The following is a 141,385-nucleotide window of genomic DNA, read 5'->3' as shown; positions in this document are numbered from 1 at the left end:
AAATGGGACTTGCTTGAAATAAAGCAGTTGTGTCACAGTAATTGGAAATACAGCACCCTAAATATATCTGATATGAACACCTCATCCCCAAACCTCATTTGCTCTTTTATGATGTCCTTTAATAATAATAAATAAAATCCTGGGATGCTTTCACATTATGTAAATGTTCTTAGGAGGAATAAAGTCATACAGGTTTGCAAAAGGGTGAGTAAATGATGACAAACTGGGGTATTTAAATAAGTGGCAATGTCCTCAGTCTGATAGGTGGCTTCCAATCATTTGACTTGACCACCAGTGTTGTTTTGATGAAGAAAAGAACTACAATTCTATCAAGCATTTTCTGTATACCCTCATGTAGCTTCTTCTGCAAAAACAAAATGCTGTAGTTGGCTATTTAAAAACTGTAATTCATTTGCAGCTGGGTTCAGTAAAAACATATCCAATCATATAAAAACCTAGGAGCTCATAACAGGTCTGTCTTTAAAAGTCGGTCATTGTTCGAAATATTTTTTTCTGGATGGAGAAAACGAACAGAGGGATTACTTCCAGAACTCATGCATATTATTGTTTAATAATTGACAGTTTATAACACTCTTTAAAAATGCTGGGTTGATTCAGCTCAAATTTGGGTAAAATATAAAGACAAATTCAACAACTGGGTTAAATTTCTAAATTAGGTTTTATCCCTGCTTTAGGCCAGTGTTTGGGTTTGTTTATAATTTACCCAAATTTGAATTGAAATAAAACAGCTTTTTTTCTTTCTTTTTTTTGTGTGAATGGTATAAAATGAAAACATCATCATTAAAATATGCTTGGCAATTATGGATATAATTTGGACTGCAGAAAAAAAGAGGAGATGGTAAAGGAGTAGAACACAGACCTAGGAAAAACTTGGGACGTCAACTTTGAAATTGGAGCTTGGTGTTTTATGGCCATGTCACTTTGATCAACACGTCATTTTGAGTTGAACTTTTACTGGCTAGACAGACATTTGTAAAAGAAAACACACTGTGACGTGGGTTGTGTGCAAAATATACTCTTTTAGGTACTCATTTTGGGAAAAAAGTGTTTATTTTGTGACCACTAAAAGAGCACATCACGTTCTGTGTTGGTCTGTGTAGTAAAAATTAACTCAAACATACAGTATATGTTCTGTCTTTTCACTAACATTCACAAATTCTCTCCTGTGCCCTCAAAAGATTTCAATCAGATGCACACTTTACCATAGGAGTTTCAGAAACTTTGGCAGTCCATCCAAGCGGCATCACAATCGCAGACCATGTGTAATGACACCAGCCCAGGATGTCCACATCTCCACATCCACCATCTTCACCTCCTAGATGGTCTGAGACCAGCCACCTAGACATCTGCTGTAACATTCAGGTTGCATAACCAAAGCATTTCTGCACAGAAACCATCCCATGGAAACTCATCAGAAATACTCACATTCAATGGCATCTGGCACTTCAGAGAGTTTTTCTCTTCATGGATGAATCCCAGTTTCACTGCACAGGGCAAATGGCAGACAGTGTGTATGGTGTCATGTAGGTGAGAAGCAGTGGTGTAGTCCTTGCTATACGCACGTATACTCAGTATGCCTACTTTTTTCCACAAGCAGTTTGGGTATTACCACTTCTGAGGATCAATAATTGCATATAACCTCGGTATACTCACTTATTTTTCTGATTAAACATCCCTAATTTTAGTGTATTATTTTAAATTCTTACTTAAAAATGTATATATGTATGTATGTATGTATGTATGTATGTATGTATGTATGTATGTATGTATGTATGTATGTATGTATGTATATATATAGCTAATGAATCAAAGAAACATAAACTTTCGTGGTTTCTTTGCCCACTTTCATTTAAAATTTGGTTCGGGTGTAATAGTACACCATCTTTTTTTTGGACTACATCACTGGTGAGAAGATTGCTGATGTCAACATTGTGAATCAAGGGGCCCATGGTGGCAGTTGGGTTATTGTATGAGCAGGCGTATGTTATGGACAACGAACACAGATGCATGTTATTATGTTTCTTTACTTAACCAGGTAAAAAAAAAATAAACATTGAGATCAAGATCTCATTTACAAGGGTAACCTGGCCAAGAGGTCTACAGCACATGACTTCTGAAAAAATACAAAATAATATTAACAAAAAAAACACAGTTTAGTTACTCAGCTATACTACATTAAATATGTTAAAATCACATACATTGAGAAATGGACTGTTGATGTTTGTTATAAAGCATAGAGCGAAATTATTTAAATGGGATGAGCTCAGACATTTTCAGTTCAGACTGAAAAGTATTCCAAAATGAGAGGGCAGCATGACTAAAAGCTTGCTTCCATATTTCAGTTCGAACCTGGGGAACAGTCAAATGATAAATTTCACTTGAACGCTGGGCATACTGACCTTTTGACCTATGGAAAAGATAACATAGGTATAAAGGTGCCAGACCAAGAAGAGCCTTGTAAACCGGAGTCATGCAGTGGATGTACTTTCTTACATGGTAACAATAGTAAAAATGTTGCAGACACCAAATGTTTATGAGCTTTAAGAAAAAAGCAGGATTCATTTCGATAGTAAAACCCAAGCTAACTCTCAGTTTACGAACCAAATTTGCCAAGTGTACTTTGAAAGAAAGCTCATCAAGTAAAAAGCCGTTGCACACTAAATGTATTTGTTCGCGTAGTGCAGTGGTAATTAATGGTTCTGCAAAAGGGTGGAAAATATATGTAAAAAAAAACATTAAATAAGATTTATCTACATTTAAAACCAATTTTAGATCCTGAAGATGAGACTGAATATAAAAAGCAGACTGTGACATATTGGTGACATTTTGAAAGCAAGGAGATACTGTCACAAGAGCCCAAGACCCATAGTTGTGCCATTTATCAACAAACATCACCTCCATGATCTGCACACAATTCCTGGAAGCTGAAAAAAGTTCTTACATGGCCAGCATATTCACTTGACATGTCACCCATTGAACATGTTTGAGATGCTCTGGATTTGTATAAATGACAGCATGTTCCAGTTCCTGCCAACATCCAGCATCTTCGCACAGCCATTAAAGCAGAGTGGACCAACATTTAATGCAGGCCACAGTCAACAACCTGGGGTGCATTTACGAAAACCATTAATAGCCAACTAAGGTCTCAAGTTCTGTTGTTACAATCATAGTTCGTAATTATTATTATTATTATTAGGTAGGAATGTCATTTCTTAATAAATAGCCTACTGTAAATTACAACTATTAGTGATTTGGAATAGAATATGCAATATTCTCAATACTATATTTAAAGGAAACATAGGCCTTATATAAAGTTGAAGTCAGAATATTAACAGAATATCCTCTGAATTATTGGCCCCCTGATTATTTTTTCCCCAATTTCTGCTTAATAGAGAGATTTTTTTCAAAACATAATGGTTTTAATAACTCATTTCTAATAACTGATTTATTTTATCTTTGCCATGATGACAGTAAATAATATTTTATTCAATATTTTTCAAGATATATTACCAGTTATTGTATAACGAGGGTTTGTTCTGTAGACCATCCGAAAAAAAATACAGCTTCAGAGGGCTAATAATATTGACCTTAAAATGGTTTTCAAAAATTAAAAACTGCTTTTATTCTAGCCGAAATAAAACAAATAAGACTTTCTCCAGAAGAAAAAACATTATCAGACACACTGTGAAAATGTCCTTGCTCTGTTCAACATCATTTGAAAAAAAAAAAAACTATTCAAAGGGGGGCTAATAATTCCGACTTCAACTGTATGTGCCGTTTACATATATTTCAGTTAATATGAAAAACGAGTGCATGTTTTTACTAAAACTAATGTTGGATTTTTTTAAATGTGTGTGCATGTAAAACAATATAATTTGCAGAAGAAGTAGTTGCTCCACCTTGTTTACAGTGTCATTATGGACATTTATGTTATAACTAACGTAGTTTAAACGATGGATCTGCAACAGAAAAAGTATGATTTTGGGAAACACCCATCACTACATTGTTCTTTTCCCAACTGATAAACTGTACTATGATAATTTAGTCGCGAGTTAAGTCGTTGTTTGAGAAACTCACCTATGATCGATTCTATATGTGAAGGGGATGTGTTGCACTGAGGGAAATGGTGGTAACAATTGGTAGTCTGTTGAAGTGGCGCCTGGAATTCCAGTCCAATTCTGCTTACTTATGTTTTTTTTATACTTATTTTTTAGGGGTTTTCACCTTTATTGGTATTGGACAGTGGAGATTTTTAGGAGAGGAAAGTGTGAGGAGTAGAGATAGGGGAAAGATCGGCAAAGGACCTCATGCCAGGAATCGAACTCAGGTCGCCGTAAGCACCTTGATGCTATGTGTCGACGTACTAACCACTAGGCTATTGGCGCCGACTAATTCAGCATGTTTGCATATCCAAATAAAGTGGTGCCTTTTTAAAAAAAATTAAAAACTTCTGAAATGAAGCTGCTAGAAGTTTCTGTTAAAGTGATTTCTCTCCATTAGTGTAAACGTAAGCTATTGGCTTGTGGTTCCTGTTCAGGCACAAAGAATGAATTATTTTCTATTTCCAATTATTTTCCTACATCATTTATCAAAGTGCTGTGTAGGAAACAATATTGAAAATGAAAAGGTGATAAATGTTTCCATGTAGGCTTTACGCTTAATTAAAAATGCCAGTTTAAGGTGATAGCATTTTGGCAAGGCGGCAGTAAATAAAACTGTGCATCCTGACCTGCTGCAGTAGAGAGATGGAGGCAAGGTGGAGCAAGATTAAGGACAGCATCGGGCTTAATTTGTGGGAATGAATCTTTATGAAACTGTTGTCTTAAAGCACTACTGACATGGCATCAGTGGCATTGCTGGACAGAAATGACTAACATGGTCATGTCTGCCAAAGCTTTCAAGTGCAAACTAGCATTGATCTGTCTCCAGTTTCAGCACCATGGCCTGCTTTGCTCTCAAACATGAGTTCTAGAGCCAATTCAAACCATTAAAGCAATTAAACGCATGTTCGCTTGATGAGGGCTTGACAAACTGATTAGGCTGTGCCTGTGATATTGGCATGTTTCCCATGTTAGGGCAGAAATAGAATTGGATTGGGCTTCAAGCTGGCCACACTGGCAGAGTTGTGTTATTTTGATCGTCATTATGGGACCACAGGACATTTTATGTATAATTATTATATAAGTGCAAACATTAATTATATAGTTTACATAAAAGGATAATTATAATTATGCAAATGTGTAATGATATGTTTAAGCATATATTTTTGGTAAGAGTGGAATTCATTTTTCAAAAAAATTAAAATATCTGGATTATACAAGAGAATTTTTTAACCCTTTATAGGGAATGAAATGGTAATTTCATTGAAATTTCTTATTATAAAAGTCTTAAAAGTCTCGTGGGGTTTCTGATAAGCATTTCAATGCGCTTCAATGTTTTGAAGCTTCTATTCAGCAATCTTCAATAGATATCCAAAAGGTATTAGCCATTGATCATTTTAATAATACAAAAATATTTCTTGAGCAGAAAATAACCACACTATAATGGTTTCTGAAGAATCATGTGACACTTTTTATTTTGAGTTTTCCATTATAAGAAACATTTTCAGGACAAAAAGCTCATATTTCACAATAATACGAATGATCGTGTTTTTTTTTATCAGGTATTAAAATGCAGCTTTAGGAAGCAAAGAAAATAACATAAGCTTCCCCAACTCAGATGTTTGCAGTGATTTGTATATATGAATATACAGTATATTTGAATTATCCTAACATAATATTGTAAAATGTCAACATTTTTATGTTTTTGTTAGGTCTGTTCAACAAAGATGTAAAAAGTTTCCATTGGAAATACACTATAATGCACTCAAGTAAAGCAGAACATTGTTTTACTTTCCATAATTACCTTTTAAAAACAGAATGTAAAAGTACAATTTACCATTCATTCCTTCATTCATTTTCTTTTCGGCTTAGTCCCTTTATTAATCTGGGGTCACCACAGCGGAATGAACTGCCAACTTATCCAGCAAATGTTTTACGCAGCGGATGCCCTTCCAGTTGCAACCCAACACTGGGAAAGTACAATTTACCAGCTTAGGGAAATTTATTCCTCTCTTATGTTCCGTGTCAGTTTAGTCCATTTGATTTTTGAGTTGTTTATAATACTTTAGGTTAATTACTATAATAATTTGAGACGTCTATAAATCATTTGATAATGAATATAAAATTTGGCATGGATGTCCTGCAAAATGGAACGTACCAAATACAGTTTTGCCATTTTTTCAGATTCACGGGTCAATTTGACCTACTGATTTTATGGTTGAAAGCAACATCACAAGGCACAACTTTACAGTTTAAAATGATATATTGCTTTAAAAATAGAAAGCATTTTAAACATTTGTAATTTGAATGTTTATAAAATATTTGTAAGTGGGCCAGAGGTGTTAATACTGTAAAAGATTTACTGTTCTAGTCTAATTTTTTTGTGATTTACATCAGGGGTTTTTAGCCTTTTAAATTCCACAGACCCCCAAATAGTATCATGATTGTGTGATCCCATTCTAAAATCGAAACACTTCTTGTATAAAGATCCCATTTGTAGTGTAAAAATTTATGTTTTAATGAGGCTAAAAATGTAGTTTCTATAGTTTTTACATTTTAAAAATGTTTTCACTCACTATAGTTTATTTATTATTTTATTCAAAACAAGATTTTTTAAATTTAATTTCCTTCCATAATTCTTTCCATTGAGAGATAAATAAAAATATTTATTTATTTATTTATTTTTATGATTCTTTAATGCTTTTTCTTCATATATTTCAACAAGACCCCCTAGCACTCTCTTAAGACCCACTGCTGAAAACCTCTGAACTTGCATTGAAGTCAATGTGAATCCAATGTTGAACAAAAATACATGGATTAAGTAAAATTGTTTGTAAAACAAGTGCTCAAAGTATGTTATGTACATGCTATACAGCTAAAAACACATGAGTATTTAAAAAAAAAACTCCAAAAAATGGCCTAATCTTTAAAAAAAAAAACTGTCATAACAGTGAAAAGAAGACATTCTTCACAATCTCAGTCTCAAAATGACCCATGTAGTCTGGATTCACCTTATCACAGGTCTCTTTTTTCAACTGCTGTGGGCATTGAGGTGCCAAAGATGTAATCCCAATGTCTGAAATAAGGGGCGAAGTTCCCTCTAAAGTGCTGATGGTGGGCTAAATGGTGCGGTGCTCCACTGAAACACGGCAGCAGCCGATGCAGTGCCCAGGGGAAGTCGTATCCGCAGTGATCCTCCACTGCCATCCAGGTGTTCAGGATATGGAAGAGGGTTTCGCTGAGGGGGTGGCAGCCCACTAGCATCGCACTGAGAAATGCAAGAGCTTGTAGAGACAGAAGTTCACCAATACTGGAGTCCTGAGCTGCCAGAGCAAACGTGTCCCTGTTCATATGGTGAGCGCTGTGGATGTTGTGGTAAAGCCAGGGAATTCTGGGGGGAAAATATATATATATATATGAAAAAGTTCAGCTTCACTGGATTTATGAATTTAAATATTATGTCTGAGTAAAATCTGATGTAAACTACTGATGGTGGCATAATTTTAGATGTTTTCACTGAAAGCAATATTCAGTGTAGCAACCCTGATTTTATATCATTAACTGAAAACATGTTTTCTTGAAAAAAGTTAATAAAAATACTTCTTATGTATAATTGTATCTGAAATTTATATCTAATTTATAATTTTTTTTTGTCTTTGCCATGTTTATATTTTTTAAGGAGGTTAGTACTGCCTCCTTATGTGTTTAAGCTGTAAAACATCACTTGGGAAATATTTAAATAATAATAAAAACTTCACAGGAGGGCTAAAACTTTTAACTGTACAGTATATAATATATTATAACTGCATAATATAATATAATATAATATAATATAATATAATATAATATAATATAATATAATATAATATAATATAATATAATATAATATAATATAATATAATATAATATAATATAATATGCACACAACACACTGAATAAAAACTTTTAAGCAGTAAGTGTTTCATTTCAGTTTTATTTTATTTGTTTTATTTTTCAAGTCATACATTTTAAGTTCAAAACATAGTTAAATATAAATGTCTTTGCTTAAGAGCTCAACTAAGAAATATTTGTTTTGACCAATGTGGAATTTTAAGGTTATTGACAGGCCAGTGCATGCATATTAAACAGAAGCTCAATATGCTTTGTACTTTCATGAACTTAAAAAATAGTGTTTAAGGCAAATGATGTGTTTTTCATTGGCTCAAGTGATCAAATTTAGATGTGAAACCATTACCCTATTTTTTTTTAATTGAAAGAATGAACATTTATTGGGAATCTTTGTTTTGACTAAAGCTATATCTTCTTGTTTAGAACAAAAAGAGAATTTAAAATTAATTTACTTTCTTCAACAAGACAATAAGCTTTGTACCAGGTTATATAAAACTGTTCTCAAGGAGATAGAAAATATTGTTTTAAGTCAAATTTTAAGTCAAATTATTTATTTTTCATTGGCTCAAGTGATCAAATTTAGATGTGAACCATTACCCTAAATGTTTTTAACTGGATGAATGAAAGCTTTTTTACCAATGCATATGTGTGAGTGAGAGTTTTGATATAAATAAATGAATAAATGAAGGTCTGAAAATGTTCTTGTGTGAAGACAAATTTAGAAATACTTCAAAATGACATCAAAAGATTATGAAAAAATGTGCAATATGAGAGTGTTATTTCTATGTGAAGCGTGCAGCTGTGCACATCTTAAACATTAACTTTTTACGTCATATCCCATAGTGTCCTATAATGTAAAGGCAAAGCAATCACTTACTGGAGATAGTGAGATAGTTAACAGCTTGTATTATGTTATATGCTCACTCTGAGATGGTCATTTGTTGACAGATTAAAAATACATCACACACACAGTTCCACTGGGAAAATGGATTAAATATGTTGTCCAATAAAGGGCACACTAAAATTGAATGTTATCTAAATGCTCTATAATATGAATACTGAAGTGAGTAGTTCAGTCAAAATGAACATGTGGTCATCATGTCCCCCAAATCATTGTGTACAAACATAAGATATTTTGAAGAATGTTGAAAACCAGTTTTATTTTCCATTTTTTGACCCCTAAATGTAATTATTGTGTCATATTTTTGTCTGGTTTATCCATGTCTCTGTTTTGTCTGGTTAATGGGATTCCTTTTAATCCTATGTTAATCGTCCTATTGCCGTAAGAAACTAAACCCGCCAGTGATACTTGAGTCTAATTTGATTCACATTGAAAACCATTAAAAAGGGAATTAGGGAACAAGGGGTTTAAAAACCTCCTGGAGTGTAATGTGTTTTAATCAGATCCTATCATCCCCGAGCTATATCAAGATAAGATTGAAATTGAAAAGAGAGAAGGAAAAGTACCATTAAATATCATGTCAATTTCACAAAATGTGCATTTCCTTCTAATTAATTAACAATTTTATTTAAAAAATATTTCAAATAACTATATATATACATACAAAGATAAAAACAGAAAGGGAGGGAGCGAGTGACCGAGAGAGAGAGTGTGTGTGAGAGAGAAGCGCTTAATTGTCTTATTATTTGTTTATGTTTTACTATGCCACACAAAAACATGAATTTTTATTGCTGTCATTTTTCTAATATACTTTTAAATTTTTTTATTAATAAAGCTCCCTCTGTAATTGTATTTAATCTTAATACGACCACAGGGCTTTTAGGGAAGAGCACTGCTGACCCCTGTTGTTCCAATTAAGTCCACTCAGCTAAGAACGCATTAAAAGCTAATTGTAAAAGCATTAAGTCGATTAACTGCGCCCAAACCACGTATTTTAAATTCATAAACTTTACACACCAGTGGGAAGAACATGTTGCACACGGGATATAGTTATTAGAAAAGCCTAAAATATGTAAAAATGAATGAATAAAAGAGTTAAAAGACTGTTGAGTTCCTGAGACAGAAAGAGGAGTTCAGTCCACTGATATTTTTAAAAATCCCACTGAGCAGATACTTATTCTTAGTTTAAAATACAATACAACGTACCACGGTAAAGAATGTTACTTGTAATAATAGTTGTAGTAGCAGTATAGAAGTTTTTTACTTTAGTAATGCATTGCTTTAACGTTTTACTACTACTACTACTACTAATAATAATAATAATAATAAATAATAATAATTAATATTAAATGCTTATGTAAACCATGTTGTTTTAATGCTAATTTTACTAGACCAAAGCTCATTAATGTGTTTGAAAAATAAAAAATGCAAATGTGCCTTCGGTACGTTACTGCTCTGGTATTCCTGAGGACGTCGCTGTTCCAATTGTTTTCCAACGATGCATTTATTGAAGAACTTTTTGTTGGTTCCTCAAATAATCTTATAGTAAAAAAAAAAATTCTGAAAATAACTACTTTTTGTTTAGAATATTTTGATAATGTAAATAACATTTTGTCAAATTAAAATGATCCATAAAGGTAGGCTAGTTCATGGAACAACCAAATGCCAATAAAGAACTTTTTTTAAGTGTAGGTACCAAAACAACTAGGCTATTTTTATTATTAGACGATTTATGAATCAGCTCTGCATACTGGCATGGGAAAGATGTGCGATGCTTACTTGTGGATGGTGTAATGAAACATGAAGAAGAGCGTATCAAACACGAGCATACAGGAGAAGCATTCTCTGAAGGCATGAAACACAGACGGTGCTTTCTCCGGGAGATGCGTCCGCCGTAACGACACAAACAACGCAGTCAACGGCAAAACGCCAACCACGTATTTCCATAAGATTCGAGAAGCACATCGAAACCACTCATTCAAGCCAACGAGTTGGCGGCGAATCCTGTACTTATGAATCCATCCCACGTGTGGACTGAACACATCCAGAAGTAAGAAGGGCACCGAGAAGATGAGGTGAGCGCTGAAAGCCGCACACACACTCCAGTGAGGAGACATGAGGAGCGCACGACCCTCCTCACACACCAAATCCCAAATCCACTGAAGAAAAGCATCTCCCCCGAACATCAGCAAGACGAAGACAATCATTCTGACTGCTGTTGTCTCTACATGTCCGCGCTGCTCAGACTGACCACCAACAGCACCAGCAGCAGGAGACTGAGAGATGATCTCCTCCAGATGTGTGAATTGCCCTCTCTTGTCTTCTTGATGGAAACCGTTTTTTCGGTTTCATTTTGAGTGTTTTTCGACTGTGAAAAACGCTGCTCTCCTCCCACCCACCACCGGCATCTTCAATTATCAGATTGAAAACAGCACTTATCGTTAAAAACAGATTTGTACCAAACAAAAGAAAATTAAAGCTGCTAATAACCAGAAAGCTGCACTCTGATTGAGTGGTTGTTCTGGACCTCTTAAAATCGACAGTTTGGTGATGTTAAACACTTTATGCAGAGCACATTTAGAGTGGACATCATTCATTCATTTTCCTTCAGCTTAGACCCTTTTTCATCAGGGGTCACCGCAGTGGAATGAACCACCAACTTATCCAGCATATATTTAATACAGTGAATGCCCTTCCAGCTGCAACCCAGTACTTGGAAACACTCATACACTCCCGCGTGCACACACATTCACTACGGCCAACTTGGTGTATTCAATTAACCTGTACCGCATGACTTTGCACTGTAGGGAAACCAGAACACCTGGAGGAAACCCATGCGAACACGGGGAGAAAGCTCCACACAGAAATGTCAACTGGCCCAGCCGGGACCTGAACCAGCGACCTTCTTGCTGTGAGGCAACAGTGCTAACCACTAAGCCACCATATCGAAAATGGCACATCGAGCCTGTATTCATTCATTCATTCATTCATTCATTCATTTTCTTTTCAGCTTAGTCCCTTTATTAATCTGGGGTCGCCACAGTGGAATGAACCACCAACTTACCCAGCATTTGTTTTATGCAGCGGATGCCCTTCCAGCTGCAACCCATCACTGGGAAACACTCATACACCTATTCACACACACATACACTACGGACAATTTAGCTTACCCAATTCACCTGTACCGCATGTCTTTGGACTGTGGGGGAAGCCGGAGCACCCGGAGGAAACCCATGCGAATGCAGGGAGAACATGCAGAAACGCCAACTGACCCAGCTGAGGCTCAAACCAGTGACCTTTTTGCTGTGAGGCGACAGCACTACCTACCTATGTTGCCCATGCCTGTATATAATTGTAAATAATTTAAAGAAATGGCCTCTTTACTGTTCCTACATATTTTCACCATTATCAGCTTAAGGGATTATGAGTTTCACACAGGTGTGGACAAAATGAGGGAAGGATAACAGAAACAGAGCTTTTGGGAGTGTTTTACATAAATTTTAGAATATTTGGGCTCTTGACAACAGAAACAAAAAAATACTTATGCTTTATATATATGTTGTATAGAAGTAAGTTGCAATGTTTCTTTATAATCTTTGCTAAAATAACATTTTTGATGAAGTCCCTTGGTTATTTATTAAAACAATGTTAAAGATTCTCATATTATAAGAAATGAAGGAGGTGGCATGGTGGCTCAGTGGTTAGCATTGTCGTCTCACAGCTAGAAGGTTGCTGGTGTGAGGCCTGGCTGGGTCAGTTGACATTTCTGTGTGGAGTTTACATGTTCTCCCCATGTTGGCATGGGTTTCCTCAGGGTGCTCTGGTTTCCCCCACAATCCAAAGACATGCGCTATAGGTGAATTGAATAAGCTAAATTGGCCATAGTGTATGAGTGCGAATGAGTGTTTATGGGTGTTTCCCAGTACTGGGTTGCAGCTGGAAGGGCATCCGTTGCGTAAAACATATGCTGGTTGGCAGTTTATTTTGCTGTGGCGACCTCTGAAATAGAGACAAAGCTGAATGAAAATGAAGGAATGAGCTTTGACATTTTACATGTTAGTGGTTCCTGTAAAATGTTTTCAGAAATAGAGGTTTTGAAAAAAGTGATTATTTGATTTTGTGAAGATGATGATGTCATGGTATTGTTCATGTTGTACATGTCATGGTTGAGGCTGTATCCCTACCCTAAGAGTGGACTATTTGTGGGGGCATCCATAGTGTCTGAAATGTTAGTGGACGTTCTGATGTGCACTCGATCAATGCCATGGTGCACCGCATTAACAAATGTACAACGGCTGTACATTCAACAGCTCGAGAATACCCATCATGCAATGAATGAATTTCTGCATCTGACCACAAGATGACATCCACAGCAGAATCCTATCGTTGTAATATTCTAAATAATCGATTTAATTGTTAAATTAACCCTTAACAGAACATACATGACAGAAAATGTAGTCTAAGGTGTCAAATCCAGTTCCTGAAGGGCCGCAGCTCTGCATAGTTTAATTCCAACCCTGCTTCAACACACTTACCTGTAGGTTTCAAATGGTTTCAAACAAGCCCGAAGGACTAGTTTGATCAGATGTGTTTAATTAGTGTTAAAGCTAAAATGTGCAGAGCTGTGGTCCTCCAAGAACTTATTTTGATACCTGTGCAATAGAGGGATTTGTCGTCCAGCAAAGCACAAACAAAACTGCATCACTTCCAGTCCAGAGTGCTCATTCACTCTCGTTTTCATTCACTCCTTTAAGTGGACTTTATCAGTGGATTCATTTAGGGAATAGTGAAGAAGGGTATAGGGGGTGATCTTCGATACAACACTAGAAAACCAAAACAACAATGGTGGACTTCAGGACCATATGTGCGCATGTGCTTAGAATTTTTTTGCACAGTGACATCACCACCAACTGGCCAGGCCTGCAGAATACAGCCTTGTTGGTTTTGTCAATCCAAGGATGCATGCAAAGGGGGATCATTCAGATTTGCTTAATTAAAGTGTTATTATTGGTGTACAAGAAAATCCCAAACACTATGGACTTCACCTTTAATATAAATAAAAATGATCAATACATTTGCATCAACAATAGGAAAGTGATTTCAAAATACACAGTCTTGAGGAACATCAATTAAAAAAACAGTGCTAAAGTATTTAATAAAGAAGGATTTACTGTAAAGACTGTACATGAAACATTCTTTATGAACAGCACATGTGTATGTTTTGCTGGCGTTCATACTGTACATAATGGAGACCTGGTGGTCGTGGGAACACGATAATAATCTCTTTGTCATAAGCTCCAAAGTCAGCAGAAACAGATGGCAAATTTAAATGTATTTCACATAACCAGCTCTCGAATGTTGTTGAAGTCAGAGCTCTCAGTTCAGCAGATGAGCTTAATTTTTTTTGGATTGCATTTTTTAACTCCTAATGTCACTAGTTAACAACAGTGTTGGAAAAACTACTGAAAAATCACACTTAAGTAAAAGTACCATTACTTGCCTAAAAAATAAGTGCAAGTAGAGTAAAAGTATTTGTTGTAAATATTACTCAAAGTAGGAGTAAAAATAGCCCTTTCAAAACTGATCAAGAGTAGTGAGTTTTACGCTGCAAAAAGCTGATGCATTTACATGTAGTTTGTGCATGTGTGTGTAAACATAACATTCGGTAGTGCATCTAGTTACTGCCCCGCAGACCCACAATGTCATAAGACGTTAATATTAGGTTAGATTTAGGTTGTGATGTCAGGTGACCAAAATTCAATGTTTAGCCAGCGTCTAAGGACAACGTTATTTTGATATTTGGTTGATTTTAGGTTGTGCTAGAAAGTGACCAAAATCCAACATCGAGCCAATATCTTAAACCAACGTCATATTGATGTCAAATAGTGACATTTATTTGTCAATTATGGCAACCAAAATCCAACGTCTGATAGACGTCATCCGATCGTCTGATCTAACATCATTAGACGTTGATATTTGGTTGATTTTGGGTTGGACAATGGACATTGACCTGACATTGAGTTCTGACGTCAACCCGATTTTCATTTCCAAACAACATGTAACGTCCCCATGACGTTAGGGTGCAACGTCAATCTGATGTCATGTTGACGTCTTGTGCCAGCTGGGTGTTGAAGGCCATTACGGTCATCATACACTAAACATCCATCATCTTCTCATCAGTGACATGCATCTAAACAGTCCCTAGGTCAATGTGTGTAAAGATTTTGGACATCTTCTTGGACACTTTTATTGCTTCCAAACAGTTTGCTGCTATTATAAATCGCCCATGTCTTGATGTTGTTCATTATGATGGGATTTATCTTCTATGTGCGATTTGATTGGACAGGAATCAAAGGACTTATTTTTCTAACTCCCATAGACAAGACAAAATAAAGTATTGACTGTAGGTTGAAGGAAAGTAGTGGAGTAAAAGTACAGATACAGCACTAAAAATGTACTCAAGGGAAAGTAAAAGTACATATTTTTAAAACGACTTAGTAAATTACAAGTCCTAAGAAAAACTACTCAATTACAATAGTTTGAGTATTTGTAATTAGTTACTTTACACCACTGGTTAACACACTCATATTTTTTTCAACACATCCCATAATTTCTGAAATATAAACCTCTACCAAATGTTTGATATGTTGGTTTAAGTACTGGAATTAGTACATCTACTATGAAAATCAGAAAATATGAAGTGTAAGACCAATTTATTTTAAAAATAATCATTATTGAGTACTAAATCATCTTATTTTTTTGAAGTATGCCATAAAACATTTCAGATTCTCATTCAATATGTTTTCTTGCTTGTTTGTTTTTTTACAATAAACCCAAAATCAAGTGTAGTAGTGCAACAGGATTATGTTTGTTTGATTTTTTTTGTAAACCGACAGACTGCTGTATTGTAAATCATTACTTTAATCAGTCAAAATATGGTCAACCATTTGGTAGAGCAGACAGGTAAAAAGTAAATCGTGCAGGAGTTTCCTTTACATATAAGCTTTTAATTTACAAAACATGCAAAGCACATGAACGCTGCATTTTTAATACGGTCAGGGCAGTCTTTACATTTAACCTGGTGTCTAAAATAACATGAATATCAATTTAAGACCAATTTAGATTGTTATTTTATCTGAGTTCAAGCTTATACTGTAATTAATCTGCATATTCATTACATTACAAACATATTGGTTAACAACATTCCCAGCATATACTTGAGAAAGAATAACATGCTTTCCCAAGTATATGTTATCATGGCAAATGCGATCGAGAAGGGTCTCTATAGTAAGTTTGTGGGGGAAGGAAGGTCTGGAGGGAGAAAGAGTTCATAGATCCCAGAAGCTCAGAGGGGGCCAGTTTAAAATGTTTGATATAGTGTAACAGAACATGTGTTTTACAGGCTGCTGAGTGAAATATGTACCTGAGGTGATTTTTTTTTTTTTCAAACATTGTTGTTACGTTCCTCCTTCAAAATTAGTGGGGCTGAAAGCAAATGATTTATTGTTCAATACGTGGGAGGACCATAGCCTTTACAAGGCCTCTTAAACAGCACTAAAAGGTTACAAGTACTCCCAGGCACTTTCTTTAGACCATGAAAATAACTGAAGTAAATCTGCATAGTACATATATATATATATATATATATATATATATATATATATATATATATATATATATATATATATATATATATATATATATATATATATATATATATATTCAGATTTATTTCAGTTATTTTTACAGTCTAAAGTGCCTGGGAGTACTAGTGTATATATAGTGTATATAAAGAGTGTTTGCCCCTTTACTGGTATTGTATTTTTTAATGTTTGTCATACTTCAATGTTTCAGATCATTTAGATAGACAAATTTAGTTATTATTCAGAGGTAACATAAGAAAACATAGAGTATCATGGTGTTTTGAAATGAAGGGTTTTGTTATTATGGGAATCAAAATACAAAACTACATAGCCCAGGCTGTGTGAAAAAGTGTTTGGGCCACCCTTTGCAGCAACAACTGCAATCAACAATTTTGGTTAAGTTGCAATGAGTCTGTTAATGTGCTTTGGAGGAATTTTGGCTCACACATCTTGAATTATTACTGTAATGATGGCCTGATCCGCTGTTTGCTTTAATGAATACTTTGAACACTTCTGTTAGCAGCTTTGATGTTATCATTGTGTTGCATTATAAGTCGTTAAGGCTATTTGAAATCCAATTTGAGTCACCTGGGCCCAGTTTTTCTAAAAGTAATCCAGTGGATCACGGATTGGATCAAATCTTGGAAATGGGTTTTTCCAAAAGTAACAGAGGGATTTTGAATTAAGATCAGACCATGCATTCCAGTCTTACATTTGATTTGGATCAAGTCTGCCATTTGGGTTATTCAAAACTTTGGGATCTATTTGATCCAAAAAAAACAAAACAAAAAAAACAGGATTATCCTGATCCCATCAGACGGGTGGATTCAGTTGTGATTTTTTTAACCAAATAAAATTAAACAAGTTCTATTTTTAAGTGAATGATCACAAACTGAATGGTTACTTATGATATATAAATTTCTTCATATTTGAAGCATGTCACATGTAATGACATATGGTAAACAACAATGAAACTATCAAAATGGTAAATCCCTTTGTTACTTTTGAAAAACCCAATTCCAAGATTTGATCCAATCTGTGATCCAAAATCCCACTGGATTACTTTTGAAAAACTGGGCCCAGATAATCCAGTGTTTATATAAAAACACAACTAATTTGTGCACATAGCTCGAATAATTGAATGATGCACAGGATCTGAAATGATTGGGGGTTTGTGGCAAACTGTGATCAAACTTTTTTATAAAAAAAATGGCACTACAATTTATGTCATGAGACAATAAAAAAAACGCCACATTAATTTCTTTTTGATATTGATAAAGTTAACTAACATACCATAATAAAATTGCTATTTTTACCAGAGGTTTTTCACAATACAATGTATTAAAGAGCCCATATTATACATGAAATAGGGTCATATTTAGGTTGTAAGGGTCTCCAACAACAGTCTAATATGCATGCAAGGTCATAAAACACTTTCATGGTCTTATAATCTGCATTTATTTTTACCTAATTATCCCAGCGACTCCCATATGAATCGTTCAGCGATTTATTTGTTGCCAAACCCATCCTCAGCGCGAAGCTAATCTGTGCTGATTGGACCGATGACAGCCTGCTGCGATTGGTCGACGACACTGACAGGCTTCAGCGCGAGACAGAGTGAAATGCCCAGCTGCTAATCTACAATATAAAAGTAGTCACAGTGCATACACGCTTTATAGTGGATTTTGGCTGCCAGTGGGTGAATGTAAACACAGACGATGGACTAGAAAATACTGCCGACTAACTATTTTATTGAGCAAAAAGTCCAAGAACTGGCGAGGAGATCTCCTAGCCTCCTAGTCACAGTCTTCTTGCTCTTTTCACACACACACACACACACACACACACACACACACACACACACACACACACACACACACAGGGCCTGCGCGTCCATAGCGGCTGAATAGAGAGGGCGCGGCGCTCAGTTATATCCGCGAATACCCGTGCGTTACACACACACACACACAGGGCCGGCGCGTCCATAGAGGAGCTGCTGAATTGAGGCAGCGCGGTGCTCAGTTATATCCGCGAATACCCGTGCGTTACACACACGAGGAGACACACACACACACACACACACACACAGGGCCGGCGCGTCCATAGAGGAGCGGCTGAATTGAGGCGGCGCAGCGCTCAGTTATATCCGCGAATACCCGTGCGTTACACACACCAGGAGACACACACACACACACACATTACTTGACCGTTGCATGTGTGTAAACAGCTGACGATCCGTAATCAAAGCGGCATGCGTCGCGTTTTCAACGTGGCTTTACACGCGATATGAGAATAATAAAGAGTTAACCTGATACAGCACACGCGGTTACAAGTAACAAAACACAACTAAATACATAATTTGCAAGCTAGAGTAAACGAGGCAATAATTTTAATCGCACGTACTTACACTAGTGAAATGGGGGTAGAAACTGATCCATGATGCACTGATCCATGTTCTGACAGTCTTTACTGATCCTTCCTTTAACAAACTGATGAAGTCTTCTTTGAAAGCATATAGTTTTGAGAAGCACTCACAACTGCTCAAGGCTGGGCTATAATGCTGAGGTTTCCTCTTTAATTAGACTCAATAATATCCATCTGCACAGCGTGACTTCATTCGACCGGTGTCTGTCTGTGTGTGTGTGTGTGAGACTTTTTTTTCTGTTAGTGGGCGGGGCCGCAGGTTTCAAATCTCCCGGGTTTGCGTGCCCAACTACTTGTATTTCGTAGCTGCGTCATCACGAAACACCTAATGACTCGTTATCAAGACGACTGTTTGAAGCACTATGAGTCGACTCTTTTATAGATGAATCAATAGTTTTAAACACTGTACACTTACAGATTTAAGCCTTAGCTGGATATTTCACTTCACTTAGAGCTGTGTTACACACTACATGGAAGGGCATTTTCAAAAACCCATAATATGGGCTCTTTAATAGAAAAGTTCGCCTTCCACTACAATGAAAATAGTAAAGAAAGCCACAGGAAATGATTTCTGAGAAACTTTTGTTGTGGTCGTTCTTTTAATGAACTGAGGTTTGTAAGCATATTAAAAGAAATTCGGGTGGTGGCGGGGGGCCTTTGCAAGCCAGTCTGGTACATGGATGTCGTAACAATTCAGGCATCAAATGGCTGAGCATTTTAAAGGCTAACATTTTATGACATTTGACAATACGACACACTTAGTATAATCCTATTCCAGCATATGTTTTACGCAGCAGATGCCCTTCCAGCTGCAACCCAGTACTTGGAAAATTAACTGATAATCTGTCAAGTAAATAAAGGTTACAAGAAAATAAATGTCTTTTGCTGCCCCTAGAATGTGTATTTCAGCTGAAAACTGCAGCAAATTTTGAATACTTTTTTTGAAATTTCTCAAAAATGTTAGAGGTATATCAATGTAAATTACAAGGTTTGTCAATGTACATTACATTAATGGAAAGTAACACATCATTTCCCAAGAGCTTGATAATTTTTTGGAATCTGAACAAACTTCCCTTAAAGAGTTAGATTGTCTCAAAATGAAAGTTCACACTTCACTAGTTTCAAAATTTGATTCTCATTCTTTCACCAGTTTTTCTTCTGCTAAACACGAACACACACAAACCCACACCCACACACAAAGTTTGGAAGAATGTTGGAAACCTTTAATCATTGTGTCACGTGGTGGAGAGTCACAAAACACAAAAATCCAAGTGCAGCAATTTATTTTGACAAAAACAAGGCTTCCTAATCTAGCACAGGAACTACAAACAAGATACAAAAATCTAGAACTGAGACCAGACAAAAGTAGGGATGGCTGACGTGAAACTGACGTTTCGACACAGTGTCGAGATCCCGAAGCGCAAGTGTTTCGAGACACTGTACCGAAGCATGATCCGAAACACCCAGGTCACGTGATTAGTGTTTCGAAACACCTGGTCACGTGACTAAAGCGATTCAAAGCATCGATCAGTTCAGAAGCGTTTCGAGATCTGGAGAATATGCATTTGACTGACAGGGTCAGGTGGATATGTTTGGCTCGGATGGCCTAGTGGATCGTGCATGTGCGTGTTGTTTGAGGCTTAAAATGACAATTGTGTTCAAATCCCCACTTGTACAAATACTCCAAAATTATAATTGAATAATAGAAAAACATAAATAATTCTTGTTAACTTCTGTCCACAACTGTATCTGATCAACAACCCTGTTTTATGACCAAAACAAGCCATATTTATTTACAAAGTGTTCATTCGGATGTCAGACCAATGTTGAAACAGAACGATGCACGAACAAAGCATCTCAAACTGATATTAAAGCATTTCAAAATAACTGTATTAACCTGGATTCGAACCAACAATCACCGCATGGTAGTCAGGAACCCTAACCGCTCCACTATAACACTCGAGGCTTCGATCCCACAAAGTGGGGTTTATTACCACAATTTGCTCAACCATTCTATGCTGAAGCTGTTGAGTGCACTGAACCAGTGCAATACATAAAACATGACCACTAGGTGTCACTGTAGAGTGGGGTTTCGAAACGTTTCGAAGCGTCGACACATTTGCTTCAACTGTTTCAATGTTTCATGAAGCCTCGCTTTGCCCACCACTAGACAAAAGAACTAACAAAAAATCCCAAAATAGGCGACTACAAAAACAGGGTAGGAATGTTAACAAAAAACAAACAAGAATCCAAGATTAAGCAAATACAAAACTAGATAACCAAACAAACATACCAGACATGAGGTGCTAACAAAATCCTAAGGCAACTAAAACACAAGACAAAAGGGTTTATGAAGACAGGGCTAAATTAACAAACAAGAAACAGCTGAAAAAGAATACAATCAGAAGTGCAAAGGATTGTAGGAAATGAAGTTAAACTACAAAACAAGCTAGGGCCCTCAAGTGTCCAAAAGAGGGCACTGCAACATGTGACACATTGACTTTCGCTGCATTTGTTACTCATGTATTTGTCATTACTATGAATGTCAATGGTTAAGCAAGGTAAGGTAAACTTTACTTATAGAGCACAATTTTAAACAACCATAGTTAATCCAAAGTGTTTTACCATATTGTATATAATGAATAAAAATAATAAATATAGCTTAAACGTTACTAAAAACATTAAAGATGGCTGCACAGTGGCGCAGTGGGTAGCACGTTCGCCTCACAGCAACAAAGCCGCTGATTTAAGCCTTGACTGGGGTAGTTGCTGTTTCTGTGTGGAGTTTGCATGTCCTCCCCGTGTTGGCATGGGTTTCTTCCGGGTGCTCCGGTTTCCCCCACAAGTCCAAAAACATGTGGTATAGGTGAACTGGGAAGGCTAAATTGTCCGTAGTGGATGTGTGTGAATGAGTGTGTATGGATGTTTCCCAGGGATGGGTTGCAGCTGGAAGGGCATCCGCTGCATAAAACATATGTTGGATAAGTTGGTGGTTCATTCCGATGTGGTGACCCCGGATTAATAAAGGGACTAAGTCGCAAAGAAAATTAATGAATAAATGTATTAAAAAAGTAAAAGAAAAGGAACAAAATAGTTATGTAATAACTGAAATACAGATATGAAATAACATGCATGCATCACTCAAAGGGAAAAGAGTAAAAACAAGTCTTGAGAGCCTTGGGGCCGCAACACAAAAAGCTCAATCCCCTTTTGATTTGGAGTCAGACAGAGGAACAGACAAAACAAACTAATCATAGGACCTTAATGGCCTACAAGCTGTATTTAGCCTAATAAGTTCACAGATATAGACTGGGGCAGAATGGCGCAATGCTTTATATGTGAAAAGAGGAATCTTAAAATCAACACTGAGTTATATAGTAAGCCAGTGCAATGAGACAAGGACAGGGGAGATATGAGCTCTTTTCTTAGTTCCTGTTATTAATCTGGCGGCTGCATTCTCAACCAACTGTAACCGAGACAGTGTTGACTGAGGTAGACCAGTGCACGAAGAGTTGCAGTAGTCTAACCGAGAGGAAATTTGAACAGCATGAGTTACAATTTCGAAATCTGTTTTAGAAAGAAACGGTTTAACTTTTGCCACCAATCTAAGTTGGAAAAAGCTGCTCTTCACAACTGCATTTACATGCATGTCAAACTGCAAGAGTAAATCAATTAAAAAAAAGATTCTTGGCATTATTGTGCAGATTGTCATTTAGGAATCCTAGCTAAGTTTTAATTGAATCGTTGGTAGCAGCAGGACCTAATAAGAGCACTTCAGTTTTATTTTCATTTAGTTGCAAAGAGTTATTGGTCATCCAGGTCTTAATGTCGGTTAGGCATAAGAAAAGGTGTTCTAATGATAAATCTTTTCCTAGATTGGTGGAAAATTATAGTTGGAGGTCATCAGCATAGCAGTGGCAGTTTATGTTATGTTTGCAGAGTATTGAGCTTAAAGGAAGCATATAGAGAGAAAATAATAGAGGAATGAACGGATCCTTGTGGAACGCCACAATGAATGAGATTAGGTGGTGAAGTAAATATTTACAGAAAAAGATCCCCTTAAATGAGAAAAAGGCAAGGCTCTGAACCCCAAAAACACAGTCAAGGCATTTCAATAAAATCTTGTGATCTACAGTATCAAAAGCCTAAAAATATCTAATGTCAATTGTGACTTTCAGTAGTGCAGACTCAGTACTATGTTGTGCTCTGATACCAGATTGAAACGCGTCTGAAATATTAAAAATATCCAGATGGTCAACTGTGAAAGTGCATTTTTCTCTAAAACCTGAGACTTTTGAAATAGGCCTGTAACCGTACATTCACACTGAAAGCGGCGAGAGCGTCAGAGTAGCCGGAAGTCATTCATTTTTAATGAGAGCCGGCAGCGATAAGTGGCGAGGAGCAGCGCGGGGGGTCTTCGCCGGTGTGAGCGTCGAGGAGAGTTGAAATCAAATCAACTTTATGGTAATGACCTATGACGCAGTTCTGCGGCAAGCAATCAGAATGAAGAAGTCCACCGCTTGAGACCTGTGAACTTTGGTTCCGACCACAGTTGTTCCCAAGGGTTTGATTATTACGGTCGCCGGATTTTCAATTATTTACAATGTTTTCTTACAGGAACATGCATTAAATAAGTTACTGATGTGCTTTAATGTTGTAACGTTATATATTTATCTTTAAAAAAGCGGGAATCTCATGTGACAGTACAAAACAGTATTGCTGCTTCAGATTATTTTAGACATATGGACACATATTGGATAATTAAGTGGAGCAAAGCCACACAACTTGATCTTCCATTGCTAACTGAATTTAAGAAGTGCGCAACATTTTCATGCTAGAAAGTAGAGGTGCACAATTAATCGAAAAAAGATCTCGATTCGACCCCTAGACGATCTTAATCGAGCATTTCTATGATTCTGTCAATCATATTTTCAAGTTCAGGAGAGAAGCAAAGGCAGCTGCACGAGTCTTTTCATTGTTTCACATACATTGCTCAGCGACATGGACACCTCCAAATGATGTTGAAAGAGTCACATACTGCATTTATAAGGTATAATTCACCTAAAAATGTCATTTTTGTCTTCATATTATGATGTATTCGCGGCCGGGAAATCACACGTGACGTGAACTGCTGACCATGAGCTCTTACCACAGAGAGGGCGGGCGCGCACCGTAATTAACGATAGACGGGTGAGCATCTACTTCAGTGAACAGAACCACCATATGACTGCGGTCAAGCCAGCCGCGGTTCGGAAAAACATAGTCAAGCCAGCCGCGATTTATATTTTGGTGCGCGCGTATTGTTATGATTACGGTAATGTCAGCAGCCACACAGAGAGCGCCCCACAGAGCACTCATTTCGCCCAGAAAAGAAATATTATAACGAAATATCAGTTTCTCCCTCTTTCCTGCCACGTATGCTTTATTAAACAATTTATTAGCTCTTTTTTGACAGTGTTGTTGTTTTAAGAAATGGGTTTCTGGGCTTTTCTGTAATTTCTTTAAGTTTATCTTTTTGCTTCAACTGATTTTATAGCAGATCAAACGGACAGAATAATTATACTATTTCTAAATACCAGGAATGCGTTTCTATTTCTCCTAGCCAACTACAGTACATTGCAAATACGGTTGAATTCAAGTTTATACAACTTGGCTAACCTCAGAAAGTGAATACAGATATAAGTAGTCCAACAAAACATTGTCTGAGTTACAAATATATGTTTATTTAATTTAAAGGAGATTTAAAAAGGTATGCTTCTTTCAGTATATGGGATATGAGGCATTATTACACTTTAGATGACTATAAAGACCTAATTTGTTATAAGTAGAATAGAACAACAATATGATCTGATGCAGGAAGTCAAATACTACTGTTTGCATACATCATATGAAACCTGTTTTACTGCAGTATTTTGGAGAAATGTACCATTAACACACTTTAAAGTGCTATAAAGAAATAAGTAGAAAAAATAAACAAAGCTTGGTTCTGCGACAGTATGTACATGCATACGTCATGTGAAAGACCTCATTTAAATGAGCAGAAGAAAACAATGGACAGGACATCCAATATTATATGCATACCTCATAATAAACCTTCTTACTGCAGCATTTTGGTGAAATGTGCTATTAATGAGCTATAAAGTCTTTAAATTGCTATAAAGACATTGTTTGAATTAAATAAAAGTTAAATAAAAGTTGAGTTAAATAAAAGACTGATCTGGTCTGAAACTGGATGTCCCATGCTATATGCATAAATACCACATAAGAATCTTTTTTACAGCACCAATTTGGAGAAATGTAATCATTTAAAATATGTAGAAAAAAAAAACAATGGTCAGGTCTGATAAAGGACATCCTATACTAAACCTCAGATAAAGACTTGTTACTGCAGCGTTTTGGAGAAATTGGGTATTAACATTACTCAAAGTGTTATAAAGACCCCATTTCCAATAAGTAGAAAAAAACAATGGTCAGTTCTTAAATAGGACAACCCATACTATATGTGTACTCCACACGAAACCTTTTTACTGCAGCGTTTTGAAGAAATTGGGTATTAACATTACTCAGTGTTATGAAGACCCCATTTCCAATAAGTAGACAAAAACAATGATGAGTTCCTGTACAGAACATCCCATAAATTATGCATACTTCATATGAAGATATCTTACTTCCGGAATTTGGAGAAATGGGGCATTTACAAAATATAAAGTGCTATAAAGACCCAATTTCAAATAAGTAGAAAAAAACAATGGTCAGTTCTTATACAGGACCTCCCATATTATATGTGTACTTCACATGAAACCTTTTTACTGCAGCATTTTGGACAAACTGGTTACTAATATAATTCAAACTGTTATAATGACCCCATTTCTAATAAGTAGAAAAAAACAATAGTCAGTTATTATACAGGACATCGCATACTATATGTGTACTTCACATGAAACCTTCTTACTGCAGTGTTTTGGGGAAACGGGGTATTAACATAATATTAAGTGCTATAAAGACCCCATTTTAAATAAGTAAAAAACAATTATGGTCAGTTCTTATACAGGACATCCCATACTATATGTGTACTTGACATGAAACCTTCTTACTGCAGCGTTTTGAAGAAATTGGTTATTAATATAATTCAAACTGTTATAATGACCCAATTTCAAATAAGTAGAAAAAAACAATAGTCAGTTATTATACAGGACATACTATACTATATGTGTACTTCACATGAAACCTTCTTACTGCAGCGTTTTGGAGAAATTGGGCATTTATATAATTCAAAATGTTATAATGACCCCATTTCTAATAAGTAGAAAAAAAAATAGTCAGTTCTTATACAGGACAACCCATACTATATGTGTACTTCACACGAAACATTCTTACTGCAGCGTTTTAAAGAAATTGAGCATTAATATAATTCAAAATGTTATAAAGACCCCATTTCTAATAAGTAGAAAAAAATAATGGTCAGTTCTTACCCAGGACATCCCATACTATATGTGTACTTTACATAAAACATTCTTACTGCAGCGTTTTGAAGAAATTGGGTATTAATAAATATCAAAATGTTATAAAGACCCCATTTCCAATAAGTAGAATAAAACAATGGTTAGTTCTTATACAGGACATCCCATACTACATGTGTACTTCACATAAAGCCTTTTAACTGCATCATTTTCGAGAAATGGGGTACTAACATAATTCAAAGTGTAATAAAGACCCCATTTGCAATAAGTAGAAAAAAACAATGGTCAGTTCTTATACAGGACATCCCATACTATATGTGTACTTCACATGAAGCCTTCTTACTGCAGAGTTTTGGAGAATTGGGGTATTAATATAATATAAAGTGCTATAAAGACCCAATTTCAAATAAGTAGAAAAAAACAATGGTCAGTTCTTATAAAGGACATCCCATACTGTGTATGTGCTTCACATGAAACCTTTTTACTTCAGCGTTTTAGAGAATTTGGGAATTAATATAATTCAAAATGTTATAATGACCCCATTTCTAATAAGTAGAAAAAAACAATAGTCAGTTCTTACACAGGACATCCCATACTATATGTGTACTTAACACGAAACATTCTTACTGCAGCGTTTTGAAGAAATTGGGTATTAATATGAATCAAAATGTTGTAAAGACCCCATTTCAAATAAGTAGAAAAAAACAATGGTCAGTTCTTATACAGGACATCCCATACTACTAGTGTACTTCACATGAAACCTTTTTACTGCAGCGTTTTGGAGAAATTAGGTAATAATATAACTCAAAATGTTATAAAGACCCTATTTCCAATAAGTAGAAAAAAACAATGGTCAGTTCTTATACAGGACATAGCATACTATATGTGTACTTCACATGAAACCTTTTTACTGCAGCATTTTGGAGAAATTGGTTATTAATATAATTCAAACTGTTATAATGACCCCATTTCTAATAAGTAGAAAAAAACAATAGTCAGTTATTATACAGGACATACTATACTATATGTGTACTTCACATGAAACCTTCTTACTGCAGCGTTTTGGAGAAATTGAGCATTTATATAATTCAAAATGTTATAATGACCCCATTTCTAATAAGTAGAAAAAAACAATAGTCAGCTCTTATACAGGACAACCAATACTATATGTGTACTTTACATGAAACCTTTTTACTGCAGCGTTTTGGAGAAATTAGGTAATAATATACTTCAAAATGTCATAATGACCCTATTTCAAATAAATAGAAAAAACAATGGTCAGTTCTTATACAGGACAAACCATACTACATGTGTACTTCACATAAAGCCTTTTAGCTGCATCATTTTGGAGAAATGGGGTACTAACATAATTCAAAGTGTAATAAAGACCCCATTTGCAATAAGTAGAAAAAAAAGGTCAGTTCTCATAAAGGACATCCCATACTGTGTATGTGCTTCACATGAAACCTTTTTACTGCAGCGTTTTGGAGAAATTGGGAATTAATATAATTCGAAATGTTATAATGACCCCATTTCTAATAAGTAGAAAAAAACAATAGTCAATTCTTATACAGGACATCCCATATTTTATGTGTACTTCACATGAAACCTTCTTACTGCAGCGTTTTGGAGAAACGGGGTATTAACACAATATAAAGTGCTATAAAGACCCCATTTCAAATAAATAGAAAAAAACAATGGTCAGTTCTTATACAGGACATACCATACTACATGTGTACTTCAAATAAAGCCTTTTAGCTGCATCATTTTGGAGAAAATGGGGTACTAACATAATTCAAAGTGTAATAAAGACCCCATTTGTAATAAGTAGAAAAAAAATGGTCAGTTCTTATACAGGACATCCCATACTACTTGTGTACTTCACATGAAACCTTTTTACTGCTTAATTTTGAAGAAATTGGGTAGTAATATAATTCAAAATGTCATAATGACCCCATTTCCAATAAGTAGAAAAAAACAATGGTCAGTTCTTATACAGGACATCCCATACTACATGTGTACTTCACATAAAGCCTTTTAACTGCATCATTTTGGAGAAATGGGATACTAACATAATTGAAAGTGTAATAAAGACCCCATTTGCAATAAGTAGAAAAAAAAGGTCAGTTCTTATACAGGACATCCCATACTATATGTGTACTTCACATGAAACCTTTTTACTGCATAATTTTGAAGAAATTGGGTAGTAATATAATTCAAAATGTCATAATGACCCCATTTCCAATAAGTAGAAAAAAACAATGGTCAGTTCTTATACAGGACATCCCATACTATATGTGTACTTCACATGAAACCTTTTTACTGCAGCGTTTTGGAGAAATTGGGAATTAATATAATTTAAAATGTTATAATGACCCCATTTCTAATAAGTAGAAAAAAACAATGGTCAGTTCTTATACAGGACATCCCATACTATATGTGTACTTCACATGAAACATTCTTACTGCAGCGTTTTGAAGAAATTGGGTATTAATAAATATCAAAATGTTATAAAGACCCCATTTCCAATAAGTAGAAAAAACAATGGTCAGTTCTTATACAGGACATCCCATATTTTATGTGTACTTCACATGAAACCTTCTTACTGCAGCGTTTTGGAGAAACGGGGTATTAACATAATATAAAGTGCTATAAAGACCCCATTTCAAATAAGTAGAAAAAAACAATGGTCAGTTCTTATACAGGACATCCCATACTACATGTGTACTTCACATAAAGCCTTTTAACTGCATCATTTTGGAGAAATGGGATACTAACATAATTCAAAGTGTAATAAAGACCCCATTTGCTATAAGTAGAAAAAAACAAGGGTCAGTTCTTATAAAGGACATCCCATACTGTGTATGTGCTTCACATGAAACCTTTTTACTGCAGCGTTTTAGAGAATTTGAGAATTAATATAATTCAAAATGTTATAATGATCCCATTTCTAATAAGTAGAAAAAAACAATAGTCAGTTCTTATACAGGACAACCCATACTATATGTGTACTTTACATGAAACCTTTTTACTGCAGCGTTTTGGAGAAATTAGGTAATAATATACTTCAAAATGTCATAATGACCCTATTTCCAATAAGTAGAAAAAACAATGGTCAGTTCTTATACAGGACATCCCATATTTTATGTGTACTTCACATGAAACCTTCTTACTGCAGCGTTTTGGAGAAATGGGGTACTAACATAATTCAAAGTGTAATAAAGACCCCATTTGCAATAAGTAGAAAAAAAAGGTCAGTTCTTATACAGGACATCCCATACTATATGTGTACTTCACATGAAACCTTTTTACTGCATCATTTTAAAGAAATTGGGTATTAATATAATTTAAAATGTTATAAAGACCCCATTTCCAATAAGTAGAAAAAACAATGGTCAGTTCTTATACAGGACATCCCATATTTTATGTGTACTTCACATGAAACCTTCTTACTGCAGCGTTTTGGAGAAACGGGGTATTAACATAATATAAAGTGCTATAAAGACCCCATTTCAAATAAGTAGAAAAAAACAATGGTCAGTTCTTATACAGGACATCCCATACTACATGTGTACTTCACATAAAGCCTTTTAACTGCATCATTTTGGAGAAATGGGATACTAACATAATTCAAAGTGTAATAAAGACCCCATTTGCTATAAGTAGAAAAAAACAAGGGTCAGTTCTTATAAAGGACATCCCATACTGTGTATGTGCTTCACATGAAACCTTTTTACTGCAGCGTTTTAGAGAATTTGAGAATTAATATAATTCAAAATGTTATAATGATCCCATTTCTAATAAGTAGAAAAAAACAATAGTCAGTTCTTATACAGGACAACCCATACTATATGTGTACTTTACATGAAACCTTTTTACAGCAGCGTTTTGGAGAAATTAGGTAATAATATACTTCAAAATGTCATAATGACCCTATTTCCAATAAGTAGAAAAAACAATGGTCAGTTCTTATACAGGACATCCCATATTTTATGTGTACTTCACATGAAACCTTCTTACTGCAGCGTTTTGGAGAAATGGGGTACTAACATAATTCAAAGTGTAATAAAGACCCCATTTGCAATAAGTAGAAAAAAAAGGTCAGTTCTTATACAGGACATCCCATACTATATGTGTACTTCACATGAAACCTTTTTACTGCATCATTTTAAAGAAATTGGGTATTAATATAATTTAAAATGTCATAATGACCCCATTTCCAATAAGTAGAAAAAACAATGGTCAGTTCTTATACAGGACATCCCATATTTTATGTGTACTTCACATGAAACCTTCTTACTGCAGCGTTTTGGAGAAATGGGGTACTAACATAATTCAAAGTGTAATAAAGACCCCATTTGCTATAAGTAGAAACAAACAAGGGTCAGTTCTTATAAAGGACATCCCATACTGTGTATGTGCTTCACATGAAACCTTTTTACTGCAGCGTTTTAGAGAATTTGGGAATTAATATAATTCAAAATGTTATAATGACCCCATTTCTAATAAGTAGAAAAAACAATGGTCAGTTCTTATACAGGACATCCCATACTATATGTGTACTTCACATGAAACCTTTTTACTGCATCATTTTGAAGAAATTGGGTATTAATATAATTCAAAATGTCATAATGACCCCATTTCCAATAAGTAGAAAAAAACAATGGTCAGTTCTTATACAGGACATCCCATACTATATGTGTACTTCACATGAAACCTTTTTACTGCAGCGTTTTGGAGAAATTGGGAATTAATATAATTCAAAATGTTATAATGACCCCATTTCTAATAAGTAGAAAAAAACAATAGTCAGTTCTTATAAAGGACAACCCATACTATATTTGTACTTTACATGAAACATTCTTACTGCAGCGTTTTGAAGAAATTGGGTATTAAAAAATATTAAAATGTTATAAAGACCCCATTTTCAATAAGTAGAAAAAAACAATTGTCAGTTCTTATACAGGACATCCCATGCTATATGTGTACTTCACATAAAGCCTTTTTACTGCATCATTTTGGAGAAATGGGGTATTAACATATTATAAAGTGCTATAAAGACCCCATTTCAAATAAGTAGAAAAAACAATGGTCAGTTCTTATACAGGACATCTCATGCTATATGTGTACTTCACATAAAGCCTTCTTACTGCACCATTTTGGAGAAATGGGGTATTAACATAATAAAAAGTGCTATAAAGACCCCATTTCAAATAAGTAGAAAAGAATTATGGTCAGTTCTTATACAAGACATCCCATACTCTATGTGTACTTGACATAAAACCTTTTTACTAAATCATTTTGGAGAAATGGGGTAATAACATATTATAAAGTGCTATAAAGACCCCATTTCAAATAAGTAGAAAAAAACAATGGTCAGTTCTTATACAGGACATCCTATACTATATGTGTACTTCACATAAAGCCTTTTTACTGCATCATTTTAGAAAAAAGAATGTATTAGCATAATATAAAGTAGTATAAAAACCCAATTTCAAATAAGAAGAAAAAAACAATGGTCAGTTCTTATACAGGACATCCCATACTATGTGTGTACTTTACATGAAACCTTCCTACTGCAGTGTTTTGGAGAAATGGGGTATTAGCATATTATAAAGTGCTATAAAGACCCCATTTCAAATAAGTAGAAAAAAACAATTGTCAGTTCTTATACAGGACATCCCATGCTATATGTGTACTTCACATAAAGCCTTTTTACTGCATCATTTTGGAGAAATGGGGTATTAACATAATTAAAAGTGCTATAAAGACCCCATTGCCAACAAGTAGAACAAAACAATGGTCCATTCTTGTACATAATGTGCCTCATATGAAACCTTCCTATTGCCGCATTTTGAAGAAAGAGGCAATTAACATACTTTAAAGTGCTACAAAGACCCCATTTCTAAAAATTAGAGAAAAAAAACATTGGTCAGTTCTTATACAGGACGTCCCATACTAAATGTGTACTTCACATTAAACCTTCTTACAGCAGTGTTTTGTAGAAATGGGGTTTAACAATTTAAAGTGCTATAAAGACCCTATTTCTTGTAAGTAGAAGAAAACAATGGTCATTTCTTATGCAGGACGTCTCATAATATATGCGTACTTCACATGAACACTTGTTACTGCACTCTTTTGGAGAATTGGGATGTCATTACTTTTCAGATGGCTATAAACACCCCATTTAATAAGTACAAAAAATGGTCAGTTCTTGTACATATGAAGACTTCTTCCTGCAGCATTTTGATAAAAAGTGCAATTAACATACTTTAAAGTCCGATATTGACCCAATTTCTAATAAGTAGAAGAAAACAATAATCAGTCGTGTACAGGACATCCAATGATATATACATATCTCAGACGAAGACTTGTTACTGCAGCGTTTTGGAGAAATGGGACATTATTACCTTTCAGATTGCTACAAACACCTCATTTCTAATAAGAAAAAAAGAACAGTCATCTCTTGTAGGAAATTATATGCATACCTCATAAGAAGACTTGTTACTGCAGTGTTCTGGAGTATTGGGACATTATTACTCTTAAGATGACTATAAAGTGCCCATTTCTAGTTTTTAGTAGAATAAAATAATGGTCAGTTTTGATACAGGACGAATGTGTCAAGCACAGACAGCACATCACAGTTTTCTACATCTCCAAATGTGTCAAGGACAGACAAAATTGCAGTTCCCTTCCTGCTGAGGGACACTATTTATTGACCTCCATAGTATTTTTATTTTTTTTTCTAAAATGGAGGTCAGTGGTTACCAGTTTTTAGTTTAATTCAAAATATCTTCTTTTGTGTTCAACAAAAGAAAGGAACTCATAAATGTTCGTAACCATTTTATTGTCAGTGAATAGTGTGTTCGTTTTCACTTTTGGGTAAACTATCTCTATAAAATTAACCAAACATATCAAGTTGCTTTGTCTTTGTAGTCTACATTTGGAGCAGAACCACTCATAATCCCCAATAATAGCATTTTGTAGTAATGCCACAATAATAGCTCCACACAGTTGGGATGATGCCATCAACCCAACTGACCATTGAATTGACCATTGAAGAACTGACCGTTTATTTTTTTACTTATTAGAAATGGGGTCAGCATAGCCATCTAAAAGGTAATTATGTCCCTTTTCTCTAAAACACTGCAGTAAGAAGTCTTCATATGAGGTACGCCTCTAGTATGGGATGTCCTTTTTAAGAACAGACCATTGTTTTCTTCCATTTATTAGAAATCGGATCTTTATAGCACTTTATATTATGTTAATGTCCAATTTCTCCAAATCTGTACAATTTGACGTCTTCATATGAAGTATGTACATAGAATAGGAAGTCTTGTATGAAAACTGCCCATTGTTTTCTTCTACTTATTAGACATTGGGTCTTTATGACACTTTGAATGTTGTTATTACCCCATTTCTCCAAAATGCTGCAGTACGAAGTTTTCATGTACAGTATGCAAATACTATGGAATGTCATGAACATGAACTGCCCATTGTTTTCTTCAACTTGTTAGACATTGGGTATTTAAAACACTTTATATAATGTTTATGCCCCAATTCTCCAAAAACACTGCAGTAGCAAGTCTTCATCTGAGGTATACATGTAGTATGGGATGTCCTGTACAAGAACTGACCGCTGTTTTTATCTACTTATTAGAAATGAGGTCTTTATAGTACTTCAAGTTGATACCTATTTCTCCGAAAAAATGCCCCAGTAAGATGGCTTCATGTAAAGTATGCATATAGTATGGGACGTCCTGTACAAAAACATACAGCACTTTATATTATGTTAATGCCAATTCTCCAAAAAGTTCATATTAGGAATGCATACAGTATGGGATGTCCTCTACGATTATGCGGCAATAAGAAGAGCTGAGCATTGTTTTTTCTACTTTTTAGAAAAGGGGTCTTTAAAGACATTTATATTGTTAATACCCCATTTCTCCAAAATGCTGCAGTAAGAAGTTATCACATGAAGTATGCATAAAGTATAGGACGTCCTGTATGATAACTGACTATTGTTTTTTTCTACGTATTATTAACGGGGTCTTTAAACTGTAGCACTTTATATTATGTTAATGCCCCATTTCTCTAAAATGTAGCAGTAAGAAGGTTTCATATTATGTATCATTTATTATGGGACGTCCTCTACAAAAACTGACCATTTTTTTCTTCTACTTCTTAGAAATGGTCTGTTTAACACTTTGAATTATGTTATTACCCAATTTCTTCAAAATGATGCAGTAAGAAATTTTCACATGAAGTATGCGTATAGTATAGGACGTCCTGTATAAAAACTGACCATTGTTTTCTTCTACTTATTAGAAATTAGCTCTTTATAACATTTTGAATTATGTTAATACCCCATATCAGACAGCATGGTGGCAGAAGGTCACTGGTTCGAGCCTTGGCTGGGCCAGTTGGCATTTCTGTGTGGAGTTTGCATGTTCTCCCCGTGTTCGCGTGGGTTTCCTCTAGGTGTTCCGTTTTCTCCCACAAGTCCAAAAACATGTGATATAGGTGAATTGGGTAAGCTAAATTGTCTGTAGATTATGTGTTTGAATGAGTGTGTATGGATGTTTCCCAGTGATGGGTTGCAGCTGGAAGGGCATTCGCTACGTAAAACATGTGCTGGATAAGTTGGCGGTTCATTCCGCTGTGGCGAACCCCAGATTAATAATGGCATTAAGCCAAAAAGATACTAAATTAATGAATGAATAATACCCCGTTTCTCCAAAATGCTGCAGTAACAAGGTTTCATATAAAGTATGCATATAGTATAGGTCATCCTAAATGAGAACTGACCATTGTTTTCTTCTATTTATTGGAAATGGGGTCTTTATAACACTTTACATGATATTAATACCCTGTTTCTCTAAAAAGCTGCAGTAAGAAGGTTTCATGGGAAGTACATATTATGGGATGTCCTGTATAAGAACTGACCATTGTTTCTTTCTACTTATTGCAAATGCGGTCTTTATAACACTTTGAATTCTATTATTAACCAATTTCTCCAAAATGCTGCAGTAAAAAGGTTTCATGTGAAGTACACATATAGTATTGGATGTCACGTCTAAGAACTGACCATTGCTTTTTCTACTTATTTGAAATTGGGTCTTTGTAACATTTTGAATTATATTAATAACTAATTTCTCCAAAACACTGCAGTAAAATGGTTTCATGTGAAGTACACATATAGTACGGGATGTCCTGTTTAAGAACTGACCATAGTTTTTTTTCTCTCTAATTGAAAAGGGGTCTTTATAGCACTTTATAATATGTTAATGCACAATTTCTCCAAATTGCTGGAGTAAGAAGTCTTCATATGAAGTATGCCTATTGTAAGGGTTGTTGATCATTGTTTTTGTCCATCTATTGGAAATGGGGTCTTTATAACACTTTGAATAAAGTTAATACCCCATTTCTCCAAAACACTGCAGTAAAAAGGTTTCATGTGAAGTACACACATAGTTTGGGATGTCCTGTATAAGAACTGACCATTTTTTTTTCTACTCATTTGAAATGGGGTCTTTATAGCACGTTTTATCATGTTAATGCCCCATTTCTTTTGAATTATATTATTACCTAATTTCTCCAAAATGGTGAAGTAAAAAGATTTAATGTGAAGTACACATATAGTATCGGATGTCCTGTGTAAGAACTGACCATTGTTTTTTTCTACTTATTAGAAATGGGGTCTTTATAACAGTTTGAATTATATTAATAACCAATTTCTCCAAAATGCTGCAGTGAGAAGGCTTTATGTGAAGTACACATATAGCATGAGATGTCCTGTATAAGAACTGACTATTGTTTTTTTCTACTTATTTGAAATGGGGTCATTATAACATTTTGAATTATATTAATTCCCAATTTCTCCAAAACGCTGCAGTAAAAAGGTTTCATGTAAAGTACACATATAGTATTGGTTGTCCTGTATAAGAACTGACTATTGTTTTTTTCTACTTATTAGAAATGGGGTCTTTATAACATTTTGAATTATATTAATAACCAATTTCTCCAAAATGCTGCAGTAAAAAGGTTTCATGTGAAGTACACATATAGTATGCTATGTCCTGTATAATAACTGACTGTTGTTTTTTTTCTACTTATTAGAAATGGGGTCATTATAACAGTTTGAATTATATTAGTAACCAGTTTCTTCAAAATGCTGCAGTAAAAAGGTTTCATGTGAAGTACACATATAGTATGGGTTGTCCTGTATAAGAACTGACCATTGTTTTTTTTCTACTTATTTGAAATGGGGTCTTTACAACATTTTGATTCATATTAATACCCAATTTCTTCAAAACGCTGCAGTAAGAATGTTTCGTGTGAAGTACACATATAGTATGGGTTGTCCTGTATAAGAACTGACCATTGTTTTTTTCTACTTATTGGAAATAGGGTCTTTATAACATTTTGAGTTATATTATTACCTAATTTCTCCAAAACGCTGCAGTAAAAAGGTTTCATGTGAAGTACACTAGTAGTATGGGATGTCCTGTATAAGAACTGACCATTGTTTTTTTCTACTTATTTGAAATGGGGTCTTTACAACATTTTGATTCATATTAATACCCAATTTCTTCAAAACGCTGCAGTAAGAATGTTTCGTGTGAAGTACACATATAGTATGGGTTGTCCTGTATAAGAACTGACTATTGTTTTTTTCTACTTATTAGAAATGGGGTCATTATAACATTTTGAATTATATAAATGCCCAATTTCTCCAAAACGCTGCAGTAAGAAGGTTTCATGTGAAGTACACATATAGTATAGTATGTCCTGTATAATAACTGACTATTGTTTTTTTCTACTTATTAGAAATGGGGTCATTATAACAGTTTGAATTATATTAATAACCAATTTCTCCAAAATGCTGCAGTAAAAAGGTTTCATGTGAAGTACACATATAGTATGCTATGTCCTGTATAATAACTGACCATTGTTTTTTCTACTTATTTAAAATGGGGTCTTTATAACATTTTGATATTTATTAATACCCAATTTCTTCAAAACGCTGCAGTAAGAATGTTTCGTGTGAAGTACACATATAGTATGCGATGTCCTGTATAAGAACTGACCATTGTTTTTTTCTACTTATTAGAAATGCGGTCTTTATAACATTTTGATATTTATTAATAACCTTTTTTTTCCCAAAATGCTGCTGTAAAAAGGTTTCATGTTAAGTACACAAATAGTATGGGATGTCCTGTATAAGAACTGACCATTGTTTTTTTTCTACTTATTGCAAATGGGGTCTTTATTACACTTTGAATTATGTTAGTACCCCATTTCTCCAAAATGATGCAGTAAAAAGGCTTTATGTGAAGTACACATATAGCATGAGATGTCCTGTATAAGAACTAACCATTGTTTTTTTCTACTTATTGGAAATGGGGTCTTTATAACATTTTGATATTTATTAATACCCAATTTCTTCAAAACGCTGCAGTAAGAATGTTTCATGTAAAGTACACATATAGTATGGGATGTCCTGGGTAAGAACTGACCATTATTTTTTTCTACTTATTAGAAATGAGGTCATTATAACATTTTGAATTATATTAATGCTCAATTTCTTTAAAACGCTGCAGTAAGAATGTTTTGTGTGAAGTACACATATAGTATGGGTTGTCCTGTATAAGAACTGACTAATTTTTTTTTCTACTTATTAGAAATGGGGTCATTATAACATTTTGAATTATATAAATGCCCAATTTCTCCAAAACGCTGCAGTAAGAAGGTTTCATGTGAAGTACACATATAGTATAGTATGTCCTGTATAATAACTGACTATTGTTTTTTTCTACTTATTTGAAATTGGGTCATTATAACAGTTTGAATTATATTAATAACCAATTTCTCCAAAATGCTGCAGTAAAAAGGTTTAATGTGAAGTATACATATAGTATGGGATGTCCTGTATAAGAACTGACCATTGTTTTTTTCTACTTATTTGAAATGGGGTCTTTATAACATTTTGATATTTATTAATACCCAATTTCTTCAAAACGCTGCAGTAAGAATGTTTCATGTGAAGTACACATTTAGTATGGGATGTCCTGGGTAAGAACTGACCATTATTTTTTTCTACTTATTAGAAATGAGGTCTTCATAACATTTTGAATTATATTAATGCTCAATTTCTTCAAAACGCTGCAGTAAGAATGTTTCGTGTGAAGTACACATATAGTATGCGATGTCCTGTATAAGAACTGACCATTGTTTTTTTCTACTTATTTGAAATGGGGTCTTTATAACATTTTGATATTTATTAATAACCTTTTTTTTTCCAACATGCTGCTGTAAAAAGGTTTCATGTTAAGTACACAAATAGTATGGGATGTCCTGTATAAGAACTGACCATTGTTTTTTTCTACTTATTAAAAATGGGGTCATTATGACATTTTGAATTATATTAATAACCAATTTCTTCAAAACGCTGCAGTAAGAAGGTTTCATGTCATTTACACATATAGTATGGGATGTCCTGTATAAGAACTGACCATAATTTTTTTTTACTTATTTAAAATGGGGTCTTTATAGCACTTAATATTATGTTAATACCCCGTTTCCCCAAAACGCTGCAGTAAGAAGGTTTCATGTGAAGTACACATATAGTATGCGATGTCCTGTATAATAACTGACTACTGTTTTTTTCTACTTATTAGAAATGGGGTCATTATAACAGTTTGAATTATATTAGTAACCAGTTTCTTCAAAATGCTGCAGTAAGAAGGCTTTATGTGAAGTACACATATAGTATGGGATGTCCTGTATAAGAACTGACCATTTTTTTCCTACTTATTGCAAATGGGGTCTTTATTACACTTTGAATTATATTAATAACCATTTTGTCCAAAATGCTGCAGTAAAAAGGTTTCATGTGAAGTACACATATAATTTGGGAGGTCCTGAATAAGAACTGACCATTGTTTTTTTCTACTTATAGCAAATGGGGTCTTTATTACACTTTGAATTATGTTAGTATCCCATTTCTCCAAAATGATGCAGCTAAAAGGCTTTATGTGAAGTACACATGTAGTATGGTTTGTCCTGTATAAGAACTGACCATTGTTTTTTCTATTTATTTGAAATGGGGTCTTTATAGCAATTTATATTATGTTAATACCCCGTTTCTCCAAAACGCTGCAGTAAGAAGGTTTCATGTGAAGTACACATAAAATATGGGATGTCCTGTATAAGAACTGACCATTGTTTTTTCTACTTATTGGAAATGGGGTCATTATGACATTTTGAATTATATAAATGCCCAATTTCTCCAAAACGCTGCAGTAAGAAGGTTTCATGTAAAGTACACATATAGTATTGGTTGTCCTGTATAAGAACTGACTATTGTTTTTTTTCTACTTATTAGAAATGGGGTCATTATAACATTTTGAATTATATAAATGCCCAATTTCTCCAAAACGCTGCAGTAAGAAGGTTTCATGTGAAGTACACATATAGTATAGTATGTCCTGTATAATAACTGACTATTGTTTTTTTCTACTTATTAGAAATGGGGTCTTTATAACAGTTTGAATTACATTAGTAACCAGTTTCTTCAAAATGCTGCAGTAAAAAGGTTTCATGTGAAGTACACATATAGTATGGGTTGTCCTGTATAAGAACTGACCATTGTTTTTTTCTACTTATTGGAAATGGGGTCTTTATAACATTTTGAGTTATATTATTACCTAATTTCTCCAAAACGCTGCAGTAAAAAGGTTTCATGTGAAGTACACAAGTAGTATGGGATGTCCTGTATAAGAACTGACAATTGTTTTTTTCTACTTATTTGAAATGGGGTCTTTACAACATTTTGATTCATATTAATACCCAATTTCTTCAAAACGCTGCAGTAAGAATGTTTCGTGTGAAGTACACATATAGTATGGGTTGTCCTGTATAAGAACTGACTATTGTTTTTTTTCTACTTATTAGAAATGGGGTCATTATAACATTTTGAATTATATTAATTCCCAATTTCTCCAAAATGCTGCAGTAAAAAGGTTTCATGTGAAGCACATACACAGTATGGGATGTCCTTTATAAGAACTGACCGTTGTTTTTTTCTACTTATTTGAAATTGGGTCTTTATAGCACTTTATATTATATTAATACCCCAATTCTCCAAAACGCTGCAGTAAGAAGGCTTCATGTGAAGTACACATATAGTATGGGATGTCCTGTATAAGAACTGACCATTGTTTTTTTCTACTTATTGCAAATGGGGTCTTTATTACACTTTGAATTATGTTAGTACCCCATTTCTCCAAAATGATGCAGTTAAAAGGCTTTATGTGAAGTACACATGTAGTATGGGATGTCCTGTATAAGAACTAACCATTGTTTTTTTCTACTTATTGGAAATGGGGTCTTTATAACATTTTGAATTATATTAATGCTCAATTTCTTAAAAACGCTGCAGTAAGAATGTTTTGTGTGAAGTACACATATAGTATGGGTTGTCCTGTATAAGAACTGACTATTATTTTTTTCTACTTATTAGAAATGGGGTCATTATAACATTTTGAATTATATAAATGCCCAATTTCTTTAAAACGCTGCAGTAAGAAGGTTTCATGTGAAGTACACATATAGTATAGTATGTCCTGTGTAATAACTGACTATTGTTTTTTTCTACTTATTTGAAATTGGGTCATTATAACAGTTTGAATTATATTAATAACCAATTTCTCCAAAATGCTGCAGTAAAAAGGTTTAATGTGAAGTATACATATAGTATGGGATGTCCTGTATAAGAACTGACCATTCTTTTTTTCTACTTATTTGAAATGGGGTCTTTATAGCATTTTGATATTTATTAATAACCTTTTTTTTTTTTCCGAAAATACTGCTGTAAAAAGGTTTCATGTTAAGTACACAAATTAGTATGGGATGTCCTGTATAAGAACTGACCATTGTTTTTTTCTACTTATTAAAAATGAGGTCATTATGACATTTTGAATTATATTAATAACCAATTTCTTCAAAACGCTGCAGTAAGAAGGTTTCATGTGAAGTACACATATAGTATGCTATGTCCTGTATAAGAACTGACCATTGTTTTTTTCTACTTATTGGAAATAGGGTCTTTATAACATTTTGAGTTATATTATTACCTAATTTCTCCAAAACGCTGCAGTAAAAAGGTTTCATGTGAAGTACACTAGTAGTATGGGATGTCCTGTATAAGAACTGACCATTGTTTTTTTCTACTTATTTGAAATGGGGTCTTTACAACATTTTGATTCATATTAATACCCAATTTCTTCAAAACGCTGCAGTAAGAATGTTTCGTGTTAAGTACACATATAGTATGGGATGTCCTGTATAAGAACTGACCATAATTGTTTTTTACTTATTTAAAATGGGGTCTTTATAGCACTTAATATTATGTTAATACCCCGTTTCCCCAAAACGCTGCAGTAAGAAGGTTTCATGTGAAGTACACATATAGTATGCGATGTCCTGTATAATAACTGACTATTGTTTTTTCTACTTATTAGAAATGGGATCATTATAACAGTTTGAATTATATTAGTAACCAGTTTCTTCAAAATGCTGCAGTAAGAAGGCTTTATGTGAAGTACACATATAGTATGGGTTGTCCTGTATAAGAACTGACCATTGTTTTTTTCTACTTATTAGAAATGGGGTCTTTATAACATTTTGAATTATATTAATAACCATTTTGTCCAAAATGCTGCAGTAAAAAGGTTTCATGTGAAGTACACATATAATTTGGGAGGTCCTGTATAAGAACTGACCATTGTTTTTTTCTACTTATTTGAAATTGGGTCTTTATAGCACTTTATATTATGTAAATGCCCCATTTCTCCAAATTCCGGAAGTAAGATATCTTCATATGAAGTATGCATAATTTATGGGATGTTCTGTACAGGAACTCATCATTGTTTTTGTCTACTTATTGGAAATGGGGTCTTCATAACACTGAGTAATGTTAATACCCAATTTCTTCAAAACGCTGCAGTAAAAAGGTTTCGTGTGGAGTACACATATAGTATGGGTTGTCCTATTTAAGAACTGACCATTGTTTTTTTCTACATATTGTAAATGGGGTCTTTATAACACTTTGAGTAATGTTAATACCCAATTTCTCCAAAACGCTGCAGTAACAAGTCTTTATCTGAGGTTTAGTATGGGATGTCCTGTATCAGACCTTACCATTGTTTTTTTTCTACATATTTTAAATGATTACATTTCTCCAAATTGGTGCTGTAAAAAAGATTCTTATGTGGTATATATGCATATAGCATGGGACATCCAGTATCAGACCAGATCAGTCTTTTATTTAACTCAACTTTTATTTAACTTTTATTTAATTCAAACAATGTCTTTATAGCACTTTAAAGACTTTATAGCTCATTAATAGCACATTTCACCAAAATGCTGCAGTAAGAAGGTTTATTATGAGGTATGCATATAATATTGGATGTCCTGTCCATTGTTTTCTTCTGCTCATTTAAATGAGGTCTTTCACATGACGTATGCATTTACATACTGTCGCAGAACCAAGCTTTGTTTATTTTTTCTACTTATTTCTTTATAGCACTTTAAAGTGTGTTAATGGTACATTTCTCCAAAATACTGCAGTAAAACAGGTTTCATATGATGTATGCAAACAGTAGTATTTGACTTCCTGCATCAGATCATATTGTTGTTCTATTCTACTTATAACAAATTAGGTCTTTATAGTCATCTAAAGTGTAATAATGCCTCATATCCCATATACTGAAAGAAGCATACCTTTTTAAATCTCCTTTAAATTAAATAAACATATATTTGTAACTCAGACAATGTTTTGTTGGACTACTTATATCTGTATTCACTTTCTGGGGAAAGCCAAGTTGTATAAACTTGAATTCAACCTTATTTACAATGTACTGTAGTTGGCTAGGAGAAATAGAAACGCATTCCTGGTATTTAGAAATAGTATAATTATTCTGTCCGTTTGATCTGCTATAAAATCAGTTGAAGCAAAAAGATAAACTTAAAGAAATTACAGAAAAGCCCAGAAACCCATTTCTTAAAACAACAACACTGTCAAAAAAGAGCTAAAAAATTGTTTAATAAAGCATACGTGGCAGGAAAGAGGGAGAAACTGATATTTCGTTATAATCTTTCTGTTCTGGGCGAAATGGGCGCTCTGTGGAGCGCTCTCTCTGTGTGGCTGCTGACATTACCGTAATCATAATAATACGAGCGCACCGAAATATAAATCGCGGCTGGCTTGACTGTGTTTTTCCGAACCGCGGCTGGCTTGACCGCAGTACCATACGGTGTGAGTAACAGGTAATGAAGTTGTAAATAATATTCAGTTTGTGGCACAGAGTGATCGTTTGAGAGCAGAGCGCGAAGTATGAACAGCACTTAGCAGTGAAAATTAAAGCAAAAGCGTGCACATCATTTAAATAATCATATCGTATTTTAGAGTAAGGATTGCGACAAGCATTTGATATGTTTTTTCTTTCATAGCGAACACACAGTTGTGCATGAAAATAAATGTTTAGTGTCAGTATAACTACTCTAGCCTATATCATGTTGATTTTACCAGTGAATAAAATGGTCTAATACAGTTGTCAATGACAGATTGCAAGCATAGGCCTATATCGCAAACATAATTCAACATCAGAATTATTATACGTAGAATAGATTTATTTATAGAAACCAGTAGACCAACACATAATATTATTATTGTTGTTTTACTTTATATGTTTGAGAAAAAACAATAATAATTGCCGACTCATATTAATCTTTATTTTACATGCACAGAATAGTAAGAAAATCGTGATCTTTATTTGAAGCAAAACAATCGCGCTTCTCATTTTAGCCAGAATCGTGCAGCTCTACTAGAAAGCATGTTTTATGCAGGACTGTAACTGATATGCTGCAACGGCCCCTTTAAATACGAGATCAGTGTAGTGAATTTTGACGCTCTCGCCGCTGGAGCTGAAGGCAGACAGAGTGACCTTGGACGCTCTCACCGCTTTCGATGTGTACGCACAGTAATGGTCAGGCACAGCGGGATCAAGATAAGGCCTCTTTAATAGGGGCTGTACGACAGCATGTTTAAACACTTCTGGAAAAACCCTGTTCATTAAACAGTTACTTTTATTGAACATTATTCTTTTTCAAATATTGTCATGTGTAAGATTTAACAGCGTTAGAGCCACTTGAGAGAGAGTAAATTGTGAAAAATAAATTTAGCTGAAATATTCCTCTTATAAAGACCCAACAATGGCCTACAGAAGGCTCAAAACACGCATTCTCACAAACATGACGTGGTGAAAAGCATTTTGACTATCAATTTCATCATGTATGTTCCTCAAAAAGTGATGAACAATGCACAAATATCAGAACACATATCACAGCCATCTAAATCACTACCATATGTGTAGTTTTATTGCCTGTTTTCTTGCAACTTGTGCTCAATCTGCAGTTACTTCTGCCAAACTGTGAAGAAAAAAAAAAACTAAAAATCACCTATAAAGTCATTGACTAATACTGTTATCTAAACTGTTGACCATAAATAATAGTCATTACATAGCATAAAGTTATTTTTAATAAGTCTCAATAGATTGGTGCTAATTGTGACCTGTATAGATGTTTTTTTTTTTTTTCCTCCGGAAACATGTGACTTGAAAACTTGAGTAATTGTTTAATTTATGCGAGAATTACAAAGATTATGGGGTAGGCAAGAATCTTTTTCCTTAAAACGTACACCAGATTGTACCTCTAAAGTTTATTTTCTGATACTGGATGAAATGAAATGCTAGTAAACCACCAATCGCTGACCAACAATGGTACAGTGTAGCACTCAAAAACAAGCACAAAGCACTCGATGACAGTGGCACCTTTGAATTAATGAACAATAGCATCATTCACTGTACCCATGACACTGCTCTACAAATCAGCTGTAAATGAGAGATTTAAAGGAAACTAAATGGAAAAAGTTCCTTATTTACTCTCCCTCAGGCGAGATGAGAACATTTCACCGCAAGGAAACGAGGGTTTTAAGGAAAAAAAAAACATTCCAGAAATGTTCTCCATCTGATGCAAGCGAACTTTTATTTTAAAGTGAACTGAATTTCTGATGGTCTAAAATCCATTCAACCCCAAGAAACTAACATGGGGAGTCTCTAGCAAAACAAAACCTATACATTCATCCGTCATGTTTTATGAGATGGTTCAGTTCACAACCTCTCATGAGACAGATACACATTTGAAAGGTCATGACGTGTGGAGAGAGAAAGTTGTTCAAAAGTTCAATAGTGTTTTATATTTGTGTCATTAACTTGATAAAAATGTGAGAAGGGTCTGGATGCAGACCTGGTGCAGTTGCAAGCTAAGCTGCATGCAATGCTTTTAATGCGCACACCTAACCCTACCCCTCACAGTGACGTCACAAGCTCCATTGAGTGCATTGTGTCTGACATTGCAAGTCTAAAATGTGCAGTCCCAGCTTGCAGATCCAAGTATGCATCCAGATACTATTGGAAAATGTGTCAAGGTTTACTCAATTTCAATACTGACACAAATAACTTATACTAGGAAACATATATATATATATATATATATATATATATATATATATATATATAAAAATACATAGGGCTATAAAATATACACACACTGTAAAAAATTCTGGGTTCCACACAATTCCTTCATGTTGTCACAACACAAAATAAATGTAATAAACTTTAATAAATTTAAATGGACCGAACATAAATCAGTTAAGCTGTCCACAAAAAAACGTAAAAAAAACAAACAAAAAAAACAACAACTCATTTTAAAGAGCACATATTTTACCCCTTTTTCAAGATTCAAGAAAAGTATTTTGTCTCTCCAGTATGTGTTTGTAAAGTTTCAGTTCAAAGCACCCATCAGATTATTTATTATACCTCTCAGAATATTAGAATTTTCTGCTCTGAACACATTGTACACTTTAAAAAAAATCTGTCATTTTACATTTTATTTCTGGTAGCTGGAGTGCCGAAAAAAAAAGTAAAATAACGTCTGTTAAATTACAGAAATTTACTGTAAAATAACAGATAATATATTACAGAAATGTCCTTAAATTTAAATTTCTGGTAAATTTCTGTAATTCAACCTCTGTTATTTCACAGTAAATTTCGGAAATTAACGGCTGTTATTTTACTTTTTTTTCCCCAGCACCCCAGCTGCCGGAAATAAACCATAAAATTACAGATTTTTTTACAGTGTAGCTGTTTATGTTGCCTGTGTCTTTAATGTGAGTTCTTCCTGACCACCGTTCCCACATGCCTGCCAGAGTGTGCCTCAATCTCTGCTTCAGCTGCGACAGATAAACAGCACAGTGACAGACATGACGGAAACAGATCTCATGTAACGTTTGTGAGCAATATTACAGTAAGAACTTTACTAATGATTATTTGATGTATTTGTTGTGGAGTTTCTGCGATGATGAGTCACACACTGCGATGATGAGTTTTTACAAAGTTCATGAACATACACACAGACAGACACACAGACACACACACACTGTGTGTGCACGTTTAGCTTTGCACTGTTTTTTCATGGCACATGTGACAGGATGCTTGTTAATATCCTCTGCAGTATGGATATCCATTATGTTAATGTACAAAATAAACTGGATTTAATGTCCACAACCCAGGATTGAAGGGTCTTTAATAATTGTACTGACATGCTTCTGTGGTGATGAATTACAGCAATTTTACTGTATTTATTCAAAGATGCACTGTTTTAAAAACGTTTTAAACTTGTAAAACTCATTCTTAATCACATTTGATGATGATTGATGATCACAGAGAGCTACAGAGATCTTTTAATCCCAGTTGCATTGCGCACGGCCTGTCTTGTTGATAAGATTATATGCATTACTATGGAGACATGTTAATACATGGCTGTCAATCAATTCGGTGGGCGGGGAAACCGCACTCCACCATGTTGTAGTGGGCCCTCAAAATGGGAGGGATTTGGATCCTATTTTAACAGGAAATTTAAAAAACAATTAGTTTATTGTGCTTTATATCACCACAACATGACAGTGGACACACTATACCTACATACAGTTCTGTCTAAACAGCTTCCAAAAGATAGTTTCATCATAGGTGTCCTTTAAATAAGTTTAAACAAGTAGCAAAAGTCATTTTTGAGTGTAAGCAGGTCCAACACAAGCAGCCACAGCTGTAATCATTTAATTTCATAAACAGGCGACCTGTAAAAATAAAAACACCACATTTTTCACCCTAGCAGGGGTGACATGACCTTTTCAACATTCACGTCTCCTCACATGCATTGAACACAGTGGGGAAGTAAATTTGTTGTTAACAAGTTTCATGGGGCTTAATCAGCACTTAATTTAAACAATGATAATTTTTAGCTTCGTGTGAAAATGACTCAAACAGTTAGTTTTGTTTTGCTTTTAAAGACAGTATGCAGATGACAGTGTAACTATTCTCTTAGGGCACCTATGGCAAAAAAAAAAATCTACTTTTCATGCTGTTTAGACACATATGTGTATAGACCATCATATTGGGGTGATATAAACACACCCAGTCCTTTTTTTCAATTTAACAACATAAAAACGGTGGACCAATTGGAGTGGTTTTCAGATCGACCACAACTTGACGTAGGAGTGTGGTCCCCCCGTCCACCAATATTGATTGACAGCTGTGTATTAACATGTCTCCGTAGTAACGTGTATAATCATATCAACAAGACCAGACGTGCGCAAAGCAACCGGAAATAAAAGATCTGTTCAGTTTGCCAGGATCATCAAATGTGACCAAGAGTGAGTTTTACATGTTTAAAATGTTTTAAAACAAAGCATGTGTGTAATGAATTACAGCGATTTACTTCAGCTTTACGTCATCACCACAGCCGCATGTCAGGACAATTATTAAAGAAGACACTTCAATCCAGGTTAGTGGACGTTAAATCAGGTTTATTTTGTACATTAACATAACAGATATCCATACAGCAGTGGATTTTAACCTGTCTCCTGTCACATTTGCGTGCAAAAACAGTGCAAAGCTAAACACGCACGCGCTGTGTGTGTGTGTGTGTGCGTGAACTTTGTAACGACCTTGCATGCGACTCATCGTTGCAACTCCACAACAAATGCATCAAATACTCATTGGTAAAGGTCTAACTGTAGCATTTCTCACAAACGTTATGTGACATCTGCTTCCTTCATGTCTGTCTGTTGTCTGAAGAAGCTGAGGGAGGAGATTAAGGCATGCTGACAGGCACGTAGGAATGGTGGGCATGAAGGACTAGCCTTAAAGATGCAGCACAAAAAAGCGCTACCCTGCTGCTACGAGGTATAAAATAGAAACTTATAAAAGGTATAATAAAAAATCTGATGGGTGTTTTGAGCTGAAACTTTACAGACACATTCTGGAAACATAAAAGACTTATATTAAATCTGGAAAAACGAGTAACCTAGGTGCCCTTTAAATGTTGAGTAATAATTAACTACATGTACTTATGGTTAAGATTAAGTCTAGGGTTAGTTATATGCATTGTAATTACTATAGAAAGTACATAGAATGTGCAATAAGGAAACCTTAAAATATTTATTTTTGAGTGAACGATTTCTGTAAAGTTAGATGAAAGTTCTGAAAAAAAACCTGGGCATAATGAACATTTTGGAGGAAACCTAAACAGCGTATGATTACAACACACCATATGGACAATTTGCAATTACTGACAAAACTGCAATTTAAAAATCTCATAACTTAAAAGGTGCGTCTTCGAAAACGACTGCCTTTTTATTTATGACCCTTTCTTTGTAAATGCCCTTTACTTCATAGATCATAAAACATATTGCGGTTTACTTGACCTGTCCAATTCCACATGACTCCTCTTTATTGTATGAAGATCATTAAAGCCTCTGTAAATCTTGCAGAAGATATCTTCAAACACATGGAAAAAATGGACTGATTACTTGTTTATCACTGTTTTCCCAATCTCTCGATCCACTTTCTGTAATGCTTTGGCAGTGCATAAATATGTCCTTGACATGAAGTATTATGACAATGTCATACTTATACTGCAAGAGTGTGTCAGTGTTAAATTGAGCAGCTGCTCTCTATTAATATGAAGCTGAGCTGATGTTTATTACTATCAATTCAGTTCACAGGAAAATTGCACAACAAAGCATTAAGTGTATTTATTTTGCTGTAATTTTCTCAAAGCGAGTTCCCACAAACTGCACTGCAGGTACCTGAACAAAAACGCTAGAAAAGACCCAATAAAAACAGTACAGCACCGAGTGTGGTAATGCTCACAATGAAAAAAAAAAAAAAAAAAATACTTGTTTAAAAAAATAAATAAATACTTGTTTAAAAAAAAAAATTATAAATAAAAAAAAAAATTATATATATATATATATATATATATATATATATATATATATATATATATATATATATATATATATATACACATACATATACATACACACACATATACATACACACACATACACTTACCGGCCACTTTATTAGGTACACCTGTCCAACTACTCGTTAATGCAAATTTCTAATCAGCCAATCACACAGCAGCAATTCAATGCATTTAGGCATGTAGACATGGTCATGGTAGAGGATCTGCTGCAGTTCAAACTGAGCATCAGAATGGGGAAGAAAGGAGATTTAAGTGACTTTGAATGGTTGTTGGTGCCATGGTTGTTGGTGCCAGTCAGGCTAGTCTGAGTATTTCAGAAACTGCTGATCTACTGGAATTTTCATGCACAACCATCTCTAGGGTTTACAGAGAACGGTCCAAAAAAAGAGAAAATATCCAGTGAACGGCAGTTCTGTGGGCACAAATGCCTCGTTGATGCCAGAGGTCAGAGGAGAAAGGCAAGACTGGTTCAAGCAGATAGAAAGGCAACAGTAACTCATTACAACCGAGATATGCAGAAGAGCATCTTTGAAAAGCATCGAACCTTGAGGTGGATGGGCTACAGCAGCAAAAGACCACACCGGGTGACACTCCTGTCAGCTAAGAACAGGAAAAGGCTAAAATTCACACAGGCTCATCAAAACTGGACAATGGAAGACTGGAAAAACGTTGCCTGGTCTGATGAGTCTTGAATTTCTGCTGCAACATTCAGATGGTAGGGTGAGAATTTGGTGTCAACAACATGAAAGCATGGATCCATCATGCCTTGTATTAGCGGTTCAGGCTGGTGGTGGTGCAATGGTGTGGTGGATATTTTCTTAGCAGACTTTGGGCCCATTAGTACCAATTGAGCATCATGTCAACCCCACAGAATATTGTTGCTGACCATGTCCATCTCTTTATGACCACAGTGTACCCCATGTTCCGATGACTACTTCCAGCAGGAACACACAGTGTCATAAAGCGCGAATCATCTCAGACTGGTTTGTTGAACATGACAATGAGTTCACTGTACTCAAAAGGCCTCCACAGTCACCAGATCTCATTCCAATAGAGCATCTTTGGGATGTGGTGGAACAGGAGATTAAAATCTGCAGCAACTGCTTGATGCTCTCATGTCAATATGGACCAAAATCACTGAGGAATCTTTCCAGTACCTTGTTGAATATATGCCACAAAGGATTAGGCAGTTCTGAAGGCAAAAAGGGGTCCAACCCGGTACTCATAAGGTGTACCTAATAAAGTAGCCAATGAGTATATAATTAAATAACAAATGCTTGAGAGTAAATATAGTTGAGATAAGACACATGAAACCTGAGCTGCCTTTTTCCTTGTTTGATGTTAAATGAAGAAAAGATTTTCCAACCACAGTATATTAAAATTTACTTCTCTTAAAATACACAAATATACTTGTACACATACTTACTTTCATTTGTATTTATTTAACTCAATGTTGTGCCGAGACGATTAATATAATTATCCTCCTCAAACATGGCTTTACATACAAGGATTAGTTGCTTACTAACAAGTGTGAATCCTAGTACGCATCTTTATCAAGCATGCATTAGAACACTTCAGCACTTCACCTGAATGTGTTATAAAAATTGAATACAAAGACTTAAGAAAAAAATCTTTACTGTATAAACAAGTCACCCACCCAACACACAGTCAATTTAAAGTACAGTTATGCACATCAAATAAAGACTCTTGTGATGGTGAACGTGACAACACACTGAAAGGAGACACTCGATGTTCAAGCGAAACCCAGGCATGAACAGTAAAGGTCTTTGGGAAGTTTTGTTGAGTCTTGAAGAAAGTATTACACAATCTGCTACAATGTTAAAAACAAATCAGTTCTTTGTCTGCACACCAGTGTGTTCAAATAAACAGAAACAGCCTCATTAAATTAAAGCCTGTCCAACTTTCAAAGACTGTAACATAAGAGACATCAATATATGTATTTAGACATGAGGTATGCTGCTCATTTTTTGGATTGTACATACATATAACGATGAAAACCTTTTTACATCCTTCAAGTGGCAGTCTTGCTCACATATGAATGTAAACTAACATAACTGACTTCTGATTACAAATGGAGGCAAGCTATTAATCCAGATATTTTTCTAGTATATGATACTGTACAAGATCTTTACACATAACAATTTTAAGCACTGGGAGAGGGGATATTGGTGGAAATGGAAAATTTCTCAGAACAAATTCCAAACATGACTTACCAAATAAAGTAAAAAAACTAAAATGCAGAATCATCTTTCCATGAATGAGAAGCAGCCCACAGACTGGTGATTTTTAATGGTCAAATGACTCGTTTCTGATGCAATCCACACCCAATTCCTCTGAAATATGAAAGTGACTGAAGAGCTGGAAAGGGTATGAGCTCCCAGTCCTGCTCTATCAGTGCTAAAAAAGGCACAAAATGCCTGCCGATTAAAGAGGACATCATTATATAGTGCACTGTGCATTGCTATGCATGGAAAGTTCTAGATCTTGCCAAGATGGAAAAGTTCAAAATAATAAAACTTCACTAAAGTTATTATTTATAATAATATGTTTTATATTTAATAAAAATTACTTGCTATTCTGTTTTCATGCGAGATTTCTGCTGGAGGTTTCACTTTTACCTCTTGGAAGATCTTGAGTTGCTCTGTGTAGTAAAATTTTAACTAATTAAGCTCCAACAATGGGGAACAAACAAGTACAGTCTGTGAAAATGCAAAACAAATGACAACTACATTTAAAAATAAATTGTGATTGGGTCCTTTATGAAAAAACAAAAACCATTTAAACATAACAAAAGAATCCCTGAGGAGTAAGAGCCTTTAGTTTGTCTATTAAAAGGATACTTCAAACAAAAAAAAGAAAATTTTATCACTATTTACTCACCCTTAAGTGGTTTCAAACTTTAGTTTAATTTTTTAATTTTTTTTTTTCCGCTGAGCACAAAAGAAAATACTTTTAATTCTGAATTCCAGAAAATTGAATACAAGCTGATGCTCTCCAGTACTAGAAAAAAGTACTATGGAAGTTGATGGGGACCAGCAATGGTTTTGTTACCAATGTTTCTTAAAATTAATTTTGTTCATCAGAAGAAAGGAAGGGTGAGTAAACAACAGACTTTTTGTTTTGTTGAACTATTCCTTTACATAAACCAATCCTTCAATGTAAAAAAAAAAGAGATATTTTATAATGCTGATTTATAGTAATTCATGCACAAATCTTGTGCATACATACCACTAGTTTCTAAGGTATAGTTAATCCAAAAAATGAAAATGTACTCAGCATTTACTAACCCTCAAGTGGTTCTAAACCTTTATGAGATTCTTTTTTCCACTGAACACAGAACGATTGTTGGCAACCAATAGCTATTGACTTCAATAGTAAGAAATGTAATACTACTGAAACCAATGGTTTCAGGATATTAAAAATCCTCCAAATATCCTCATACAGGGTTTCTGCAGGTTTAAGTCAAATTTAAGACTTTTAAAGACCCTTTTAAAAACATTATGAATGAAATTTCCACTAAGGATTTTTTCTAATTGCCTGGTTTCTTCTGTAAATAGTTTTTGTATTAATGGAAGATCATGTAAAGGGATGTGTTGCTTTAGTTTTCTTTCCCTGCTTAGGGAATGTATTAGGAAAATTTGCTGTAAACTTGTCTAACAGCTGTTGTGAAACTCTTTGCAATATAAGCATTTACATATAAGTTTTGAGATGGATAATTGGTGATTGGGTAGCTTTACATGGACATAGGAAAATTAAGATTATAATTTAAGACCTACAACAAAATATTTAACTGAATGTAAGACTTTTTAGGGCCTAAGATTTTGTTTTCGAAATGTAAGACATTTTAAGACGTCGCGAACACCCTGACATAAAAGGTCTGGAACAAGTTGAGGCTGAGTAAATGACAGAATTTTCATTTTTGGACAAAATATCCTTTTATTTCACATTCACATGGCCACATATGTTCTATTAATAAAAAACTGTTCAACCAAAAGAACCAGCTTTGTGATCAAGTCACTGGGGTGCAGATGCACATGTAGTGTTTCTGTCCCGCTGATACAGCATCATAATTCTTTACCAAAGTGGTTTCAGCTGCACTGACTGGCACAATGTAGTCTAATGACTGGCCATTAGTCTCTTTCATTACCTGTTAATTTATCCTCAGCGCTACAACTTTCTGCTCTGTCTCTTGTCATTCCAAGTCCAGCATCCCCTCTGAGAGGACGTCGATGGCTTTGGAAGCAGCTGAGGAGGAGCTTCCCGGTCCAGAGTCCATAAACATGTGAGGGATCTCACTTCCAAAGTAAATCTTGCTGTTAGCCGCTATTGCCTTAAATTTCATCAGCTGGAGATATTCAGGAGTCAGCTTGAGCTAAGAAAAGAGAAAGAGAAAAAGAGAAGATTGAAAGCATGTTCATTAAACACTGAACACAACATGGTTCAAGTTTAGGTGTTTACCTTATTGGCCTCAGCTGCTCTCTGCGCGGTGTAGAATTCTGCATCTGCTTTTGCTTTCTGCCTAGCCAGGTACGCACTGTCTATAAAATAAAAATCAAACAAAATCAGCAAATTAAAGCAAAATCAACACAACAGAAACTACAGCAGCATTTGGATTTGTATGTTGAAAGATTGTCAGTGCCATTTCTGTATATAAACCAATCCTGTAATGTAAAAATTAATCAAACAACACTGAAAAACGTTATCATAAATCATGCGCAAATCTTGTGCATACAATTCCACTAGGTTCTAAAGCTATAGTTCATTCAAAAGTGAAAATTTACTTAGCATTAGCAAGCAATGCACGGTCTATAAATTCAGCAAGACAAATGAAAAGACAAAAACATAACACAATAGATACCACAGCAACATTTAGATTTGTATGTTGAGAGTCGCCATCTATCATTCTGATGATATTTAATTTGGCTAATTTTCTACATTTTGATGTGAAGGGACAGTTCACCCAAAATGTACTACTATTTACTTGCCCTCAAGTGTTTTTTTCTTTTCTTAGAGGTGCAGTATGTAATTATGACACCCAGTGGTGGAACTATTGCACGTATGGTTGAAAACACAAAAGCGCCAACAGCGCAGATTGACAACACCAACAGGAGTGAGTCTGACTAGAGCCTGATTTGAAGCTGATTTAAGTCATGTTGTAACTAAAAGCAACAGCACACAACCGAAGGAATATTTTTTATATTAAAAGGAGTTTATGTCCTAACCAACACCTGAAATGTATATTTTAGAAATGGCTTCTATTTCTTGCAGCTGAACAACAGGATAAACTATAACGTGCTTTATTCAGTATTAAATGCTAATAATGTGAGTTTGAATGCCATTTTACATGACTTTTATTGCCATACTACTGAAAGCAGCAACAGATGGTTCACCTCAGATCTTGAAAATAAAATAAACCTTTTGATATTGAACTTTAGAACTATGACTCAATGCAAACCAACTTATATCAAAGAGCATGTACAATTAATCTAACTTTAGCACTGTTTTTCAGATAAACAAGCATGTTCACTTAGCATGTTTCTTAAATATCTGCAAACACATTATGGTATTTTTATGCTTTAGAAGAGTTAAAAACTTACATACAGCACCTTTAAACACAAAATATTATATTTTTAAGAAAGATGACAACGTGTAATCATTGACTTCCATAGTAGGAAAAACAAATACTATGGAAGTCAACGGTTGCAAATGTTCAAAACTTTTCAAAATACCTTATTTTGTGTTTAACAGAAAAAAGAAAGTCAAATGGGTTGAAACAAGTATTAGTAAACGATGACAGAATTTAATCCCTTTATGATTTATTCATTGCACAAGTGAAAAATTCCAAATAACAGTACAGTACTTAAATAAACAGAGTTGTATTCAGCTGGAAATGTGATCTGATGAAATGAGAACTGCTGCATTCACCATATGTCACAGTTATCGTATGAACAACTGTGAGGTTTTAATGCAGTCAGAATATTAGTGCCAAAAATGAATAATCAATATACAAACAAAACCACAAAACAAGCAACGTCCATAATTCACAAGTCTAATTAATAAATATAGAGGGCCAGATTTACTAAACAAGACAATTTTGTGCAAGCACATAAAAGTGCTGATGGGAGTAGAGTTTTGTGAGTGATCCATTAAAGTGCACAAATTAAACAACAAACGAAGTAGCTCATTTCCATAATGACCAACACAATCTACTAAGAGCAAAGCAAATTAATGTAGGGTGGCAAAAAAGCAAGCAAATAAGTGCAGTAAATCTACTACGAATAAATGTGTGAAATGGGTAAAGACATGCTTTTTATGGGGGTGTTAAAATGGCATAAATACCAGTACATAAGCTATAAAAAATCTTGTTAAATCGCATTGCATAATTTATCTAAGCACTGCCCTCAAATAAATTTTGCATCTGAAAGGTAAACTCCAACAAATGCATATGTAGGTGAGTCGCAAAAATATTGTCCACATGTTTTCATCATTGACTTTTAACACCATCTAAATGATCTATGGTGTAACACCAAAACATTGGCATGGCAAGCTGATTTTTTAAAAATCAGGATATAAGATAGTTCTTCAACTGAAAGTGCTACTTACTGCTTTCTAGGTAGTTCATTAATTTTCAGATTGTGCATTATTGAGACATTAACATCAGTCAATTACAGGAAATGGAGAGAAATATTACCAACAGTGCTTAAAAGAATAGGCCACCAAAAAACATCATACAGGCTATTATATGACATACTTTCAGACCATCCAAGAAGTAGATGACTTTTATCTTCAGTATGATTCATAAAATATGAATATGTCTAAGTACCATTACTTTAAAAGTCATTAAAAACACATGCAAAAACATTTATATCTGTAGCTCCTGGAATACAGTGTGGTCTTTGAAAATTGAAATGATCAATCTGTGAAAGAAACGGAACATCAGTTACTAAATTATTACCAATTACCAAAGCAACAGCATTTGGTATCCTTATTTGGTTAATTACATTATTTTGTTCACTATGTGTATTATGTGTGATGACTGGTCAATCAGTTTTTTGAACTAGAAGCACTTTACGATGTTGTAAATAACCGGTTCACTTTGCTCGTGTGGATTAAAGGTAACAATGTTGCAAAAATATTCAGTTCAAACCAGTTGTTTTGCTTGTTAAGACCTCAGTGTATTAACAGGAACCACAGGTATTACTCTTGTTTCGCCTGTGAGTTGTTTTTATGTTTTGAGTCCCAAAGGATTGCTAATCAATGACTTTAATTATATGAATAACCAAGGACCACATAATTTTCTGAAGAAAAAAAATTGCCTGCGGCTGTGTAAATAAACAGCATTTTTTATTATTGGGTAAACAATCTCTTTAACTACCCATTTCACTGCTAAATCCGCATCCATGAAGTCATAGTTGTCAGAAAAATCTTTCTAATTATGAGTCTTGGGCTTTTTACAAGCAGGAATCTCGTAATTCCGGCACAAATGCATGAACACATCTTAAACAGCTTTTATTAGGCAAATGATATGAATGATCCCAGTTGAGTGCGCATGGTTTTTCAAAGGTACTATTTGTTTAATGTAGGGAAAGTGACTGAGACAGACGTTCTTGCACTCCTGCCAGAGCTGTCACTCCGTTTACAGCCAGCCCTCAAAACCCAGTTGAGTATTACAAAACATATTCTGGCCAGTTTCAATATCCGCTGGACGAATCAGAACAGAGGATATCCAAGTATGACAGTATATACACAACAGACCTTTTCATTCTTAAGCCAACATGGCACAGATACGTCTAGACAAAAAAAAGTGATCTGCATTTTAAATTTGAAAGCAGATTTTGATTTGGCTTTGTTTGTTTTTTTTTTTAATCATCCAACACACTGTAGTAGATTTATCATTGAGTGTAACTGAGACCTCAAACATTATTTAAATGACCCATCATATCAGCTGTGCTAGCTATCATCCGTAAAGAGCTACTCGTATACAGTAGTTGTATATTGTATTGTAAGTATAAGAAGTTATGCAAAAACTTAAACATAAACTGCCTAAATATTTAAACCATTAAAATAGCTTCCTTGGCCCTTAAAACCACAATACACACTGTTATACTAAAAATGACAAACTATTACACAACAGTTAAATGCATGTTTAGAAGAAAGAGTCACAAGATTTTCGCTTGACGTTAGTTTAGAATTACTCATAGACTGTTCAAACCAATCTTCTAACCGATGTTAACATAAAAACCACAATACTTTGACTTTTAGTGAGTGTGATTCAGTTTGCTGGCTCAGAAAAGTCTATTTTCCCAGAATTGATGTAAGAAGGTAAAGAAACCTGATCCTGAATAAACTGCACAGTAGAAAACAGATGGGCAGACAGGCCAGAACAGACAGATCATTTCCACTAAATGGCTGTGTAGCTAATTCTATGCAAATAATAACACATCATTTGTATTCACATCACATGTTTTTGGAGAGCATGTTTTTTCTTTGTAGCTTTATTTTTTTTATTCTGTTTTACCTGATTTTTCACTTTAAGGAGACAGACTCCAAGACACTTTAAGCTTTAAAGCTAACAGAGCATTTGCTTGACATGAACTTAAACTTAACAGCATGATTTGCCAGTACTGCACAGAATCTATCCTTGTCAAATCATTTTCTGAAATGTTCAAGCGTGATGTTTTGAAACGGCACAAATGGAATACTGATTATTATCAACGTTGAGCACAAACAATTACTGCTTTATGTTTTTGTGGAAACTGATTTTTTCCCACTACATAAATACAAAGTTCAATTTATTAGTTCAGTGCATTTGAAACATATTTTGGTAACACTTTAGTTTAGGTCCCAATTCATGCTATTAGCTACTGGCTTATTACCCGTCTATTAGTAGTTATAAAGCACTTATTCTGCATCCCTAATCACACCCAAAACCTAAACCCAACTTTTACCTTACTAACTTTTAATAAACAGCGAATTAGTCATTTATTAAATTTGTAGTGTTAGTCAATGGTTTGTTAATCCCGTGAATTGTGACCTAAACTAAAGTGCTACCCATATTTTTAATAACATTATAAATGTATTTATTGTCACTTGATTATTTAATAATATTCTAAAGCATAAATAAAGACTGATATTTTAATAAGATGAAGGCCCACATGTCTATACGGTTAGTCTGATCTTGTTTTATTCTCCATGATTTCTTGGACCTCTGAACACACATTCACCTACCTTCAATTTCTGAGATCTTTTTCTCGGTTTCTTTTTCCATAACCTTTTGTCCAAATTTGATTTCAGCCACCTGAGCCACCTTCTCTGCCTCTGCACACATGATAAAACAGAATGACATTATTTTGACTTTGAAGTAATCGGAAACCAATTCACCATGCCACAAGGCTTTATACTAAGAAAAAAATCTTTGCTCACCAATGACAGCCTTTTTCCTCTCGGTCTCTGCCTCTTTCTCCACCACCTTCTGAGTCTGAGCTGCAATCAGTAACTTTGTTCTCTCACTCTCCCTGAGAAACACATGTACACACACACAAAATATTAAATAAAGGAGAGAAAGAAATTAAGTTGAGTTGAGCAGGATCACGTCAGATAAAGTCAGACCTGCAAAATATACTGTTGCACATTTATCAGATATATAGAGCTAGAGGGTAAAATTTTAAATAAAAAATATTATCAAATAAAATCAAATTTGATGTTTAACTTTAGAAAAAAAAGTTAAAAACAGCAAGCAGACCGTTCAACCAGTCGTTTAATGATCAAGTAAAAAAAAAAAAAAACACCATGCTTTTTTCTGTCCTTTGTTTCGTTTCCTGCCTTAGATTTCACATTATCTGTATCACCTTTTTGTGCATTTACGTTCCTGTTTCCTCTAGTTCATTGTCTGGGGTCTATTCCAGAAAGGAAGTTTAACTTACTTTCACATTAATCCTAAATTCTGGGTTGGTTAACCTTAAACCTGCATACAGGTTAAGTTCAGTTAAATTGGGTTACATTAACCTTCAACACAAAACACATTCCCAACGGCATGCCAAAACCATGAGTTACCATTGAAACAGACACCAAAAAGCAGCATGCAATGCCTCTTCTGTCTTTTTATTTTGTTTAATGGTTAGTGGAATTCTTTGTAAGTTTCTCCCCCTATTGGTTGTCATGCATTATTTCGTAATCTTGATGTTAAGATATATATTTTTACTGTGAACAAAAAGTATAGGTTAAATATATATTAAATAGTTAAATGTATATTGGTTATCATAAAAAAAGCTTAACTGATCAATTAAAGTACAAACAAATCTTATTTTATAATAGTGTTTTATTGAAAATGTAATAAATACATTAAGGAACACACATATAAAGCTTAGAGGTGAACTAAACCTGAAACATAACCTGCTCTGGAGCTTTATATGTGTTTTCTTAATCTAATTATTCAGGGAAACTTATTTACAGCACATGTTACTTTGACAACTCACATACCCTGAAAGTTACCTCAGTTTTTGGAACTAAAAGTGGATCTCTTACAAATCCTTAAACATAACCTGCTCTGCCATATAACCTGTTTTCTGGAATACCCCCCTAGTCTTGCTAATGCTTGGATGTACATTTGTTTGTGTTTCTCCTGTCACCTGCAGATTTACCTGTTGGATTATTATGTTTGTTCATATTAAAAGAGTAACTCTCTAGTCTATGTCTGCCTGCTTTACAAATAGTATCTGCGAGATACAGAAGGCCTGACCATTACCGAGCACCAGACCTAAAAATAGTTCCGATACTCCGGTGTGCTTAGTTTCATGTTTTTCTTTCATGGATCACTGCCTGGAGCAGAAGAACAGCTCTCACTAGGAGCATTTGGAGGAGATTCTCTGTTCACATATTTGACCATGTTCCCAGAGAGCTGCTTGTGCACATCCCAAACTGGACTTGACACCTCCACATAAGCACGCTTGTCTAGGAGGGTCTTCAGGAGATATATATCATGATCTCGTGATGAACTACAGTATATGTTTACAGTATATGCAATTTTCTATGATGTTCAAAGTTATTTTCAAATTGTTTCTATTATATTTTTCAGTCTTATACTAAAACTTCCTGTGAAATAATTAAAACTGAAAAATGTTAAATAATTAAAATAACAAATTGTATGTGTGATGTTCTGAGGATATTAAAACCCTGTTCACACCTGGTATTAAGACGCATTTTCGTCAATCCAATGATCACAAGTGTACAAAAGAAACATTGCTGTTCACACCTGGCTTTAAAATGTACCTCATTTGTCCACTTTCATGTACTTCTCTGACGAGGGTGGGTCTGTGGGCGGGTGTTGGATTTCTCTTATCTTTACTACTGCAAAGCTAGCTATAATTTACAAAAAGGTTCAATCTTATTAAAAGTACCAGAACATTTAAAAATGCTTTATAAATAGGTTACTTTATGTATTAATAATGAAATTATAGATAATTCATTTATTTTATTTCTGATCAACTCCTATTAGACATAGACACTTTGTTTTGTTTTACAGTTATATACAGTTACCCACAGACATAATATAAATATACATATATGTATATAGACCAATCACCCATTCCATTATTTCTGATCAACTCCTTCCTAGACAATTTTACAGTTTTAATATGCATATATGCTGTTTGTTGAACAAATATTGTTAAACCAATATTTTTGAACATCCAAAGTAAATTAGGTATAGTATAAAGGGCATTAAAGGATGCAAAGGATAAGTATTATAATACGTGTTATTCATTCACAAGAAGATGCCATATAGTCAAAAAATAGCAGTGTGACAGACAAGCAGATACACATGAATATGGATGTAAGTATATTGATTTGAACATGTTCAATGACAGTCAAGGTGATTCAAAGATCCCGGATGAGCATGCATTGTTAGCAGTTATCATCTCAGAATAACATACCTTAGTATTTTGCAAGTGACCAAACAGAATTGAGTCTACCAGACAGCCTCATTGTCACTATATTCATTTACTGTCTAGTTCATTCTGGGTCCTATTGTAATGCATTTAGATCATACGTAGTAATTGCATAATTGCATGCAACATGTAAAAAGTTCTCATGAACTCACATTAGCTCATAGTTCCTGCGAATGCTTTCTGGAATGTTTGGTTTAGTCACACGAACCGCCTGCTTGCAGGGAGAGGAAGAGAGAAGAGATAAAAGAGGGGAAAAACTTAAAGCACAGCACTTTTATCAATAAACAAAATCTAACTAGATGTTTGACTTAAAAAATTAAAACAGTCTTCTCAAAATAAGACCTTGTTACGCAACAATTTGTTTTGTTTTTACTGGAAGGTCTATGAGAAGGAGAGTCATGAACACACAAAACCATGCGAGCACGGATATGGGGGAGAGAAGAGCAAATATGGCCAAATACTCCTCATGTGTCTCACGGCTCATAATACAATGAGAGTAAATGATTGATTTCTCACAAAATTTTCATTAAAAAAAAAATATGACTACAAGGAAGTGTCCATCCAGTAATTATAATAATAATTGTGAAGTTTTAATAAGCAGAAGACTTGCATACTGCCTGATGGGAAACAATAACTGCGGAAATCTACTGCCCACGCAGATGATTATGAGAAAGGCTCTTTTCAATGGTCTTTTTTTTTTTTTTTTGAGTCTGTGAAAACTTAGTTCAGTACCAATGGGATTTGATGAAGAAAATCAGAATCCTGCCAAATCAAAGCTAAAGAAAGAACGACAAAAACATGCACAGAGATGTTTTGCAGCATCTTATCTTACTTCTACATAAATGTGATAAGTCAAGATAAGTCTGCAATGCTTTGGTAATGGATAACGAATGACTGTGGTAATCCTTCCTGAATTTAAATAAACTGTTAAAGGTAATACTAACACATATGAAGTACATTTGACAAGGGTAGAACTGAATGATGTCTATGCTGAATCCCACCTGAATGATGAGTCCAGGAGCCATGCTGGTCAGATCTTCTTGCAGCGTCAGCTTAAGATTCTCATCTATTTGATCTAAGGTGGGGGAAATAAACAACAGAGAGCTTCATGTATGACAAGTATAAGCAAACTTTATACTCATAGTATCCTCTTTACAAACACAAAAATATGTAATAAATAAAAAGAAATTAATAAGCTTAACATGTCGGTCACCTCCACACCACTAGAGGGCTGCAACACCAAGACTACTAACTAGCTTCACAACATTTCAAGTGTTTTTTTGAGGGAAAGAAATCTAACGCTCTTACAATTTCAGACATCAAATGTCTCAAAATACCTTCTATTATGAAGTACCAATCTCACACCTTCCATCATACAGAGCAAGATAAGAGTAGCTCATTTAGCAAAATTCAGTATTTATCTACAGCAGGCTGCTTGAAAGAGTGCTACTGCAGATTTTATTTTACTTTTTTTAATTTTTAAATACACTGGTCTAATTTGTAATGTGAATTTCGTACTTTGGAATAAATAATTAGTTTTATATTTTCCATGATTTAATAAAAATCATTTCATGTACAGTAGATCCAGCTGTCCAATGTTGGCCATGTGCACACTGTAAAGTTTCAGGAAATACACATTTAAATACGGGTGTGAATTGCTTAAATTATCATTCCAGTTGTGTATGGAACACTAGTACACAGTTGTGTATGGATGATTGACATTATTAACCACAGAAACATTCTGCCATCCTGCAAAGAGGCTGCTACTAGGTACTAACTTTGCAGGATGGCAAAACTATGAAAAAGTAATTAAATTATATATATTTCAATTATAAATGGAACATGTCATTAGTAGGCCCACACGGAATCTGCGCGCGCAGAATTCCACCGATTATTTTTAGACCATCATTAATTCTGTTTTTTTACTTGAGTAAATGTGTGTAAATCTATATTTTATCTTTTTGTTTTTTATTAATTACTGTAATAATTATTGACTAATATAAAAATGTTCATCTGATTTATGTACAATGCAGTTTGTACAGTAATATTTTCTGTCTTTTAATAGAGATATTATATGAGAGACTAGCTTTGTTTACCAAATAAAGTGAATCTAATTGGATTTGCATTTTAACCATTAAATAAAAGTTTAAAAGATATTACTTTTTATTTCACATATTAGGGTTTTAGTTATGATACTCCCAAAATAATTCCACAGAAATCCGCAGATTTTTACCAAAATTCTCAGCAGAAATAGCAAAAAACGTCCGCAGATTCCGTCTGGCCCAAGTCATTAGTAAATGTTTGCCTTACGGAGATCATCTTCCACTTGTTTAACTGTTCACAGTGACAGGAATTTTGAAAAGGGATGGCAAATTTTTACATGCCATCATATAGACCTTTTTCTTCATTGCTGCATGGAGGGCACCATAGTGACCAGTGCCTTCTGGTAGGATACTTAGAACTTCCGTTAAGAATTGTCATCAGCCAGAGCAGCGTTTCTCAACTGGGTGTCAATACTGCTTTAAGTGGCTTACGGAGTGTTTTTGTGATTCAAAACTTTAATTTTGAAAGATGTGTGTTAAAGCCATCATGCTTCTGTTAGATGTGGTTCAAGTGTGAGAGAAAAACATTCTCCTAATTCAATGTCTGCGGTCAGATAAGATGTTGAAATATAGCGTCAGTGTTCCAGACTTGTCAGCTGTTATGCTGTACTCTGCAACTCTTCAATACACAGACACACACACACACACAAAATACATAAAAACATAATGAGTGATTAAGCGTTCGAAGAAAAAAGCCTATATATGAATAATCCTGCAACATATCAACCCAGAAAAGTGTACAAAAGCCCCCTGATCGAGAACAACTGTTCCAATTTATAAATCGTCAAAGTAAATTAAACTGAGATGCACAGAAAAAAATAATATGACAACTCGACAACTCTATGGGAGTAGGTTGTTCTCCGCCACAAAGAAGAGAGATTAAGCTATTGGTTTAAAAGCAGCAAAGTAAACATTTAGCTATCAAACCAGGAAACATGAGATCAACCTCTGCTTGGCTTATCAGTACATTAAACACTTACCAAACAAACCAATGTAGACGTCCTGAAGTGTGTGAACACTACAGAACTGATTCAGCTCATGGTGAACCTTATTGAAAATCAGGGCTTTGTCATAGTCTGCTGTGAAGTTTCTCACGATGCCATAAACTGTAGCAGAGCAGACAATAGGGTTAAGAGAGAGATGAATAGGGCGCATAAAATAAATGACAGCTACAGTCGGTGCTTAAATTCACAGAAAGTAGAATAAAATATTTATGAGTCAAGTAGGCTGTGCCAAATAGGCTCTTAGAGGGCTGTGCCATGTTAAAGAGTCCAGGAAAATGTTCCCAGTTGTCCACCCCTAATGACAGCCTCTTTCGTAGGTTCGACATTATAAATGACAAATAGATCATTTTACCTGCTGAGGGAACAAGGTAGTTCACCACCTCAATGCGATCAAAGTAGATCATTACACCTCCACTGCAAAGCAAAAAAATAAATAAACCACCATTTATGAATGAGTGTGAAAATCTATCCCACAAGGCACAAGTGGTAATGGATATCTTATGCAGACTTTCTCCTTCACAATAAAAATGCTTTTTATATTTAAAATAGTCAACCATGGTTAATTCTAAAACCTACTGTAGTAAAAGTGAAGAATGTAGCACTGTGGTCCTGTGAGAAATAACATTTCATTACACTATACAGAATGTCCTCACAAATAGAAGAATGTTAGCGAAGCTCAAGTTGACTAAAGAGAATCCTGGATTATCTTTCTCCATGTTTTAAACCACTAATAATTAACTGGGGTTAAAAAGTAATCCTGAGTATGTATGCATTTGCTTTCACACTGTATATTACTGAACCCCTGGTTATTTGCAGCTTCAGTAAGTGTCATAGATTAAATGATCACATGATGCAGCATGTTTACAAGGTTTTAAAGCCTCATTCTTTTGACTTTGTACTTTTAAATGTATTTATTTTTTTAATATGTTTTGAACACCAAACTAGTATATAAAAATATTTCTGAATGATTATATGGAAATGGAAACTGGTGGTTCAGCTTTGCAATCTCAGGAATAAATCACTTTAAACGTGTTTATTTCATTTTTTTTTTTTATCAAAATATATTTTTTATTTTTTGCATAATTTACAGAATCATTTCAATTTACATGTAAACATTATTTTCTAACCACTCTCCACCCCAGTCGCACCCTCACAAGACAGAACACTTAAATGGACATAATTGTGAGACACTGACCTGATGTGTAAAATAAGAGGAAATAACCAAGCCAATAAACAATGATGCTAAATGCAAGATTTCAAGCAAAGAAGAGTCCCATCAGCATATGTTTTTTATGCAGGGGATGCTATTCCAGCTGCAACCCAGCATTGGGAAAACAATAACACTCTTGCAATTACACCCACACATACACTACAGCCAATGTAGTTTATTCAACTCACCTATACCTTATGTCTTTGGACTAAGGGGGAAGAACATGCAAACTCCACAGAGAAATGCCAACTGACCCAGCCTGAGCTCGAACCAGTAGCCTTCTTGCTGTGAGGTGACAGTGGTAAGAACTGAGCCACCATGTCACCATCAAAAATGCATTTCAAATCTTTTTCCCATTTAAGTTTTGATTACAGAAACAGTCATCTGAATATAGTCAGACAGGAATTTATGACTTTGGCTGATTTAATATTTATAGAATAGTAGTGAGATGGCAGGAAATGATATAGAAAGATTAAAAACAGAATGACAGTAATGACAATACTGCAGATGAATTATGTCTGCTCAATAAATTATGCTCAACCAATCAGTGTCAGTCATCAGGTTTGTCTTTGACTGCTGTGCATCCAAAACAACTGTGCTTTAATCAACACAGTGAATCTTCTCTTTAGATGTTGTGAACTTTAAACTTTAAAACTCAGAGAGCTGCAGATCGATGTTCACTATAACAGAGGAAAACCAAACTCCTACACTAATGCTGGCATTCTAGCTCTCACTCTTTCGATGCATGCAAATAAATGAAACAAAGTCTATCGTGACTGCACAGTATTTAGCATATGCAATAAAAGAAGAATTAGCCTCACCCAGTGCCGCATGGAACATTCTTCACTTCATCTGTTTGTAGGGTTGTCTTTATAAAAAAAAGAGAGAGAAAGCAATAAGAGAAGAATATATGAATAAGTTCAACTACATTTAAAAACAATCTTTTACCTGTACAGACTTAAATGTAGTAATGAACGGCAGCATCAGATGAAATCCAGGGCCACTAGTGGCAGTCAGAAGAGCTCCACCTCTAAAAACAATAGCACCACATATGGTTACACCAGCATTAAAGCAGAGCATGGAGGGATCTGCAGCATGTGCTTTGTTTTAGGAGCAGATGCTTGGGAAACCTTGAGCCACTGACCTGTAGTAAACACCCACATGTCCTTCCTCAATCTTATGTAGTGCAGAAAAGACTGCAGCTCCTCCAATAGCAAGGATCACGGAGGCAACTGCTCCCAGTGTCATTCTGAACAAAAGAGAAATATGTTAATCAGTGTAAACTAAGTGTATCCCTGGCCACTTTATTAGGTAAATTGCTTGAAGCCCTATCGGTTTTTCATAGCACAGATTTAACAAGTTGATTCAGCACAGATTTTTATCTTATTATGTGAATTTTTATATATTATGTGAACCTCCTATTCCAGCACATTAGATATGTGCACTATTGGATTGAGATCTGGTTACACTGGAGGCCATTTGAGTACAGTGAACTCACTGTCATTGAAGAAACCAGTTTAAGATGATTTGGCCTTTGTGATTAGCATGTTATCCTGATGAAAATAGCCATCACAAAAATAGGTATACTGTGGTTATAAATAGATGTGTTGATGTAACGCTGTGCACCAGGGCTTCGAAGCATATATATAAAAAAAGATACATCTAGCAGTGAAGCAGTGTATCGGAGCTTGATTCATTTTGCCATAATCATGTAATCAGTGACGTCCGAAGCTTCATTTTTGCCTATACTCAAGTGACTGCTTTGAATTTTGGTTCAAAGGTTTAAACACCCTCGTGGGTTAGTAAGATGTATAGCGAGAGATTAGGCGTCTATTACATACATTTCTCCTGTTTGAAAGCACTGCACCGGTCCCGCACACCAGTAATTCAGCTAAAATACAATAGTAACTTATAGTAAAAAGCTTTTGAACCATACTGAAGTGTTTCAGTGTATTATTTACAACTATTTTCCACTGCATATTGTAGTATAGTGTGTAACGGACGCCAGCTAGTGAGTGCATCCCAAAAGCCTCACTCCCATAGACTCATCGTTAGAGCATTCGCCTCCTATGCAGAAATCGCCGGTTCGATCCCCGCAAGGAACGAGTGTGTGAGTGTAAGACCAACTGGATAAACGTAAATACTTTCGAATACCTTGGATTTTACAACAGTCATTGGTGGTGTAATGGAACATACCTTATATGTAAATAAGTAATTGAGTAATTGGTTTATATTGCTATTGTTGTACTACATGAATGAGTTGATCAGTTGTGAACATTTGACATTTTTGCAACACAGAGCTTTCCCACACTTTAACCAGCAGAGGTCCTTATCGAGCTCTGATTTGGAAAGCTTCAAGTAACAAACCTTTTTCCGATACAATTGAGTCGAATGGTTCACTGATTCAGAAAGCTTCATTTCACCATCAGGAAATAGATAGGCAAGTATAAATTCAAGTATAAATGGGGAGACCTTGATTAGCTTGTTTAGATGTAATTGATTAGGATTGGAGCTAAAATCTGCAGGGCACTGACTCTCCAGGACCGAGAATGTTGACCTCTAGCTTAAACACACAGCCTACCTGAGCATTGTTGCCAACAAGGTTCTTTTATTTCAAAGGTCTCAAACTCGATTCCTGTAGGGCCGCAGCTCTGCACAGTTTAGCTCCAACCACCTCCAACTCACACCTGCTTAATAGTCTATAGTAGTCTTGAAAACTTTGATTAGTTGAATCATTGTGTTTGATTAGGATTGAAGCAAAACAATCCTAAATAACTCTTGAACAATACTAAACCTAAACACCTCTTTTGGACAATATTCACCTTTAATACCTCTCTTGCACAATATCCTGCACAACATTGTTCAGTCTCACGTAAAAGTACTTGTATAGCTTGTCTTATGTGTAAAGTTAAGTACATTATATGTTAGTTATGCATAGCTCTTATGTTCAGTGTTATGTTTGTATTAATCATTCATGTAGCACCGTTGTCCTGCGAGGTACAACATTTCGTTCCTCTGTATGTCAACACGTGTAGTGAAATGATGACAATAGAGCTTGACTTGATGTTAAGATATTTGCATGTGCATTTGCATTAACAAGCAGTTGAACTTTGACAGTTTTGAACTGTAACCTTTTTGTCACCTAATTGTTTTGATGGCAATGCGATTGGTCACGAAATATTTGCATGTGCATTGCAGTGGAACCAAATAATGAGTCTACATCCCTATGTTCAACAGTAAAAGACAATTAGCATAATTTACCTCTTACATCCTCAAGGGTAAGGTTTTTATTAGTTAGTTATTGTTAGACAATAGATAATTACGTTGTCAGAACATCTAAATAATAATTAAATAATCTTGTTGCAAAAAAGAAGGGGGAAATGCCTATTGCACACTGATTTAAGAAGCAAAGTCAGCTGGTCTTTGCACGTTTTCAAGCCTATTCATCCTCAATTGTGCATAAACGAAATACAACTCTTATTTTTGGATTTCATACAGCTAAACAGCACGGTGTGAAAAGCAGTGAAAAGTGCAGTTGTCGGAGAGTTCATGGCAGATTTAGGGAGCATGTGGAACACTGACATTGCAGTGACTTTGTTGTTGTTAAGAGGATTGAGAAGACCAAGCACGAAGACCTGCAGGCTACCGTTTGCTTTACTGACTGTAAATTATTTGAAAATATAACACACTCAGTTTAGTTAGCCAGCACTAGAGGGTGCAAAGCTTGAACTATATGGTTTTAGAGCCCGAAATAGCATCGATGAACTTTGAATTAAGCTAACGTTAACGTACAGTTGTTTGTTAATGACTTGAGTGTCCGGAAGTTACCGCTGGCAGTGGGGTTTATATTAGTGTAACACAAACTAATCCTTACAGTTCTGTATCATTTTGTTAGCATTATAAGAAAATGACAAACCTCCTGTCCACACGCTGAAATCTAAACCAACAGAAAACATGACTAGCTAGCTTTCAATAATGTGTACACAAACACAATACGTGAGGCATTCTGTCAATTTGAGGTTACAAACCGGAAAAAAGACTTTGTGGATGAAAGCGAACTAAAAGAGATGTTACCTAGGTACGTATTGAAACTCCTTTCCGATAGCCGGTAGAGACACCTGCGATCAATGAGGAGAAAAAACCCAGCGACGCTATTTTGCGTCTGACGTCATTGCAGTTTAAGTCACTTTTCCGTTGATGTTCGAGTATCACACCGCTAGATGGAGACAAACAGCCCATACAGGAGTGAAGTGGCGAAGATGGATTCATTTTCATTTTTATCATTGGTTAACTACATTTAAAACGTGAAAAATACAACTAAATTCAATTCAATTCATGTTTTTTGTATAGCCCCTACTGAAAAAAAACAGCCTAAACCAGCCTAAGCTGGTTGGCTGGTTTTAGCTGGTCAACCAGACGGGTTTTAGAGGGGTTTTGGCCACTTCCAGGCTGGTTTCCAGTCATTTCCAGTCATTTCCAGCCTGGTCTCAGCTGGTCAGGCTGGAAGATGACCTGCTAAAACCAACTTGACCAGCCTAGCCAGGCTGGGAACCCAGCTAAAACCAGCTGTCCAGCTTAAACCAGGCTGGTCAAGCGGGTTTTAGCTGGTCTTTTTTCAGCCTGACCAGCTAAGACCAGGCTGGAAATGACTGGAAATCAGCCTGGAAGTGGCCAAAACCCCTCTAAAACCAGGCTGGTCAACCAGCTAAAACCAGCCAACCAGTTTAGGCTGGTTTAAGCTGGATTTTTCAGTAGGGGCGCTTTTACAATCAATGTAGATTGTGTCAAAGCAGCTTCACATAGAAGATTATAGAGAATGAACAGTGTAGTTAAGTTTTCAGAGTTTAAGTTCAGTTCAGATCAGTTCAGCTCAGTATGTTTTTACTTAAAAAATCATTTACTAATCTTACTTATTTGCTGCAACGTTATGACATTCTGCAAAGGCTCTTTCTTAGCAAGCAACTTTGCATTGAAAAGACGTCTAGTAGCCATCTAAACAGTCCAGACTAAAGCAAGGCAGAATGTGGGCTAAACTAAGGATTTATTGAACGATACCTAAATGTCATTGCTGGTAAATGGTCTACTGTAGGCAAAAAAAAAAAAAAAAGGCTGAATACACCCTGTCAAAATTTAATAAACGTCTAACTATAGCCTCGAATAGAATAGTCATCAAATAAACAGCTAATGAACACATCAATCTAATCTAAACAGAATCCATTTTATTCAAATGTAACACCATTCAAACAAGTTAAATGTAAGTTTTCATTAAGAAAATGAAATATTTTAAGCAATTAGACACTTAAGACGATGCAGTACAAAATTGAAATCTAATGAACAAAAGTAAAATACAATTTAAGATGAAAATGATTAAAGCAATACAAACAATGTAAGATAATGCAAACACTAAATATAAAGCCTACTGTAAAAAAAAAAAAAACATTATCTCAATTTTAAATATTAAATAAAGGCAAAAACTGTTTTTATGCATGCCAATTCTGAAATTTGGGCTTGTTCTTTTTTAGTCAAAAGCAGGGGTATCCAAACTCGGTCCTGGAGGGCCGGTGTCCTGCAGATTTTAGCTCTAACTTGCCTCAACACACCTGCATGGATGTTTCTAGAAAGCCCGGTAAGAGCTTGATTAGCTAGCCCAGGTGTGTCTGATTGAGGTTGGAACTAAACTTTGCAGGCAACCGGCCCTCCAGGACCGAGTGTGGACACCCCTGGTCTAAAGGAACTTTTCCCCTTCTTAGTATTTTTTAATCCCAAAATATTTTATAATACTTTTTTAATAGTATTTTTTACTTACAGTTTTATTTATTTCTGGCTTTACTCTAAACTAAAGGTTTTTACTGAGGCGTATGTAAAACATAACATGGCAAATAATAAACTTTTTTTACGAAATAAATGTAAAAAAAAGTAGTTTTTCTGGCTGTCTGCAGTATTTTGTCGAATTATGGACTGATAAAGAGATTCTCAAAAAATTCCTTTATGTAACTTTAATACGTAAACTGACTTCATGTTCATAGTTTTAGAGCTAGAAATGTATTACATATACATTAGCACATTCATTCAGTCATTTTCTTGTCCTTTTATTAATCTGGGGTCGCCACTGCGGAATGAACCGCCAACTTATCCAGCACATGTTTTATGCAGTGGATGGCCTTCCAGCCGCAACCCATCCTTGGGAAACATCCATACACACTCATTTACACACATACATTACGGACAATTTAGCCTACCCAATTCATCTGTACCGCATGTCTTTGGACTGTGGGGGAAACCGGAGCACCTGGAGGAAACCCGCGCAAACGCAGCCAGGGAGAACATGCAAACTCCACACAGTACACAGCCACTCCAAACTGACCCAGCCGAGGCTCGAACTAGTGACCTTCTTGCTGTGAGGCGACAGCACTACCTACCGCGCCACTGCGTCGTCTGCATTAGCACATATTTCATTAAATATTTTTTTTAATATTTGAGCATTTTAGACAACTTGTAATATAAAAAGTTTGCATTTTTAAATGTTGTCAACACACTGCTGATGTGATAACTATTCATTAACTTGAAGTCTATCATTTGCATAAAAACATTATGAATTAGTAAATTAAATGGTTTAATTAAACACTTTAGTTTAAGTACCAGTTCTCACTATTAACCAGTAGCTTATTAACAGCCTATTATTAAGATATTGGCTGTTTATTTGTACTTATAAAGTACATGTTCTGCATGATCTTATTCTACAAGCATAAGCAACTAAGCAAGCATAAGCTTCTAATAAGCAACAAATTAGTTAACGTAGAATTGTACCTTAAAATAAAGTGTGACCCAACTAGCTAGTAATGAAATGAAATTATTAATGATGTTATTTCCGCCAGGTAGTTGGTCATCAATGCATCTGCCTGAAAAATAAATAAATAAATAAATAAACATTTGCATGAGAGACTGCGTGATCTTTCACTTTAATCACAGTAATTGTGATGGAGTAGTACTGGATTGGATGCACACTTTTATTGGATGCACACGATGGTCAAAGGACTTTATATCATATATCAAATATGACATCACAAAACAAATTATTTAAACAGTTATCAATAAACTGTTATTTAAAAACAACTGAACCAAAAAAGCATTCATGTCACCAAAAGTCCAAAACCTTTTTTCTCACCTCTTTTTCTTCTTGAAATGGTATTTGACTGCCAGAAGTGTAAAGTTTATAGCTTTAAATAGTGTTTATTACAGACACAACCAAACAATGTAATTGTTATTTTTGATGTAAACAGAAGTGTTTGTAGGGTTTAATATCAGTCACTGTAAAATACACAACACATATTTAATTTTTTTTCATTTACAAAACACAACTGGGACATAAGAGTACAAAACATTACAAAGAACAAATTTGTAAAAAATTATACTTCTTGTTCCCTGTATTTACAGATAACGGGTGCTTTATGTCATGTCCATGAGTTTCATATATTTAATTTTGAGGTTCAGCGGGATGATGATAATGATGATGATGGTTGTAGTGGATTTCAGATGATTCTTGTCATGTTGCATCTCACTTGGCATGTTTTTTGTAGATAGAGATATACTCCTTTACATCATCAGGGGAGCCCAGAACTACAGGAACCCTCTGGTGGATTGAGTCAGGCTGAATGTCCAGAACGTTCATGGCTCCAGTTGTTGCCATACCTCCAGCCTGCTCTATGATGAAGGCCATAGGGTTGCACTCGTACAGCAGCCTCAGCTGCAGGCCAGTAAGAAACAAGAAACAAGTGAAAATATTTCATTAAAATCTGATATTTTTATAAATACAAATTTTAATTCATTGTGTGTGTTTGTTTTCACCTTGCCCTTGGGACTCTTGACATTAGCAGGGTACAGGAAAATTCCTCCATAGACTAATGTCCTGTGCACATCAGCTACCATAGACCCCACATAGCGCCCTCCATAAGGTGAACTGCCATCCTGTGTGTCACAGTAAGAATTTTATCTTTAGAGACTAATATACAGAAAAAAAAAACAAATAAAATCAGCCTTTTGTTAAAGAATTTCTGAAGGAAAAATAATCTTATTGACCCCAAACTACGCAATGATAGAGTATCTTAACAGATATGACAGGATTTTTAAATGTGTCTTTATCTTTGACTCGCCAATAAAATGAGAATACTTAGAGTCTGTAGGCTCTTACTTCTGGGAATTTCTTCTTTTGCAGATATTCTGTGACATCTGGGTAAAATTGCTGAGCATAGCCTTCATTAAGACTGTAGATCTTTCCTTTCTTCTTAATCCTCACATCCCGGTCCACAAGTATGAACTCACCGATGGCCTGATGAAGGGGGAAAGATCCAGAATGATAAGTCTTTAGGAGGTAATGTATTCACCTTAACAATGTCATTTAACTATTTAAAGCTGGATGTAGTGCGAAACGTAGTGCTGTAGTGCTGGATGTAGTATGAAACATAATGCAGACTTACAGGATCCAGCATGAAGCAGTTGACTCCCTGGCCCGTGGAGAGAACCAGCATGGTAGCACTGCCATAGAGAGCATAACCTGCAGCCACAATGTTTCTGCCGCTCCGCAAGGCATCCTTCTCTGAGGGCTCATCGTCAGTTTCCTAAACAAAAACAGAAAACATGCACATAAACCAGAGCATTTCAGAAAAGCTTTTAGATGACTGTAATAGATCTGAAGGTCACTACCTTTCTGTAGATTGCAAAAATAGTTCCAATAGACGCTAAGCAGTCAATGTTTGAAGAGCCATCCAGAGGGTCAAAACAAACCACGTATTTGCCCTGAGTAAGAAAAAAAATACAGTGTCATGCAGTGGTCTACAGTACACAGCTATATTCTCAATTCAAATAACACATACAATCAGAAGAAAATGTATACCAAAATAGTGATTTGGAACCCCTAACACAAGCAGATTAGATGAATAGAAGCGTTTAGATTGACTTAGTTAGTAGGGATTAACTGGTTCTCACTGTGAATATAACCATATACTCTAGATCAAGGGTGCCCAAACTTTTTTCATATGAAGGGCCAAAATCCAAATATCATTGAGAGCCGTGGGCCGAAGTAAATATATTAAACTTTACTACATTAAAGATGCCATGGGTAATTCCTAATTTATTTAATAATATTTCAAAATAAATAGAAAACATTACTTTAAATCATGTTAACTAATTCAGTATAACTTTTTAACATTATAACTTAATGCAATAAAAACATAATCACATTTATAACACAGTGGAGTTCAATTCTGAGTACACTAGTCAAGCAGAATCTGCCTTTGATTTGATTTGCTTACCAAAGTTTTTGCATTGTCAGGTGACATTATGTACATTTAAACAAAATCTGATTAATTTACACCATTTAATTGAAACATTTAATTTCAGTTAGCTTTTAACAATAAACATTGAAACATTCCCATCATTTTCCCTCTTATCTTAGATTTGGCAGGCCAAATAAAAGGTTAATATTGGCCAACTTTGGCCCTCAGGCCCTAGTTTGGGCATCACTTCTCTAGATGCTGAAATTATGTTAAGGAGAGAGTAAATAAATCAGAATTCAGTTAAAAATAAAACAGGAGAAATGTTGCATGCACCTACCCTTTTCTCTGGTTCTACTATGATGGCTTTTTCATCTTCTTCAGACACCAAAACACAGGATGTGAAGGAGGATTTAATCATGTTTATAACTAGGTCATTGGATAGGACATCTAGCTTTTTCACCTGGTCTCCTGTAACATTTGTGCTTCCAGCAATTCCATAGCTAAAAAGAGGAATAGAGATTTGTAACTGTGATATATTCATATATGATTCACATATTACATGCTGATTTTCTCTCACAGTACTGATACTGTAGCTTCTTATGAAAGAGTGGACCTTTGCCCCCTATTTCAACAAGTGAGATATAATCATTGCCTCATTCTGTGATGTCTGTTTGCAAAGTGCTTGAACTGACCAGCCACTGCAACACCATAATAACATATAATAAATAAATCTTCAAGTCTGCAAGCAAAATGCATTAGAAAAAAATGCACTGATGTAATTTAAGGTTTAAAGTATTTTAATTAATCTAATGGCTTACTAAACTACTGTGTGGTCTAGAAAGTGACAGCAACTTGAATACCATTAAAGGGATATTCATCCAAAAATGGAAAAATGTCTCACCGTTTACTCAACTTCAAGTCAAGTGGTTCCAAACCTTTATGAGTTTTCTTCTGTTAAACACAAAGAAGACATTTTGAAGAATGCTGGTTGTTGAGACCCACTGACTTCTATAGTAGGAACAAAAATTACTATGGAAGTCAATGAATCTCAGCAACCAACATTTTTCAAAATATCTTCTTTGTGTTTAACAGAAGAAAGAAACTCAAATGGTTCTGAGCAAGTTAAGGGGGAGTGCATGATGACATCATTTTATCTCTTTAAATTAAGGAAAATGTTCTCATATTTGTGTACCACAGGAGGTAGAAACAGTAGAAAAACTCAGTGTCAGTTCATACTATATACAGTATATTGGAGTGCAATATGGCTCAACGGAATTAAAAATCTAAATATTTGTCTGGTGTTGAAGACGCATTAGTTGGTACTCACAGATTGGCAATTCCAGCTTTTCTGACAGCGGTGGAAATGGCTTTAATGGCTGTGCACATGGAGTTGAGAAGGGTTGTAAGCTCTCCTGTTCCCTTGGCTTTTCTGCCCTCTTCCAAGACAAACCTGGTGAGGGTCACCACATTGGTATCAAATGCGCCTCTGTCAGACATGATTACTAACTGCTAGAGAGTGAAACCTCCTCTGAGTTCCTGCAGATCCCTGTCAGAAAGAATGTTTTAGAAAGTAGTCTAGATATTTGACTTGGTTTAAAGGGGGAGTGATGGTAGTTAACCAATTGCAGGTACAGTTGGAAGGGAGGAGTGTTTTTTTTTCACATGTAGTAAATGAAGGGCCTGGTCGAAGTCCATAGAGTTTATCACACTGAGTACATGGGGACTGTCATTCGGCAACAATAGAGCTGATTGTATCAATTTTGATTTGTGATTGACTGATTGATCATCTAAGCACAATGCATATGTACTTTGTATTTGCATATTAGCAATTGCATATTAGTCTCAGTTTTAAGATCTGCGCCTGAAGTGTTGAATAAACAATGACTGAAGATTTAATATATATATATATATATATATATTTTTTATTATTCATATTTTATTTATATAATGTAAATATTTCTAGATATATTGTTTGTAACATTCGTCTGTTTACACAAAATGCACATCGGACATTGTTGTGACTAATGATTGATTAGCAGTACAGAGCTGTCAGCAAAAGCAGCTCATGTGCACAGGGTATCCGTGATCAACATGCAGTCCAAAGGTCAATGTGCTGTCCCCTGCTCTGAAGGTTAATTGGCTGCAAAATAGTGGAGCAGTGGGATTCTTATGCAAGGTGATAACAAACAGGTTTCTTTACATTTCAACTGTGATCTTTGTTCCACATTTTGGTTTGAAGATATGGTTACAATATTGCAAAGTGTATAATTGTCCAGTTTAATTACATTCTAATGTTCCAAAAAAAGAAATTCAGTTTAAAAGTTTTATCTTATATTTTAATTGATTAATTATTTAATTAATTCATTTTATTTTTGGCTTAGTCCCTTTATTAATCTGGGGTCGCCACAGCAGAATGAACTGCCAACCAATCCAGCATAAGTTTTACGGATGCCCTTCTAGCTGCAACCCAGTACCGGGAAACACTCATACAGTCATTCACACACACACACACACACACACACACACACACACACACACACACACACACACACACACACACACCACGCGCACACACACACAGACACACACACACACAGACACACACACACACAGACACACACACACTACGGCCAATTTAGCTCATTTAATTCACCTACAGCGCATGTCTATGGACTGTGGGGGAAACTGGAGAACCCAGAGGAAACCCAATTGAACAGGGGGAGAACCACACAGAAATGCCAAATGACATAGCTGAGGTTAAAACCAGCAAGCTTTTTGCTGTGAGGCAACAGTGCTACCCACTGCACCACTGTACCGTCATCTTATATTTTGTTTGCTCATATATATATTATGGTATATTTTTATATATAGATATATTTATGGATATATAATTGCATTGAAGGTGCACATTTAATCAGTTCTGGCTTTTTTTGTGAAGCAAACCTACAACATTGGCCTTAGTGCATCATTATTTACAAGAACTGAGTAGTGGAGTTACAGGAATGATATTATATTGCTATTATAAATAATCATTATATCTCACTACATGCACTATATCTGATGTTGGCAATTGTTGTCCAAATTCTCTGCATTCACTCACTACTTTAGCCTACCCACAATCTGATTTTGAGTGCACAACCAATTAATTTCTTGAAGAACCATTTTAATCAATAGTGGGTAAAAGAAAAATATAATAAAGGAACAGAGATGGCCACTTATCCCAAAATTAGCCATTTTTTGTTTTGATGTTAGGTCTGATTGAAGTAAACTTTTAATTTTTTTCATTTTGCCGTATTGATCACCATGGTGTCATGGTGGCTCAGTGGGCTGCACTGTCGCTTCACTGCAAGAAGGTCGCTGGTTCAAGTACGAGCTTAGCCAGTTGGCATTTCTGTGTGGAGTTTGCATGTGCTCCCGGTGTTCGCATGGGGTTTGGTATTAATTTAAAAAAATAAATAAATAACTTAAAATAACAAATTAGATATAACATACATTTTAGAAGTAAATGTGACAGTAATGTTTGCGTTAATGTTTGTGTTACAGTAATGCAAACTGTCAGGCTTATCCGTTTTAAGAACGAAAACGTGCCTTGTACCTTTAAGAGTGCTGCAGTACTTCCGGGTTAGAGGGCGGAGTGGACAAGTCCAAAACATTTGTAAGAAAACGCTAAACCGTTGCTGAACGATAGTCTGTCAGTGATGCAGTGAATTATTTAGCATTTATGAACCAGGTTTGTCTTTTTCGACCTCATATTTTTGATATATGGGTTCAGTCGCGCGCTTAAAGTAACGTTAAGCATTAATTATGAAACTTGCTGCATAAAAGGCTTTAGTGACTGGCGTCTTGTGTTTGTGTGATCTCAGAAAGTATCAGACAGTAAATCGCACTCAACTGTAAAAAAAAAAAAAAAAGAAAAAGAAAAAGCATTGTGCTACTTCAGGACTTCATCGGCTAGAGCCTGTTATTGGCTGTATTACAAGTGCACTTGACCTACTTGCAGTTTGAGGCTCAATGTGAGATGATTACACCTGAAACAAACCATGCAGTTGCACCTCTGGGACAGTGACTTAGGACATTCTTGTTGGTTTCTTCTGTGCTTTTGCATACTATAGTAGTGTAGTTAGTTAACTTACTGTATATTTTACAATATACCCAATTACCTAACGAATAAAAGGTTTAAGTCCTGTGTAATATATTACGTTGTTGGGGATTTTAAATCTTTTAGATCCCAAAGATGATCATCCTTATGTGAAGGGGCCCCGATCATAAAATCTAAAAGGCATCTTTTTTTCTTGAAAATATTATAAATGGTTCTAAAATATTATTTTGAAAATATTTAGCTTTGAAGAAATTACAGTAATACTCATAGTAAAATATTTTCGGTATGAATTAGCAACTGTATTTAATTATTTTAATCAAATTCTTATCGTCAATTTTAATGTAATTTGTATTTCTTTGTTTGATTTAATTCTCATTTTACTCCGTTTACTCATTTCTCAGTTTACTCATTTATTTTAATCACATTTTGGCAAAAATATTATTTAACATATTAATTGTATTATTATTAGATTATTATTTTATTTGTTCAATCATTATTTTGTGTTTAATTGTTTATTTAAAGATACTTTAACTTCATATTTTAATAATTCAATAATTATTTTACTTTATTAAAAAAAATCCTTTTTATACTTTATTTTCAAACATTTCCAAAGACCCCATATCTCTCCAGTCTCCACTGTTTAAAAACTCCAACTGCAATTTATACCAATGGCTTCAGTTTTTGTCTCAAAATATTTTCTTTTATTGAAAACCTACAGCTAAATGTTACGGATTTTCCACTATGCAAAACAAGTTAATGAGCAGAATCACTGTTGGTTATGTTACTTTCTTGAAACCAAAGGTCTGTTCTGTTATTCGTAGCATTTTGTTTTAGCATTCACAACTATTAGTCTTACAGCATCTATTTGCTTCTTTGAATAATGTTAATTAATGTCATTGCATTTTTTTCTTATTTTTTCTTAGGATGGCCTCCTTTGGCTGGAAGCGTAAGGTGGGGGAGAGAGTTTCCAAGCAGACAGTGCAGCAGTTTGAGCAGGACTCGGAGCAGGCGGATGAGGATGAAGTGGAGCGGGAGGGAGTTGACTGGCTGCATGTGATCAAACGGAAAAGAGAGGTGCTGCTGGAGGACTGTGCTGCTAAAAGCAAGAGACTAAAGGAAGAAGGAGCACTGCTTGCTGAACAGGACAGGTAGACCATTGTGTCTGTATGCACATTCAAACCAAACCTTTAAATCCAGCAGCTTTATGTTTTAAATGATTATTCCCAATTAATGGAGAGGATCATTTTATTCAACACATTTTTAAACAGAATAGTTTTAAAGTCTCTGTAAAATTAAAATGAAAGTTTTAAGATGTTAGTATCAGTATATTAGTCTTAAAGGGAAAATATTTTACCCATTTTACAAGATGTAAGATAAGTTTCAGCTCAAAATACCCATCAGATTATTTATTATAGCCTCCAGAATCTGCCCATTTTGGTGCCAGAGTACAGTGTAGCTGTTTTTGTAGCCTGTGGCTTTAAATGAAAATGAGCTGCTTTTCCTCGCCTACTGCTCCCACATGCATATCTGCTTCCCATCATGCGTTATGTCAGATAAACAGCCGTCAGTGATAGAGACAGACACAAATTAAGCTGAAATACAGCTCATTAGTCAAGAATACCAGCTAAGTTTATTTTATTTATGTGTGGTGAAGTTTTTTCACTCCTTTATGAAATTAGTTTCACACAAATGCCGTTTGCAGTACACACACACATATATTAGCATTTACTGACACCATTCTGCCGTGGTGATTGTAGCGGTTCAAAATTAGCGATTTTGCAATCTTTATTACAAACATGCTCTGTTTTAAAAAACATTTTATACTTATTAAAATTATAAAAATCACAGAGAGTTGTAACAAATATTTAAATCCTAGACATGTGTGTACTTGTTATTATAGAAACGTGGCGCCTGTCAATCAATTCAGTGGTTGGAGAAAATCACACTCCTACGTCACGCTCCGCTGGGCCTCAAAATCACTGGGATTTAGATCCTATTTTAACGATAGGAAATTTTACAAAAGAGACTTGTTGGGTTTATATCACTCCAATATGACAGTGGACACACTATATATACAGACGTTTCTGTCCAAACAGCTTACAAAAGTTCATTTTCATCATAGGTGCCCTTTAATCTATCTATAAGCTACTGTGCCACAAAACAGTGACAAAATTAATTCACATTTAGAAGATATAAATCTCCAAAGCTTGCAGTTTGACACTTCTGCCTAAATGAATCTAAGATCACCTCATACTTCAGACTTCATAAAATCTTCTGACCAATCAAATGCTCTCTAGTATCTGGCATGTACCGCCCGCCCCCTTCATAATGCTTTTATTTTTTGTGTTAGAGCTCAAGCACTCTCATTGGCAGAGCTGTGATAAAACAAAACACTATTAGCTTTTTTTTTTTAGGAGTTACTTTATGCCCCACCCTGTTGTCTGGTTTCAGTTAAAATTATGTCAAATATCGAATAATAATGCCCATTTCAAAGCACTTTACGGGGCCTTTGATAACTTTATTTGAATCACTAATTTATTTAGTCCTTGCCATGATGAGAATACACAATATTTTCTACCTATTTTGCGAAATACTAGTATTCAGAATAAAGAGCATTTTAAAGGCATAACTAGGTTAGTTATTTTAACTAGGTAATTTAGGTTAATTAGGCACGTTATTAAACAAAAGTGGTTTGTTCTGTAGCCAGTCAAAAATGTTTTTTTGACTTTAATAATTGTTTTTATTTTTAAAAACTTTTTTTTATTCCAACCAAACTAAAAGAAATAAAACTTTCCCCAGAAAAAGAAAGTATTTTAGGAAACACTGTGCAAATTTCCTTTCTCTGTTAAACTTCACTTATTTGAAATATTTGAATAATATATTTACAAGAGGGCTAAACATTTTCTATTCAGTATTCAGTCATACTATATAGCTAGTTGTTTCTCTTTCCTTGTTGTCGTCTTAAGCATTATATGGGGTTTGAGTCAATAAGTGAGTCAGCGAGATTCTTCCACAGTTTTGTGAACAAACCATTGTAATCAACTCTCTTTGCTGGTCCAAATCCTTTTAAAAGGTATAGAAATTATCTAAATAAAATATAAATATAAATTTAAAAAAATTCTTGGGCTCTGAATCAGCATTTTATGATTATTTCCGAAGGATTATGTGAGACTGAAGGCTGAGCAAAAGAGATTTATTTAAAAAAAAAAATTTAATTAAATCTTACTGACCCTTACGGTTACTGTATACAGAAAAAGTATCTCCTTCACACAGACACAAACACACACACACTCTATGGTATGGCATTGATATCCTGCTTTTAACAGAGAGCTGTATTCTTGATTTGAAAACACAAGTCATGTAATCTGATACATCTGCACATGAACCTTCTCTCATGCTACCTGATTTTCAGTAAGTCTGTCAGCTTTTTACAGTTTTGAGTCAAATGCCAGACAAAACCCTTCCAGGAAAAAATGATAGCTGTTTTGCCTTTACGGTTATTCATCTGTTGTTATTTAATCTGGTCCATGCATTGGCCAGCAACACAAAGAAGCTTTTATATTCAATGATTTTAACAGTTCTTGGAGTCATCATCCAAGCGGCTGCTCTGAGGTTATCTCATTCAGCAACATCACATTTATCCAGCAGATGGGGCTGTGGGTTTGCTGTGGACTTGCTGCATGTCGATGTCACTTTATTGAACAAGGAATATTTCTGTAAAAATGTGCTGTCTCTTTGAACAAACCTGAAATCTAGTGCATAAGTTGTATGGAGTGTGATACCTTTCTTTGTGCACATTTTAAAGCTCAGATCATCATTGAAACCTCTGGGCGTTTTTGAGTTTACCATTACTTTACTAAGTTACTTTAATTTTTAGGTTTACTTGTTGTTTTAAGATCATTGGTTTTTAGCTATGTATTTACATTATTAATCCTGAATGAAAAGCGCACACCTATATTAGCAAAGGTTTTAATATTTTTATTGAAGAATTCAGTAGATTTTCTCAGAGATGGGTTGCGGCTGAAAGGGCATCCGCTGCGTAAAAACATGCTGGATAAGTTGGCGGTTCATTCCGCTGTGGCGAACCTGGATTATTAAAGGGACTAAGCTGAAAAGTAAATGAATTAATGAATTAAGCAGATGATTCATTGCAACTTTACCCTTTTATAATGAAAATCAAGTAACTTTTCAAAGCAAACTTTGTACTTTATATAATGTTTAAGAGCCTAAATATTATATTTGCTTTCATTCTGTTAATGACATTGGATTGTCGTTAAATAAACCATTTGCAGAGGCCTAGACAGGAGTTCAGTGGAGCTTTTGTAGACGCTGAACATTTTAGCACTCAAATGGCACTTTCAGTTTTCGCATGTCTGTGAAAAGCTCAACTGATGATCATGACGGTGAGGCTGAGCTGAATCTTGATGCTCCAGCTTGCACTTTCTACTTAAGCTATTTATTTTCTTAATAAAATAATTATTTTATTGTTTAATATGCACTTTGTTTCTGCAGGCAGCATTTCTTGAGTAAGTGGAGCAGTTTTGTTTCTGTATATGTTAGGATGGCATCTCTAAGTGGGTGTTACAAAGACAAGACAGAGAGGGAAAAAGGGGCTTCTATCTCAAGCTATTCATCTTTTTACCACTTAACCGGAATAATAAGTCAAATTAGGCCCACTTGTGTTTTCATGTCCAAAGAATGGCTTTATACGTCATAACCAGCAAGAGCTCGAAAAAGATAAAAGAGTAGCCTGAATTTACTGGAAGATGGATTAGACACGAGCTGCTGTTATTGTGGTTTTTCCCTATGAAGCATTAACAAGTCCACGAGAGGTCAGGTTAAAGTGTCACTCTGCAATTTTACCACCTTCTACTTTTCTTCATCTCACTGTCTCCATCCTTGTTTGGATTTCTTTAAGAGCTGCTGCTTAAATGCTTTTTGATGGCATGATTGAGCAGCACTTTGGCTCTAACTGTGTGATAGTGAGCAGTAGACCACTGCCAAACATTATGTGATTACCGGAGAGTTTCAGCAATGTTGGTTGCACCTGCTTTTTCAGAGGAGTTAAAGGGAGGCTGCTGGATGGTGTCTGGCAGAAATGTGATAATGCCTGTAAGGCTTTGAAAGCAGCTGGTCCTTGGTGGGATGCTGAATTTATTTATTGGCAGCTCAAGTCGAGAAAATGACAGGACTACAAGCTTAAGTGTTTATGTATAATTGCCCCTGTGGCTCTCAGTTGCTGAAGGACAGTTTGTCCCTATAGTGCTCTTTGGCTTCAGATTTGTTGTTTTGCATTTGGCCATGAGAGTTTTACAGCTGTGCTTGTGAAATTGATTAAATATACCAGATAAATGTACAATGAGTGTAAAATCATTGATTATGAATACTGATTACTATACACAGAAGCATTTACGTGTTTAGGTGCAAATAACATGCATTGTAGAACCTTCACACATTACCTATGTTGGTACAAATAGCATGTACACGAGCTGTAGCATCTGAATGTGTTACATGTTAAGGCACAAATATAAGGCAAGCTAAAGGGCTCTCGGTTACGCCTAAGATAAATGTTACTTACTAACGAACACAAACTTAGTTGACTAGTGTTGCTTTTGGGGATACACCATGTTATATCAGTGTGTCATGCAATGAATAGAATTTAATCCAAAATATTGCCTTGAGGCAGATGTGGTGTATAATCTCTTTTTACAAAATAATGTACAAAATTTTGTAAAATAGGTCTCTGATGTCCCTAGAGTGTGTATGTTAAGTTTCAGCTCAAAATACCCCACAAATAATATTTTATAACTCTTTGAAACTGCCCCTTTTAGGCTTTGTTCCAAATCGTGACATTTTGGTGAGCGTCGCTTTAAATTCAAATGAGATTGTGTTCCCAGTCCTCTTTTGAAAAGAGACCAGAGCTACAAATGTGTCAGCATAGTAGCTGATTCAAAAACAAGACTAACATCCTAGTCCAAAGAGGGAGAGATCGTCTCTAACAGGAGGGGCTTTCCCCCTCCGATGGCATGTTTAAAAGGAGTATGTCAATGAAAGTGTTTCTGCAGATAGTTTTTATCGTGTATGATTATAAAAAATTAAATGAATATATTTTTACCATTAGAAGCTGGCAATATTCACGCACTGTTGCCACACAACTGTGTTAAAACCCCTTGTGAAAGTGATTTTTGCTTAATAGGTGCCCTTTAAATGTACTTTACAATCAAAGCTTATCTGTTGGCATGATGCTGGAAGTGGAATGTTACATATCAATATTTCTATGGCCAAGATGCTTTTTTAATAGTTTTTTACCACTGTCTTTTTTCTTGTGTGCTTATTTTGTTATTAAGCTCAAAGCATTAATAATATTTACATTTTCTTTTAGACAATGCTTTCTCTAGTGTGGATTGCATTGGATGTTCATTATCGCCATATTGCTTTATTCCAACTTATTTTTAAGTTATTTTGACTCAAAGAGTGGAAAATAACTTTAAAGTCATTGAATCACATTCAGTTTCTTGTATCTTGCTTGTACACAAGTTTAAGCACAAGATTTTACATAAGAGTTTTATTTGCCACCTCTAAAAGATTGCATGTATTCACATGCCATTGAATGTCAGTGCAATTTTTGTTTTAGAAATGCAGTGTTTGTCTGGTGGTACCAAATAATAAATTAACCATGTTTGTTGAACTCATTTGTGTTGAAAAACGACTGTCTACACTGTAGATATTTACATGCTTTACTTTGTTAGTTTTATTTTATATGCATTCTGTTAGAATTTTTTCTTTTAGACTCAAAGTTAATGGCTGAAAAATTTAAATGCATCATGGTTTACTAATGTTTGCTATAATTAAATTGCTGCTATTTGCACCCTTATTTAATGCACACATAAAGCACGCTTTAGCCCAGGGGTGTCCAAACTCGGTCCTGGAGGGCCGGTGTCCTGCAGATTTTAGCTCCAACTTGCCTCAACACACCTGCACGGATGTTTCTAGAAAGCCTAGTAAGTGCTTGATTAGCTAGCCCAGGTGTGTCTGATTGGGGTTGGAACTAAACTTTGCAGGACACCGGCCCTCCAGGACCGAGCTTGGACATGCCTGCTTTAGCCTATTTTAGCTGCAATAGTCGCTGCTAAAAGGAGAGCAAGGGAGAGAACATACTGTCATTTAGTAGTAATGTTAATTCATACAATGCTAGAAAAAACTAATTGATAATAGGGAACATGCTGATTATCCTGCTAGTGCATACATAATTTTTAAAATGTGCTGTTTTTGCTAGATTTTGTTTGCGGAAATGATAGTAGAATTTAACAGTAGAAATTTAGCTCACGTGGTGGTTTTATGGGATTGTGGATGAATTTGAATTATTTCTGACCTGTAGTCAATTTTTTTTTTCCAAATCTATGTTTTTATCCATTTGAGAAACCCCTCATTCTGCATGGCAACAGTGTTTGCAGTGGTACAGATGTGACAGCAGGAAACTTGAGGTGACTCTTTCTTAGCTTAAAAAAAACAAAACAAAATAAAAAAAAAACCCACTTTACTGTCCTTGCATTGTACAGCCATGGTCACTGGCAATACTGCCTAAACCAGCACTAGCTAATGCTTTACACCAATAAGTGAAAACCCAGCAGCCCCTGAAGAAGCGTTCTGCCCCTGGCGATTTTTATAATCAAGTTTTTTGGAGAATAAGTGGATTGTGATGAGGAAATTACATGGAGCTGGAGGACAGTGGCTATACAGGTCAGCAAAATGCTCTCAATGAGACTGCATTTCAAGTTTTAGTTTTTATAACTGAAAGGTTATGAGGGTAGACAGCCTATGAATCATACTGTATTTACTTCTGCATATAAATGCTGTATTTTTATCAGTAGCCACATCTTGCATTGAAGATGCTGTATATTTCTAAGCCAATATAACAAGTTAATTTCTTGAGCTTCATGGGAGTTTTGAAAGCTGGCTTTTCTCAGAAGTTGCTTGCTTTGCCGTTTAACCCCAAGTCCTTTTATTTATCCCAGTGTTAACATGGCTTTCGGTTTGATTGTTTCTTTTCCGTTTTGGTGGGATTTTCTTTCTCATAAACCTCCACATGAGTTCGATTGAGGCTTAGTAAATGATTTGCAAAACAAATAATTGCATATTGTTGGACTGCAGTTGTACAGTAACGTCATAGTACAACACTTTAACCATGTTAATATGTGGAAATAAATAATTTGTATACTTCTTTAATATAACTTTTATTCACGTGACTTCAGTGTTGGAAATTGGATATTTATGTCATTCTAACTCAGAATTAAATCTTAAATTGCCTGTTTGATGTCCTTTAGGGTTAAATCATGAAGTAATTTATTAATTATATTAAATGTATTACTCATAAAGGAACAATAATATTTTTGTCATTTTGTCAAAAATAAATAGGATTTTTGTGCCTTATACAATACAGATTGTGTCAATCAGATTTAGTGAGATAAACTGGTAATCCATTATTAGTATCTGCGAAGTTTCAATGAATTGTGTAAATTCAATTGAGCAATAAGCAATACGCAGGAGACAACAATGCTGTTTTTCAGGTCGAGTCAGTTCAGTGATGATTCTAGTGCAATTAAACATGCATATTAATGTTACAGGATGTTATTCAGCTGTAAATAAGCCATAGGTTTCTGTGGTAAGGAATACCTCCATCAGGTGACAGAAATGAAAAAAAAAAAAGACATTGTAGGGACCCTCTTCCTCTGGTCAAGCTAATAACGAAAGAACTAGTTTAGCCACTAGTACAGGGGTCAGGAACCTTTTTTCTGCAAAGAGCCACTTCAGGTTTTTTTTTTGGCAAATACATTTTTTTTAAAGAGCCATTATGGATATATATATATATATATATATATATATATATATATATATATATATATATATATATATATATATATATATATATATATATATATATATATATATATATATATATATATATATATATATATATATATATATATATATATATATATATATAAAGAGGCATTACATATTGAATTTCTTTCTTTTCACCACCCATGAACATTTGAGTTTTATGGCGCAAAGTTGCCATAGAAATGTAAGTGGCATGCCCTTTATTGGTGTCACGATTCAAGTTAATCCACAGCGCTGCACATGCGCATTGGTTGAAATGCCCTTTTATTCTTATTCATTTTGCTGTAAAAATATACGATAAAAAGATAATTTTAATTGTATTTTCAATAGGAAACTGATTTTTTGTGACAGTTTAAATTTTTAATTGAAGGGAGACAGCTGTAGAGCCACATATTTTTGGTCAAAGAGCCACATGTGGCTCCCGAGCCATAGGTTCCCTACCCCTGCACTAGTAGGTGATTTGATGAACAGTGGCCTATATAACATTATTTCATATTATTGCGTGCACTGCAGTTTAGTTTGAAAAGTGTGTGATTATGGGTCTACATTTTTAAAAAGCCCATGTGAGCAACCTCTTAATACTTGTCTCAGTGATGATCACTAAGTTGTCTATGATGAAAAGTGACAGGACAGATGGTTTGTGTCTCATGTCACTAATGTTGACACATGTCGGAGCTTTTCCGCTATTAGTGGAGCTATTTCCTGGATGACATTCGTTTCAAGTTCAACTTTCCTGCAATACTTCATTAAGCGGTATGAAATGAGACCATTCACAAGTTTCCATTGCATATTATTAAGATTATAAATGTCTATGCATCTCCATTTGAAGTTCTGAAAGTGCTGAAAGGTCAAACCGGGACTTTTGGGAACAAATAACAGAAAAAAACAAACGTGGGTGTCTTGTTATTATCCAATCAGCATATTCCTCATGCTTCGCTGAACTTTAAACTCATTGTCTTGCTGATTAATTTATTCTGTGTTTTTGATTAACGTAATCTGGGATATTAAGATTTAATGCTTGAATGTTATTAAATTCCTCAGTGGTCACATTTTTTCTTTCTTCAATTAAAAGCCAATAAGTTTGCAGGGGGTTAATGAAACATTGATGGCCCAGCAGGGAAAGTTACAGCAGGGACATAGTTACATGGAAGCGTCATAGTGTCACTTATGTTAAGGATGACGTTTACAGTGAAGAACATCTCTCAGCTTGACGTGACTTCTGGCTCAAAATTGCTGTAAGTGTCCCAGCATCCTCATGAAGGAAATGATGGGTTTTCCAGACATCATAGTGATTGATTCTGTGCCAACACATTGTAATGTGATATTGTAGATGTTTGCTTAATGAATTATTGGCTGTGTTTACAATTGAAGCGATTATTACTAATTTACATTTTCTGCTCAGTTTAACTTGTACATTCCACTTCATACCTTCTACTAACTGTAAAGAACTTTTTGACAGCATGTCAGTCAGTTGTCATTAGAGTGGACTCTGTGCTTAATAACTAATAGCACTTAACAGACATTCTACTACTAACTTTGCAACAATATGTCAATTTATTCTCCTAACCTTAAATCTAAAGTTAAATCTAACCTAACTTGACCTAACCTAGCCTAGTAGTCTGCTGATGCTCTACTAAAACTTTCAAAAGAGTTAGTTGTCAGGAAGTTGAAAAGCTACTTATTGTTAAAACAATGTCTAAAGTGGACTATCAAAATTAAGTGTAAGCCAAATGTCTTCACATGACCTTTTAAACCCCAACAACAACAGTAAATAAACAACAGCATGCTATTACACTAAATCACAGTTCTCTGCAGCAGGGTCGAGCACAAAAGTTCCAAAATAGATCCAAAAGAAGAAGTTCTTATAAGCTCTGCATATAATTCAGGGTATACATTATTTATATACATATATATATATGGTCACTGTGGTCATAAAGGGATAGACATGGTCCACAAAAATACTCAGGTAGGCTGTGGCATTGACACAATACTCAATTGGTACTAATAGGCCCAAAGTGTGCCCAGCCTAAACTGTTGATAAAAGGCAGGATGGATTCATGCTTTCATGTTGTTGATGCCAAATTCTGACCCTACCGTCCGAATGTCGCAGCAGAAATTGAGTCTCATCAGACTGTTCAGAGATGCTCTTCTGCATACCTCGTTGTAACGAGTGGTTATTTGAGTTACTGTTGCCTTTCTGCTCAAACCAATCTGGCCATTCTCCTCTGACATCTGGCATCAACAAGGCATTTGTGCTCACAGAACTGCCGCTCACTGCATATTTTTCTCTTTTTTTGGACCATTCTCTGAAAACCCTAAAGATGGTTGTGCGTGAAAATCCTAGTAGATGAGCAGTACTGAAATACTCAGACCAGCCCATCTGGCACCAACAACCATGCCACGTTATAGGTGACTTAAATTACCTTTCTTCCCTATTCTGATGCTCGGTTTGAACTGCAGCAGACCGTCTTGACCATGTCTACATGCCTAAATGCATTGAGTTTCTGCCATGTGATTGGCTGATTACAAATTTATGTATGTATATATATATATATATATATATATATATATATATATATATATATATATATATATATATATATATATATATATACACACACACATATACACACACACACACATATATATGTAAATACCCGCGCTCGCCTCCCTCGCGACAGAGCGCATATGAGATAAATGACGTCAGTACATAATAATATATATACATGTATATATGTATATGTGTGTGTGTATATATATGTATGTGTATATATGTATATGTATGTGTGCGTATATTGAAATATCATGCAATACATTTATTTTTGAAAAATGAACATAACAAACATTTTTTTACACAAACATTCATAAATGCACAAACAGAATTTCTTTAGTGTACACATTATGCCTTCATTGATTCATTTTCATGCTTCATGCCAAGAATAAATCTAACATACAATTTGATGGTTGTAATTTGAGACTGAGAAAACTGATATTTAAACTGTTCACAATGACATCACAATCTGATTATTGAATTACTGTTGCTCATAAAAAAGTTCTAGATCTTTATGGTGTAATATTCGAATGGGACTTTCTATAGTGACATCCATAAACCATAACCAAAATCACATTTTTACAACTGAATGGTGCTAATAGTGAAGCAGTCATCAGACTTCAAGCCCTACCAGGTTACATTTGCTGCTACAACTCTATAGATTGGGTGTTCTCAATATTGGTCCTGGGGGGCTGGTGTCCTGCAAAGTTTAGTTACAACCCCAATGAGACACACCTGGGCTAGCTAATCAAGCTCATACTAGTCTATCTAGAAACATCCTTGCAGGTGTGTTGCGGCAAGTTGTAGCTAAAATCTGCAGGATACTGGACCTCCAGGACAAGGTTTGAGAACCTCTGCTATGCTTCCATGGTTGAGTCCATCCAAATGCATCCAGCTCAGTGTTGTGTTTGAGTGTGTGTAATTTATGGTGTTCCTGTCTAACACAGGGCAGAGGCTGAAAGATCATGTACACTCTTACTAAATGAGGGCATCATTTATGAACAGCAATGAATTCTCCGATTATTTCAGAGACTCTTTTTTTTTTACCTGTTTTAAGTAAGTGCTTTCTTTATGTGAGCTGTCATACAAAACATTTGTGGTTTCACAAAAACCACACCCAAACACACTTTCACACATGCCATACTGTACATGTATTTTTATTTTTTTTGGCTATTAAAAATGGCAAGATATTTTCACATGCCTGCACAAGCATACTTTTAGACATTGTGTTAATCTCATTTAAATTGACAGCTGGGGTGGCGTGGTGGGGCAGTGGGTAGCTCGATTGACTCACAGCAAGAAGGTCGCTGGTTCGAACCTCGGCTGGGTGAATCTGTGTGGAGTTTGCATGTTCTCACCGTGTTCGCGTGGGTTTCCTCTGGGTGCTCCGGTTTCTCCCACAAGTCCAAAGACATGTGGTATAGGTGAATTGGTTAAGATAAATTGGCCATAGTGTATGTGTGTGAATGAGTGTGTATGGGTGTTTCTCATTGATGGGTTGCAGCTGGAAGGGCATCCGCTGAGTAAAACATATGCTGGATAGGTTGGTGGTTCATTCCGCTGTGGCGACCCCAGATTAATAAAGGGATTAAGCCGAAAAATAAAATGAATGAATGAACTGACAGCTGGCTGACCTTTGTGCCCACAGCATTATGTTCAATATATTGAATGGCACTGTTCAAATTATTTCCACAAATACATATGGTTCCTGGTGTAGTATCAATTTGTGGTTTATTTATAGACATACTAATTTGCCCAATCAGCTTTGAAGTGTGACAGGACGTGCACCGTTGCTCATACCTACGCCTACTTTTGCAATAACACTATGTACTTTTTCTCTTTCTATAGCTTATGACGTGTTTCACAATCTTGTACCTGAAAAACATCTAGTAAATTCTTTTCAAGTGACTCTCTCCTTTCCTGGAGGGTGATTTGATACATTCCTTTATAGGAAGCCCTTATCAGATCAGTTCCACAGGTCTTAAAAAGTCATCCCTGCATATTATTAGCATGATAAACAGAGATATGGCACAGTTTAAGAAGCTGGATGGTTTTATGGACTCCCAGAGAAAAAAAACAGCATGTTGTACTTGCACAGCTGCATGTTCAGCAGCACTAGCGTTGTTTCTAGGTAAATACAGGAGTTCATTTTGAACGAAAGAATTATAGGATGTTGGAAAGTTTAAAAATTCTTTATTTTAGTATATTAATGTGTTAACAATGTCTGACCTTTATGACAAGCATTTTAAAAAGTGACATGTTTTGAAATTTGAACCTCACACTTTAACCATTAATGACGCAGGTGCAGTAATTGCTTTGGTTTTCTTAGAAAGCAGTATTTTTTGACAAAATCATCCAGGCACAAAATTTACCTGCAAACTGCTGATCTGTTATTTACACAGTTTATTTTAGTTAACCAGGAATCTGTTCACAACAAGCAGAGCAAGGGAAAGCTGACTTGTTAACACTGGTCGGGGGTTTGCTTCCTCAAACCAAGCCTGATTGTTTACTGTCAAAATTATATACGTAAGATTAGAAACATGCTACGAATTTAAAAACAGCCTTGTTGTAGAATCAAATAGCACTTCCTTTCATTCCTTCATTCGTTTTTATGGTTTTATTTTAGGAAAAGCTATGACTCATTTCCCCTTTTCCCCAAGAACATTCCTTTGCGTACTATAACATTTATTTTTTTATGACGTAAGCATCTGTAATATTTATCTAAAGGTTAAAGGCAAACAAATCTAATTGTACTGTAGTTATAATAGATTGTTCTCCTTTTAGTAGTGGTCATTTGTAGTAAGAAAAACTGTTTTTCTTTGTCTGATGAGATATTAAAACACATTTATAATCTTTTTGTAAGCTTTTTCTGGAGGGATGAAAGATGATGCTTGCAGTGACATGTAAAACATCCAGTTTTTACCTTAGACCTTGGGTTACATGGCATTTTTTCCCCCTCAAATTATGTTTAACAGAGCAAGGAAATGTTCACAGTATGTCTGATAATATTTTATCTTCTGGGGAAAGTCTTTTTTGTTTTATTTCGGCTAAAATAAAAGCAGTTTTGAATAAAAAAAAAACATTTTAAGGTCAAAATTATTAGCCCTTTAAGCTATATATATTTTTTCGATTGTCTACCGAACAAACCATCGTTATACAACAACTAATTACCCTAAATTACCCTAACCTGCCTAGTTAACCTAATTAACCTAGTTAAACCTTTAAATGTCCCTTTAAGCTGTATAGAAGTATCTTGAAAATATCTAGTCAAATATTATTTACTGTCATCATGGCAAAGATAAAATAAATCAGTTATTAGAGATGAGTTATTAAAACTATTATGTTTAGAAATGTGTTGAACAAAATCTTCTCTCTGTTAAACAGAAATTGGTAAAAAAAAAACAAATTAACAGGGGGCTAATAATTCTGACTTTATATATGTATAAATGTATATATATATATATATGTGTGTGTGTGTATATATATATATATATATATATATATATATATATATATATATATATATATATATATATATATATATATATATATATATGTGTGTGTGTATATATATATATATATATATATATATATATACACACATATGAAAAAAAAAACAACATGAAAAAAGACGTCAAATATTGTCAGTTTAAGGGGTAGTTCACCAAAAAATGAAAAATGCTTTTTATTTACACACTCTTAGACCATCCAAGATGTAGTCCACCTATCAGCCCCTCCCCCTTTCTTTAGTGAAACATTAAAGATGATTTTAAGTTGAAACTTGGTACTAAGTGATTCATAAAAGGCCAAAGGCTTCCAGCACTTTTAGGGTCAAAAAGAAAAGAATATATATTTACTGGTGTCACATGAAGTGAAAATGATAATTATTTGCATTATTATTAGCTGCACAGTTTAACAGATTAACTTTTTGTTTGAGTTTTACTAAAATAGATACCATTTTATTTTCCATTTATTATAACAGATTTAAGCATGGTCTGTAGCTACACTGCATGAGCTTTAATTGCAGATTGATTTCAGGGTTTAAATGAATGAAGTGACCTGCTGCTTGCAGAGATTAGATGCATCAAGTAGGCAAGGTACATGTGTTTATGTGTTTTCTGTGTGTGAATTTGAACACACTGTAGTTCTTATGTGCAGTGTTGATCTTTTAAATGATTTGTTTTTCTGCATGTGTGCTTGCTGTAGGAACTGGGAGGCATTGAAGAAGTGGGACGAGGCAGTTCAGCTCACACCAGAGGATGCCGTGTTGTATGAGATGAAGTCCCAGGTGAAAACAGAAAGTCATTTTAGTTCACAGTGTTAAATTGATGTTAATGTAAGTGGCGAATCTGCAATGGTGGAGTATCCTGCAGATGTAGAGACACGCAGCTGTTGTGCTGACACATACTTTTCCTCTCCTCTGCCTTTCTCACTGACTGCTATTTTCATTTCCTCCTCCTCAAGTTTCACTCTGCAAACTCACTCCTTATCTGTGGCTTTTTAACAGAACATTTTGACATTAGGGTTTTTTTCCCCTTCTCCTTTCATCCAGTTGTGTGCCGGTACCGCACAAACTGTATCTCGCAGACTGAACACTATGGACATACTGTACCTCTCCTTCACTCTAGATGGAATTATTAATCCTTGAGAACACAGCAGATTTCAAATAGCAGTCCTGAGAATGATGCCTGCATCAGCATAAATTAACAGTGCCATTTAGCAGATGCTTTCCTTTGTGTTAATGTAGGGAATGCCCCACTGGGTTTAATTCTCTTGCTCAAGAGCACAGTGGTGATCGAAAAGGGGTTATTGCAGAATGTCTTTAATCCAGCAGTTCATGAGTCACATTTACTTGGAATTAGAGCTGAAGTCCTTATATACAGTTGAAGTCAGAATTATTAACTCCCCTTTGATTTTTGTTTTCTTTTTTAAATATTTCCCAAATGATGTTTAACAGAGCAAGGAAATGTTCACAGTATTTTATTTTCTAGATAAAGTCTTTTTTGTTTTATTTCGGATAGAACAAAAGCAGTTTTAAATTTTAAGGCCATTTTAGGGTCAAAATTATTAGCCCTTTAAGCTATATATTTTTTCGATAGTCTACAGAACAAACCATCATTATACAATAAGTTGCCTAATTACTCTAACCTGCCCAGTTAACCTAATTAACCTAGTTAAGCCTTTAAATGTCACTTTGGGTTGTATAGAAGTGTCTTAAAAAATATTAAGTCAAATATTATTTGCTGTCATCATGGCAAAGATAAAATAAATCAGTTATTAGAAATGAGTTATTAAAACTATTATGTTTAGAATTGTTGAAATAAATCTCTCCGTTAAACAGAAATTGGGAAAAAAAATAAATAAACAGGGGGGCTAAAAATTTAGGGGGGCTAATAATTCTGACTTCAACTTTATATGTAGCCACCTGTCTACCAATTGCCTATTTGTGAAAATGTATGTCCTGCACAATTAAATGTTATAAACAGGCTGTAGTGAAGGAAAATATTTTAATTTAAGTGCATATACATACATGTATACAAGGTTTAACTTAAGTTAACTCATCAGTTTAAATTTATGAAATGAACTTTATCTACACAGAAGGCTTGTTAAATGCAAGTGTCCGCTTAACAATCTGCCAGGTTAACAGATATATTCATATGCATACATAATCTGATCTGTAATTCTTTAAATATGTAAAGGAATATGTGATCTTTCTCAATGTTATTATTTTTTTAAATGACTAATGTGTAGTTTAAAGGATATAAAGTAAAACAAAATTACACATGATTTGAGATTTTTAGGTCATCAAATGAATCTTGTAAATATGCCTGATAAAAGTAGGCAAACTATTGTTTTGCTCTATTACAATTTAGTAGCTGTATTTAAATAGACAGTTCATGCAACAAAAAAAGTACTATTTTTCTGCTGAACACAAAAGAAAACATTTTGAAGAATGTTGGAAACTGGTAACCATTAACATCCATTCTAGGAAAATGAATTCTATGGAAGTCAGTGGTTACTAGTTTTTAACATTTTTCAAAATGTCTTTCTTTGTGTTCAAAAGAAGATTGAAAGAACAACAAAAAAAAAAAGATTTGTGACAAGTGAATGTTAAGTAAATGATGACATGTTTTTTGAATGCACCAAAGATTTCTTAAGAAGTCATTATAATATATGCTTCATTTTTTTGTTCAGAAATAGCTAAATGTAGCAGGCACATATAGAAAAAAATACAAATGAAATATGTTGCATTACCTTTAGATTTTTACCTTCTATAACTTTTACCTTCTATATACCTTCTATAATTGTTACATTTAGAACAATTATAGGCAAACTTTATATTTGTCTACAAAGCCATTTTAAATTGTAACATATTCAGAAAACAAGTCTACTAATGAATAGACATTTTGAAAGACAAACACAATCATTTAAAAGATCAAGACTGCACATAAAAATTATGGTGTGTTCAAATCCACACTCAGAAAACACACATAAACGCATGTACCATGCCTTGATACATCTAATTTCTGAAACATATTTTGTGTAATATGATGTGTTGCATTTGCCTCCCTCTCTGAATGTTGTTTAAAGTAATGCCACAACAAACTCGGATAGTGGGTTGTTTCAGGAAAAATCAACATTATAGATCACATTAATATGTTTGCAACTAGTAATGAATAGTAAACCTGTTTTACGATAATGAATGACAGTTTTAAGACCCTGTAATGTACAGGGGAAATAAAAGCAGTTTGACGACCCTCTAGGCAGCATTTAGCATTGACGAGCTGAAGCAGTATTTTTAAACTGTGACATTGTACACGCACTGTAGAAATGTGTTCACTGTTCTAGGATATATATTGCACATTTAAGAATATATTTAAGATATGCTGATCCAATATACTCATATAACATTGTTAAAACTAAAGCAAATTACACTATATTGGGCATTTAAGGAGAACGAGGTGACTGATTAGTTTCAATATAGCTTCCAGTTTGGCAGTTTGGCCAGTCTCTGATCTCCCTACTAAGACTGGGAAAATGTTACCTGTCACTTGTCATTTTTTTTGTAGTTAGCTTTCAATGGTTTAAGTTGAGCTTTTTAATTAATGAAATATCCTAAATTTAGCTTTTTTTTATTAGAAAACTTAAATATACAAATTGTAACTCAAACTTATAGTTTACCATATATGTAAAAGTGTAAGTGACATTTATTTTAATTCTTTTTTTTTTTTTTTTTTTTTTACATATAAATGAGTTGGAAATTTAAATAAGATTTTTAGCTAATAGTCAATTGAGCTTAGAAGTCAATGGCTTCCAGCACTTTGAAAGTCCCCCCAACAATGTAAATAAAATGAAAACCTTTGCAGGAAAAGCAAAAGTAATACCCATGATTTTGATGACTTTGATGATTCATTGAGGTCTTAAGTAGCGAAATGCTGTCAATGTAAGAAAGTAAACATTAGTTTCATCATTATTACCTGTAATCCACACAACCTCAGTGCTGTGGTCCAAGTTGAAGTCATGCTTCACAAACAACTCATTCTTCTGAACCTTTTTTTTTTTTTGGACCGGATGAACCAGTTTAGAAGATTGATTGGACCTTTCTCAGTTTAAGCCAGCATAGAATAATAAATTACTCAATCTAAACTCACTCTGGACATGCCCAACAGTCTCCCATGCTGGAAATGAAGCAATACACTAGCATGTATGATCCTGTGATACTGAGTTTGCAGGCTCATTCAACTCTTCAGTTCTACAGCAATCACAAGTGTCTGCTTTTGTACAAATCAACTCCTACCAGTATGTATTTTTATTCTTACACGCTCAAAACATTTACATAATCCTCACAGACAATCACTGTTAAATGTTGGAATTATTGTAGATCATTTTATTGTTATCATGGCAGAGTTATCAAAGCAGTGGAAGTTTCTGGGTTTGATAAGCCAAAGATGCCTATTCATTTCAATCTGCAGATGTCTTTTTATCTCCTTTATTTTCCAACCCATTCAGTCATCTTACCTTTAATATCCTGTCTTTTTTCATGCTCATATGTCCATTGTCGACTCCCATGATCTCATCTCGGTTTTAGTTTAGACAGTCAAGATAAGAGTCTGCTGTAAGAATCTGACATTTGACAGATAATTAAAAAAGGGTTTCCAGGTGGCTTTGAAGCCAGAAATGCTATCAGAAAGATTGTGTCTTAATCTCTCTAAATGTAATGTGCTTGAGAATTCAGAAAGCCAGGCTTTCTGAACCCACGAAGTGATTCAGACCAACCAAAAACAGTGATTGCTGGATCAGGGACGAGGTCACAAGAACAAGCCTTAGAGTAGAATCTGAAAATTTCACTCCAAAACTGAAAAAGATTTGGGCATGACCAAAAAAGATGTCCCAAGGAGCCCTTCGCAGAATCACATGTGTTACAGTTAGAGGAGATGGAGGGGTAGAATTTGTTAAGCTTAACCCTAGAATAATGAAGACAATGTACTACTTTTTATTGGATTAGTTGGTGTCCTGAGTTAATAAAACATGCATTTATGACCTAGATAGACTTTATCCAGTCCTCATTGGGAATCTAAATACCCAAATCTTTCTCCCAGGAGTCTATCAAATACAAGGTAGATAAGTCAAACTGACCAGTAAAAACATCTTTAAAGTAGGAAATCAAATTAGAGGCGTCAGGAGAGGCAGAAAGTAATTGACCCTTCACTAAGCCCCGCCCTCCTCCTTAGTTACTGTTGCTATGCCTGTCAAGCTTTCGTGCCTAGCACGGATTTTACAATGTGTATGCGCCGTTGTCAGACATTGCCCAGGAATATAATGTCATTTTTGGAGAACAGGTGAGATATCCGAGAAAGCCAGACAAAAAAGGACTGCAGCATGCCTTATAGGGGTATATTCACGACATAATAGGCAACCGATTAGAGAATAATTCAATCAAAATTGAAGCTAGCTTAGCCTCATACGCTGACCATTCAACAGCTTAGCTCATGCTCAGCAAGAGAGGTGAAATTTAAAAATAATCTAATAATAACAAATTAAACCGTGATTTCTCTATTTTTAGCCAAAAAGCCTGATAGATTAATTGCTGTGCAATGAAAAATAGCGTTTTTATACTGAGGAGGAAACACACAGTGCTTCTACATAATTCATTTATAGAAAGAACAGCCAGAAAGGGGAAACTGATGGATTTGTGCTGAATAGTAGCATCATTGACCCATAACAATGTACAGTAAGTTACCTATTACTGTCCGTATGTTTGTGTGCTCTATAAATTAATGAAAAACAGCTGCTGGTAAAGTATATAGATCGCAAGTGCTCAGATTGTGATCACATCTCTGTTTTGTTCTGTTGATTTGTAATTTCAAATATTCGGAGCTTGAAATAGATGGAAATATGAAGATCAGTAAAGTTAGCAACAGATTCGCAGATTCGTATTTTTCGGATCAATAACTCATGTCATTATGACCTATTCGCTATTAGTATGACTAACGTTACTATGGCGAAGGCTTTAACGGAGCATTGCTCATAATATCGAGCGAAGAAAAAGACAGCTGTGAAACATAACCTGCTTTGTATTTTTGTTGGAAACTACAAACAGTTTAGATCTGTTTAGGGTAAGAGGTGTGAGTTATTGTTGTCGGTCTATCACTGAATGTGTCAGGAATATCAAACAAAACCAACTTAACTCCGCTCCTTTAGCACCCCTCACACAGCTTGATCCACGCTGGCATTTCTCCTCTTGGGTTTTTGGTTTTGAAAAGGGAAAAATTCCACCATACTGTCCAAACTTTTAGGATACCGGGTATCAGATTTGCACAATATGCACAACGCTTTGGTCTGTTTCCCTCACTCGAAAGCTTGACAGAGCCCCTGCGTGTAGCTACGGTTGCTAAGCCACAATTAGTGGATGGCGGTTTTTGGGTGTGGCTTAGCGAAGGGTCAATTAAAATATATCATGTTCATCTGCTAATAGTTCAGTGGGAGATGGATGTACGAACATAGTTTCTCAGCTGTAGATATCTAAAAAAGTGTAGAATTTCTGTTTCAGCCGAGGGAATGTAGCAAATTTTCCATCCATATACAAGTCTCTTACAGTGATCATTCCTTTACTGGATCAAATCTAAAATGTGGAGTCAATGAGTGAAGGCTTAAAGACGTGGTTAAAAGCAAAAGGGGCGGACAATGTGGTAGATGGCAACTTAAATGCTTTCGGACCTGACACCATATTTTGAGAGAGCTGCTAAGTATGAAGTTTGTGTTGACCACTTTTATGGGTGGTGCAGGCGCCGTGAAAAGCAGAGAGAAAAGAGAGCAATTTGTAACACTCTGTTTGAAGGTGAGCCAAGATGGAATGTCACCTCCAGATTTCTGATGATCATTTTTATTCATTTGACTAATGTGTTTGGAAGTGGATTTCACTCTCAACAGTTATGTAACCCTGTAGAGTAGTTTTTTTTTACTTGTCTATTTAGATGTGTGACTGTTTTAGACTAGAAATTCATAATTTCTTTGCTGTATATATGCAGTGTAAACGAGCATTTCTGAAGAATTAAATTCAGTTGCATCACCTGAATGTTGAAGTTGTCCGAATTTGCTGAATGACAAATTCTTGGTCATGTCTTTATGAGAATGTTTGTGTACGTGCGCGCACACACAAACACACTTTTTAAACTTTGTGTAGTTGCCTCCAACTACACTTGGTCTGTAATTCTGTTTTTGTCTTACTCCTCCCTGTACTTCCTCTTTTTTGTTTTGGTTTTTCAAACTATTATTGCATAGTTTTTAAAACTATTCTTTCATTGCTCTTCTTCTTATCTTTAGAAAAGTGTCTAGTCTTTGATGTCTGTGTCTGTTGCAGTGTTATTTTTCATGGCACAGATAAGTATGTGTGAAATGACAAGTTGGAATATTTGCACCTTTCAAATGATTGATTTCCTGATTACATTTTCCATCAAAGCAAAAGCGGCCTCATCAAGCACTCTCATTCTGAGGTCTAACAATGTATGTGGGTGTGAACTAAAAAAACAAGATAAAACCGTAATCAAATAGTATATGTGAAATACAAAGTACATCTGGAAATCATTTTTTTCCCCTAAAAAGGCGGAAGTTAATAGAAAGTGGCAAAAAAACTTAAGATAAGTCACAAAGCCATTAGAACAGTGTTGTTTTGCAGACGAATGTTCTTGCATGATCCCAAATGTTTTAAAGAATGTTAAATTCCAGAGAAATAAGGGATAATCATTGACTTGACATGCACTGAAGCATTTCAATGAATTTAATGCACACCCTCGAGCCAATAACAGTCAAGAATTTTAACAGACCACAGATTAAGTAATTTTAATTTTTAACAATTTTATTAGACTGCACAGAGCAATATTATAACAGAACCCTAAAATGTATTTAGTATGATAAAACAGCACTGCTTCTTCCCCATGTGACCATGAACGGAACAACCGGAAGTGGTTGATTGTGGCATAATAAAAGCTCTGCTGTTTGCAATTGTTTAAGCAAATTGATTTTGCTCTGATGACTTTATGCCTTACTTTGATTCACAACCATAAAAAGTTTTTAATATTGAGTACTAACTAGTTCATGCTAGTTCATGTAAGGCCCATGATTCCACGCTCAGCCTCATCAAAGCTGATAGTTCTTGTTGTTAGTTCTGGCAGTTCTAGGTAGACATAATCATAACTCTTGTGTTTTGTCATTTTAATAAAATTACAATGTTAAAAGTCAATGTCAGGTAATTAGATTTCAATTTATTTCAATAAAGCTATTAAACTGTGAAAATTAAAAATGGTCAAAATGACCGCATCAGTAGTTCTAGTGTCAATAGTGAAATCCGTAATAACAAATACTCTGCTTTCATTCGTGAAAGTAAAATGGAGTTATCCAGCATGTCAAAGGCTGCACTAAGATCAAGAAGAATCATAATTGATAGGCTGCCAGCGCCTCCAGCAAGGAGCAGACCATTTGATAGGCAGCCAGTGTCTGCAGCAAGGAGCAGATCATTTGTGACCTTCACTAAAACATTTCAATGAACAGGCACAACTGATTCAATTGATTGAAAAGATTTGACTCAAAAGAACAAGCTGTTCATAAATCTTAATTCTCTGATAAATTTGCTGTAATGAAGGTGCAATATATCAGCATTTACATTAAGGCTGTTTCTGTTGAAATTTGCTAAAGCCAATTTGGAGAGGTTCAAACAGATTATTAATTGTGAGATGTGTGCAGTTGTTGCAGAGGTAATTATTATTTTTATTATTAATTATTAACTATTGGTTATTAGCTTGCTTATTTGCAGTTTATTATCATCCTTTATAATCTTTTACAAACTCAACTTCTGCAACAATTGCCTTACTAACTAATAAGAAGTAAATTGTGAGTTCATCAGGTCAAAAGTAAACAACACAGTAAAGTTTTATATATATATATATATATATATATATATATATATATATATATATATATATATATATATATATATATATATATATATATATATATATATATATATATATGGCATATTTCTTTGATCATAATATGTTGCTCTCAAGGTTGGCATTACCTTTAAATTCATTTGCTCTTGTACTGTACACATAATGTACAGTTTTTGCTTTTATTTATATTGATTTACACCTGCTCTAAGAGCTTCCTGCCAATATGAAATTGTCTAGTCAGTCCATTTTAATTGAAATAAAAAAAAAGTCCCTGGAACGTACGTAATGTTATTATGACTTCCGAACTTCTGAGTGGGAATTTCCCAGAAGTACTTGAGCACATCGGTCAATGCTGGTCGCAATTACAAGATCTGGCTGTCCTTGTTTTGCCCCTCTTATAAACCAAAGCAGTGACCTTTCCCTGGCTGGATGATTGTATGAGGAGAGTCACCTGAATACACTGAGAAGGGAATGATTGAGTGTCTCTCATTAGTATTTTGATCGTATCGGAGCAGTTGGCCAGCGCTGGTCTTTTAGAGTTTGCATAAAGTTTATTTTCCACACCTGTTCGGGTAGCGATGCTCATCTCAACTTGTGAATTTAACATTTCTCACAAGCAAACCTGCTGGCGAAATTACAGTCTAGCTTTGTCCTTCAACTGCTGTTACTCCGGCAACACCTTCATTGTATAAAGCTGCTATTTACTTTAATTATTATGCTGACCCGACTTTAAAGGCTTTAAAGTAAATAAAGCGCCATAATGGAAACGTCTGGGATGCTTGAACTGTGTCCACGTAGTGCAGTGTTCGCTCCCTCAATGTCATCATGTTGTTTTGCTCTTATGACCCGAGTGGATACTACTTTGCGATAACACTTTATTGTTGTTTAAAATAAAATGTCATATAAATGACCTCAACTTGGGAGTAAATACAGTATGAACAGAGTTGCTCAATTTGTAGGTCAAACTTGAAGGCTCATTAACCATGTGTTACTTCAAGAATACTGATTATTTGAAGAGGCGTTTTCTGTTTGTTCTTCTGTACTGAATAAGTCACACCACGTCATATCTTTACAGGGTCAGTTCAGGCCAAAATGAAAATTCTGTCATTAATTTCTCACCCTACTGTTATTCCAAAACCACGACAAGTTCATTTATCTAACAGTTTTGAAGACGGTTTTAATAAAATCTAAGCGATTAGACCAAAACTCTGATGCTTTAAAATGTTATTTTATATTTTAAAAATGTAGTGGTTTAGTCTATTTATTGATTATTTATTTATTTATTTATTTATTTATTTATTTATTTATTTATTTATTTATTTATTTATTTATTTATTTATTTATTTATTTATTTATCGCCTCTTTTAGGAAATCTGGAATCAGTTTTTTATTGTTATGCAGATGACAACCAGCTCTATTTGTCTTCCTAGTCATATTCTATTCTCCCTCTTCTCCTTAGGGCTCTTTAGAATCAATAAAACCTTGGAGTTCTCAGTTTTCTTCAGTTAAATAGTAAGACTGAGGACTGTACTAAATGCAATCTGGCAAAACCAAGTTTATTATAGTTTATATATTTAAGTTTATTGATATTGTTTATAAATTTGCTGTACATTTCAGTTTAAATAAAAAAAAATTCCATTAATGGTTTTGTTAGTGTTATTTTAGTTTTATATATTTATAATTAGCTTTAGTTCATTTTATTTCCATTTTAAGTAATTCAAGTTCTGTAGAGTTCACACACCATGCCAAGTGTAAACCAAAGCAAATTTAGTGTTCGAACGGCTTAACACTTGTGCAAACCTCTAAGTAATAGGAACAAAATAGTTGTTTAAACAAACAAAACAGTACAAATGCAATGAATACAAATATTAATTTCAAACCATTCTTCTTATTAAGACCATATTTTATATGTTGTAAACCTTGTCTAGTTTACATTTTTGCAAATAAAGAAAGGTTAGAAGTTAGAAGAAAAATATTTCTGCTTAAGCCTGAGGATCAACTATGCTTGATATTTTTATTTGAACCATTTAAGGGTTATTTAAACTTTAAATATTTTTAAAAGTTTAATACTGCTTTTCCCTGTAAATATTTGTCAAGTGTATGATTTTTGGTGTATTAGTCACACTTTACCACTGTGTATGAATATTCCTAGGAAAGAACTGAAAACAAACCTGGATCTCTAACCTTTTGATATGTAATCCTTAGGTGTTGATCACCCTTGGAGAGGTGTTTCTGGCAGTACAGTCTGCAGAGATGGCCACCAGACTCCGCCCCATCTGGTGGGAGGCATGGCAAACCCTGGGCCGCGCTCAGCTAAGTCTTGGAGAAGTGGAACTAGTAAGTAAATTTGATGTAGTGTGCAAATCATAAGTAAATGGTTAAATCCACATCACCAGCTCCTATTATATCATTCATGGAACATAAAATAACAAAATTAACAGTAATTTTGTACCATATAATAAAAGTAATATTATATAAATAGGTTCTAATGTAATGTTCTCAATTTTTTAGCAGCACTTGTGTTCCTAATTAAAAAGAAAATTATAGTGTATTTTTATACATGTAATGGGATATTTTGGTAATTAAGTCACTGTAAAAACCTTAGAAAAGCAAAATGACACTTATGTGAATTACAGCAATGTTTTTTTCTAAAATAACTGTGTGCTGTCTACATATTTAGGATGGTGTTTTGACAAAATATTATACATAGGCCAGTAAGAATGAACTAAAACCTTGAGAATGTGAAAAAATTGCTTTCAGTATTTGGTTTCCTATAATAAGTGTGCTCTCTGTGTGCAAAAATCAAGTTATTGGGAGAAACTCATATTCAAGTTGATATGCAGTATTTGCTACAGCCTTTTAATAAGACATTTATTTAATGTTGTTTACTTTTTAGACCATAGAGCAACATAGGTCATTGTCCAGCAAATCTCAAACCTAAAATCAACTCAATTCAATCGAAATTAACTCAAAACTGGTAAAGTGGAAATGGATTTCATAACATAAGCCAATAAAATGATACTTTTTTTGGGCATCTCACTCGATGAAAATCTGTGAAACTAAACTGTTAAATATTTTTGTATTGCACATTAATATGCAACTGTAAGAAAAAAAGATGAGGACGTCTTGAGGAAAAAATACTTTTTATTCCAGAATAGTAGTAACAAAGTGGAGAGCACTTCAGATTCAGTGTAGTTGGAATGAATCCTCATCATCCTCCATTTAAAGATTTTATACCAGAGGTGCCCAAACTTAGTCCTGGAGGGCCGGTGTCCAGGCACAAGTTTAGTTCCAACCCCAATCAGACACACCTGGCCTAGCTAATAAAGCTCTTACTAGGCTTTAAAGAAACATCCTTGCAGGTGTGTTGAGGCAAAATGGAGCTAAAATCTGCAGGACACCGGCCTCCCGGCACAGAGTTTGGACAGTTTTATACTGTTTCTTCCCGCTTAACATGTTAATAAGGTTTCGCTTTGAATGTAAATTAAGGATAGCAATTCCAGACCTTTCGGTAGACCCGCTCATATGTTAATAAGGTTTCACTTTAAATGTAAATTGAGAATAACAATAAAAGGGATACTCTTCTGTTCTCCAGATCTTTGGTAGACTTTCAAGTGGGAACACCAACTGTTATGGTAAATGAGGTTAAACAGAATTCCTTTTGGTCAGCAGATGGTTCGTGATGTCTCACTGTCACTCCCATTCTACAAGAAGTGAATTATCACTCCAAAGGCTTTATTTAAATACTTAAATACTTCACTTGAGGAACTCTCCTCTCTGTGATTATTAAGCTCTTTGAAACTTATGAACACTTATGAAATTAAGTTGAAGTTGGGTCGAGGCAAACTAATTTCTTACACAACACAGTGTAAATATAGGTGCATTTGAGCATTGTTTTTTTTTTATTCAATTGTATTTCTATATTGGTCCATGAGTTCCAATTAGGTCTGTCTCACTCTTGTCCCTGAATATTTTTTTTCACGGTTGTAAATCCAACCGAAATGGTCACACCTAAATCAGCTGTATGAACAGCCGGCCTTGGGAGTCAATTTATTAGCTGATGAACTCTTTCCACACACCAAAGCATCTTTTCCATCATCTCCCAGCCGCCATCCCTCCATGTTATGGTGCTCGTGTCCTTGCCAGGCAGTCAAAAGGTGAATGATTAGTCTTCTGCCATTTATCCTTCAGTCACGTCAGGTGTCATTGGGATGAAGTGTGTAGTTCAGTACATCCAGACCCAGAAGCATGGAAGATTACTTGAGGAGGAACAGCGCCACACCTTACATGCCCCAACCTGTGTGTGATTGAGTGCATTAGACAGACAAGCATAATGAAAGAAAACCTTGCAGATCCTGCAGTTCTCCGACTAGTGACTACTTGTGTCTATTGTAATCGAAACACTCATTGCACACACCGAGCTTGACATCCTGGCTTGACTTTGACTAAATACTTTACTATTTTGGGCTGAGCATGCCATGTCAAGTCACTTACCAAAGAGAATAATAACCTAAGGATGCGAGTGGAATGTTGAGATTAATGTTTATGTATTTTTTTCAGACGGTTTTGTATGATCATGGGACACGTTTAGAACTGCTGCTTTTATAATTGACTTTTTGATAAGTCTCGCCTAAAACATTTTCACAGGTTGAGCTAAGATTTTGCTGAAATTGTTTAAAACTATGGAAAACCTAGCTTCTGATTATCTTTTTTAAATAACTGAAATTCTTTTCCCTCTTTTTATTTCCTTAAATTCATTGCACTTACTCTTCAGAATTTTTTCAAGCTTCATCAGTGTTCATCATGTAACGTAAACTCAACGTAATTTCTGCATTATTAATTATGATGATATTTATATACTCTATAGTGTAGTTCAGTATATCAAAGTTAATGTGTTGTTGAAAGGTTTGGAAATGTGCTGATAATTTGTAATCTCTTTTAAATGAGGTCTGTGTTTTTGTTTAGTTTCCCCTCGAATCTGATTCATAGTATCCACTGCTTTTAATCATGTTATTGTGTAATTGATGTAATGTAAATGTTATCGTGTGCGGTTCGTTCCATCCTAAATAAGATTATTATCCTAATAACTGTATCACATAATGAGCACATTTTACTGAAACATCATGCTGTTCCTGGAAAACTCCATTTCCAGTGGAACATTCTGCAAAATTTGAGCAAAAGTGAAGTTTTTTCACAACATAATTATGTTTATTTTAAGCAATAATGCAGTTGTTTTTATTTATTTATTTATTAAAAAAAACTTTTTAAATCTCTATACATTCACGTTTAGAGGAAGGTGCAAGAGCATTTAATGAGTTCTGGAGGGGTTTAAGTTGAATAATTCTTCATTATCTGCACTTGCTATTAGAAATTTTCCAGGATCTTTTTTGTAGTCCTAATCACAAGATTGTTATTTGCTGTTTGCATGTTTTTCTCACACTGCTTTCAAAATATATCAGGTATCAGGTTTAATCTTGCTTATTACTTGAGGGTGTTTATTAAAAATAAATGTATTGAAGATATTAGGCTAGTATATAGTGAATTTTGAATAAAGTGTTGCATCTCATTTACTGACTTTGTTTACATTTAGAACAGTTGTTATGGTTATGGTTGTTTCTCCAATGACCCTGGAACGGCGCAGCGCGATTGCAAACCGTTCTCGGCCCGGTTAGACAACCCTGCTAAACTGTGCCGACAGATTCTGTGTGTTGACGTCGCGGCTCTGTTGCTAAGCTACCACAGCTGGCTCAGCGGAAGTAAACTACACTACACGTTATATAAAAAAACTAAACAATACAGATAGAGCAGTCTCTGGCAGAGAAGGGAATCACTGGCCCACCACATTCTTATGAACAAATTTTATTTATTAAAGTTAATATTACATTGACTTGATTATAATCAACCATATATAATATAATTATTAATTTTATACATGGCTAGCTTAATTGTATACATTCACCATGCTATCTTGTTGTAGTAACAAGAAAAATTAAGCTGTGGGAACGAAAAAATTAAGTTTAAGACCATTTAGGTTGTGGTAACAAGTAAAATATAAGTTGCGGTAACTAGGCGGTGTGTAGCAGCTGTTGAACGTGCATTCACTACAGAGATATTAGGGCTCCGGCAACTGTCACTCATAGCAGTTGCTATGGTTACTACTAATGTTTGGGGGAAGTGCATTTATTTCAGTGATCAAAACCAAAGCTAATAGATAAATCATTAGCCAAAAAGGTGCATCGGCTAATGCTAAAGCCAGTATGTGAGGAAGGAGCCCAGAGGCCGCTTTGTTTTAATGGAAGTCAATGAAGGAGAGGCGTCGCTACATAAAATAAAAAGCTTTTGTGCGGAAATAACTTGTCATTTAATAAATTGAAAGCCTGTTCACTAATTTTCAACATGTTTTTCACTAAACAACATATGGTGAATCAGATGTATATTTTACTCTAATAAAAATTTACTTTTTTAAGACAAGGCATCAGCTAGGTCTGTGAACGCTGATCTGTGACTTTAATGCCACATGATTGGCTGAGGTGCCTCATGGAATCCATGTTAACCGTTACACTTTTCTGAACATTGAGTAATACCAAAGACTATAGAATATACAAGACGTGTCACTTGTATAGTTTTGAATGGGGAAAAGTGTAACATTTGATATGGCGAATGAAGCCCCCCTTCTAATACAGGAGCCAAATTATTGATCACTATAGACTGACCATTCTTTGGGGGAGGGGCTTGCACCAGAGTCCAATCTGAGTTTTTGCAGATCATTCAAACGTTTAGAAATGAATCTAAATAGACAGTTGTTGATTAATTTTATTGATGCTTCCTAATATAAAATTGAATCCTGAACTTGGCAAGCAATTTTAGAGAATTTGATGTTTCCCCATTCAGACAGAATGCCCGAGCATACTACCTGAGAGATGTTTCAAAGATCTCCATAAAGTGACTTTGGTAATGCACAGATTTGAAAACAGACCTCCTCGAAAATCTCTGTCAAAACTGACCTACCTGTGAATTTCAACAAATTTAAAGGGCACATAGTTTACCTCTTTTTTATGATTTAATATTAATATTATGGTTCTTCTGAGTGTGCCAGTTTAGGTTCAGTTTAAAACACAATTCAGATTTTTTTATTATAATGTGTTAAAAAGTCTCATGTTGGGGGCGTGTCCACAGTTCGCTGATTTATGGGTGTGTTGCTTCACATGTAGATTAGTTTCGGCTTCCCGCCAACGTAACAAGGGGGCAGGGCCATGAGCTCACTCGCTCTGCGTTTGCAACAGAGTCTGACAGGCAGGCTGCGAGAACGAGCTGGAGTGAGAGGATCACCATTCAGTCGTACATGTACGACTCTGACACAGACCAAGCAGAGAATACAAAATCATTTGTGTCTTTGTACAGTTTTACAGCCAACTGTGTGCTAGTTTCAAGTGCCGAGCTTGTACACAGAAACTAATAACCACGTACACTGAATTAACTTTGACTGAGGCACCGGATGCGCCGCTCGAAGCCGCGACACGGCACACCAGACACTCTCTGTAGCGCGGCAGAAACATGTGTACCAAATCGTCGCGCCACGCATTTTTGAATTCTAAACATAGGTTTCTGCAGCGGTCCACGGCGCCCAGCCGTCGACTTGAGTGTACCCTGATAGAAACCTATGTTTAGAATTCTAAAACGCATGCTAGTTAAGATCACAGGGAGCTTCTGGGATCGCAAGAAATGCAAACGGCTGAAGTATAAGGTAGACTCGATGAGAAATACACATGTTTGCAAACCTACCAAAAAAAAAAGCACTGAGTGTGCTTATATTACCCAAATATGACAGTCTATACACCATACATGCACATATGGCTGTCCAAACAGCTTGAAAAGTAGATTTTTTACCATAGGTGCCCTTTAATACACACCCTGTAACAGGCCATGGAATAAATTAAAATGGCTAATTCTGACTGTGGTGCTATTGTTATAGATGCATGTATATGTCATTTAACCTTGTTGTGTGGACAAAAACCCTCTCGTAGGATTCAGCACTTTTGAGTTGATTGTGTTAGTCACTAACAGTGGTGCAGGGGCCAATAAATCTGTAGCATGACTTCAGCACAACTGTTGAAGTCATCTCTGTTTAATCAATCAGGACCCGGAGGAGAAAAGGTCTTCTGAAACCATCACATGGCTTTATTCCTCATTAAAGCTAGCTTTTTGACAAGGGCTGGATTCCTAGTTTCAGGCTCACACTAGCTCTGATATTCCCCTTTCTCAGACTGATACGTGATTTAGTGTTTCTGCTGAAGGAGTCGATCATTACTTTGTAGATTGTTGAGTCAGTAGGGCAATTATAAAGGTAAAATGCACCACTAAATCCTATTTCTGAAGTCATTGTTTTCCTAGGGGATAAAGAGAGTGTAAATATTGTTTTTTCTTTGTCTTTCATGCCGTCGTCCCCTGGGTAACATGAGCATGGTGACTGATTCACAGCAGGAGCTTTAGAGCTCATACAGAAGTAAATGAACATGTGTTATTGCAGTTCTCCATAGACCGAACGACCTCTTCAGTGCTGAAGCAGCTGTAATACTGTTTGCACATTGAAAGTCTTTTTTTTTTTAGCTCTGTGACAATCATTTTATTATTGAGTGTATAATACATCTGTGACACATCTCGCACATGTAGTAGTTCAGAGAAGAATGTGTTGATGTTGCATTCTTAACATTGTGGCTTGCAGCTGCTTTTATTGTATGGAAGCATGAATGTTTTGATTTGTTAAGGCTTATCATCAGTCCATATTTAGTTTTATTAGGGTGAAACCACATGCCTGTTTCCTTTTAACTTTTTTTCTTGAAGTGTGTTTTGGGGATGAAACGGGAAATTACTTACTTGTGTAATTTGCGTTGTTTTAGTGGATTTTCATTAGTTCCAATGGGCTTCAGAGGTTTGTTTTTATCTTCAAAACAAGCAAGGAGCTCATTTGGTTTGTATGAGGAACAAACATCTGTTCATGTTCAATTTGGAGCGTACAGTATGTGCTCTCATTAAATGCATGCTGTATTTCAGTAAAACAGTGGAGAAGACCATTTGCATTCTGTTTGTCATTGCCTTTGGTCGTTTCAGTAGCCACAGGCAGATTTTTTCGTCTGACCTTATTGCATTTAAATGCATTTGTGGGAGTTTCCGTTTGATACAGAATTTATTGAAGAGTATTTAAATGAATCATCCAAGGTGATGTATTGAAATTTGCGATATCTACACCAAATACTCACACACTCACACTACACACACGTTTTTGTGCCTGTCTTAGATTAGACTCAATTTATCAATTTATGAGCTTTGCTTGTCTGTGATCTCATTTGCATCTGAAGATCACTCGCTAAACTTTCCACTCCCTTCAGTGGTTTTATAGGATTACACTCCTGCGTCATGTTTCAAACTTCTGGCCCATATTGTTTAAATTGATTTAAAAGCAGGAAATAATTTTATTGCATCTTAATTGGTCTCCTTGAGATTGCAGGAGGATTAGAAAGATTCAATTAAACCTTTTCAAAGTTATGTGTGTTTAATTTTGTTAGTGGAGGTGTCAGGGCAGATCAGGATTTATTTATTTTAATTATTTTTTTTTTATTCGGCAAATGTATCTGTGGAAACTTAACTTTGTTTTAAAAATAGGTTTATTGTACTATTATAAATATAGAAATAAAATTTCTATAGATTTCTATCTAAAAATTTTCTATTGTATTATAAAAAATACATATTTTTAACCTAGTTGCTATATAATTCACACTACTGTTCACATTTAAGATCAGAATTTTATGAAAACTAATAACTTTCTTCAGTAAGGATATTTTACATTTTAAAAAATTGCCATTGAATGTATTTAATGAGTTCTTTTGAGGAATCCTGAATGTTTTTTTAATTACTTCCACAAAATTGAATCATTATTAATGTTAAGCTGTAATCAGTGTTATTAATAATAAGAGATATTTTTTTTCAGAAAAGATCATGTTACAATGTTTCACTGACATCTGAATGACCATGTGTCCCTGAAGACTTTCTGTTAAAATAATTAATGTATGTAAAATCATTTTAAATTACAGATAAAAAAATAAATAAAACATAAATTACATTTGTAGTGATATTTAAATAAATAATGTTTATTTAAAATCAGCTTGAACCGGAAGTTGCTGCAGACCTATATCAGTATGATGTATTTCCAATTGAAATGAAATACTGAGTAGTGGGAGGAGTTTCTATTTTGCGCTTTTCTGATCTTTTACTCACTCAACAGTTGGAGGGGCATGTCTAAGCATATTTCACCCAAGCTGTAGTGAGTGAAAGCAAATGGTCGGATTTTGATTAAACGATTACCAAAACAAACAGTTTTGTTTTTCAGTGGATTAACCTGCATGGATTAATCGTTCACATTACAATGTATAATCTACACTAGCAAAATAAATAATGTTCATTTGGATTTCATGTAGACTTTAAAATTATAGTTGTATTTTTATATACAGTTGAAGTCAGAATTATTAGCCACCCTTTGATTTAATAATTTTTTTCTTCTTTTTTTAAATATTTGCCAAATGAAGTTTAACAGAGCGAGGAAATTTTCACAGTATGTCTGATAATATTTTTTCTTCTGGAGAAAGTCTTATTTGTTTTATTTCAAATAGAATAAAAGCAGTTGTCATTTTTTCTTTAAAAACATTTAAGGTCAAAATTATTAGCCCCTTTAAGCTAATTTATTTCTATAGTCTACAGAACAAACCATTGTTATACAATAACTTGCCTAATTACACTAACCTGCCTAGTTAACTTAATTAACCTAGTTAAGCCTTTAAATGTCACTTTAAGCTGTATAGAAGTGTGTTGAAAAATATTTAGTCAAATATATTTTACTGTCATCATGACAAATATAAAATAAATCAGTTATTAGAAATGAGTTGTTAAAACTATTATGTTTAGAAATGTGTTGAAAAAAAAAATCTTCTCTCCGTTAAACAGAAATTGAGGAAAAAAATAAACCGGGGGGCTAATAATTCTGACTTCAACAATATATAAGACATACCATAAATGGGAGCATATCATATTTATTTTTCAAAGATTTTTTACAAACCCCACCCCTTTTGAATCTACAGTAGTCAACATTTGCGGATCACAACTTTCATCTTGTCTTAATACAATTATGAAAAACTTTTTGATCCATTTCAATGTTGACTACTGTATTTGCATCCAGTTTCCGCTTTTTGAACATGTTTACTATTCCCTACGTGTTTTGTTCCAGGCTGTACGGTCTTTCCAAGTGGCGCTGCACCTGCATCCGTCTGAGCGTCCTCTCTGGGAGGAAGACCTTGACTGGGCTTTAAAGCTCCGGGAGAACCAGCGATCTCTCCGTGAAAAAGCGTCCCAGGAAGAAGAAGCCCGAAGGCTCCTTGCGGAAGCTCCCGAGTTAAAAGGCGATTATGATTTTGAAAGCGATGAAGTGATTCAGGCTTGCTCCGCCATGGCTGATAGGCAGAAGCAATATGAGGACTTGAAGAAAAAGGCTGTAGTTGTGGATGCACACGGGGAGGCCAAAGAGATGCTTGTTGAGGAGGACGACAATCCAACTTCCTCCTCACAGAGTGCTTTAATCAAAGCACGAGGACTCTAAGGGAAATGGAGGCTGTTTGTGTGTCTCCTCTTGTATATTATCACATATGTATGATTTATTTAAATGGAAAGTTCTCCCAAAAATGAAAACATACTCACCCTCTCAAGTGGATCCTACTGTAACCATTATGAGTTTTCTTTTGAAGAGATGAGATATTTTGAAGAATGCCTTTTCATAGTTGGAAAAACAGATACTATGGAGGTCAATGGCTGGACAGTAGTTAACATTCGAAGTGATTAAAAAAAGTTTTTCAAAATTGTCCTTGGACAGGAATGGGTGCCATTCAATAGTTTTAAGACAACTTTGGTGAAAGGTAGTGATCCACTTCAAATGTTGACTACTGTATATCAAAATATCAATTTATCAAAATATAATTTAAATGACTGGCTTCCTTGCGTTTAATGAAGTTATTATTCCTAGTAAATTTGTATAGTACACTGAAAAAATGATGTCTGCAAAATGTATATGGGTTATAATGGGTATAATGTTCAACTTAATTTGTTTGTATAAATTCAGCCCAAATAAATTGTTTACAACTGCTACACTTAAAAATAATTCGTAAATCCAAGGAATCGCCTTTGAATATTTTTTTCAGTGTAAGCACCAGATTCTCAAAAGAATGTCAGATTCATTGATATCATTTTCATTTGTCTAAAGGGATATAAACTCATTTCTTTTACTGAAGCATTTTGTGGTTATTTTTTGTTTTGTTTTGATGGTGCTAATCATTGATTTTTTTAAGTTACCAAAATAGCAAAGCAATCTCTTCTTAATGTTAATCTTGAATAGAAATACTATCTATACCAATCTGCTTTGTCTGTCCCCATCATGTGAGATGTGTGTTCTGTAGGAATTTACTAAAATTAAAAATCTGGGTTGAGACGTGAATGGTGGATGTGCTTGGCCAAAAATTGGAAATGCGAATTAATATTGATTTATTGTTTTTAAAAAATAATATAGATTTTACTAATTGAAATCAATAACTTAATGACTGTGACACAAAATGTGACCTGAACAATACAGTGGCCACAATTATTAGAATAGAGTTTTAAAATAGAGCATATTTTAGACTTTATTTTAATTGAATTGGTCTTTGCTGTATACAAAGTCCTCATTATGCATTATAATTAGATTTAGATCGCTTTGCTTACTAAAAACAAGCTAGGCCTATTTCACTGCAAGTGTCACACAATCATGTTCCTTCACAGAAGTAGCCAAATTACTTGTGTAATCATTGTCAGGCGCGGGAAGCGTTAGTGTTGAAGTTCTCAGGAAATATATTGACACTGTGCCAGAGAGATGCTGTAATTGCTGACATTGGTGGACATATCAAATGCTACTGGTAAAAATGAAAAAAAAAAAAAAACTGGTATGACTCACTTCCTTTGATATTTGTTGTGCTCAGTCAAAGCATCCATCTGCATGTTTTATTAACATTATAAAATGAAATCATGTTTTGGAGGCAATAGAAGTCAATATCTTCTTATCTTTGAGGTATTCTAATAACATCCACCACTGTATAAATAATCATTAACCCCAATAATTTTCATAATTTTTGGAAGCTGAAAATTCAGTGCATCCCTGTTGGTCTCACTTTTGACAGGGTGAATCTGCAGAGCTTGGGGGAAGTGCATGATGCACACACTTTCTCCGTTACCGATTTACAGAGTTTTGGTGTTTAGTTAGTGATACTAAGAAATTAAGTTGCTGTAAGAGAATGATGTTATCCATTCACTTTTATTTATCCAAAAGGCATAGTGGGAAATAGCCTTATAATGTGCTTTATTATAATATTGTTTTGTTTTTTGTTTTATTTTCAACAATGCTAGTTGCGCGAATGATAGTTAATGATTGGGGATGTTTTCATCCACTCTGGGATAATTTTGAGTCTTAACTTGGCTAAAACTTTTTCTGTGTTTCAGCTAGCAGAATGATTTTAAGTGACAAATCTTATTTTGACACATATTTTAAGAGAATGAATCTGGGCAAATTTTCTACCCTTTTGTTGTGTCCACTGAATTAAACTGCTGTAAAAATGCATGAAATAAATATTTTTTCCAAATGTTTTCAACCTCTTTCTTAATCAAAACTTCTAAATTGCTTAGAAAATTACAGGATTTTAACTCTTTAATTGCCAAATTCATAAACGATGTTACTGGTTTGGTGAACAAATACAAAATGACGTGTTTTCAAAATAAAAGTAGTTGTGGAATGGATTACTTTTTTTTAGCGTATATCAAGTAAGTCTTGGACATGTGAAACAACATTGCCTTTGATGCATTGTTTTTGATAAATTTTCATTTATTTCCTCCCTAATTTACTGTTGGTGGCTGTTTTTGCCCATTTTGCCCTATCCATTATATTTTATTGCGAAACCGTGACCTCATATAATCATGCATTTTTTAATTGTTGGTGGTTTTCCCTGTTAGGAAGAGGTCAAATTTGTAACTTTTTCTGTTGGTCATCAGTTGGCACATTAACCCTTTACATAGGCCTGTGAAAAAAAGTTTTGTTTCGGGATTTTTTTTATGGAGTATAACCGCAAATTAAAGTGTGTGTAGTATATGTGCGTCTGTGAGAGTGTGTGTGAATGTTTTTGTGACATGTCAGGACACAAATCTGTATAATGACACAGGTATTACAAAAAGCAGGTGAAATATGAGGACATTGGTGACATCCTCATTTCTCAAAAAGCTTATAAATCACACAGAATGAGTTTATTTCAGAAAGCTGCACACAGTCTCCTGTGGTGGTTGGGTTTAAGGGTAGGGTGGGTTTAGGGTAATACAATATACTGTTTGGACAGTATAAAATGAATGGAAACCTATGTAATGTACCCAAACAAACGTGTGTGTGTGTTTGTGTAAGAGTGACCTTTGCACACTTACCTTGATGTGTCTGACAAAATCAAAATATGCATCTCAGCTCTCAGAACTGTATGGAGTAAACAAAAACAAAGACTGTATTTATGCACCATCAAATGTGGTTATAACGGAAGTCAGTGGGGCAAAAACAACCACCAAAAGTAAATTAGGGAGAAAAAATGAAAATCTAACAATGCATCAAAGCCAATGTTGTTACTAATCATTCACTGTGATAACAGGTAAAAAAACCCAGTCCACAATTACTTTTTATATTGAAACTACGTAATTTTGTGGGGGGTTTTTTCACCAAATCATTGACATCATTTGTGAACTTGGCAATTAATGATTTAAAATCCTGTAATTTTCTAAACGTGTATAAGTTTTGATCAAGACTGAGGTTAATTAACAGAGTTATGCAAAACAATTTGAAAAGAATAAATGTTTATCTGATGCATTTTTACAGCAGTTTAATTCCGTGGATGTTTTCATCCCTAATATAAAGGGGGATGAAAATAGTCAATTTGAACAGTGCACAAGAGTTAAATATTAGCTACAATCTAGAAGAGTTGATGCCTGTTATGAAATGCCCTGATATGGCTTGAGGCTGCTTTGGTTTGTTTGTATTACTTGTGTGTCTGTGAAATAGTGGGATTATCATTTCTTATCAGAGTGGTTTCCTGTGCTATTTATTTGCAGCTGGTCACTGTGAGTCTAGTTTATGTTGTGTTGTTGACTTCTAAATGTAATCAAATGAACAGTGGAAGGCCAATTTACCTAGCTTCCAAACGAGAGGTCATTTTGGCATAATATCAGCAGCATTTCACGTATGAAAGAGCCCATTGTTATTAACTGTGTATATATAATGAACAATTAACTCAGTCAGACGTCACTTTCAAATCATGCTTTTCTGCTGGCCAGTGCTGTGAATTCCACTGACTAGCTTAAATATGAGATAGCTGTGTGGTGTGCAAACTCATTTTGCTTTCCTCTGCACTACTTTTGCACTGGTTTCTAAACTGCTAGACGGACATGTGTGTCCATTTCCTTTGCATCTAGCTAAAATGCATCAACTTATGACTAGACCCACATGGAATCTGCGTGCGCAGAATTTTAGCCCATCATTGATTCTGTTTATTTACTTGTGTAAATGTTTGTAAATGTATATTTGTTCAGTTTTTAAATTAATTTCAGTATAATTATTGACTAATATAAAAATGTTAATATAATTTATTCACAATACAGTTTGTAAAGGAATATATTTCAGTCTTTTAGTATTATATAGAAGACTTGCTTTGTTAAAAAAAAAGTTAAAAATTAATTATTTTTAGTTCGTATATTAAGATTTTAGTTATCCAACTCCCAAAATTATTCCACATAAATTTGCAGATTTTGTACAAAATTCTGCGCAGAAATGGTAAAAATGTCCGCAGATTCCGTCTGGCCCTGCTTATGACATACTTTTCAACAAATGCACTGCTCAGGTTAAAAGCTCATAGGAAAATGCTTAATTATTGCTATTTCAATGCTTGCTTAATGCTTCAGTTGAAGAAATCAGTAGCATAGAGATGTACATATGAAATTCACATGGAAAGTGCTGGGTAGTGAGTAAATACAATTGTGTGAAAATATGCATCTTGGAAAATTTGAAGATGTGGCAGGATTTTCAGACTGTGCTGCTTTTCTGACCATTTGGAAAGTCTGGCGTCATGCATCACAGTTTCCGGGTTCAAATACAGTATCAGATGCAAAAGCAAACAACAAACGATGCTAATACACACTCACAGTGTGCTGCTATAATACCATAAAATCATGATCGTAATCTTTTTATATCCATACTGAAATCTCAGACTGTGATTCATCTTTTATGAATCGTATAAACACTGTAAGCATGGAGACTTTTCAAAGCTTTGGCTAAAATGTGTATTGTGAACAGTAAAAGACTTTAACCTGTAAATAATACTGACAACTATGATTAAAGTGGATTACATTATATGTAAACATGCAAGTTAAACCATTACACATGGAAATACAGTGCTCAAGTTATTAGCCAAAAACACCAATTTCACTCATTTCATTGTTTTTAAACACACATATGCATTTTTGTGCTAGGTGGAAGAAAATAATTGGTGGCACGATGGTGCAGTGGTAGTGTTGTCGCCTCACAGCAAGAAGGTTGCTGGTTCGAGCCCCGGCTAGGTCAGTTGGCATTTCTGTGTGGAGTTTGCATGTTCTCCTGATGTTAGCGTGGTTCCCTCGGGTGCTCCAGTTTCCCCCACAATCCAAAGACATGCGTTATAGGTAAATTGGGTAAGCTAAATTGCCTGTAGTGTATGTCCTGGTCCTCCAGGTTGAGCATGGGGTTAACGACCCACCTTGTAAAAAATTTGATGTTACGAAACAACAACATGGCTAAAAATTAATTTCGATATAAAACAGCCTTGGGAGTTAGAAAGAAAGAAAGAAAATAATTATATAGCATAGCAGTTTCAAAGCACATGGCTGTACCTTTAGCGGAGTTGGAATGATCCCTGAATTTCATAATGTCAAGCCTTTTATAGTTTCTGTTTACTAGTACACTTGATGCAAATGAAGTTGCTCCTGTTGTCACAGATTTGTTCTGTATGTTTATGCAGTTTCGACACCTCATTGTCTGAAATGGTTTTTAGTGTCCCACACCCATTCCTATTCCGCAATTAGTCACCATTTGCTCAAGAAGTGGTCATCGCAAATAGTGCAGAGATAACAAAACTGATGACTTCTCTCTTAAACTTTTTAACTTTTTTATTATGAATTAAACTTTTTTTTTATGAAGAAAGGAGCAAAAAACAAGTTAAAATGGAAACTGGATTGAGGCAGAGAATAATTTCTTACAGTGGGTATGTTGATAACGTCTACTTCAACAGTCAAAAGAAGTCCAGCTTTTAAAAACACATCTGGATTTTTTTTTGATAAAGCATTCTGCTTCAGTGGAATATTCTGATTTCTGTTAGAATGATGTTCTATGTGTTGCTTCAGGTTTTGATCGATAAGGCCTTAAAGCTGAAAGATTTCATCTAAATTTTGGGCCTGACTTGTACTGATAGGGAGTGTGAGTGGCCTGATTTAGGGTTTATTGTAACTGACTTCTGGTCCAGAAAATGACTCAATTTATTATTTTTTTCTGTTCCCAGTTAAGTCGGAGCCTCCCTGATCTTAAATCCTAAGCATCAAGCAGATTGTTGATCAGGCCTGATAGCCTCCAACGTGAGAGCCAGCAAACTGAAACAATGCAACATAAACAAATCATTTAAAGCAGAGTATTACCCAAGAAGGTCAACTTGTACAATGTCGTTAACATCTTCTAACTTCACAGGATACTTCACTGAGATAAAATCTTTTTTTTTTGTTTGTTTTCGATAATATCTGGAAAAAGCACAGGGTCGGCACCAGGGAACTGCAAGGAGATGCCAACAGCTTGGTATACAATAGTATTTAGGCCATTTTAAATTGTATTTAGGTCAGAATAAAAGTAATTCTCTTAAATTAATTTCAATCTTTAGAGTGCTTATCTGACTAAAAATAAAAAATGACACCGCTAACATTTAAAGATTAGAAATAATAGTCAGGTTTAAGCTGAGACAGATTCCTTTTTCATTTAAGTAAGAAATTAAAGCAACAAAATACACTTGAACTGACATTAGACCAAATGTTTTATCTCAATTTTAGTGCACGATGCTGAATGTTAGAATATTTTTGACTGCATTTCCTTTATTTTTTGCTGCTATGCGCAAAAACAGTTGTGACATTTAAATCAGGCTGTTACCAGTTTTTACAAAAGTAATAATAATTTGAAGGAGAACTTATTAGTTTTGAAAAAGCAAAAAAACTTCAAACTAATTATTCTACACCCGACCGCTTCCTCATATACTGTATGAACTCTTTCTTCACCAGCTGTCCATTTAGAACAGTTTTTGTTCTGACCGCTTCTGCCCCCTGGGGCCTCCCGTGGTGCCGATGCTGAAAAAGAAGCTGATAATTTGTTAATCATTCTCCATGTTTGTTTGATTCTGTGAGATCTTCATCATGTATGAAGGGCTTACCCTTATGCCCTAACCCTTTCGAAGGGTTGACCCTCTAGAGTGACAGCTTCGAAAGGATTTGGGCATAGGGATGAGGCCTTCCGAATGGAACTCGATATTTGACACCAAACAACCTCCCTGTGCAAAGGATCATGTGGGCCTGAAAGGTTCATTAGTTGTACCCTTTGAGGCCCTTTATAGTTGCCAGGTTTGAGTACTTAAAAGTCCCATCAAATTGAAATATTTTTATTTAGATGTTAGTATCAGTATTGTTAGTTTTTAAGACATCTGTAAGCTTGTGTGCACCAAAACGGTGACAAAATCCACATTTAGAAGATCGAAAATTGATATAAATGGATCAATGTTTTTTTTTCCTTGTTGCCTTATACTTCAGTTTCTCATCCAATCGTAACCAATCAAATGCTCTTTACTATCTGACATGCCCCGCCCTCTTCAAGGCATTTTACATTGGATGCTCTTTTTTTCACATCTGATGAGCTCAACCACTCTCACTAGCAGAGCGGTGATAAAACAAAATTGGTTGTTTTTTTAAAAGGGGAGTAGCTACACTCCCACCCTCTCTTCGTGTTTCAGTTGAGATTACTTCAAACATTTAAGAAAGATGCACATTTCAAAGCACTTCACTGGACCTTAGTTTACTTCAGACTCTTCAGATAGTTTTCAGTATGAAGTGCACTTTCAAAAGGGATATATCCCATTTAGAACACACCACTTGTGTTTGTGAAATTATTACAATCGGCTGGTGTGGGGTCTGGCTGAATTGAATGTGTCTGTTCAGAAGATCACAGTAAGTGATGCATGATATTGGATTGTGGCCGATATCTGATAAGCCACTATTTTTAAGCTCATTTTACCCAATAACTGTTTAAAACGCTATTACAGGCTTATAGTCAACACATTCCAATCGGCAAGTCAAGTCACCAAATAATTTTCCATATCTGGCCAGTGCAGATGTTTGCCTTTTCAGCCATTATTGACTGATTTATTGAATGTTTCAAGTAATAATGTGCAGCCCTTTAATTACAAATCAAAACATGAAACCATTCTGTCTGTGGATTTTTAAAATCAGTTTACAAATTAATGTGCATGTCCTGGGATAAACACCATCTCAAAAGAAACGCAAAGAGACGTATGACGCAAGTGCTATACCTCCAAGTGTAAGGTAACATCCACTGTAGGTAGGTTGGGTTATGGCTTATAGTCATTTTTGTGACACTGTACAACACTGTTATACCATTTTTACCATTACCGAAATGGGTTGGTGTAGACGTTAATAAAACACGATAGCTTACTGTAAGGGGTAAGTTTACGGTTGGGGTAGAAGTAGACGTTAATTGATTGATTCATTGATCTTGACAATTTTAACAAAAATATATTACAAAAATATAATAAAACCCAATACAGTAGCTTACTGTAAGGGATAAGTTTACAGTAGGGGTAGAAGTAGACGTTGATTGATTGATTGATTGATTTTGACAATTTTAACAAAAATATATTATAAAAATATAATAAAACACAATACAGTAGCTTACTGTAAGGGGTAGGTTTATGGTTGGGGTAGATGTAGATGTTAATAAAACACAATCCAGTAGCTTACTGTAAGGGGTAGGTTCATGGTTGGGGTAGGTGTAGACGTTAATTGATTGATTGAATGATTGATTGATTGATTGATTGATTGATTTTGACAATTTTAACAAAAATATATTTAAAAAATATAATAAAACACAATACAGTAGCTCACTGTAAGGGGTAGGTTCACGGTTGGGGTAGGTGTAGATGTTAATAAAACACAGTAGCTTACTGTAAGCTGTAGGTTTATGGTTGGGGGTAGGTGTAGATGTTAATAAAAAACAATAGGTTTGTGTAAGGAGTAAGTTTAGGGTTGGTGATGGTGTAGACCAGGCATGGGCAAACTCGATCCTCGAGGGCCGGTGTCCCTGCAGAGTTTTGCTCCAACACTAATCAAACACACCTGAACACCCTAATTAGTGTCTTCAAGATCACTAGAAAGCTACAAGCAGGTGTGTTTGATTAGGGTTGGTGCAAAACTATGCAGGGACACCGGCCCTCCAGGATCGAGTTTGCCCATCCCTGGTGTAGACCTTAATAAAACACAATAGCTTACTGTAGGTAGGTTTAGGTTTAGGGTAGGTGTAGCTATTAACAAAACCCAAATGGTATGACTCTGTGTCATGTACAAGACATTAAATCAAACAACAGTCCAAGGAAGTTTGTACAGCCAACTTGGACCTCAAGTCCCACCCATTTGGAGCTGCCTTCAACCTCCATTCATCCCCAACCCAAAGGACGTTTTAGCCTAACTAAATATAATCAAATGTCAAAAATGCCTTCATCGATGCTGTCATCAATCCAATTAGCCTTCACAACAAACCAGTTATTCTCTATGAACAACCACACAATAGTTCTAGTTCCACTGGGACAAGGCACACATATGGTTGATGAGGGCCTGTAACTGGCACTGACCCCATCATTCATAGGCATTCATATCAGCTCTGATGCTCTCCAGCTGCGTGCGTGGGCTGCAAACTGGGGATTCATGACTCTAATGCTTTTTATTCGGCACCTGTGGGACCTGCCGGAAGCTTCCAGCATCCTTCTGCCTTCCGCTAATCCTTGGCTAATTGTTGGTTCATTCAAATAAATGAGGATACTAGCATCTCGGCTAATGGTGATTTAGCAACCTAATGAGTCTTATGGACTGCGTTGCTGTAGGACTGCAGTGAAAGATTGCATTTGTCAGTTTTCATTTATATATACATAAGGTAGCGAGACAGGTGGACATTTGTGCGTCATGGCAAACGCACAAATGCATGATTCATACTGAAAATACTTGAGCTGAACTGATTTCCCTTCATAAACTAATGGAATTATGGGATGTCTACATTGGCTGAAAGTCTCCAGATCAGTTTCTCCACATTGGTCATCGGTGCTTGCTCATGTAATGAGACCCCAGTGGATCATGGGACCTATTTTATTCGAACCACAAAGCAAAAGGAATGCCAGAGTTTGTATAGTAATGGATGTGGACATGATGTATGACATGACTTTATCCAAGAAATAAGGATATTTGACATGGCTTAACCTGACCGGTCATTTATTCTTTTTAAAAATAATGAGCTTTGACCTTTTTAGACAGTAAGACACAAGGATTGCTGACACGATGGAAACATTACATTTGTAGATGTATTTTGGGTCATTATCTGTTTTTTTCTCTCCCACATACAGAATCAGTGACCTGCAGTGCACTGGGGTTAGAATAGGTGTGCACATGTCTGATGAATAAAACCTATTGGACTTGTCTTTAAATTTATGAAAAAACATCTGTATTGTTGCCTGACTGATCTTCTTTGGAAATAAAACATTTCAGACTTATATATTTGGAAGTTTGATTGCACTTTTGAATGACAACAAAATAAGATATCATTTAAATGCATGCGTGCGTGTGTGTGTGTGTGTGTGTGTGTGTGTCTGTGAGAGAGACAAGACAGTGTAACTACTTGAAAATCACTAAAGATGCAATTATAAATTATTTTACCAAACATAAAACACCTAAAATTAAAAGTATGTAAATCTGTGAAGTAAGTGGCAGTTCATTCCGCTGTGGTATCCCCTGATAAACCAGTGATAAAACAAGGAAAATAAATGAATGAAATCTTCAAGTAAGTGCATTAATCAATAACATTAAAACTGACATTAATTAAATCTTAACAATCTGTTGTTATTTCTGATATTTGGGATTTAGATTTAATGTAAGTAGAGCAATGTAAACATTGTAAACTAAGCTTGGTAGATTCAAATAATGTAGTGTAAAAACATCAATATCTGTGCATTGTCCAATAATATAAAAAGCTTATTAGATGTATAAGTATTATGAAGTAATACAAATAATGTATCGTTTTATACATTATATTTATCTTTTAAAAATAGCTTAAATTAGCAAATAAAACACAAGGTAGGCCAACTGGGCAAAAACTGATGCCTCTCAGACCATTTTAGAAGCTGTCATTCATTCATTCTCACCATACTCAAGATCTTGGTTTCTTGTTTATCCTCATAGCATCCACGTGGGATAAAAGAACGGCATCTTAACTCTGTCTTTTGTGAAACGCAGTTGTCGTTTAATGTATAGTAAATCGGACTCATTCAGGCAGCGGCTAATTAAACTAAGTGCAAATAGCAAGATATGGTATTTACACTAAGTGAGCAAAAATCAAAAAGTAAAAAGGATGCAGCACATAATCGATAAAATTTATAAAATGAAACTAGCCTAATTTCGCTCAGAAATCAGAGGGTCACATGCCCAATAATTTGAATAGGAAAGCATAGGAAGCATATGTAGTGATTATTAAACCACATTGAACTGAACTTAAACACTAAAAACTGAACTACACTGTTCCTATTTACTATGACCTATTATGTGAAGCTTTGACACAATCTACATTGTAAAAGCGCTATAGAAATAAAGGTGAATTGATTTGAATATGGCAGCCGTGGAGATTAGAAAACGCACTTAAATCAATTTTACATTGCATATACAATATTGAGTGTTTGTAAGTAATACAAGTAGAACACATTGTGTTACATAAATAGCTTTTTCGATGGTATATCGCAGCGATTTGACAATTTAGCAATGCAAATCGTGATTCTTATCATCCCTATTAGCATAACATTAAAAAACATAAAGACACGGCATTCTACATGATGTGGAAATAACAAACTAAACACTTAATACCACTTGTAACATTCATGGCTTTTATATATATATAGTCAACATTTGAAGTTCTTTTAGTTCATCTTTTACTGGAAGATTATTGGTTTACCAGTACACCATAAGTATACCATATTTAGGAGTTTTATATTTATAAAATTCCTCTGCATGTCCACCTGCAGCAGACTGAGACTGATGATGTTCTGAAGGTTCCTCATCCTGTTCTTCAGGACTGAGATGTCATTCCATCTCATTTCTAAAGCAAAGATGCTGAATTGTACACTATAGCCATTATATATTTCTGTTCTATATATATGTGTGTGTATGTATATATATATATATATATATATATATATATATATATATATATATATATATACATACATACACACACACATCTATCTATCTATCTATCTATCTATCTATCTATCTATCTATCTATCTATCTATCTATCTATCTATCTATCTATCTATCTATCTATCTATCTATCTATCTATCTATCTATCTATCTATCTATCTATCTATCTATCTATCTATCTATCTATCTATCTATCTCTCTCTCTCTCTCTCTATATATATATATATATGTGTGTGTGTGTGTGTGTGTGTGTGTGTGTGTGTGTTTGTGTTAGTAGTAAGTGTAGTAAGTGAATAAAAAGTAAATAGATGTAGTGAATCTGAATCAATGACATAATATTTCGAAACTGAAAAAACAAGACAGCTTTTTCTTAATTATTTTAATGCTGTGCTTATTTTAACATTTAGCAGGGAGACAACAAATAAGGCATTTTGTGTTTTCAATGTTCTATTTGTCTTCAACACAATAGTTTATTTCAGCATAAAATAGCTGGCCATTGCACATTCTGAAGGGTCACATTAAGGGTAATAAGCAAGACATAGTTTGAAAATGAAATGGTGAAAATATACACAGTAATGTTGAATCTTTTATATATTTACATGCAGCAGATGATAATCATGCCCAAACTTTGATACATAAAAAATGTGAAATGAAACGAACCATATAACTGCATCATCATAGTGGAACAATGTCAAACTTGCCTTCTCACAGAGAAGAACTACAGTCCATAGATTGTCTAAAAAAGACTACAATAAATTAAAACACTACGACTTTCACATTTTAACATCACAGATATGTACAGATCAACTCAACGGGTCCTCCTTGATGACCACTAATCAAGACAAGTTTGATTTTTCTTTTCTGTGGTTACAAGGATTTAAAAGTGCAAAACGTCCAACCTCAAAAAAACATTCAACAATCTCAATAGCTTTATAGTTTTACCTCTGCGCCATACATTCTATCATCTGCACACACTTTAAAAGAAACCAAAATAAACTCTCTTGGCAATGATATACTGTGTATTATGTGCTCTTACATTTTTTTGTACCAATATAATTTGTGACAGTTTAAATGTTATTAAACAGATAGGAAATTGCTTGATAATTCACAGCATATTGTACATATTATGGAAATTCCAATGACAATGTACTATTATATCTAGCTACATCTTACATCAGATTGAAATAGTGGACAGTTATTTATGCATGAGTGGAAAATGGAGTGTTCTAGTCACCTTAACATAAGGAAAATGAAATTTTAAACCATGAGCATGGGGAAGAGTTGACAAGGCACTCTGGTTTGTTGAACGTGTGACCTTACAGAGAGCTCTCTAGAATGCCTACAAGTGGGGAACTAGAAGCTGAGCTGCAGATATTTGCTCTCTTGTACTATCCACAAAAGTCATTCATCAAGTCTAATCAAGATTTGGAATTCCGGGGTGTTGGGGGTGGGGGTGTCAGGGGGATTATCCTCTTGGCCTGGGTCAACCAGATAAGTCATAAGAAGCCCGGAGCATCTATTATCTAGTCTAAAACAGAATGGCATTTTTCTGCAGAGATTCACAAGAACCTGCAAAGCAGACAATTTATCTTAGAGCTTTGCCAAGCTCCTCGAAGTCTAGAAAATGCATCTGTTGCTCAACAAAACAGATTTCTTTAGAGATAGATTTAGAGTTATTACCAGAAAATAAGGCAAGTTTCCCTCGTACTTCTTCTCTGCTTATTCACCCTTTCCATTACCCCATCACTCTATTTCTTTGACGTTTTCCATGTTTTGATCCAGCATGCAGCAACAATCAATTTCCTACCTTACTAAGCATCATTTTTTCATTTTCATGCATAGTTTAGTCATTTGGTTGTTTGATTGGTTTTCTCTTGTAAATATATTGTTATTTTAAAGGTACAGTAAGCTATATCAGAGAAATACTTTTGATATCAGCACCCCCTCCCATGTCTGTTTTTTGTGTGTGCTGAAAAGTGTGCTTGTGTAAAGTCTTTGCTGTGGAAACTGAAAAAAAAAATGTAAAAGTATATTGGTCCAATCAGAACACCATAACACTGTTACGGCCAATTAGTAATAAGGGGTGTGTCCACTAAGGTGGAAAGAAAGGGTTACGATCTGGCAACCCGTGTTAATATTGGACAATCTTTCCAGTTCTGAAGAGATGTTAAAGGGTGGGAACGGAAAGACCTGAAAGTTAATGCTAATGTTGCATGAATTCTGCTCGACATGTGATTAACTAAAATGTTGTTGTTGAAACAGTAAAGCATTAAGTGCTATTACATAAAGCACCAGCTTCTAACCTATTAAGGTGCACTACTTGAAAAAAAAAAAATTGGCCCACATCTTGGATTGAATAATATACTGACACAACTCACACAATAAATATTATGATAACCTACGATAGTGATAACCTATAGATAAAAGGTCAGCCAGCTGGTTGCGATGCAACATAGGCTCATTCTGAAAACGTAGTCCTGTAAACATTTCTGGAGACCGCAAATTATAAAGCCTGAGATACGTATGGCTGCATTTCATTTTAACATTCTAACACTCGCGAGAAAATTGAGATCTCAAAAAGTGTACACAGTGGATTTGCGAAAGCTAAAACTGCAAAAAACGTACCTCCTAGGATGTATTTCGCGGTCTTCCGAAATGTATATAGAGGTACGTTTTCAGAACGAGCCTGGGATGTTACTATGCCTGTTAAAGGGATTTCTACCTTTTTGCATACTATTTTGGGGAATTTGGGGGTGTCAATTTTAGTGAGGATTTCAAAATCTACATTTTATTCTCAGAAAATACTTAATGCACCTTTAATCTCATCCATTTTTTTTTCATTAGAGTAATTCTGCTCATATTGACATATCAAACACTTAAAATATATTTGTTACCGCTCTGTTTCTACTCGCACTGCTCCAAGTGGGATTCAGACAGGCTTTTCCGGGATGAGAGGCAGATGCACTAAGAAACCAGTTACTAGCATGAAAGTAAAGTTTACCAGGGGTGTGAGGTAGGGTTGTCACTATACTGGAATTCAGTACCAATAGATACTGAAATGTTAAAAACGTCCAATTCCCACTAACATTTGAGCGCTGTTGAGCATGATCTTAAACAGCGCTGATTTGCCATTGTGTTCACATGCTCAACAGAAATGACTGGCCATAAAGGTCATCAGTTCACCGAACTCACCACTGTTTACCAAGTGTAACTACAGCTACAGCGTTTCAAAGTCACGTCGATCAGCTGGTTTGTCTATAAGCTGACTTGCATGCGATCCGTTGATGAATCGCGGCTTAAAAACTCTCCATTGTCCCTTTATCTGTGGTTTCACTTAGTTAACAGCAGTGAGTTCAGTGAACTGATGACCTTCACGGCCATGTTGAGCATGTGAACACAATGGCAAATCAGCGATTTAAGAACGTGCTGAAATGTTAGCGGGAAATGGACGTTTTTAAAATTCCAGTATCAATTGGTACCGACTTACAGTATCGTGACAACACTAGGAGAAGGTTTACCCCACAATACTAGCTTTCATATTTAGCTTCACTCCCCCACCCCTATCCTCCCCACATCTGGGTCATGGCACCAATGTAGCCCCTGCAGCTCTGCTAATACTGCTTCAAGTGAGATTCAGACTTGTGTCTCCAGGATGGGAGGTTAGAGCACTAACAAGGATACTACAGAATGCAGCTTCTAGCATCAGTTGCTAGTGATATTCCTACTAGCTTGCTTCCACTACACTTACCCCCTAATCCTCACTCCCATCCGGGTCATGGCACCAGTGCAACCCCTATGGTCCCACACTCCCTGTTCTAAGCAGCATTTGATCCATTTCTTTAATACATCTCTAGGAGAGGAGGTGGCGTCACTAACAAAGATGCTCAAGACCACAGCCTCAGTTTTCAGTCGACAGTGTGCTTCTTGAGGTTTAGCTGCAGAGCTCTCACTAGCTGGTTACATATTCCTCTTCCTGCTCTGCAGAAGTGCAGAGTGTGTTTTCAAGTTCACTCAGCATTGATCATATGCTTCTCTCTTGTAAGCTCAAAGTCTCGTCTGTAAAGGTCACTTGCAGCGGCTGGTGCTTTGAACACTGCACTTCATTTGTGTTGGAGTGCTCACACAAACGTGACTCCTCAAAGTCTGTGCTCTTTTCTGTCCTATTTTCTCTGCTGCTGAGGTCTGCCACCTGAGAGTCCTGCAGAAGAGTTTGCTCTGTTGAAGTCGAACACGTCCTGCTCGGCACTGAGTCACCGCAGCAGCCCATCCCCTGTCCTGCCTCCAGGGGGTACAGGTATGTCTGAGACGTGCTGATCACCTCTGGCAGCTCGGGCAGCACCATAGAGGGCAAATCACGAGACACAACCGATGAAGTGCGGAGGTCATTACCGCAGTGGAAATCTGTAGTGTTCCTCCTGTGACTGCGGCCACCGATACGGCAGAAGAGGCACTTGATCTTTTCCAAGATCTTTTGCACGACCGTCTTTCTCAGGAGGATGTAGATCCAGGGGTCTAAAATGGGATTGACAGAGGCGATTCGGATGGCCTTAAGGTCCGGGTCCGAGTTTGGCCTTGCCGTTGAATCTGCCGCAGAGTTAAACAGCTGGTTCACAAACACCTGCACCTATACAGAAAATGAGAGATTGTCTGTTTACATCTTTGTCTATGGTTTTGCTGCATTGATTTCTGAGAGCAATTAACTACAAATAATTAGATTTTTTAAAACTGCTGTTCAGTGATTGATAATATCACATATTGGGTATTTCCTCATACTTTCCAATATGAGTCAGTGCATAAAAATGTCTTCAGTGTATGAATCACATTGATATAAAGCCCATGTATGAATTTGCATATTATAACCTCTCATCAATAGACGTCGCTCTCTTAGAATGTCCATGGAAAATTTTACATTTAGATTTTACACTATGTAAAATGTATGAAACTTTAAGTGCTTTAGTATGAGAAAAGAGAATGTCATTCATTCATTCATTTTCATTTTCATTCGGCTTAGTCTCTTTGATAATGTCATATAAAATAATAAATAAGAATAAATGGCTTTGAGTGTTTGTTAAATAAATAAATAAATATGTTTTTAAAAAAATCCCAGTCACTATGAAATGATATTTGTCAGAGTGATTTTAATTAGCCATGATTTTAGCTTTTAAAATGTGCTGACAATAACACTGTTTAAGGCTGAAAATGAGGTTGTACAATCCCAGGCCACTTGACTTTTAGGTCAAACACTCAATCAATCAATCAATCTATCTATCTATCTATCTATCTATCTATCTATCTATCTATCTATCTATCTATCTATCTATCTATCTATCTATCTATCTATCTATCTATCTATCTATCTACCTGTCTGTCTGTCTGTCTGTCTGTCTGTCTATCTATCTATCTATCTATCTATCTATCTATCTATCTATCTATCTATCTATCTATCTATCTATCTATCTACCTGTCTGTCTGTCTGTCTCTCTGTCTGTCTGTCTGTCTGTCTGTCTGTCTGTCTATCTATCTATCTATCTGTTAATCAATCAATAAATAAATACAAAGCTACATTTACAAAAAAAATGAGCGTAGCATAATACACTAAAATTATGCAACAAAACCTAAATGTATAACATGTCAAATAAAAGACTGAAATACCCAAAAACTGTTTATATAAACATGATGGTGGTTTAAAAAGATAATTCACATTTGTAATTACAAATGTATGGTGGGATGAGATTAATATTTGAATTCAAACAAACAAATTAAATTTCATAATGTTCAATTTAATTTGTTTGTTTAAATTCAGCCCAAATAAATTGTTTACAATTACTTAATGTAAAAAATTGAGTAAATCCAAGGAATCATCTTTGAATAATTTTTTCAGTGTAGTTTATTAAAACAATCTAAGTCTACATTTATTGTTGTTATTATTATTACACTATTATTATGTATTATATATTATAATATTATTTATTATATTATACTATTATTATTATTATTATTATTATTAATATTTTGAAATAACACTAGTTTTATTATAATTATTTGTAAGGAACGTTTCATTTCGGGATTTGTTCATTTAGGATTTGTTCTGTACAATTACAATGCATAGTAAAATACGATAGTATATAGGGATTTTGCACTATTTTCTTATTTAAAACAACTGTTCTGTGTCGCCAGGAGAAATTCCACATATATCGTGCAACAATAGACTATTAGCATAGTATATATTACCAAAAGGCCACCAAACACCACTTACCACTAAAGGAGTGGAGCAGATGAGCACGACAGTGGACGTGGCTATGAGAACGATGACCATCTGGATCTCCGCAGCAGCGAGCCGCGCAAAACTCCGCCTGCGCCTTATCTCCGCGACGCGACCCTGGTCGGTTCCCAGCGAGGTCCTGCGCACGAAGCGCTTGTGCATCATGATGAGCGCCGCGCACACCAGCACGTTACAGACGACAGTGGCGAGGATGAGGACAGAGCTGGAGCCCGCGTACATGTAGGAAAAAGTGGCAGTCGTGGTGTCCGTCTTGTTATGCCAGTCGATGAAACACCAGGTTCCAGGATGCTGGATCACCACGGATCCCAGTCCCATGCTGGGGAGAGCGCAGAAAAGCGCATTGGACACATAAATTCCCCCAAGCGTCAAGCCTGCCACCCGCTGGTCTACATAGTGGTTGTAGAAATACGCGTGATTGATGGCGAGATACCTCTCGACGGACATGGCACAGATAATACTGAGACCTGCCAAGGAGAAGAAGAGTAAAATGAACCCAGAATACTGGCACAGCGGCATCCCACCTGGCCACTCTCCCTTCACATAAGTGGCAATGGTGACTGGGCTCGCGAGCAGCGTGCCCAGGAGGTCGGTCACGGCAAGTCCACACACCAGGGTGTAAAAGGTGGTCTCCTTTTGCTCTTTCCGTGACTTTCGAAGCACTACGATAGCAATAACGTTCCCCACCACCCCGAATATGAACATGATGACCGGGATGGGGTAACCATTCAGCGTCGTTTTACTCATCTTCACTACAGAGTTATTTGTCGCATTCAGCTGGATGTCCATATCGTGAAAGTTCATAGACGTGATGTGCTCACTTCCCCAATCGACCTGACGATCATACTTTTCACACGTGCGTTTCATGCGCTGTTACGCGTCTAAAAAAATCCGAAACGCGCGCCTCGGGTTTGGATACATGTTGCCGGACTCGAGTACGCACACGCGGTCTTTCACAAGTTCAGTCCTGTGTTTTCGCTCATGAGAGGTGTGTAGTCTACAGCTGCCTCGAGCCTCACTAAACCTACTCCCAAGTTTCTCACCGAGAGCTTTCAGCCAGCTCCGCCCCCGAGCCTCAGTGCGCAGTCTTGCACCCTCCTGTCACTGTAAGTTGACACATATATGTCTCCGCGTAAAATATCCACTAGGCTACTATTTATCTACATAATCTAGCCCTCTCTTTGCTGCGCTAAAATTACATCTGAGTCATAGTCATGTTTGATATATAAACACATAAATTCGGTCAATTATTATTAATTGTTTTAGTTTGTACTACTTTTCTTGAAAAAAAATCCAGCAAAAGCTAGAGTGTTATATATTATATGATAAGGATATGTCTGTTGCGCAAAAAGCCAAACATAAATCCAGTTTAAATTCAATCTTTCTGTCTGTTATCTGAGCTTTAAAATCCTTCATCAGCCTCACATGATCATATAGCATCTCAAAGGTTGAATAAAAGCAGCACGTTAAGTGCGTAAAAATCTTCTCTTTTTTTAAATAATCAAGAATACAGGCTGACTACTTCACTATTCAGTTCTGGCACTCAGTGTAAGTAGCTTAGGTGTATAATTTATGCATGATGTTCAATAATGGGTAAGAACTGACAAAATGCAGTCCATTTATCAGTGACTTAAAACCTAAGTATTGACTTTGGAATCAATACACCCATTGTCCATTATTATTATCATCATCAATAATAATGCATTTAAATGAGATATTATTTTTAATAATTTGAGATTAACAATGAACAAGGTATCTTTTAACATATACATCAGTTGATCCTTTTTTATTTTTAAGCATTCCCTCACCTTCTCATCTCAGCATAAGTGTGTTGTTTTAAGTATTCATTTATTTAGTACAACCTGGTTCTGCAAGATTTTTCCAAAGATAACGACTCTGTGAACAGCTTTCAACTAGTTTTTTCTTGACTTGTTTGTTTCCATTTTGTGGTAAGGCTGACGTCTGATGCTACTTAAGCTACGACAGAAGCAGTGTTGTCTAAAGCCAAGTATACATCAGGTACACAAAACATCAATGTATGTATGAGAGCAGAGAACAGTGTGGTTTCCTGTGTGGTTTATCTGGTGTCACTGCTGTGCCGAAGTTCAGCTGTACAAAGGATGTGTGTGGCTATAAGGTGCTAAGTTCACAGGAAAAATAAAATAAAATGAAAATGCACTCCCTGTTTACTCTCCCTCAAGTGTTTTAACCCTTTTTGAGTTTCTTTATTATGTTAACCACCAAAAAAGATATTTTGAAGAAAGCTGAAAAACGGGTAACTATTATCTTCCACAGGCCCATAGCCAGCCGGGGGTTACCCATTGATAAACCTGATAGACCTACCCCCCACTGATAAAAGGTCCAGAATTTGTCCTATACATGAGCTCACTTTGTTTGTTTGTTTGCTTTATTTGTAGAGCACATTTAAAAACAACAGATGTTGACCAAAGTGCTTTACAAAAAGACCAACATACAAAATCTATACTAATATATAAAAATAAGCAAAATATCTAAAACAGATTAAAATTAATTATTTGCAATTAAAAAGCAAGAGACAGAAGAGGATTTTAAGATGAGACTTAAAAGTACCAAGGGAAGAACACAACCTAATATGTAAAGGCAGACCATTCCACAGACTGGGGGGCTGTGGCAGAAAAAGCCCTGTCACCTCTTGATTTCAACCGTGTTTGGGGACAACTAGCTGAAACTTGTTTTCCGACCTGATTGGCCTCAATGAAGTATGCCAGTGAAGAAGCTCACCGATGTAAATAGGTGCCAGACCATTCAAACATTTAAAAACAAGTAGCAATAACTTATATTGAGTCCTAAATTGGACTGGGAGCCAGTGAAGAGATGATGAAACTGGTAAGATACTAGAATTTTTTTTTGTCCCAGTTAAAAGCCTAGCAGCTGCATTTTGAACCAGCTGCAGGCATGGCATGCAATTGATGCCTGGAAAACTCCCAAATGCACAATGTTGCAGTAGTCCAATCTGGACATAATAAAAACATTGATGATGGTTTCCAACTCTTTAAAAGACAGAAAAGGCTTCAATTTGGCAATGTTCCTTAATTGATAGAAACCACTTTTGAGGACTGAATTTATTTGCTTGTCAAACTTTAACTCAAGATTACTCAAGAACTCAAGAAACTAAAGATTTTTAGCATGACTGTGGACCTTATGCTTGAACGAACCTAATTGATTAATTGTAGATTCACAGACACTTGGAGGGCCAAACACCAGCACTTCAGTTTTTGATTCATTCAAGTGTAAAAAATGACCAGCCAACCGTTCCTTAATCTTGTTAAAACAGGTAAAAAAGGACTGTAAAGCAGAGTTTTCTCCCATTTTTATGGGCATATAATCATCAGCATAGAGTTGGTAGCTTACATTATGCTTCTTACAAATAGCAGCCAAGGGAAGTGAATAAGAAAAATGTCTTATTTTGACTGCTATGCCATCATAAATTGTGAAGGCATCAAAGAAGGCTTCCAATAAATGCAATCAATTATAGTCCAGGTCCAGTTGTGCAAAAAAACACATTGAATTTGATGTAGGTAAAGTCATCTTTCACTACAAGGTAACTTTTATTTTGAATCTCGGACCTTATTCTTAAAAGAAAACAAAATAACTATAAAAAGATTTAAAGCACCAAAAGCAGCCCATATTAAAGTTATTTTTATACTAATTAGGTTATTTTTGTTATCCATGAGCTGAATGTTGAATGTGCTGGCCAGTTTGTTATTTGCTCAATAAATGACAATGGGCTACAGTTTTTTTAAATTAAGACTTTAACAAACTCCTTTTTTCTAATGATATATGATGTAATACATGAGTATTTTATATATATATATATATATATATATATATATATATATATATATATATATATATATATATATATATATATATATATATATATATATATATATATATTTCTTTATTTTAAATCTTTAGCAAATGTTTCGGTACCTCAAAAAGTGTGGTTATGATGACCATCCGACAAGCTAATCCAGCTAAAAATAGTGCTTAAAATGTCACGAAATTGCAGTATTTAAACCTCCTTATTAAATAGAAAATAAGTTGAAAACCTGCAAAAAAGGCCACTTTTTGAGGAAAAGACCTACTCTTTTAACCAGGCTGGCTACGGGCCTGTTCCATAATAAGAAATACAAATGCTATGGAAAGTTCAATCTAAAGTGATGCAGGTCACAATGTCAGTTTAAAAATAGAGCAGAAGTTGAAACTGGAGACATTCGGTGGGTGATTTCATAAGAGAATTCGCTATATTAGCGTTCATCATTATTTTTTTTTATAATGATTTGCCATAAATTTGATGTAAAATAATAAAAAAAAATTGCACTTGCAATGAAAATTTCACATTGCAATACTATTTAAAGAGTTCAGATGTAAAAACCTCTAAATGCCGTCTAAAATTTTCTTCAGAACTGAGCATTTTTATCAGGCTCCTGTGTGTAGGTTAGAATAAGTCATTTTCATGGTCTTCAAAGTGAAATAACTCAACATATACAAAGGAGGCTAAAAAAAATACAAAATCGATTGAAATTTCTGATAAATGAAGTTGCAACTGGCAGATAAAAAGTTAAAAAAAAAAAGATATAGTAGCCATATAGTGTGAGACAAGCACAAGTGAGATATAAAGTCACATTTAAGAAGGAACAGTTATGAAAAAATAAAGTAATTCTGTGCCTCTAAATGAAACTCTCACAGTGAGGAATATGGCGCAGTATTTCAGAACATCGATTCTGTGTTTACTCGTCATCCGAGGCAATCGATGACTCTCCACCCCACATCATGTATTCAATTCTGTACGAAGATTGTCTCTGCAGTCCACTGGTATGACAGATGAATAATCTGCAGTTAATGAAACATAAAACCTCCTGAACAACAGCTTTTGTTGATTGAACTGTCTGTGTTTGGAAGGGTGGTGCGTCATGACTAAATGGCTGAATTACATTTTCAATGCTTCTGTGACCAAAGTCAATAAGGAGTAATTAAAAGTCATTCAATTGAAAGCTGAGAGCACGACGGGTATTTACTTTAAAGCATGGAAGCTCCACTCTAAGCATTTTTTCATGCTTTTTCCCAGAGAGTGAGCAGCCATTAGTCAGTGTCTGTAAAAATAAATGAAAAGTTGCTTCACCTGTTGGAAATTTTCTTTGTTCTGATGGATTGTGTTCTTCCCGGACACATGATGTAGTTTGTCTAAAAGGGTCTTAAATGTCTATCCCGTCAGCGCTCAATTAAGATTTGCACAAAAGCTTTTAGTGGTCATCTTGGCCCACCGTCCCTGGCTTTTGTCTCCCTTAAAACTCATGTACGTCATCAACATTTATAGCCATAGCGCATTACTGGTTATTAAAGTCTTTCACTCATTTGCACACAGTAATTCAAAAGTCTTAATTGAGGATTATATTATATAAGAGTCAATCGTGTTCTCAGAAAGACACCCAGGCCAACACTGCACATTTTGGATGCCTTTCTAAGAGTAGGGCTCCTAAAAAGGGTGTGTGGAGATCTAAAATGAGACTCTGTTTGTTCCTCTGTTTAGAAATAGAGTAAAAATAAAGGGGTCACTGCAGAAATGTATAGATGGCCCCCAGTCTTTGAAGTTTAAATCTAGTCAGGGTGACACCATATCTAATACTGGACATGAATGTAAATGAGGCTGTTCGGGACAGAAGTACAGTGCTTTAAATGGATTGTTGTTTATAGGTGCAGTCAGATATCTTTGCTGGGAAAAAATGTGTCTGTTAAATCAAATCTTTCCAATAAGATGCAACATGATCATTTTATGTAGCTCATTTTATGTTTTCATATTTTTTGCTCAGACTGGTTATGTGATTGAATTGAATTGGTGATTAAATTCTGTAAGTCTGGTGATTAAAACTGTAAGTTTTTAAGAATATTGTGGCTGAACCCATCAAACTGATGTAATCAGAGAAGGACCGCAACTTCAAATGCAGACACAAATTGATTATTACTAAAACAAGCTCTTTTTTTCTTTTAGGTAATTAACCTGCACAGATTAAATAACAGCCTTGTAAATTTGGATTTTACTCTGACTTTAAAACATCGTTAAATGACATTAAATAATAATGACTTTTATAAACTTATTTGACAAATTACTAACACTTTTAATGATACAGACTTATGCAAAAGTTTGGCCACCCCTGATAATTTTCATAATTGTAAACCATAGCTTGCTGGCCTTTCAAATCAGCAAATTCATTTGGATATATTTTATACCCTAAGGAAAAAGCTACATTTGAGTTCTGACATAACATTTATTTAATCAACAGATGCAATGCTATTAAAGTCTTAACCAAAACAGACAGATGCATAAAATTTACAGAATAATGACATACATATTTTGTACAGCGACCTTTTGCTGAAATAACAGCCTGGAGACACTTCTTATAGCCAAGGATAAGTCCTTGAATTCTTGCTGAAAGTATTTTGGGCCATTCTTCCTTGCAAAATTTCTCCAATTCAGTCAGGTTTGAAGGGTGCTGAGCATGAATGGCTCTTTTCAAATCAATCTATAGATTTTCGATGATGTTCAAGTCTGGGGACTGGGATGTCCATTACAGATCAATGTTTCATGTCTGGGCATTAATTCCTTGGTAGACCTGGAACTGTGCTTTGGGTCATTGCCCTGCTGAAACATCCAACCCTGGTAACTTCAGTAACTTCAGCCTCTTGACTGATTCCTGAACATTGTTCTTCAGAATCTGCTGGTACTGGGTAGAATGCATGCGGCCTTTAACCCTGACAAGGTTTTCAGTACCTGTGCATGCCACACATCCCCACAGCATGATGGAGCCCCCTCCATATTGTACAGTAGGGAGCATGTTCTTCTCCTCAAATGCTGTGTTCTTTTTCTGCCATGCAAAGCGCTTGTGGCATCTGTCCACAGTATATTTTTTCATAATGATTCAGGCTTGTCCAGATGAGCCTTTGCATACCTAAAACGACTATTCTCGTTGGCAGAATGTAGAAAAGGCTTCTGCATCACCTTCCATTGAGCTGTTATTGTGAACGATGTACAATGACATTATCAGCAGCAAGATGTTCCTGGAGCTCTTTGGAGATGGTCTGTGGTCTGTCTGTGACTATTCTAACTATTCTTCGCCTTTGCCTTTAAGATACTTTTCTTGGTCTAGCACATCTTTCCTTCACGAGAACTGTTCCTGTGGCCTTCCATTTTCTTACTATATTTCTGACTGTGGAGATAGAGACTTTAATTCTTTGTGATAGCTTTTTGCATCATTCTACTAACTCATGTTTGTGAACAATCCTAGTTTTGGGTTATTGGGAAGTTATTTTTGGGGTTCCCATGTGGCTACTTCCAGGTTCATAATAAGAAGAAGCACAACTAGCAATCAGCTATCTTAAATATCCTTTTTCATGATTGGTTGTACCTGTGTTAGGATTTTTAAGGTTCATTGAGTCACTCAAATCATTTTTTGTTGTAATCAATCAGCATTAATTGACTACAGGCTTTGAAATCCACACAAAAGAGAAGGTGCCCAAACTTTTGCATAGCCTATTTTTCAGTTTCAATTTAATCTCACACGTCTCAATACTGCTACACTACGTATTTCTGTCTAAAAAACACGAAATTATCTAGCTTTCACTAGAAACCAAATGGAATTTCACTGTTAAATTTTCTTATAAAAAAGCACAGAATTTCACAGCCACAGAAAGGTGTCCAAATTTTTGCATTAAACTGTAATCTAAATTCAAATTAAGTTTGTTCCACTGGAAAAAAAAAACATTCCTAAATATATTCACAACACAATTTTACTGGCCTCATGACAATCATGTTTATGACATGTTTGTAACAAATTATGTTGTCTTGGTAATGTCAAGTTGTCATGGCAAAGACGTGTTGTGATGGATTTGTTTGTCAAGTTGTCATAGCAAAGACATCTCAAACTAATGTTATCTTTGCATTTAAAATGACA

General features: G+C 35.1%; 5 protein-coding genes across 6 annotated transcripts; 1 reads left to right on the top strand and 4 right to left on the bottom strand.

The window, feature by feature from the left end:
* Positions 1 to 6,738: 6,738 nt before the first annotated feature.
* On the bottom strand, positions 6,739 to 11,231 carry ch25hl3 (cholesterol 25-hydroxylase like 3). Its single transcript, XM_056456961.1, has 2 exons — positions 10,690 to 11,231; positions 6,739 to 7,512 (listed from the first exon to the last, which is right to left on the bottom strand). Exons 1-2 carry the CDS (start codon positions 11,115 to 11,117, stop codon positions 7,137 to 7,139), a joined length of 804 nt encoding a protein of 267 aa, XP_056312936.1. The 5' UTR covers positions 11,118 to 11,231; the 3' UTR covers positions 6,739 to 7,136.
* A 40,275-nt stretch (positions 11,232 to 51,506) lies between these two features.
* erlin2 (ER lipid raft associated 2) lies at positions 51,507 to 70,332 on the bottom strand. Its single transcript, XM_056458087.1, has 12 exons — positions 70,245 to 70,332; positions 67,315 to 67,419; positions 67,119 to 67,200; positions 66,992 to 67,038; positions 65,313 to 65,374; positions 64,937 to 65,062; positions 62,856 to 62,929; positions 62,007 to 62,065; positions 59,333 to 59,424; positions 59,138 to 59,227; positions 54,368 to 54,447; positions 51,507 to 54,281 (listed from the first exon to the last, which is right to left on the bottom strand). The coding sequence occupies exons 2-12, from the start codon at positions 67,416 to 67,418 to the stop codon at positions 54,102 to 54,104; spliced, it is 996 nt and encodes a 331-aa protein (XP_056314062.1). The 5' UTR covers position 67,419; positions 70,245 to 70,332; the 3' UTR covers positions 51,507 to 54,101.
* A 2,824-nt stretch (positions 70,333 to 73,156) lies between these two features.
* fbp1b (fructose-1,6-bisphosphatase 1b) lies at positions 73,157 to 77,009 on the bottom strand. Its single transcript, XM_056458086.1, has 7 exons — positions 76,770 to 77,009; positions 75,780 to 75,942; positions 74,871 to 74,963; positions 74,645 to 74,785; positions 74,359 to 74,496; positions 74,016 to 74,135; positions 73,157 to 73,914 (listed from the first exon to the last, which is right to left on the bottom strand). Exons 1-7 carry the CDS (start codon positions 76,937 to 76,939, stop codon positions 73,726 to 73,728), a joined length of 1,014 nt encoding a protein of 337 aa, XP_056314061.1. The 5' UTR covers positions 76,940 to 77,009; the 3' UTR covers positions 73,157 to 73,725.
* Positions 77,010 to 79,051: 2,042 nt separating this feature from the next.
* Positions 79,052 to 116,494, top strand: ttc33 (tetratricopeptide repeat domain 33). Of its 2 annotated transcripts, none has more exons than XM_056458085.1 (5): positions 79,052 to 79,097; positions 80,465 to 80,689; positions 95,200 to 95,281; positions 105,645 to 105,776; positions 114,715 to 116,494. In XM_056458085.1, exons 2-5 carry the CDS (start codon positions 80,466 to 80,468, stop codon positions 115,081 to 115,083), a joined length of 807 nt encoding a protein of 268 aa, XP_056314060.1. In that variant the 5' UTR covers positions 79,052 to 79,097; position 80,465; the 3' UTR covers positions 115,084 to 116,494. The 2 variants fall into 2 exon arrangements, with proteins under 2 accessions (XP_056314060.1, XP_056314059.1); XM_056458084.1 differs by having other exon boundaries at positions 79,073 to 79,172.
* A 10,984-nt stretch (positions 116,495 to 127,478) lies between these two features.
* ptger4b (prostaglandin E receptor 4 (subtype EP4) b) lies at positions 127,479 to 134,404 on the bottom strand. The gene is made up of 2 exons (XM_056458082.1): positions 133,371 to 134,404; positions 127,479 to 131,738 (listed from the first exon to the last, which is right to left on the bottom strand). The coding sequence occupies exons 1-2, from the start codon at positions 134,259 to 134,261 to the stop codon at positions 131,136 to 131,138; spliced, it is 1,494 nt and encodes a 497-aa protein (XP_056314057.1). The 5' UTR covers positions 134,262 to 134,404; the 3' UTR covers positions 127,479 to 131,135.
* Between the last annotated feature and the right edge of the window lie 6,981 nt (positions 134,405 to 141,385).

Source organism: Danio aesculapii, chromosome 5 (genome assembly GCF_903798145.1).
Source record: "Danio aesculapii chromosome 5, fDanAes4.1, whole genome shotgun sequence".
NCBI lineage: Eukaryota > Metazoa > Chordata > Actinopteri > Cypriniformes > Danionidae > Danio > Danio aesculapii.
Note: the sequence above shows the minus strand (reverse complement) of the source record. Positions and strands in the feature narration are given on the sequence as shown.

Excerpts from the sequence above, each read along its gene's own strand:
- fbp1b (XM_056458086.1), bottom strand. The coding sequence starts at position 76,939 with ATGTCTGACAGAGGCGCATTTGATACCAATGTGGTGACCCTCACCAGG. Across the intron at positions 74,786-74,870 it reads TTTTTGCAATCTACAGAAAG|GAAACTGACGATGAGCCCTC; the intron begins GTAGTGACCTTC and ends GTTTTTGTTTAG. Across the intron at positions 74,497-74,644 it reads ACTGCTTCATGCTGGATCCT|GCCATCGGTGAGTTCATACT; the intron begins GTAAGTCTGCAT and ends CCCCTTCATCAG.
- ttc33 (XM_056458085.1), top strand. The coding sequence starts at position 80,466 with ATGGCCTCCTTTGGCTGGAAGCGTAAGGTGGGGGAGAGAGTTTCCAAG. Across the intron at positions 80,690-95,199 it reads CTGCTTGCTGAACAGGACAG|GAACTGGGAGGCATTGAAGA; the intron begins GTAGACCATTGT and ends TGCTTGCTGTAG. Across the intron at positions 105,777-114,714 it reads GTCTTGGAGAAGTGGAACTA|GCTGTACGGTCTTTCCAAGT; the intron begins GTAAGTAAATTT and ends GTTTTGTTCCAG.
- erlin2 (XM_056458087.1), bottom strand. The coding sequence starts at position 67,418 with ATGACACTGGGAGCAGTTGCCTCCGTGATCCTTGCTATTGGAGGAGCT. Across the intron at positions 65,063-65,312 it reads CTACCTTGTTCCCTCAGCAG|TTTATGGCATCGTGAGAAAC; the intron begins GTAAAATGATCT and ends GCTCTGCTACAG. Across the intron at positions 59,228-59,332 it reads GAGGAAAAAGGCTGTCATTG|AGGCAGAGAAGGTGGCTCAG; the intron begins GTGAGCAAAGAT and ends TCATGTGTGCAG.
- ch25hl3 (XM_056456961.1), bottom strand. The coding sequence starts at position 11,117 with ATGATTGTCTTCGTCTTGCTGATGTTCGGGGGAGATGCTTTTCTTCAG. Across the intron at positions 7,513-10,689 it reads TTTCATTACACCATCCACAA|AATTCCCTGGCTTTACCACA; the intron begins GTAAGCATCGCA and ends TTTTCCCCCCAG.
- ptger4b (XM_056458082.1), bottom strand. The coding sequence starts at position 134,261 with ATGAAACGCACGTGTGAAAAGTATGATCGTCAGGTCGATTGGGGAAGT. Across the intron at positions 131,739-133,370 it reads TCTGCTCCACTCCTTTAGTG|GTGCAGGTGTTTGTGAACCA; the intron begins GTAAGTGGTGTT and ends TTTTCTGTATAG.